At 46.5% G+C, this 144,179-nt stretch overlaps 1 protein-coding gene across 1 annotated transcript; it reads right to left on the bottom strand.

Annotated features, from left to right (window-relative positions):
- Positions 1 to 72,680: 72,680 nt before the first annotated feature.
- Positions 72,681 to 135,106, bottom strand: SDHAF4 (succinate dehydrogenase complex assembly factor 4). Its single transcript, XM_085610916.1, has 3 exons — positions 134,875 to 135,106; positions 105,142 to 105,282; positions 72,681 to 73,014 (listed from the first exon to the last, which is right to left on the bottom strand). The coding sequence occupies exons 1-3, from the start codon at positions 134,993 to 134,995 to the stop codon at positions 72,905 to 72,907; spliced, it is 372 nt and encodes a 123-aa protein (XP_085467042.1). The 5' UTR covers positions 134,996 to 135,106; the 3' UTR covers positions 72,681 to 72,904.
- Between the last annotated feature and the right edge of the window lie 9,073 nt (positions 135,107 to 144,179).

Genomic DNA, 144,179 nt, shown 5'->3' with positions numbered 1-144,179 from the left:
GTGCAGGCTTGAGCTCCCGGAGGTTTCCCCCCCGCTCCACTCACCATGATCTGTGAGCACTTTTGACCGGGTCAGGTTAACTTTTGACTCCAAGGTGAAGTGCTGACTGAGCGGGCATGCTGTGGATCGCCTGTGGCGCTCCCCGCTTGGTTATCCTTCGGCTTCTGGCACTGACAAGACGTGTTTCCTGGTGTGCGTGCCCCGCCCGGACTACGGAGCTGATGGTGCCGGCGAAAAGACGGCTCAATGCGGAATTGAACGCTAAGTACTATGGCGTTGTAATGCCCCCAAAGGCTGGGTGCGGAAGAGCATGCAACCCCACCGATATGCCTGACAGCGCAGAGGGCAAGAAATTGACTCCAACCGTGGGGAAGAAGGACGCTGCATGCATAAAAAGGGTGGTAAAAAGCCTGTCCCGGCATTTCTTCAGACTATGAAACCAAAAAAAAACATATCTGCAATATCAGCTACCCTCGAACCTAAATGTAATACAGAGGTGCGGGCGGGAGATTGCCCGGGAGACTCAGTGGTTAATGAGGATGGGGCTATGAGCGGCACCCCGCAAGGCCCAGTTGGAAGTGGGGAGAATGGTGATACAGACACTGGAAAAAACGCAGAAAGGGCCGCAGTGGGGGGCACTCCTCGAGGGTCAGTCAAGAAGGCACAGATGAGGGAAAGGAACGCAACGCCTGGCCCTGGTAGTTCAGATATGGTAATAAGGAAGATAAGGGACCAACAGGATTTAAGGAAAGAGAACTACTCTGGAGACCCCCCCTTTTATTCAATGTCGGATCCCTCGGATACCTCCGGGGAGGAATACGATCCAGATAACCATAAGGGAATCGACAGCCCAAAAACAGTACGCAAGCAGGGGGACTTAGGTCTGTGCGCAGGCTATCACTCGGCCGGGAGTGTTGATTCTTTTCAATGGGACTATTCATTCATGGCTGAGACTGAGAAGGCCAGCGGGATGCAGCCCAACTTTGAAACTGTTGAGAAACCTGAAGATATCTCCCTGGCTGTTATCTACCAGCGCATTATGGCCCACAGGGAGGAGACCCGGGCAGAGAGTTAGCGTATGCAAGGGGCTTGTCGCAAACTTCAGAATGCAGTGCGAAGAATTGCTAAGTCTTGCTCTGAGTTTGCTGATAGGTTCAATGAGGCTGAGACCCGCATATCAAACTTGGAGGATGAACTTGCTGTACCGAAAACAACTACAGAGACCTTACGCTCCGCTAAGGATGACACTATCTGGAAAATCACTGATATAGAAAATTGTCTGCGACGTAACAATCTTCGAGTATTGGATATTCCTGAGGGGGCCGAGGGGCAAGACCCCCGGAAATTTATCATTAAACTTTCCTATGAAGCCTTTCCCGGGATAACTCAATGGGATTGGAGCTGGGAGATTCAGAGGGCACACAGATTTCCATTGTACAATGCAGTAGGTCTGGCCAGAGCTCTCCTAGACCAAGGGCGATTTTAATCTCAGTCAATAACTATTTAGTGAGAGAAGCAGTATTTGATCTGGCACGTCCAGACAGAAAGAAAACTGGGAAGGGGGTTGAGTTCTCTGTGCGCCCTGACTACTGCCCTCTCACAGTTGAGAAAAGATGGCAACTTCGCCAACTCATTACACCATTCCACGATAAAGTGGCACAAGCCTTTTTGCTGAATCCAGCTAAACTTAAAATTATACACAATGAACATTTGCGGTTCTTTACAGCGGAATCAGCTGCTAAAGAGTATTTACAATCGTTATGAAGGCAGGGGGAAAAAAAGGAAGGGCTAAAGATATTTTCTGATATTGATTGACATTATTTGATATGATTTTGAACCCCTATCGCTAATTAAGCATTGATTGTATTATTTTGTTTCAACACAGCGGTTCTTCAGCCGGGATGGCAGTATACATATGTGAGAAGGTGGTGGGTGGTGAATATTTTTGTAATCAAACACGGGACTGGGCAGGGGGGTCCGGGGTTTGGGAAGCTCGATCCATCTCAGAGACCTTGTGTCTCCAAGCCTCTAGTTTGGGGATGGGTGGGGGTGGAACACGGTGCCGGCTGGAACCATGTGTGGGTGAGGAGGGGGGTCGTTGATGGGGGTTGGGGTGGGGTGGGGGTGTGGGGTGGGGGGGGCAGCAGTAAAAATAATCCATTATGGTTTGATGAAGAGAAACATGACATTCAATGGTTGTAAGCATACAGTAAATGAGCAGAAAGATACAGGGAAGATAGCTGGGGGATAGTGGTATAATGGGTTGTATCCAGTTTTGCTCCCTGAATGTAAGCGGTTTGAACAATTATAATAAAAGGCAACGTGTCACCAATGAGCTGCGGGCGCTTCAGACTGATCTGATATGTATACAGGAGACCCATATACCATGGGCCAAAAGGAAACTATTGGTGAAATTAGGCCTGACAGTATTAGTTTGCACTGAGCAATCCACCACTATACGGGGGGTAGCAATTCTGGCAAAAAATCATATACAAGGGACCGGAAGGGCATTGGCTGACAAACAAGGGAGGAGGGCTATAGTGGAATGTAGGATAAGAGGCCAGATATATACGATATGCTCTATATATGGTTCTAATTTTGATGAGGCCCGCATAATTGAAGGGCTAAATGTGGAATTGGCGATGTGGCCCACACCATTAATTGTATGTGGTGATCTAAATATACACCTTGAACCTGATGCGCTACAAGATGATAGTAAACTTTACAAAGGAAGGAAACCAAGGGTATTTAAGGCTTTACAATCTTTACTGGCTGATCACGGACTGGTGGACGCATGGGCTGCGCGGAGAGGTATGGATACAGGGCATACTTTTTGCTCCTACCCGCATAAGAAATTAGTAAGACTTGATTATTTTTTCGTATCGGGTCTTCTGTTGTCGGGAGCCAAAATACAAGTGTATCCACAGGTGTCCTCTGACCATGGACCCTTAGTGTTGAACCTTTGTATGGCTAGGTCTGGAATCAAACCGCAACCTTTTTCATTCGATAGGAAGCTATTACTGGATGAAAGTTATGTTGCATATATGCAGATATGGGTTGAGCAATTTTTTGTCATAAACCGCAATTCAGCAGGGACTGGGTGCGTATGGGATGCTTTCAAAGCGGGTTTTAGGGGGGAGACCCTTAGGTTTGGTATATATAAGCAAAAACAAATGCGAGTAGTACTACAGGACTTATACGCCTGTCTTACGGTAGCGGAAGAAAAACTCATGCAGGGTATACATCTGGGCCAGGAGATTACAGCCCTGCAAACAGAAGTAGATCGGGATAAAGCCAAAATTAATCAGTATTGGAGCAAAGAGAAAGCTAAGAAGCATTCTATTAACAGGAATTTAAATTATGAATATGGGGAGGCAACTGGATGCTGCTTGGCACAGAGATTAAGATCTAAAGAAGCAGCTCAGAGGATTAGCTCAATGGTAGACTCCAGGGGCAATATACTAGAAACCAATGTGGGGATTTTAAAGGTGTTTCATGATTTTTATGAGGCACTTTATACCGGGGAGGGTTATGATTCACATGCTGGGGAATCTCTGTTACAGAACTGTTGTAATAAACTGGACACGCAAGATGCAGAACTGCTAGAAGCCCCTATCACTATGGAGGAGCTGGAAAGAGCTATTAATAGCTTAGCTATGGGCAAAGCGACAGGGCCCGACAAACTCCCATTGGAAGTCTATGAAACTTTCTTTGGAGTATTAAAGACCGATATGCTAGTCACTTTTCAACAGGCCCAAGCAGGAGCTGCCCCCCTAACTTGGGATGAGGCTAGCATTATTGTTTTAAAAAAAAAAAGATAAACCGGCTGCTTAACCTGGCTCATATCGGCCTATATCGCTTTTAAATTCAGATTGTAAAATCTATGCCAAGATTCTAGTGACCCGGTTGGCTGAAGTAATAACCCCGTTGGTGTCATTGCGGCAACATGGGTTTATCCCCGAGAGGGGGACAACCAATCATATCAACAGGGTTGTAACCCTGCTAGAAATAGCTAACACCACGGGGAGTGAATTTAGCTTGATACTATAAGACGCCGAAAAGGCATTTGACCGGGTTGCCTGGGAATTTTTATGGGCTCTTTTGCGCGGCATCGGTTTTAAACAGAACTTTATCACTGCTGTACAAGTGTTATATCGTCGTCCATCAGCTAAAGTCTGCATTATGGGCCTGGAATCAAGCCCAGTACACATCTCGCGGGGAACAAGGCAGGGATGTCCCTGCTCCCCCTTGTTGCTCTCATTGTTTATAGATCTGTTTTTAAAAATGTTAGAACGAAGTGCAGGGATAGAGTCGGTAATGTGGAGGCAGGAGCACTTTTGCCTGTTTGCGTATGCAGATGATGTGGCAGTGGTAACACCAAATCCTATCACTGCTATGCCAGAAATAGAACAGTTGGCGGTAGAGTTTGGGGCTGCCTCAGGATACAAACTCAATGTGGCAAAGACACAAATCTTATGTTCTAACATTGCTACATTTAATGAACAGCGGGTTTTGAATGAGGTAACATATTTCGGGGTCAAGTTGAAGACATGTTTAAAATCACTGGTTGAGGTTAATTGGTGCAACATTTTAAATGATGTGCGGAAGCAATTGGACCGGTGTGAGTGTTAACATTTCTCACTTGCGGGACGCTGTAATTGTCCTCAAAATGTTGATACTACCAAAAATGTTATACTTTTTTAGATCTGTACCATTAGAAATTCCACATCCCCAACTTGTAGTATTACTATAAATTTGTGCTAGGTGCCTATGGGCCCAGGGTAAACCCCGCCTAGCTATGCGCTATATGACCCTCCCTTGTGAGAAAGGAGGTTGGGCTGTTCCTGATTTTACCTATATCACTATGTATGCATTTTGCAACACATGAATATTTTTTTTAACAGGTGCAGAATCAGCTAGCGCTGCCGAAACCTCCTCGTTTTATCAAATGCTATTGGGCAGTGATGCCAAAAATCGATTGTTTATTAATGTGGAGCCAAGCTACTACAAGAAAACCAGGTTTAAGGTTTTAAATGCCGCCTATAAGGTGTGGAAATTGGTGCGAAAGTATTATGGATTAGAGAGGATATCTCAGTACACCCCTCTTACAGCTACGACACTCCTTCCACCGATATTTTGGGATAGGATCATAGATAGATGGCGGACCAAAGGGATTCATTTTATTGGAGATCTATATGCAAACGGGGGATTAATGTCTTTTGAAATGCTAACAGACAAATTTCACCTTAATAGGTTTGAATTTTTTAAATATCTACAGGTGCGTGACTATTTAGGAAAACATCGGTGGAATATGGCAGGAAACCCTGTTATCGAAGCTATTCACGCATTGGGACATTATACAATTTATTGTTAGATACTAAGGGTGACGATCTAGAGAACCATAATACAAAATGGGACAATAGGCTGGCCTGCGTTGGCACGCGGGTAGAAACCTCCATTGAGCTGGCAGGAAGATTGTTAATTTCTGCCAATCTCCGAGCACAACATTATAAGACAGTGTTTAATCTCTACTATACCCCAGCCAAATTGTCTAAATTTTCTAAATGGGGTGGTACAAATGACGGGAAATGTTTTCGATGTGGAACAGAAGAGGCCGATATTGTACATATCTTTTTCACATGTAGGCACCTAATGAACCTGTTTGGGCATATAGAGAAATTCTTAGCGGTAATCTTGGGGGGCCCAATCAATTTGTCATCTACTCAGGTACTGCTGGGGGTAGCTGAGAGAGAGGGATTGGATCAACTGGCCTATAAATATAGGTACCCGATTTTTCTCGCTACAGCTGTGGCTAGGCTACGCATTGCCTCAATGTGGCTTCAGAAAGAGTTGCCAATCTTTGAATTATGGAGGGCTCGATTTCTCTGCATGTTTAACATAGAATATAGTTTATATGAATTTAAAGGTATTCAGAATAAGAAATTAGGCATGGAGATTCGGGGGCCGGTGGAGTCATTTATGGATGAATGAAGTTTTAGCTTGAGGAGACTCTTTTTACGGTCCTATGTACCTGCACTTTAATGAATTTCATGTATTTAATCCTGTAATCTATTTGTACCTATTCGAAAATACTTTTTAAGGCTTCCTATGTTTTTTTTTTTTTTAGTATTGTGTTAATGTATTGTAACTATCATGGATTAATAAAAAAAAAAAAAAAAAAAATAACAAGTAACTGACATTCATGAGCAAAACACCACTTATCAAGATACACCAATGTTTGGAATAAGCTTTTAAGGTGGATTGTCCCCTGGAGTTTTGAATAATTTAAAGCAATTGAATTGGGAGACCTTTCTCCAACATTCTGAACCTTCTTCGAAGCCAACAGATTGAGACAGAGAGGAAGAGATGACAGTTTGAAAGGAGAAGGGAAGAGAGGAGATACCCAAAGAGGGTTACAAGTCAGAGCTTAAAGTATAGGAAACCTAGCGTGATGTGGCCAACGTGGCACTTCCATGATCACTTCTGCCTACTCTTGCTGAATCTTTGCTAAGACTTTTAAAATAAGAAGAAATTGAGGGAAGGCATTAAGTAGCCTTCTCGATCTTTTCAACAGGATTGCATTCACTCCCCAGGCTGTCTTCTCCATGAACCTTCAGCGAAACCTGTTAACCAGGGCATTGCTCCTTGAAGCAAAAAGGTACCGATAGGAAATTCAGATTCTTACACAGATGCTCCTGAATAAAGCCCTTGACAGTGAAAGGTTTGTCGATGAAGGCAGCGCCTTCTCAACATATCCACTTGTAAATGGTTCTCCCACTTGATAAGAATCGCTGACAGATGTAAGTGCTTACCTTCTTCCAAGGAGCCTAGAATACTTCCAACTGGATTGAGGAACTAGGGTCCCCTGATGGTTGACGTAGGTTACTGAGATAGTGTGGTCTGTTCTCATCAAAACTTTATTTTGAAGAACCAATGATTTGAAATTCAGAAGAACTCTGTAGATTGCTGTTGCTGTCTTCAACATGAAGATATCATCCTTTCAACTGTTCACCATTTGAACTGACATGAAAGAAGATTCAGAGTGGCTCCTCAACCTATCTGAATGGCATGCGTTATCAAAATCAGCAGTTGCTGAGGATTCAAAATTATCCCTTTGGATACAATCTCTGTATTCAACCACCACCTCAGCTCGGTGTGATTTTGACAGAAAGAGGGACTAGCATAGCAGTGACTAAGTAGCACTTGTGTAGATTTCACAACAGTGGACAAAGGGGGGGGATCTGGCCCACTGAACAGTGAACACACTTGCTGCTATATCTGCCCAGGGCTCCATCCAGAATGTAACTGGTATTTCCTGCATGGTCAGTAATTCCATAATCAATTTCTGAAAATGAAAAATCTAATATTTTAGCAGAAAAATCTTCCCCAGATCTGTTCAGAATCTTGCTCAGTTGACTTTTAGGTCTTGTGAAGGTTGAAGCTGACCTTTGGATACATTGAGAAACAAATCCCAATATGTTAAATACCCCCTTCTTTTGGTTTAAAATAGAATGTGTCTTTTCCTCAAGTGGAGCATGAAACAACAATGTGCCTAGGTAGGGGTAATACTGGGATTCCCAGGAGATGAAGATGAGCATTCACTGGGGCCACTACCTTTGTAGACTGTTGGTATTAATTTGAGACCAAAGGGTAGAACCATAGACTGCCACAGTTTGTTTCCCACACAGAACTTCAGGAACCTTTAATTATCCTTTGGAATTGGAACAAGTAGATATGCATCCACAAGGTCTAGCATAATCATTAAATGATTGAAAGGATCAAATATCCTGAACATATTTGTTCAACTCCTTTATATCTATGACCAGACAATAGCCCCTGTAGTTTTATGGACTAAAAATACTATGGAGTAGATTCCCAGACCTTCCTCCATCTTTGGGGCTTGGCAGATTGCACCTTTTTTTTCACAGTTCGTTTTATTAACAATTTTGTCATTAGATCACGATGCATTCTTTCGCTTTTTTGTATCATGCACACTATACATTGCAAGCCCATAACATTTTGGTATCTTTACGAACGATTCAGACAGTACAACAGCAGGGTTTTTCTTTTGCACCCTGTCCCTCATATACGTCCGAGTTCAATGTCTCTGATATCATTATAATCTTAATAGTGGATCATTCACTTTCCTCAGATTGTGATTCCTCTCTTGGGGGTTCACAGATATTTCCCCGATACCTATTCCATCCTCCCCACACCCAGGACCACTTTTTGGGGCATCCTCTTTGCACGTAGACTGATTTTTCAGTCATCCTTACACCGTCCATACCTTGGGACCATCGCCCGAGGGTCGGGGCCAGTCTGAATTCCCAGAGCTGCGCTATATTTCTCTTAGCTATGGCCATCTCCAGTGTCACCCAATCTCGAGTCACATGGTTCAGATCCGTGGGTTACCAAATGTTAAGTAAACATCTCTTAGGTTCCGGCTGTATCGTCACCCCTGTCACCTCCGTCATCGTACGCAGAATTGCTACCCAGTACGTCACGATTTCCGTGCATTGCCAGATTGTGTGCCAGAACGTGTCAGGTGCGCCACACTGTCGCAGGCATAGAGGGGTATCCGACTTGCCCAGTTTGTGCAGCAGTGTTCTCGTATAGTAGGTGTGGTGTAGCACCTTCAATTGTGTTAATTTCAGCCTAGAAGGGATTGCCGCTTCTTTAGGGGACGCTATTGCTTCCTGCCAGTCCTCCTCGTCTAATTCTCTTATGTCTTCCTCCCATCGTGCTTTAAGAGTCATTGTGGGCTTTGGCTGGTTATTGATTATTTTCCTATATGTTTGTGAGATGGCTTTTTTTGTCATATGATTTGTGAGTAGTCGGTCTTCCAGCGGTGAAGAGTCTGGTATTTGGGAGCCTGGCGGGATCAGGGCCTTGAGTGCGTGTGTAATCTGTATGTATCTGAACGTTTCCGTCAGTGCCAGGCCATAGGTCGTTTCTAATTGCTTGAACGGAATAATCCCATCCTTTTTCCATAGGTCACCCACCCTTGAAATGCCGATCAGGTCCCATTTTGAGTTACGCAGCTTCCCCAACTTTTGTGTGTCCCTCAGTGGCGTTGCTTGTGTCGTGACTCCCTCCCATCCCAGTGCCCGTTGTGCCTCATGCCATATCTTTACTGTATGCGCTGTTGGACCTGTCAGGTTCATTTGCTTGGTATTTTTATAGTGTGCCCTCATCATCCCATCTACTCCCAAGAGGTGTCTGTCCATGCGATATGCCAGTTCTTCTTGTGGTGCGTGTAACCTTTGATTTATGACCGTAAGTTGAGACGCCCAGTAGTATGCTTTTATATTAGGTAGTGCGATCCCCCCGTCGTACCAACTCTTTACCAATTTACTCGTGGCTATACGGGTTGCTCTAGCATCCCACAGTAATTTAGTTACCTCCGAGTTTATCGCCACAAAATAAGCCGGGGGCACCAGGAATGGTGTGTTCTGTAAGGCATACAGGAATCTGGGGAACCCACATTATCTTAAAGAGGGCCGCCTTACCCAGCAATGTGAGTGGTAGAGATCGCCAGTGGCAAACATCCCGGCAAAAGCGTGTCAGGGGTTTCGTGAGATTCTCTTCCATGAAGAGCTTGTCTTGGTCTGTTATGTAGATTCCCACATATTTAAACCCGTTGTCAACTATTCGTATGTCACAATTATGCGGGAGTCTCGGGGGAGGGCCCTGTAATAAAAAAATTAGCGATTTCGCCCAGTTTAATGTGTACCCCGACACCCGGCCATGTGATGCACAGATATCTAAAAGGCTATTAATTGAGCGTGTTGGTGAAGCTAGATATAACAACACATCGTCCGCATAGAGCGAGATACGATCTTCCCATCCCAAGGCCCATTTGAGTCCGCTAATCACCGGGTCTTGTCGTACCGACGCCGCGAATGGCTCTAGTATTATGGCGCATAGGAGCGGTGACAGTGGGCATCCCTGTCTTGTTCCCTTACTCAAGGGAAAAGCAGCCGCGAGGCGCCCGTTTGCCACCACCTGTGCCATGGGTTTAGTATAGTGCAGTTGTACCCATTGACAGAACTTGGGGCCAAATCCTAGGTGATGAAGGACTGCAAAAAGAAACGGCCATTCGACCATGTCGAACGCCATTCTTGAATCCAGGGACACAATTATGGCGTATTTGTCTATGGTGGATCTCCGTGCCAACACCCCATGGAGCCTTCTCAGGTTTAGGGCCGTATTGCGGTTCGGCATAAATCCTGATTGGTCTGGGTGAATCACCTTTCCCAAATATGGTTGCAGTCGTAATGCTAGCGCTTTTGCCAGTATCTTTGCCTCCGCATTTATGAGGGAGATCGGCCTGTAGGATATGCATTCTTGTGGCAGTTTTCCAGGTTTATATATAGCGACTATCGTGGCCAGGCGCTGGTCTCTAGGGAGTTCCCCATGTTTTTTAATGTCCTCGTACATATTAAGTAAGTGTGGTGTGAGAATGGTGGCTGTTCTTTTGTAGAACTCTACTGGGATTCCATTCGGTCCTATGGCCTTACCGGTATGTTGGGTATTGATTGCTCGTAGGAGCTCTTCCTGAGTCAGGTCTGCTTCTAAGGACTGGGTGGCTTCGTGGTTCAGTGTTGGCATTTTGATATCTTTTAAAAAGGCTAAGTTTTCTTCCAGTGTATTTGTGGCCAATGGTGTGTATACTGTTTCATAGTGGGTCACTAATGTGTCTGCTATTTGTTGGGGATCGGAGGTCGTGCATCTCTGTTGTGTCTGCAGCTGGGCTATCCATCTATTGGCTCTGTCTTTTTTTTCCAGCCATGCCAGAAGCTTGCCTGCCTTATCCCCTTGCACGTAAATCATATGTTGCGTGTTCGTGAGTTTGGATTTTGCCGCCTCCCATGTGTAGGCCTTATATTCCTGTTGGACTAAATGTAGTCGATGTGTCGTTTCCTCCATGACAGTTGCGGCGTGATCTGACTTGGCACTTGTTAGTTGGTGCTCTAAAGCATGGATCTGGTGCTGTTGCTCTTTTTTATAAGTTGCTACCAGCGAAATCGCCTGCCCGCGTAATACCGTTTCATATGCCTCCCAGAATGTCGTTGGCGTGGAGACTGAGTGAATGTTCTCAGTAAAATATTGTTTGGTGGCAGTAACTAAGCCCTTCCTAGTCACTTTGTTCTTCAAGTGGCCGGGGTAGAGTGGAAACAGTCTACGTCTCCTCGGAAAAAGGGATGTGTAGGTGATCCATACTGGTGAGTGGTCTGATATGCCCCTGGCCAAATGTGTCACCTCCTGTATTCTTTCTGTTCCTGCTGCTAATGTAAATATGTAGTCTATTCTTCAGAGACTATTGTGCGCCCCTGAATGGAAGGTGCATTGGTGTTCCTCAGGGTGTCTGGCTCTCCAGACATTCGTGAGTCCGATCGCGCTGATGAAGTCATTTAACTTAAGATCAGCTCCATTAGGGCCCCTGGGGGGTTTACTATCTGTGGCGGCGTTAATTATAGCGTTAAAATCTCCCCCAATGATGAGTTCCCCTTGTGGGAGCGACAGCAGAAATTTTCCCAGTGCTGGGAGAGCCGATGGAGTGCTGGTGGAATGTAAACCGAGACCAGATTGTAGTGCCTCCCTTCCCATTGGCATGACATTGCAGTGAATCTCCCCTGTTCATCTGCCCAGGATCCAGTCCGTACTATGGGGCAATGTTTCTGGATCAGGATTCCCACACCTCTGGAGCCGGAAGTGAATTCCGAGTGAACCTCCATCTTATAACCCCATCTGTCTAGGGCCCTACATGCTGTGCCCTTCAGGTGTGTTTCTTGTAGCAGTGCCACTGCTGGTCCTTTTCGTTTTATATATTGAAGAACCAGGCCCCTCTTTATCTTATCTCCCAACCCATTTACATTCCAGGAAAGCACCGTGAGGGGGCCGTGTCTTACTTTAGCGTCAGGAATTTTTAAATCTGTTGCTGTCATGGATTGCAAAGTTATCAGTGTCACACACTATGTGCGTCTTGTTTCTAGAACATGTGCTATCTACTTATATCGTGTGCATCATTGCAAAATCGAACTCAAATCCCCTAAACTGAACCCTTCCTCCTCCCACCTCCCTGCTTCCCTGCCTAGCGGACTTTGAACTACCCGCCTCTCCAACTTAGCAGAGTGCTTCGTTCCCCGAACCATGTACTTGCGTGAAGGGGGGAGAGCTGCGTCCGACCACTTCGGGTCTCTCCCTTAGTTAAACTGTGAGTTCACGTCTTGACAAACACCATGCAGTAGCTTTAGTCCCATCAGCCACATGGAACAGAGGACCAGCACCCATGGTTCATTTAACCATGTCCACACTGTATCTACCTGCGATCCATCACCGGCAGGCCTTTAGTGCCTTGGCCCCATGGCTACCGACCCCATTGTCTTGGATGATTCAGTCCTAGTCTGAGTCTCTTGTCATGCTTTGCGACGCCCTTTCCGTAGGTGTCTCCACGTCTTGCGCTGTGGACTCATCTGATCCTCCAGGTGTTAGTCTATTTCTTTGTCCTTGTCGACTGGGCCCTCCGGGCTTTCTCCATCCCTCAAGCCAGTCCTGGGCCTCCTACGGAGATGTGAAAAACCATGTATTTCCTTCTGCCTCCACTCTCAATTTCGCGGGGAAGAAAATTGCGTATTTCAGGTCGCAGTTATTTTTCACTTCCATGAAGTCTCTTCTTTGCCGCGTCACCATTGCCGTGTAGTCCAGATACATCATCACTGTGCTGTTTTCCACCTGGATGGGGGAGCGCAATACGGGCTGCTTGTAGGATTGCGTCGCGGTCACGGAAGTTAAACAGGTGGGCCAGTATAGGCCTGGGTGGAGCGGTCAGTCGGGGCTTTCCGCCGGGCACAGGGTGTGCCCGTTCCACTGAGAAGAAACTGGACAATCCAAGTGGTTGCTGTTTGGTCTTGATCAAGTCTTCCACAAATAGGTCGAGGCCTGGCCCTTTCACGCTTTCCGGCACTCCTACCAGGCAAACGTTATTGCGCCAAGAACGGCCTTCCTGGTCATCCAACTTAGCTTCCATTTGTTTGTGTGCCTGTTCCAGTTTAAGAACTTGACGTTGTAATGTCGCTGTGTCAGAGGAGAGCATTGCCATCGTGGATTCAACCTCTGTCAGCCGGGTACTAATTTTAGAAACATCTGCCCTCAGCAGAGTGATGTCCATGGAGATAGTACCTATTGAGGATTGCATTTGGGTCAGTGTCAGCATTATGTCCTGTAACGTTATTTCCTTGGTGGCCGTGGACTGACTGGATACCATCTTCGCTGCTTTTTTGCGACCCCGAGTCAGGGGGCTGTTCGCTTCGGTAGGCATATTTTTCCAGTTTGCTCACTTGCGGCGCACGTTGGCCTCTCTCTCCCATGATGAGAGTGCATGGTGTAGCTTACAATGCTGTCTCCAGGTAGGTGGTAGTCACCGCTGCCTGACTGCGTGAATAGTGTCTATGCACAAACTTTCGGTTTTCCCCCTGCCTACAGCTGCTGGGGTTTGGGGTCTGTGGTGTCTCTTGACCACCAGTCTGTGTGGCCGTCTGTTAATTTGTAGGGGTGAAGCTTTCGCTTGTATCGTACCGACCACTCTGTGACCCCACTTAGACTTTACTTTTATTCCAGGGCTCTGGGTGCCACCGTCACTCACTCGAGACTGCTCATATTGCCTCAATCAGAAAGTTGTAGCCTCCCTGGTGTAATATGGCCTTTATAAATCGGGCCGATGTGATTGAGGTCCCGTTGGCAATTATACAACGCTTGGGCGGTTATTGAACGACTCCAGTGTCCAACTGTGTGTTGCCGCTAGTCAGGCTCCTCAGGTCTCCTCCTGGGCCCGAGTCTGTGCCCCACAATGCTGCCCCTTTACTCCCGATGCCGGTGCTTCTCGTCTATAGATAATGCTTCCCCGCTGTTGTGGGCTTTCCGCTGTGTCCGATCTTCATTTACCGGCACAGCATTGACTGCATTTGCTTCCGTGTCTCTCTCCCGCCGTAGCTCCTCCTAGCTCCGGTCGGTTCCCGATCTATTCTCCGCCACCGCGTCTCCTTACGCACTTGCCTATGCGACCTCTCACCAGAGCGCTTTGGCCCTCAAGCGGTTGATCGTTGTTTTCGTGCACTTTCTCGGAGACGGCCGGCAGTATGACCCCAGTGGACAGTCACTCATCTGGGCTTCCGTAGCATTCCTCGCTGACTGCTGGTCGCAACTATGCCAAGTCCTGGCTCAGGATGATCGTGCAGCCCGCGGACCTTCCACACGGAGTTTCTCCCCCCCGGTGTGAACGACAGCGAGTAGTACTGCAGCATTCCGGCGTCCATTCCCGGGGTCAGGTAGCGACGTGCTGGCGGATTATTGTCAGGATTAATAGGGAGAGACTCTACCAGCCTCGGAGCTCTCTCAGGCTGCAGCCATCGTCGTTGGCTGCTAGCCACGCCTCCCCCCCCCCGGATTGCACCTTTTGAGCAGCAAGGCAGATACTCCTTTTAGAAGACTCTTCTTCTTGAGAGGATTCTTAGGTATAGGCATAGGAATGGCCTTGGCACTGAATGACATTTGATTCAGTATCCCTTCTTTATCTGTCAAAGCTACTTGTTTGTGTTCATTTGTTGCCACTCTGAGAGGAATCAATGTATCCTTTCCCCAACCTTTGATGACTGGCTATTTCTTTTTTCAAATTCATAGACAGTCAGAAGCACTGATTCTTAAGCACAGTGTCCTGCTTATGCTTTTTGAAGGAATGGAACAAGGATGGCATTCCATGACTCTCAGACGCTTGATCTTATCCTTACTGTATTCCAGATACCTAGAGGAAAATTATCATATTGATAACTTTCAGGGTTTAGAAGACATCTAAATGAAGAGGAATGTTTCCTTTCCTTAAGCAGGCAATGTAACTTATCCTCCATCTCCAAGGCAAATAGTCTATCACCTTCAAAAAGCATTCTTAAAGCAGTGGTTCTGTGCGGGCTCTGTGTCCCAGTCCTTTAAATAAAGATTTAGGGCCAGATTTATCAAAGGGTTATACCCATTCTGTGTCTATGGGAAAATGTGTTTGTACATATGGCCCATAGTCTTTCTGCAATCCGTGTTCTATTAAAACACTTTTTATTGGCATTTATAAAAACAGTACATACAATAGCACATCTGGTAATGCGATTTGATATAGGCCTACAAACAGGAGCGCTCAATCGCGCCCTGTGTGGACTTCGGAGCGTGTGAGCCTAGGGTATGTGGGTCTCCACTCTGTCTATGAGCTGCAGTCAGGCTTCCGGGGCCTGTGCCTAGGCATACCCAACTAGCTCACGTGGTGGTCGCCGCGCCCCGCAGGGGCCACTAAGTGTGCCTATTCCCCTTTGTATTTTACCGTAAAGGCTATGAGATTGCAGCCACATGTTAACCATCAACAAACTGGGGATATGTGAACTGGGGGGTGCACTATGTCGTGGATGTTGATCAGTAGTTATCTTGCGCCTGAGAGCTGTACCAATGCAGGGTATATTGTTGGGGTTTCGCGGGGGGGGGGGGAGGGAGGCGGGAGCGCTGATTACTGTCCGTGTGGAGGCATAATGAAGGAACAGTCGCAGTTCACAATTATGACCCGCAGGGCACCTGGACCCCTTGTACGTCTCCCTGGGTGGGCTCATGGGCCATAGGGCCCTTGGGGGACCAATCGTTCGTGGGCCCGCCCCAATTATTGTTTCCTGCGCCAAGGAATGCATTAGCATGGCCCAGGGCATAGAAATCGGGTGTTTGCGACTTTCTTATGCTTGGGCCGCCTATGGATACCCAGGGCGCTAGCTTCCCATGTGTGTAAGTCCTGTAACCCCGTAACCGTGTGAAGGACGGTGTGGATCGCGTGCCAATAACTGTCAAGTGTCGGAAAATCCCAGAACATGTGTATGAAAGAGGCAGTGGGCTCCAGGCATCTTGGGCAAGCAAACGAGCTGTCAGGGAAATATTTCTGTAGTTTTTCGGGAGTGAGGTATGCCATATGCAGGATGTGCAATTGTATATTCTTAAAGCGGTAATTGCGGGAAACCTTCTTGGTGTGCTCAAGGGCCCTCGCCCATTCCCTGTCATGTAGTGGTCTGTGGAAGTCGGTCTCCCAGTATTCTCTGAGGGGTGCAAGTGTGGGTTGCCTTAGAGTCCGTATGGCTTTATAGATCCAAGTGACTAAGTGGCGTCCAGGCCCCATATGTAGGATCGCATGGATGATCGGGTGTGTGGGGGGTTCCGTGTCAATCGCACGCCACTGCCTGCGGCAGTCCGTGAGGAGCTGTCTATACCGTAGGAACTGTCCCCTGGGAAGTTAGAAATCGTCAACCAGTGCGTCAAAAGTCTGCAAGTGCCCCTCAAAAAACATCATCCCCACCTCGGTCACAGCGTGATACGTCCATGTTTGCAGCATTCCCTCCGCATAATGCACCCGGCCCCTGGGGAACCCTATCAGTGGCAGAAGTGGGGAGTACAGGGGCACATCCTGGTCCATACGATGAACACTTGCTAGACAGGCGCGCGCAGTCATTACTTGGAGGGGCTTAGTCGGCAGCGGCGCTGCCCCTGGCAGCAACATGCGGTGAATAGTAGGGGTTTGAATGCGCCCTGTCATGGTGATCAGCTCCCCCTGTGCCCGGCCCGCTGTCCAGCGTGACACCCACTGCAATTGGGCGGCCAGGAAATACGCCTCAAACGATGGGGCCGCTAGCCCACCTTGGTCAAGGGGCAGTTGCAGTTTTGCCAGAGCAATACGCCGGCGACCATTGCCCCTGATGAGGGTCCCCAGTAGGGTGCCGACCTCGCGAAATAGAGATCGTGGGGGGACCACCGGAAGATTGGAGAAGAGAAATAGCAGGCGCGGGATAAGGATCATTTTTGCGACCGCTATCTTCCCCGTGACCGCCAGTGGAAGATCTTTCCAAAAGTGGACCGAGGATCGAATGCTACCCATCAATTTGCGGTAGTTCCCCGCATATCTTGCGGTGTATGGTATAGTCTAACTCCTAAATAGCGAACCGCTTGGGGGCTCCACGAGATGTCCACGTTACCCATTCGTATTTGACAGTGGGGCATAGCCTGCACTAGGGGATAGACAGTGGATTTGGGCCAGTTGACCCTGAGTCCTGCCACCTCCGCAAAGTCGTGCAGGATACGCGATATAGGAGTTAAGTCGGCTGTAATATCCCGGACATATATAAGTACATCGTCAGCGTATAACGATACTGAGTGGGTAGAATCACTGATTGGGATGCCCCACTCCTCGCCTGCTGCGCGGAGCAGAGTCACCAACGGCTCCATCGCCATTGCGAAAAGCAAGGGGGAGAGTGGGCATCCCTGTCTGGTGCCAAGGCGGACTGGAAAGGAGTCCGAAATGAGGGAGCCTATTCACGCTCTGGAGCTGGACTCGGAGTAGCTGAGCTGAGTATAGGCTTGCAGTCTGGGTCCTATGCCCATGCATTGTAGGACCTGAAACAGGTAGGCCCATGAGAGAGTGTCGAAAGCTTTTTCGAGGTCCAGACACGCTGCCCGGGGAAACCGCTCCCGTATCTGGTCCTGTACATGGAACAGCCGCCGGATGTTATAAGAGGTATGCCTGCCTGGGACGAATCCGTTCTGATCAGGGTGGATTAGCTGCGGAAGGATCGTAGCGTACCTATCCGCCAGGACCTTCCCATACATTTTGTAATCTGCTGGCAGTAAGGCTATGGGTCGGTAGGAGCCCAGTTGATGTGGGTCTCTATCCGGCTTGAGGAGGGACACTATGACTGATTCGCACATGGATTGAGGTAAGACCCCCACGTCTAGGGCTGCCTGGAATTGTGACTCCAACTGAGGGACTAATTGGGACGCAAAGGCGTGGTAAAATTGTAGTGGAAGGCCATCTAAACCAGGAGCCTTGTGGGTAGCCAGCGCCTTCATTGCGTGTCTAATCTCGGTCGCCCTGATCGGTCCGTCGAGGTCTTGGCATGTGTCATGGTCTATGCGGGGCAGCCTGGAGCGGTCTAGAAACTCGGAAAGGACATCATCCGATACCGGGGGGAGGGGGCCGGCATATAATATCACGTAGTGCTCTTGGAAGGCCTTGAGGATCAAGTCCTGCAAGTATAACAGAGTGCTTTGAGCGTTATGAATGGCCGTGATGGGCGGGAGGCTCGAGTCCTGCTTGATAAGCCAAGCCAATAACGTACCCGCCCGGTCGCCTTCTTTGTGGACCCGAGCTGCATATGCCACAAAATTATACCAGCGCATACTTGCCAGCGCCTCCGCGTAGGCAGTCTCGGCGCTAGCTATCTGAGCCGGCGTGGCGTTAGCCGGGTTGATCTCTTTGGTGAGCTCGGCCAGCATTTGCTCCGCCTTCTGGATATCCCGCCCCAGAACCCGTCGGACTCCTGTGATGTGGCGAATGCAGGTACCCCGCATTACGACCTTGAAAGCATTCCACTCCTGCGCGCACGTAGTGGCCGTGCCTGTGTTCTCCTGGAAATAATGGCAGATGTGATCCGCTAGAGTTTGTTTAAAAACCGGGTCGTCAAGACTATCCCCAGGGAGGCGCCAGTTAGGGACAGGAGGGACAAATAGTGGACTGAGACCTAAATCACGCTTCACACCACATCTGTCTCCTGACAATGTAATTGACATCTTCTCAGATAGAGTCACGCAGGATTTGTATAAATTAGAGGATGTCTATCAGAAAAAATTAAAACATGTAAAACACAATATAAGCAAAGGAGAGAGGGAAGCATTGGATGGGATTGCCAAGAATATAAATCTAGTGGTCAAGGAAGCTGATAAGGGCGGCAATATAGTCCTGATGAATAGAATGGACTATGTTGCTGAGATTAACAGACAATTATTGGATCACACATCGTATGAGCAGGTTGACTATAATCCAATGGCCATGGTAACCAGTCTAATTGAAGACAAACTACAGTACTGGAACACTGAGGGACTATTGTCAGATATGGAACAAAAGTATCTATTCAATCCCCTACCCCCTGCAGCATGTATGTACATTCTACCGAAAGTACACAAAGGGGGCAAATTTCCCCCTGGCAGACCTATTATTGCTGGTATTGGGTCCCCAACTGAGAAACTTTCTGAGTTTATTGACATCTTTTTACAGCCTTTAGTACGTAACTTACCAGCTTTTCTAAAAGATACTAAGGACCTATTGTGTAAGGTTGAGGATTTTGAGTGGACATGTGGTCATTTTTTGGTCACATTGGATGTCAGCTCTTTGTATACATGTATTCCTAGAACAAAGGGGTTAGAAGCAATCCAACACTTTCTTGACACGAGAGCTGCCACTCTTTATGAACATAATAACATGCTCATGGACCTAATATCTCTGGTCCTGGACAACAACTTTTTCCTTCATGAGAGTAAATGGTTCAGACAAAAGATGGGTGTGGCAATGGGTGCTAAATTTTCACCCTCGTTTGCAAATTTATACATGGGTCTATATGAACTAATACACATTTGGAGGGAATGTCCAAACGTCTACAGCGAGAACATCATTCTGTGGACTAGATATATAGACGATGTCCTACTATTTTGGTCTGGAACTGAGAAATGTCTTTTGGAGTTCATGGGGTATTTGAACAACAATACGTTTAACATTCAACTCACATATCATTATGACACTACTAGCATCGACTATTTGGACACCACACTATATATAACGGGACAAAAAATTAGATCGAAGATGTTCCGCAAGCAGACAGCCTGCAATGCGGTGCTACACGCAACAAGTGCGCATCCACCAACACAGATCAAATCAATCCCCTATGGGGAAATGATTAGAACAAGAAGGAATTGTAGTATGGACAATGTTTTCTTGGAGGAACTTGATAAACTAGAAATGAGGTTTAAGGATCGGGGTTACTCAGAAACACTACTGTCTTCAGCTAAAGAAAAGGTAGTTCAAATCCAAAGAACAAAACTCTTACGTAACACACAGCATAATCAAAGAAAGAAAAAGGAGGAACGGGTAGAAGACCAGCATTAGTAGTACCATATAGCGCGGCTACGCCAGATCTTTTTCGTATACTCAACAAACACTGGTACATCCTCAGAATGGACAGTACTATAAAAGAGAACATTTCGCAAAGGGCAACTGTGATTCATAGTAGGGGTAGGACTCTAAAACAGACTCTTTGCCACAGTTACCTCAAACCAGTAACCGCTACCACTTGGTTACCAACACCGCCCAGCGGTTTTCATAGATGTGGACAGTGTAGCATTTGCCACTTAGCCAAAAATAAACTATCCATGTTTAAATACAACACGTCAAAAACATATAAGATTCAGGATTTCATCACCTGTAATTCTAAATATGTTGTGTACTGCATAGAATGCTGTTGTGGCAAAATATATATAGGTAGCACCATACGTCCCTTAAAGGAACGCATACAAGAACATGTCCGGGCTATCAGAAATGCAAACTTTGACTACCCGTTGGCAGCTCATTACAACCAATCACACATTAGTGAGGGGAAAATCAATATTCAGTTTCATGGCATTGAAAATTTAAAAACATCTAAACGAGGAGGTAATCTTACCCTAATGTTAAGACGGTTGGAGAGCAAATGGCTAATTAGATTAAGAGCAATTGACCTGGGGTTGAACATTGACAGGGAACTGTAAACCTTCTTGTAATAAAACATAATAAGCTGCTGACAGATGATAATAACTGTCGACGAAATATGTAAACTACGTCTGAACAGTGTCATAAGGTCGACATACTGAATAAAAACAAGGCAGTATACTGCGCAAGTGTGTTGTTAAATAGGCCTGTATACGCAATGATTTATAATTAATATTTGGAAATATGCCACAACATATTCACAATAACTAACTACACGTCTCAGAAGCTTGAGCAGAAATGTTCTAGTACGATGTATTGTATTAGCAAATATGTGGAACATCTTCACTAATCATTAATATTGACAGTAGAAGACTATGATTGATTACAATTCTACTGACATCTAAATATACCTTTTTCTACACTACTTTCTCTTTTACTGTCTGCTCACGGCTCTATTTTTTAGAAAATAATTCTTTTACAGGGTCACCCTGCCATCAAAGTTAGAACAGTCAACTTTTTCTAACTTGTTCCGCTGTCTCCCTAAAACGATTTTATAAAAATTTCCATTCATTGCTATTTGTTTTCATCACGACAAAAACATTGTGACTGCGGCAAAATGGCACGATCTTGAACTCATTATTAGGGCCTACACCCAGTCCTCTTTCTATGCCCACTCTGTTTACGTCGATACGCCGGGCCGTTTTTCGGATAAAAGGGAAAAAGGACCAGGGGGCAGTCCATTGGTCGTTTCTACTACGGAAGTCAGGACGAGTCTACGGGTGCCGTCAACAGGTATGTCGGTTTGCATCCATGTAGAAAGAAGAGTCTCCAACTTTTAATACGGACAGGTTTTAACATAATTTTTTCTGATTACCAATATGGGGTTTGGTTTCTTAACATTGCCACCTATCACGGGTTTTCAATGTTTACTTTGCTCGAACAAGCGGGCTTGTTATTGCATTATCAACTACGTGACACCCACTTTGGCTCTTTCTGCCTTGTAGTGTACCGCTGCTAGTGTGTTTCAATGTTTACTTAGCTCGAACTGGGGGGCAAGTTATTGCTTTATCAACTACGTGACACCCACTTTGGCTCTTTCTGCCTTGTAGTGAACCACTGCTTTTGTGGGGCTTTCACTCGACGAGCCTAGAACACCCCGTATCCATAACAAAGCTGTGTGGGCAATATATGATCTATACCGCTAAACAATTCTTAAAGATGTTGTCCCATGCGACCCCCTGATGCTTAATTATGTCCATTTAATATGCCTGTCCATGCGGTGCTTAAATTACTTGAGACCTATAGGTCATTATTCATGATTCTTTATATTTATTGTAGGTTTATCACGACCTGTGTAGTAAACCAATATTTGAAAGACAACACTTGTTTGGGGACAATTTTCGAAAAAGACCAGGATGGGACAACTTTAAAAGTACAAGTGGGTTCCGACATCACTGATGGTGATAGGGGTCCTTCTTAAGCCATTGGAAAGATAACCAGGAGCTCTGGTAAGAATGCTTGGTTATACATATACCTAGCGATAAGAACGTTGTGCCTGGGCGGTTTATTGCATCAACAGTCAGTTTGAATTGTGCATTGGATAGAACGGTTAGATTAATAGCCTGTCACCCACGGTCAAGTGGTTTGTTCTACTCATCAAAATGTTTAGTCTATAATAGCTCCACAGTACCTCCATAATCATGAACACTTGGTTAACTAGTAGCTTGCTGGCCACTTATATGGCCATGTTTTTTATTCTTTTAGAAAACGATTCCGAGACCTTCCTTTGATAGGTTTTCTATTCTTTGATACACAGGTATTGTAGCACCTGTATATTGAGATTTCTGCCAGATCGTGTCTATTCGAGTGGGGAATGCTCGAGGCATTAGAAAGAAAATTCTGACATGAAATAATGATCGTTTAATGCCAAGACTGACCATTGCGAACAAGAAGTGGTTGTTCATATCTGTTTTTATATATGGAGAGAGACTCCACTTTCCACTGAGGTTAGTTCTATGTTATCACACCATTAGCAGATACTAATCTGTTGTCATACTATAAAATATCTCACACTCCAACATTTCCTTGATGATCCTACTGGTGGTGGCTCTCTCTACTCTAAAGCTAACATCTTCTTTACCAACTGTGTCTTTATGGCCTTCCTTTTTTCATTGTATTGATTGGCACTAGCCCCTTATTTGTATCGAGTGCCAATTTATAAGGAATCAATATAGCATAGATGTATGTGAATTGGTATTTTAACAAGAGGACCATTTTAAAACGAAATTGTGTTTTTTAACATCAACACTTTAGACAGCTAATGTTTTTATATATTTTGTAATAGTGTATGTTTGTATCCATTTGATACAGCCTTGAAAAAGTCCGGATGGACGAAACACGTGTCGGCTGTTATGTGTTATATATTGAAATTTGGACAATCCAAGAAAGGAATAATAAACAAATGATAACCAACTAAACTTTTTGATTTGTTTGTGGACTTGGAAATTCTCTGTGACTCTGTTACCATATGAAATGTTTAAAAGACGAATACCTATAATGTGCCTCAACTGATGCGTAATTAGGGACAGGAGGGTGTGGCGGGCGCCATCGGATCGTTATCGTGTGGGCATCGTGGTCTGATATGGTTCTACCTAAATAGTCAGTGTCTGAGACGATAGGTAGGATGGTAGGGGAGCAAAGGAAACAGTCCAGGCGCACTCTAAGGTCATGTGGTCTGGAGTGGAACGAATAGAGTTTGGTGGCAGGGTTCCGGGTTCGCCAAGCATCCGCCAGGGACCAGTGCTGTGCCCATGTTGCAAACCGCTTTGCCTGCACTACAATGGGGGATGTCGGGTGGGGTGGGTGGGACCTGTCCAGTGCTATGTTTTGCACACAGTTGTAATCTCCACCCAGGATCCAGGGTACCTGTGTGTATGTGCTTAAGGGAGTGGACAGCGCTTCCCAAAATGTATTTTGTTCGGCGTTGGGCCCATAGATGCTGCCCAGTAATACTGCCTGACCATCCAGCCGGCCTAGCAATAAAACCTACCGGCCATCTGGGTCTATTATATGAGACTGTTCCTGAAAGGGAACCCCAGGACGCACCCATATAAGGGTGCCCCGGGCAAAGGCTGAATAAGTTGTGGCACATACGGTTCCCCGCCATCGCCTGCGCAATTTCGCTACCTCCCCTGCTGTAAGGTGTGTCTCCTGCAGGAACGCAATTTGTGCTTGGTGGCGCTTAATGTATGCATATATGGAATATCTCTTGCGTGCAGTATGCATACTGCGCACATTCAGTGTAAGAATTGTGGTTTTACCAGTGTGTGCCATCAGTGCGTATGTCTAGCGCATAGCGCAGGATGGGTCAGCAGGCTCCCCCGAAGGCACCCGACTGTGATCCATTTCCCCCATGCCCGCGCCCCTAGTGTGTCAGTGCGGCTGCTCCGCGACTTGTGGACTAGGACATAGTGCAAAAAATTTGTGAGTAAGGGAAAGGGAAAACTGGGGTGAGGCGAAAATAACTTGCCCCAACGCGGGGGACCTATCGTCAGAGGCGATACGTCCAAACTAGCTCTCAATTGGTATGAGAACATCAACATAATTTAGGGGTGTCGGCCCGTGTCTGCTAGGGGCTCAACGTGTGGGCTGTGCGTGCTATCTATGACTAGCTTCTGGTCTGTCGATCCGCACCCGGGGGTATTAAGGCCCAGGGCATCGAGGGGACGCGCGCAGCGCGGGAGCCAACAATCACAATGGGTTGAAGACATCACCACCCGCTGTAAATGCACAACATGCTGCAAGGGTCCAGTCATATCAGGTCGTCCGCTGTTCGCGGGGTGACCGAGAGCAGAGCCACAGAGTCCACTCCGGACTGCGTCGCCTCACTGTCCCCTTCCTCCTCCGACGTGAATATGTGGGGGGCGCGTTCAAGGTCTGTTGCTGGGGAGGCAGGACGAAGGCCCGCCACCGCTTTTAGGGTCTGGCGCCGCTCCTGAACTATCTGCTCTAGGTCCGGGGACCCCAAGGTGTGTGGAAGCGGTGCGGGGGCACCTGGACAGTGTCGTCTCCGCGAGCGCTGCCTCCTGGGGCCCGCTGTTCTCAAGCGTTGCTCCTGGGTGCGCTCTGCCCAATGGCCCGCAGTACAGTTCTGGTCCGCCCAGTCGTGTGCCTCTTCAGGTGTTGTAAAGAAGTGAGTATCGCCATCGTATATGATTTTCAGGTGGGCCGGGAACAGCAGGGAGTACTGTATTTTCTCCGCCCGTAAGCGTCGTTTCACCTCCAGAAAGGACGCCCTTTGGCGCTGGACCGCTCGTGAATAGTCGGGAAAGATCATGATGGTTTTATTCTCGACTCGGAGCGGTCCCGACTGCCGCGCCGCCCGGAGCACCGCATCACGGTCTCAGAAGTGTAGGAATTTGGCCAGCATGGGACGCGGCGGGGCTCCTGGTTGTGGGCGACGCGCCGGAACTCGGTGCGCCCTCTCGACCGAAAAGTACACTGTGGGGTCATCACTGGGGGTGAATGATTTAGTCCAGGTCTCCATATACTCCACTGCGTCAGATTGTTCAATTCCCTCCGGCAGCCCAAGGACGCGAATGTTGCAGCGCCGTGACCGCCGGGTCGTCAATGCGTTCTTCCATGGTGGTCATGCGTCCCATCAGGGTGTGCATCGAGTCCTGGTGTGCCTGCACCATAGGTTGGATGTCGGTGACCGCTTTCGCATTGTCCGAGACTTTATCTGATGATCATCGCGGAGGAGACTGACGTCCGTAGTGAGGGTGCCCAGCTGGTGCTCCAGGGAGAGCCGCGACAGCTCTATCGCCGCCAGTACCTTGTCGAGCTTGTCCGATAGAGAGGGCTCCCCCGACGATCCAGCGGCCTTGGAGGCCCCGCTGGATTGGCTGGCCGGGGCCTCCAACGCTGCCCCGGGGCCGGCGCCGCCCCTCTAGGTTTGCCCATATTGTCCGCTGGGGGCCCCCACAAGCATGAAGTGGACTCTTTAGCGGGGCGAGGCGTAGTTGTAGCCGATGTTGGGCCCTCTGGCACAATGCTCCGTTGCTGCGCAGGCAGGTGCCACTGCAGTTAAGTGTCGCCCGTAGGGTAGGCGGGGACGTGGAAGATTATGTGGCCGTTCTGGTGGTGGAGGCCGCCGGCGCTACGCAGCCACCGGGATGTCAGCGGTCGCTCCTGTCGGCGGGGGCCCCGTCCCTCACTCCGCCCCCAGGGTAGCTCCTCCCGCCTGGGCTGGCGATGTCGCCGCTGCAAGGCCAGATCAGGGTCAGCACACCATAAGTCCTTCACGGTCTCCCTTAGCTTCCAGAAAATCCATGAGGGGCCGTCTCAGTGAAGGTGAGCGCCGGGACAGCACCCCCGGGCCGCAGCAATCAACGCCCCATCCACCAAGGTCCTCAGCTCTCCCGTGCAGACCGCTAGGCTGGAGTGTGGTGGGCCGCCATCTTAGAGTCAGGCAGGCCACCTCATGGCTGCGAGGGGCAGCAGCTCCCGTGAAGCACCGTCCCGGTGCTGCCCCCAGTCCCCCTCACCAGCGCGTGGGCCGGGGTCCAGCAGCAGGCCCGCCTCCAGGCCTCCAAGAGTGCGCCGCACGGCCCTCCAGGCCGACCGTAGATGCGTCCTCCGCAGGCCAGTTCAGGCGGAGGCGGCGCTCCCCAACGATGCGCGCCTCCGATTGCCCCTGTTGCGTGTGGGCCGCGGTGTGTCTTCGGTGAGCCCCAAACGGGGGGGGGCCTCCACCACACGCAGGACGCCCACACCAGCAAACAGTCACCTCGTTGTCCCCGCCGTCCTCTGGAACACCCAGGCAGCCCACTCAAGGTCAGAGGTCCAGGATCACCTCCTCCGGTACACCCGCGGCGCCCGTGCCCCCTCCGGGTCAGTAGCCAGGGCGGGGAGCCGCGAGTCGAGCAGGCGCCATTTTCGCTCAGCTCCAAACTCCGGGTTTCAGTCCTCTCGGAGCCAAGGCTGCTTTCAAGTCATGGGCACCGGGTTCTCCACGCCTCAAGGGACCACCAGGCGCAGGTCTGACCCAGCCAGGCTCACCAAAACCGGGCGAGGTGGAAGCCCAGTCACGGAGCCTCAGCAAGGCACGTCCGTCGTGACGGCCATCTTAGCCACGCCCCCCCTGCAATCCGTGTACTACTTGTCAAAGCCATAGATCTGACACCATCAAAAGAGATATCTGATAAAAGCTTAATCTGTAGTTCCATGGCCTCCAAGAGTTCCAAATAGTCAGTACTCCTGGATAAGTTTGAAGAGGGTTTTGAAGTTCAAAACAAATATTGAGTAGTATAGGCTCCGTACTCAGTACAGTCACCAACTCTCATACAACATGGGATCCTGAAAAAACTTTCTTAAGAGAACATTTTGTCATTCTAATCCTTCAAATGTTCTAACAGAGATGGAGGCAGTATGAGGGCCTGAGGCGAAAGGTCCAAAGAGCCCAGAATGGACCTAGGTGTGTTGAGAACATAAACGCCATCTCCTCAAATAGAAGGAAATGCTGGCTGCCTGATGAGCAGCTCTAGAACAAGTCCAATGTGCGATCAGCCCACCAGCGACCCGCCCGGCTGCATCACCATCTCCGACCCCTGATTATGAAACATAAGCAGAATAGACTGTCTCACAACTCAAACAGCAATGTAACACGGGGAGAATTTTGTCCCTGGGAGCCATAGAACCTGTGCACTAAGCATACACTGGCTTCTGGCATCGCCGGCCTGGGCGAGCATCACCTAGACCTTGTGTTAAGAGAGGCCTTTTTCCCCCTCTCCAAAACTGGTACTGTCTCCTGTGTCTAACCTAGTCACCCCACCCGGCAGGGTAATGAACAATATGGACTTAGATTTTGTTCTCTGCTTCATTAACTGTTCTTTTTTTTCTGTTTCCCATCGATGTTTAGTTTGTGGTTGGGATTGTTGGGTTTCAGAAGGGTCTAGCGGTCCATCCCCAATCGCTCCCACACACTGCCCCCACTCTGACATGTTAGTCGCTATACTAATGCACCACATGATAGGGCGGAGGACCCTAGAACGCTGCACATAGTAACATACAAAGTACATGGGCTTAATAATCTGATTACATGCTGTTCCATCCTGCATGAATCGACCCTCCTTCAGGCAGACATGGGACTCCTACAAGAAACCCACCTCCTACACCTAAATCACTCCTGCTTGAGGTTGTGAGAATTCCCGGGCAAATACTTCTTCTCGGGCCACAAGAAACAGCTGGGGGGAGCTTTTCGATATTCCATCGCTGCCTACTGGTAGTGGACGGAATCCTCCAAGATGCCAATGGGAAATGAGTGGCTGTCCGGGGCTCTCTACTGGGTAAACCCCTTATAATGGCCTCGGTCCATAGCCCCAACCACAGACAAAAATCCTTTCTCTCAGACACGATCTACACCATATCGGCCTAGTCAACCATGCCTTTGAATATCGGTGGTGATCTTAATCCAGACAGCTGACACAGACAACCCAGGAAGGGCATTGTCAGTGGTCCTATCGGCGGCCAGCAATATACTACTGGGAGATATAGGCCTGGTGGAAGCCTGGTGGACTTGCCACTCACTATTGATGGAAAATTCCTAATACTCAGTGCCCATAAAATATATGCCAGATTGGATTACTTTCTCCTAGATAAATGTCTACTCCCCCAATTTAACAGATGCCATCTAACATCCCATCACACTCAAAGATCATGGGCCTGTTTCCTGCATCCTAACGGATGTTGGCATAGGGGTAAGTCGGGCTTCGAGGTCTTGGCACCTAAAAGACCACTTACTGAAGGACTCGGTGACGGTCCAGAAAATCAAAAAGAGCATTGAGGATTACATTTCTCATGACAATTCTGGAGAGATAATGGCTGCTCCTCTCTGGGACGCCGTACAGTCGGAACTCGGGGGTACATTTACAGCAGAGGCAGCACGTCTCTCAAAATGAGAGAGGTGCTTCGGAAACTTGAATCAAAACATAAGTGATCCCACTCCTCCAAAATCTGGAGGGAGGTTCTTATGGTCTGTGGCCAAATTAGAACTCTGGGGTCAGATTGCTTGGCATCTTTGCTGGTGCAACTTAGCAACAACTTCTATGTTCAGGGAAATACAGCAGACAAACTTTTAGCTAATTTGCTGAGTGTGCGTCGTGCCAGGACCATCATTCCAGAGATTAAATCTCCCCAAGGTCAGGTAGTCACAGGAGATGGCGAAAAACCAAGCAACTTTCAAGTTTTCTACACCAAACTCTATAGCAAAGAACAGACAGAGCCCCAAGAGCATCTACGTTAACTATTGACAGCCCAGCTACCCACACTAAACTGCCCTGATAGGGAGAGACTAGAGAAACCCGAGAAGGACGAAATCCTGAGGGCCATCTCGTAGTCACTTATGGAAGCTTGTTTCCGGTCCAAGGAAGGCATGGCTTGGCAGTTCGGGCTGGACTGTTCCCATGAGGCACAGGGTCAGACTGATTTGCATATGGCCATGTCTGAACTGGGGTGGCAGAGTGGGCTAAAGAACGGTGATGGATCAAACCCAGATCTGTTGACTGGGTGTGAGTGTTTGATTAGTTCTGATGCTCCGTCCATCACCACCCCCTTTTGTACCACATCAATCATATACAGCATACTCAATGTGAGACGTGGCACTGCCAAACACACGTTCCTATAGACTTGGGGAAAAAGAACTTGGTATTCCCCTCGATCAGGCTCAATTGGAGGAGAAATCTTGGTGCAGATGTTATAAATCATATCTATGTATATATATATATATGTGTATATATATATTTGTTCACTGAAAAAACCATAGGTTTCAGGCCTGATATAGTTAGGAATTAGCATTTAAAAAACCTTAGGCCCTAATTTGCCCCGGGGACCCCATCCCCCGGGGCATGGCCCTTTGTTTTTTTAATTTTTCTATTTTGGAGGGTGGCTGCCTTGCCCCCCTCCTGGGCCACTACTGGCCCCGGGGACCCCATCCCCCGGGGCCTGGCCACCTCGTTGGGGACCGTGGGGGGGGTCCTAATCCCCCCACGGTCCCAGCCGGCTCCCGCTTCCTGCGGGAGCCGGCATTGCTTTTCCACATGGGGAGCAGCTAACATGCTGCTCCTCATGCGGAAAAGCAATCTGCTTTGCTTCACTGAAGCGAGAGCAGGTTTCCCTGCTCTCGCTTCAATGAAGCAAAGCAGTTTGCAATGGCAGGTTGGGAGCCGCGAAGCTCCCGCCCTGCCATTGCAAACAGCAGTGTCCTGGGGGTGGGCGCCCCGGGACACTGCAGGAGCCGGCCCTGGGGGGTGGCGGTCCCCAGAGCCATCATTGGCTCCAGGAGGGGGGCCGCGCGGCCCCCCTCCCACTTAATTTAAAGCCCCGGGGGGTGGTGGTCCCCAGGGCTTGGGTGTCCGTAACGGACCCCCTATGTTAAATAATTAGTCCCCGGGGCGTGTGGGGGGGCTCGAGCCCCCCATACAGGTTTTTTTTTTTAATTTAAAAAAAAAACAAGCCCCGGGGGGTGGCGGTCCCCGGGGCGTGTGGGGTGGCCATGAGCCCCCCCCACACAGGTTTTTTTTTTATTTAAAAAAAAACAAGCCCCGGGGTGGCGGTCCCCAGGGCTTGGGTGGGGGGCTTTGAGCCCCCCCGCCCATCTATAATGAAGCGCCGGGGGTGGCGGTCCCCGGGGGGGACGTGAGCCCCCCCGCATATTTAATCTTGGAGCCCCAGGGGATGGCGGTCCCTGGGGCAGTGTGGGGGGGATTGGGACCCCCCCCACATTTTTTTTTTATATTATGCCCCCGGGATTTGGCCCCCGGGGGCAAAATAGAATATTCAGCGTGGGAGCCCGCGCTGAATGGTTTTTTTTTCCGGCCGAAATTCGCGCTGTTTTTCTTTTTTTTTTCTTTTTTTTTTGGTCCTGGGGATCCTTGTGGGACCCCCTGAGCAGGCCTAGGGGGTCAGGGTGTTTCTACCTGTCGCGTTTTTTACCTTTGTTTTTCAGGTTTATTGTGCCTCGGTTCTACCGAGGCACAAGATGGCTGCCAACACTTCCTGATCTGGAATGTTGACCGCCAATTAGAATATAGCTTGTGCACGGCAGGGTGCGCGGATCCTCCGAGGCCATAGATATCACTAACATTTATACCCTAATTTTCTCAGGAAATACTCAACGGATTTACACCATTTAAGCAAAAGGCACGAGTCTGAACTGAGGACTACCTCTTTGCCAAATTTGGTATAATTCCGTTCAGCAGTTCGGGCTGTAGCTGCGTCAACAGGTCCTATGGGAAAATGCATGGGTAAAAAGCGTTTTGGGACCCCTCTTTTTTCTCGGCCCCCGCTTGACGAATCACCGTGAAATTTCAGGATAGGTGTGGAAAGGAGCTGACCAAAAGTTTGGAAAATTTCGCGAAGATTCGTCAATCGGCACCAACGTTATTCCAAATAGAATGTTGCGGATTTCCTATGGAAAATAGGTCCTAACTATATCTACCTACTGGCCAGTAGGTAATATATATGGCAATACAACCCAGTATGATTATCCAAAAAGAGGGTGAAGCCCCTTATGTTGGAGTAGCTGTATGGAAGCGGGATCTCTAACCTATATTCTTTAGTCCTGCTCAAAGATACAGTCATTTTACTCCTTAGTACTCACCATGGTAAAATATATTTAAGGGTCTGATCTAGCTCGTTGACTAGAGGCGATTTTATTGGGCCGACCAGCCCCGGATGTCTACTAGCAGGATAATCTCCCACCTTTTCCTAGCTGCCAAACAAGCTGTCATAGTGGACCGTGAGTGAGGAGAGACCCTTTACCAAACAATGGGGTCTCCTTCTGGCATGCTTTAGTAGAGACTACCTAGAACAATCATGCGCAAAATTACTTCGTGTCTGAAGCTTTTAGATCCCTCCAAACTGGATGACTACAACAACACTGTATACCGGCACGATGGTGGGGTGCAAGCCTTCACTCTGGTCACACAAAAGATCTGAGTGGCCATGAAACCACATTTTCTAGGGACTTTGGAATGTTTTGACCGAAAGGGGAGTGGTGGTAGGGAGCGTGACAGCTGGGGGTTGGGGGAAATTCTTCAGTAGTATCTGATGTCCACAGATATGACTAATATGTGCCTTTTTCATGGAAAGTTGATACTGATTATTGAAAAAACAATAAAAACATATTCAAACCTAATTTACAGGCACTGCTAGTATAATTTACTAGGGACTAACAAGTAAATTATGTATGCCAATTAGGTGGAGTTCAATCTTACTATGTTTGAAGCAGAGAGCATGAACACTTTAGCACAGTTTAGCATAGGTTAAGTGCACAAAATCCTAAAGCCAAGAAAAATGAATCCAGCAAACAGGAGGGGTGAAGACAAAATGTTTCGGCGAATACTATGCCAAGGATGCCAGGTCTAACATATATCCTACCCAGCTGAAAGCAGGGGGAATTACCAACCCTCATGAGATTTCTCATTGCTAAGGCTGGAAAAACAATCAGCATTGGCGTGATCCGTCCCAGGGCTATGTTCCACCATAAAGTCCATTCCCTGTAGGGAGATGGACCGCGTTCACAGTTTTGTTTTCTCCCCTCACCTGCATTAGCCATATAAGTGAGCTGCAACTTTCTGAACCCAGGAGGGAGTCTCAAACAAGCATGGTCACAACTTCTTCAGTGCCCAGACCAGTGCAAAGGCTTCCCTTTCAAAGGCACTCCACCTCTGTTCTCTGGGAATTAACCTCCTACTGATGAAGGCTACAAGTTGGTCCAGGCCCTCATCCTTCAACTGTGAGAGCACAGCCCCAATACCATGCTGAGATACATCTGTTTGGATAATGAACTCTTTGGAGAATTCAGGTGCCTTGAGCACAAGGTGTCAAAGGTTTACTGGTACTCCTCCATCCATATCACCTTCTTGGGCTGCTTCTTGGAAGTCAGCTCTGTTAAGGGGGCAACAATGGTGTCATACCCCTTGACAAATTTCCTGCAGTAGCCGGTGAGGCCCAAGAAGGCTCTCACCTCTCTCCGAGTCTTTGGGTGTTCCCAAGCCAGGATGGTCTGAATCTTGTCCTGTAAAATCTAAACTTTGCCCCCACCGGCTTTGTGACCCAAGTAAACCTCAGCTCCCTGTGCTATCTAGCAATTACTAGTCCTGATAGTCAGGCCTGCCTTCTGCAAGGCCTGAAACACGTCCTGGAGATGGAACTGGTGGCTGAAGACAGCAAGGTTGTCTAGATAGGCTGCACTTAAATCCTCCAGTCCTAGTAGGACCCGGTAGACCAACTTCTTGAAGGTGGCAGGAGCATTCTTTAAACTGTATGCAGACTTCTCCTGAGTGCCCTCAGTTAAGGCAATCTGCCAGTACACTGACATTAAGTAAAACCTACTCAGGAACTTAGCAGTCCTAACCGGTCGAAGAGGTCATCAGCTCAGTGGATGAGATGAGCGTCAATCTTGGCGAATTAATTAAGCCCCCTGAAGACTACACAGAACAGGAGTTACATTGTGACATCCAGTGGGGCAGCCTAGGGTACTAGAACCACTGGACTGGAACATGGGCTGCTGTGCTCAATCACCCTTACCTCTTGCAGTTTGGATACCTCATTCTTAATACAGGCACTCACTTTGTCAGACAGCCTAGTACATCTTGTTTTTAACAGATATGCTGTCCCTGGAATCAATATAATGGGTGCACCAAGTGGTGGGTCCTGGGGTAAGTAAGAAGAGGGAGGCACACTGCCTCAGCAAGTGATGATAATCCCTCTGTTGCTCTGGGGTTCAGGGTAGGAGAGAGGACAACTCCTTCCACTGACCCATCCTGCTCCTTGGAAGAGGAGGGGTTCACACTCATCTCTTCCACCCTATAATCTGTCACCAGAAGCATGGTTACTTCAGACCTCTTAAAGTGGGATTTGAGGCGGTTTACATGCAGGACCCTTAAGGGATTCCTGGATGTCATGAGGTCTACCAAGTAAGTGACCTCACCCTTCTGCTCCTTGAACTCGTAGGGCCAGGCCCACCCATCATTCAAGGCCAGGGCCTTCAAAGACACCATGACCCACACCTTTTGGCCAGGTTGGTATTCCACCAGAGTGACCTTCTGGTCATACCAGTGCTTTAACACTTCTTGGCTGACTTTCAGGTTCTCACTGGATTCCTTCCAGAAGTGCTTCATACGGGATCTGAGTGTCAACATGCAGCTCAATACATCTTGAGGGAGTTTCCTGGGAGCTTGCTCCCACCCTTTTTTTGACAAGACTGAGAGGTCCCCGCACAGGCTGATCAAACAGAAGCTCAAAGGGACTGAACCCCACTCCCTTTTGGGGCACTTCTCTATAAGCAAAAAAGAAGGCATGGCAGGAGGATGCCCCACTATTGCCTCATGGGTTCTAGTAGGCCCATAATCAGGGTCTTGTTAAACCTTTCAACAAGACCATTGGTCGGGGTGGTATACTGTGGAGAACCTGTAGGTTACCCCAAATGGACTTCATGAAGGCAGAAATTAAGTTAGTATCTTGGTCTGACAAAACCTCCTTGGGCACGCCCACTCAGGTGAAAATCCCCATCAGTGCCCTGCCACCACAGGTGGAGTCACCATCCTCAGAGGAATGGCCTCTGGGTACTGTATAGCATGATTCACCAAGATCAGGATGGGTCTGTTGCCTACGGCAGTCTTGGGGCCCAGCAACATCAATGCCCACCCAAAATGTGCTCTCACCACAGGGAGTGGAAGCAGTGGGGCCTTATGCTTTGCCCCTGACTTCAAGGTGACCTGGCAAGTGGGACAGGACCTGCAGAAGGCATCTGAGGTCATCTGGTGCATAAAAGGGTTAACCAAACTTGCAGAGTTTTTGGCTTGCCCCAGATGTCCTGCCAGCAGTAGGTCATGAGCCAGACCCAGTAGGAAGGCCCTGTGGTATTCGGGGACCACCAACACATGGGTTGCACCAGGCTCAGACACCTTAGCCACATTGTACAGGATATAATTCTCCCATAGATCAGGTGATCACTAGAAGTGTTGCCAGCTGCCTGGGCCTTGGTCTGTCACCACAGGCCCTCCCTCTGTTTTGCAGATGTTTGCTCAGGATGCTTCCCCTTCTATTCGCCAGCCGGCCAACTCGAGTAGGTCTCACAGGGCTGCTATATCCTCACCTGTATATTCTGGGGTGTAACCCTCAGGCTCATCCTCCTCCTGGAGGCTGTGGGAATCTTAGAATGGGTTTCCCATGCCCCTTCCTTTCCTACTCCTGGCAGGTACATGGACCACTTTTTCAGGTCCCAGATACCCCTGTCTTCTCTGTTGGGCAACCATAGACTGTGTAGTCAGGCACAGACGGGGTGTTCCATGTCACTTGCAAACAGCCGATCCACTGGCATGGCAGGACTCACAGTTACCCTTAAGGAACCTGAGAAACCCTTCCCAATCAAAGGAAACCAGAGCCCCAGAATAGTGACTCTCATGGTTGCCAACTGTAACAACCTGCTGGGATATGTTGAGGATTACCTGGAATGAGGACACTAGATCACAACTAGCAGTAGTCACATCACAATGATGGCTTCGACATCTGGGATTCATCAATGCAGTAGCACAGTTAACACCACTTACAACCAAATATCTACTTATGAACATACAGTATCACTCTAATACAGAGGGCATCCCAGCTCTGCCTCAAGTAGGTCTGCTTTATTTCAGATATGGCACAGTCCAACCAATTGAATGCATGTAGCAAATGAAACAATCATTCTATTGCAGCTCGTAAAGTTCTGTAATTCAAACCGAATAGCTAAATGGACATTACCAGCCTGATCACCAATTAATTCAGGCTTACAACTTCATTTGTCCTCACATAGAAGTGAGTCTCCTATAACCGTCGCAGCTTACCTATTGACAGATGGCATTCACTGGACAAAGACTAACTCCCAGCTACCAGAATGACCAGTTATTTCAAGCACCACACATCTTTTATCTGTCTTATACCACTGCATGGGACATTGCTGTGAAGCAAGTGATGAAGGATTTGATGAGGTGACAGCACATAGAAAAGAGCTCAAGCTATGGGTGATGTCACTCAGTACCCCAAGGTGAAACAATATCTCTGTTATTCACTGTAACCCATTAATAATTTATGGTATCTGTGACTGTTGCGTAAACAGAGTCTTTGGTTCTGCTCTACAATGTTTGTTTTTACAGCCACGGGTGACACAAGTCATTTTAGTTCAATTCACCAGCATTGAATGTAAAAAAACAGGTTATTGTAGCCCCTCGGAAACCCACCCAATACATAAATAAGGTGGTGTTAATGCTTTTGGGTTACTAAGAGGGAGCAGTTGCAATCCAAATAATCATTCATTAATGATTTACACACTGAATATCACTAGAAACAGAATATGTATTTAAATACATTTATATTTAAATAGTTATTTTAAAATGTTGAGATCTAGTGCAAATAATATTGGTAACATTTCAGAATATAATAAAAAGCAGCAAAGCTTTTCAATAACAGCGAAAACAGGGAATATTGAAGCATCACAATTTATAGGCCATACACCCTCACTCTGCTATCTGTAAGCACTATGCTAGTTCTAGCAGATGAATAAATAATAAGCCTGAATTATGGAAGTGGTGTGTACACTGGTACAACAGCGCCCAATTCTGGAAGAAAATTAATGCCCTATCTAATCCTCAAGGACAGTGTATCAGTTCTAACGTCACAGAAGAAGCTTGGACTACTTTCCTTGAACCACACTTCAATAAAAACCAGATCCCCCAAACTGGCTCAAATACTCCTGTGTCCAGTATGGAACCCCAACCGTCCCAGCTGAACCTGATCACAGAAAACGTGCATAACTGTACAATCACAACAACAATCACACAAATTTACAAAAGAATCTTGAAAGGTAGACTTGAAGGAGCTCCCGGGCCTAATGGGATTCCGCCGATATTATACAAACAAGACCCTGAATTTTGGGCTACTGCCCTAAAACCGGTTTTTGATAGAATCCTGCAGACGTCGATAATACCAACATCATGGAGAGGCTCGATAATCTCTCCTATTTACAAAAAAGGCAACAGGGATGATCCAAGGAGCTACCGATTGGTAGCTCTTTTGGACAATGACGCAAAATATTATGCCGGGGTGCTCCTCCAAGAATTAATAACATGGTCTACAGAAATTAAAGCAATTCCTTACAACCAAACCGGCTTCTGTAGAGACATGGGTACTGTTACCAACATCTCTGCCCTCTCACTAATGATGGACGCTGCACTTCTAATCAAACAACCTTTATACATCTGTTTTATCGACTACAGCTCCGCATTCGACCATATCAATAGAAATATTCTGTGGCAAAAACTAAAAAAACTAGGTATTCCACCATTGCTATTAACACAATTAATCCTTCTGCACAGCAACACCTGGGTACAAGTAAAGCTGGGGGCTGGAGACCATCTATCAAAAAAGATAAATACAAGCTCTGGATTAAAACAAGGGTGTGTATTAGCCCCGACATTATTCAATTTATTTATGGCCGAGCTCTCAATCAAACTTAATGGAAGCAATGCGCATGCCCCGAAGCTGGGAGGTTGCCAGTTATCTAACCTCCTATATGCAGATGACTTAGTTCTCATCAGTCGGACACCCATAGGATTACAACGCCTGCTGGACATCACATCCCAATACTCAGAAAACAACAAATTAACTATTAACCAAGATAAGACAAAAGTCATGTGTGTAAATTACCGGAAAATAAAAACAAAATACAACTGGCATCTGGCAAAACACAAGCTTGAAGTCGTTCATGACTATAAATATCTGGGGGTTATGCTAGACAGCAGAGGCAATTACAAAGCTCAGCTCGATGCAATAAAAAAGAGGGGGTTAATAACAGCAGTAGCTTTAAGAAATTTGAAGAATATAACCGCTGGACCAAGTTATCTCCCACTGACCAAGGTGATTCAGGCAAAACTGATACCATCAATCACCTATGGAAGTGAAGCCATGAGAGGGAGGGATGCGAAAATTCTAAATGGCACCATCACAAGAGCATTGAGAATAATTTTTGGATTGCCTGGATTTACCTCTCCGGCACAAATGAGGTTGGAATTTGGGATACAAGGGCAGGAGTTAGCCAGAAAAGGAGCCTTTGTCAAAACCTGGTTTAAGATAAAAAAAGGGCAACCAGGAACGCTGAATTTTTACTTGTGGAGAGAAGTGGAAACAACAGGTTCTTGCCCAGCCAGACATTACTTGAATACTGCACTGGACCAGCTGGGGCTACGGCAACCCTGGGCATTGCCCGGGACCATGGCTAGCTTCAAGAAAATTGTAAACAAGATAGTCAAAAAAGAGTCCATTTTACAAGATAAAGCGACCTTGACAAAACGCTCACACGGCTGGCTCACGATACAAACCTATGGGAAAGCGACTCCTCAAGCCTATCTCCTTTCTAACTTCTCTAGAACCCTTAAAGAAACATTTCTGAAATTTCGGCTAGGTTTATTACCGACGGCATACCATCTGCCTCCCTGGCTGCGCCCTCCTAAACCTGCAATGTGTCGTCTTTGTGGTAAAGGAGAGGAGGACATAGTTCATATCCTAACGATTTGCCGTGAGCTGATGCGAGAACGCCGGTTACTACTTAGGCCTATTTTTAACAAAAAACAATTACGGTCGTGCAGACAAGCGGTGCTTGCAAGCTTCTCTGGTGAAGACATTCAGCTAAGCTGTCGCCTAGTAAAGTTCTTATCTGTAGCTGACCTTCGTATTAAAAATAAGTGTACTGCAACAGTGTTTTAAGTTTATTATCTCATGCTTTTTAGCACAAGTAAATGCCCTAAGTAAATCACCAAAAGGACATCTAAATGGCCAACTCTGATACTTGCGGCGGCACTATGCACTTTAAACATGTATGTTTAATCCTGCACGCCATGGCCTGATACCATTCTGCAGCTAAGACTCTGAATGGGGGGGAAATGTTACCTAACAAACTGCTGCTAATATTTCCAATAGAACTGAAGAATTAAGACTATGGGCCACCAATGCAGGGGGAGTGGATATTCCGTGCAATTCTAACATGTGTGTTCTTTTTTTTTTTTTTCCTTTTAACTGTTTATCTTTCCTTTTTTTATCATGTTAATAAGAGATGGTCAATTTTTGTAATGGTTTTAATTAACTGTACAATAAACTTATTACTTACTTACTTACACTGGTACAACAGGGTTTGTTGTCAGTTTGGAATAGCTTGTCAGCAAATTTAGAGCACAAGGTCAGTAGCTAGGAGACTGCATCTGTGTGAGAACATAATCCTGGCACAAGTTTCTGAAGGCAGAAGGAAATGCTTTGCAGGGCCTCGGGGGAGTCTTGCTGGAGGCTTCTTCTAACAAGATGGAATCTGGTTCCGTGCTCATCTGGATCTGCAATCTGTGATCTGAGTGAACGTTCTCTCCTAAGTGGTCAAGTGGTAGCCCTTAAATATTTTACCTGATCTGAGATGAAATTTCAAGGTCACCTTTGGAATGTTTTGACAATCAAACATAGGAGAGGTGTGGTGCAGCGCCAGAGTGGCTGATTCTGGAGGGCAGGGCTCACGGGTTGATACCCGGCACCGGTGGCAGCTCAGCTAAGCATCATGTGACTCCGAGCAATAGCTCACTTAATCTCCCCATGGCCCCTAGCACCTTGAAACCTTAAGGGGTGATATATCCGGGCTTTACAAATATAATTATTAATACATCCATGGATGTACTAATAAGGTAAAATATGTAAATATAGACTAGATTGTTTGGGTTATGGTTATTTGACTTTGAAAAAGGCACCCAAACTGATGTTGCACCGGGCGGGTTTGTTGATGTCTATATCTGGAAACCTTGATACTTTCCCAGATCTTTGAAAGGTAGGCACAGACATCTGTGTCAAAGGCAGACATGTAGACGAATCTGCAGAAATTAAGGAAAATGGCACCTCCCATTACCAAAAATTGAGAAGATATCGAATTCCATTACCTAGAATTGATTCGGGTCTTCTTAAAAATGGAGTCTGTAGGACTTTATATCATAATAACTTGCCGTATCTGGGTCAAAGGTACCAGCTGGACGGGTTAAACTAAAATGGAGACTATAGCTAAAGTAGAAACTGTCCCGCATTTTCTATTAGAACCTACAACTAAAAGAAAATGATGGAGGAAAACAGTCATAAGATTTGACATTCCTGGAATAATTTCTAAGCTAAATAGTCACCATTGTGCATTTTGGATTGATCTTGCTTTACCAGGCATATTCACTAAGCATTTACAGAAGAAAAGCACTTGGCAGAAACATGCATTTTATGAAAATTACAATTCATCTCTTGTTACAGCTTCAATAACAGGTAGGCAAACTGAAATGAAAAAGGGATCTCTGTGCTGGAAGACATGACCCTAATAACATGGTCTACCCAAATCATCAGCCTCTGCTTTCAAGCACTACGCAGGGACAGAGGATTAAACCCAGAGCCATACATAACATGCCTTCTCCTCCCTGTCACAAAACAAACCCGGCCTCCTGCCACTCACCACACCCCGCCCCTTCTTACCCGCCCCTCCCTCCCCATCCTGATGTTCTCTTTGCTCCTCTGGCAACGCTGCAGTGACAGGGTCTGTCAGATCAGCCTAAACTTTCTTTATGATGTAGCAACAGTGGGTAACAGCTCTTGCTAACCCTTGTTGCTATGTGATAGCAGTAAATTACCAGATTTAGGATCTGGTGTTCACGTTAGCGAGGCTCAGTGACAGCCATGCGTATCAATATATAACAGTTCCTGATATGTTATGTGGGGCTGAAGAGTATGATAATGTTATGCCTGGATTTGTTCTCTTCACGCTCGCGCTAAATGAGGACAACACTTGTTCCTATGAAAATGTGGAGGAAGAGCATAGGCTACTAGTACACTCAAGCAACCTGGATCATCATTTAATGCGCACTTAATACCGCGCTTAGTTTATTACACTACTTCTGTACTTACTGTATCTTTGTGTTACTACAGGAAAAAAAGCGGAGTCACCAATATTAATAAGGTATAAGCCTCTGCTATATAGTTCTCTAGCCAAGAGAATGTATCTCCCACCTGAGTTATTGTGAGCAGACCTTTTAACTAGTGGCAGCCAAATGCCAGTCATATAATTCATTTATTTGAACCCGCCGAGCATGTGAGAACCAGGCGGATCCATGATCTCCTCCATTCCTTACCTACCTTGTGTAGTTCCTCAGTTAGAAGGTGCATTAATTGAAAAAGAGCTTCCTGTAGCAATCTCGGGCATTATAGATGGCTGAGAGGGCACAACCAGTTCACAGATTATAGTGGGAATAGGACTCCTTGTTGCTAAGCGTGATACTGCATCATCCGCTCATTCTAGTAGAGTGGCATATGGGAAAGTATATCTACGCAGCAGCTGAAAAAACTATTGATAAAGAGCATGGAAGCATAGGGAAATAATGAAGAATCTGGGCCCCTTCCGCTCTAGCTGTGCGCTATATAAAACTCGAAATAAGAATAATAATTGTGTAGCACACCACATGTATATGGTACACTACACCTAGTTGTATGTACTCTAATTGTAATGTTATAAGTTAAAAAATAAAGATGAATTATACAAAAAGTAAAAGTGCCACCTGCATTTTATTATTTGAGTTTTATATAGCGCAAGCTAGACCTGAAGGCATCAGAGCGCTTTACATGGTATGTGATAACATTTACAAGAGCTACATGAGGAGATTCATAACAGCCATAGTTGAACAATACAACATTAAGTGGTTATAAAGTCGGGAAACGGCCTGAACAATGATGTTTTAACAACGAGTGTCCTTAACAACGGCCTGGAACTGAACCACGACCTCCTCAACAACTACTTCATTAAACGAGTGGCCTTAACGAGGGGCCTTAACAACGACTCCGACCTCAAAACACAAACAAAAACGTTGATTTAAAGATCACTTCCAATGAAAACTATTTTTAATAAACAATCTTGAACAGAGAAACAGTTTTAATTTACCTTGCTAGGCCAGTTGAGGGCACTATAGGATTGTTTTCAACTGTTTTATGCTGACGTGTTTTTTTTTTTTCCCCCAGTTCAGAAAGTTTAATTAATAAGACGCAAGGTGTCATAACATAGTTCACAATGTTAAATGCATTTCATACAGAAGAAAACATTGCAATAAAAATAGATAATTATATATATCGGACTCAAGAATGAAACTAGGTTGAGTAGAATAGTACAAATAAGTCATACAAAGTAATGGAATATCAAACATTTTTAGGAACGTTTAGGGGATTGAGGGGGGTTTTAAGACTTCCTGATGGATAGGTTGCAATTGAAAAAAACGGCTGGCACTTGCATCCAAATATATTGTAACAGGTGACCAAAGATCCATCCGTTTTGCTGCCAGTGTAGGGTATACAAAGGAAGTATCCAACTTGTGATTATGGCACACAGCATACCACCATGCCCTGTAAGAAATTTGAGAAAAATCATTCCAATTTGCCGTGATTTGCTGGAATGCAACCGCTAATAACAAATCAATAATTTTAGTATTTAGCGTAGCATTCTCCCAGCAGTTTGAGAGACTTCCTAAGAAGACATGAGCATAGGAGAAAGGAAATTTAGTACCGAAATTCAAATTAATTTTGGACCAGACTTGTTTCCAAAAGTTATAAACAGTAGGACATAAAAATAACATATGAAACAAATCAGCGTTTGAGGAGGAGCATGTCCGGCAAGCATCGGGTACAGTCGTAAATTGTTTACTTAAAACACTCGGTGTAAACAAAAGTCTGTTATAAACAAAAAACAATGTTTGCGTTATGTTGGCGGCTCTGGATGACTTGCGAATCTTGGACCATAAATTTTCCCATAGGTGCACTGACCAGGATGATACAAAGTCTCGTTCCCACGCCTCTTCAATTGTGGATTTCTGCCTGACGTTATCAGTACTATGTAAAAACCTGTATATGATGGAAGCTTTGGGTTCAGTCCTTAACAGTGTGTGGAGTTGCGAAGGGGAGGCTGGAATGGTGGAAGCATTCCGTGTAGCAAACAATCGGGCATGTGTGTCCATCACAGCTTTTCTAAGTAAAATGTATGTGTGAGTAAATGAGGCAGGTAAATTGAATGATTGACTAAGTGGGGAGAAAGATATAAAATCCGATTGTGAAAATAATTGAAGGATCCAAATTAATCCTTTCTGATGCCATGTCTTCCAATAAAAAGGTTTGTTCCGCAAAAGCACGTTTTTGTTGTGCCAGATTGTAGAATTTAAGAAGGAATCTATTGTATTGTGAGGACAGGGGGATAGAGGTAGCAAAAGTTTAGAGGTTAATTTAATAATGGGAGTCGATAAGGCCTGCGGTTTGCGCGAAAAGGAAAGGTATTCGTCAAAGGAAAAGGGAGATTAAAAAAAGACGTTCAATTGTGATCCATAAGGGACAGTTTTCCGTGGAGTTGCGTAACCAAAAAGAAGCTTGACGTAAATGGAATGCTTTTTGGTATGTTGGGAAATCAGGAAAATGTACTCCTCCTTTTGTTTTGGGGCGAATTAGTTTAACAAGAGACATTCGGGATTTCTTATTTTTCCAAAGGAAGGAAAAAAGGATGGAGTTAATCTTCTTTAAAAATTTAGTAGGAATAGAAACCGGGATTTTAGAAATAATATATATAATTATTGGTGAAAGCATCATCTTTATAGTATCTAAGCGACCCCACCATGATAACTAAAGGGGATGCCATTTAGAGGTTAGGTCAGAGATCTTTTGTATACATCTATTCATGCATAGTGCTACTGTGTCCGAAATAGAAGACGTAACATGTAGCCCTAAATACCTAATGTGGTGAGAACTCCATGTAAAATTAGAAGCGGTAAAGTCTGGTTTATAAGTGTACTTTGTTAAAGGTAAAATCTCACATTTATCATTCAATTTGTACCCGGAAATGCTAGAATAAGCTTGTGCCTCTGCCAGAAAAGCAGGGATTGATTCATTTGATTTAGACATAAAAAGCAAAATATCATCTGCATACGCTGCCAATTTGATGTGAGAGTTCAATGTTTGAAAACCATGTAAATTTGGGTTCTGACATAGCTTAGAGAGGAAGGGTTCCAAAGCCAAATTAAAAAGAAAGGGGGAAAGAGGACATCCTTGACACACACCTCTTCCTAAATCAAAAAATGGAGATATCAAACCATTGGCACAAACAGCTGCACGAGGGTTGGAATAAAGGAGAAAAATTAAGGATATGAATTTAGGGCCCAAACCAAACCATTTGAGAGTGTAAAACAAATAGGTCCATTAAACTCTATCAAATGCCTTTTCAGCGTCTAATGCTATTGCTGTGAGGGGTTTCTTAAAATGTGAGGATTTGGATAAAACGTTAAAAAGAAGTTGTGTGTTATCAGTTATGAAACGGCCCTTAACGAATCCAGATTGTTCTTTCCCCAAAATATCTGGCAAGTAGGTATCTAATCTTGTGGCCAGTGCTTTGGAGAAGATTTTATAATCGATATTAACCAAAGATATGGGCTTATAGTTCTTACATTATTTAGGGTCCTTACCGTCTTTGGGGATGAGGAAAATATGTGCTTCTGAGAAAGAGCCCGAAGAACCACCTGAAGCGCCAAAGGAAGTTATTAGAGAATATAGTTTGGGTAGTAAAAGTTTAGAAAAATGTAACTAAAATTCAACAGTGAAACCATCGGGTCCCGGCGCTTTGTCTTTTTTGAGATGGTGAAGGGCGTCAGATAATTCTTGCTGTGTTAGATCTAATTCCAATGAGGATTGATCTGGGAGAGTATTTTGAGGTTTTTGAATAGTGGAGAAAAAGTGAAGTAAGGAATGATCAGTAGGTTGTGTTTCAGAAGCGTATAATGATTAATAAAAAATAGAAAATTCATTTAAAAGGTCAGCATCCTTAAACTTTAAATCTAAGTTTGTGTCGTATATAGATTCAATGTTCAGCTTGTTGTGTCTAACTTTCAGGTAATTGGCCAAAATTTTCCCGGCTTTGTTTTTGCCCCCATAAAATTTAGCGCTGGATTTTAACAAGTATAGTGAGGCGTCTTCCATGGACTTCTTATTAAATTGCATCTTGGCATTGATGAGAGCTGTTAAACAATCTTTTGAGTGTGAGGTGTAATGAGAGTGCTCCAGTCTCTTAATATCTTGAAGAGATCCTTAGTTAATTTACAAGCAATATTTTGTTTCTTCGCAACAAAGCCAATTATGAAGTCTCTTGCGGAGGCTTTAAATGCGTCTCACAGGGTGGAGAAGGGCATGGATTGAGTTTGATTTATCATGAAAAATGAATCAGAAAAAGTAATAAAGGAAGCTGTGAAAAAAAAGGATCTAAATGAAGGGCATTATTAAAATGCCATCTTCTGGGACCTGTGGTTTTGGGTAAGATGTCAAGGCCAATTGAAACAGGGGCATGATCTGACAATAAAATGGGAACAATTTCTGCGTGTGTAAGATGTTGCAAAATATTATGGGATACAAATATATAATCAATCCTTGATTGAGATTGGTGAGATGGGGAATAAAAAGTAAATTCTCTGGTGGTCGGTTTGCATAGACGCCAAGCGTCAAGGAGTTTATGTTGGTTAATAGCGTGAACAAAAGATTTATGGGGTTTATTAGATACAAAGGAGACTTTAGAATATCTATCTATAAATGGGTCAAAAGTCTGATTACAATCACCAGCTAGAATGAAGTTGTGTTCTATACAGTGAGTGATTTGCTTGGCCAATGTAGGCCAGAAGGCGGGTTCACCACATGTAAGAGCATACACATTTAGAAGAGAGAGACTGGAACACCCTTCAGAGAAAGCTTAACATTCAACCATCTACCAGAGACATCTGATTCTTGAGATAAGACGGAGAACTAGAGGGATTTACGACAAAGTATCATTACTCCGTTACGTTTGCCATCCCCAGGAGAGGAGAAAACTTCTCCTACCCAACCTTTTTTTAATTTTAAGGATTCAGCATCTGAAAGGTGAGTCTCTTGCCGAAAAACAATATCAGCACCTAGCTTAGCTAAGTGGGACAAGACTCTTTGTCGTTTAATTGGAGAATTTAAACCCCTAACATTCCAGATAATTAATTTTAATGACGAGGATTAATAGAAACAACTTGAACTAAAAATGAGAAATGAGAGTCCAATTCATTGTAATAACAATATAAGATATAAAAGTAGGACGGAATTAAAGTAATGAGTGATGAAATATCAGAGTAAGCAGAAATGTGAAGACTAGATAGTAAAAGGCAATGAAGAACTCGGATGCCAATAAGTGGGCACATTATAAAAGCAAAGTAGAAGATGAGTAAAATGTAGAAGAAAAGAGAAACAGAAGAGATGATAAGAAGTGACCATTCGATAATAAGTAAAAAGAGAAAGTGAGTCAGATAATTGTAAAGAAAGATATTGAAGACACTGAATGAACAAATAATTTTTTGGGTACAGAACAAACAAAAAGAGCACAGTGTGAGAAGTTGGCCTGATATATAGTGTTCACTATTCTAGTGATCACTGTGTATCATACCAAGCGACCCTTATTGATGATTGGTTGTAAGTCAACCTTATAGACCAGCTATCCTAGTAGCGTGGATACGAGCAGTCTTTAGGCTAAACTCTAGAGGGCGTGTTAAGCCAGCTGTTTTACCACCACATTTACCCTTTGAACACCACGTGAAAGGACACCACACAAGTTGTTATGAAAATAAAGGATATTTATTTATAACACGACTACCCTGGCTCTTTATGAGTCAGGGAGCTAAGCACAATACAAAACTCTTATGAAAACACTTCAAGTTGCACAATTTACACAAATGCCCGAGGGGCACGAAAAACCATATACACTAAAAGTGGAATGCGAATTGCTAGCAGGTGAGTAAACAGACCCAGAGGCTTCAGGATCGCTAGGACTACACTACTGGACTCTAAGGTCAGGAGCAGGAGGCCCAGGGAGATCGGGTGCAGAGTGTGCACTCTCACGCGGGATGCGGGAAGAAGTCTATGGATGCTAGCGTTTCTTAAAGTTACTGTTTCCGGACGAATCCGACCAGCTAGACTAAAACGAAAAAGGATCTGGACACTTAGAGAGTGAACCTACGTTGGAGCACCGGAATGCTCGGTTTACCTAGCCCAGGGGCTGCGGCTGCATAGGGTTCAAAAGACGTCGGGAATCCTCGTTGAAGTCTATGGAGCCTGAAAGAAGGCGTTGCTGGCAGGCGACCAGTGTCGATATTCGGAGGGATCCAAGCCTGGATCGGTGATGGAGATGACCTGAAAGCAGAGGGGACTCAGTTCTTAATCACTAGCCAGTGATTGAGTTGGCACCAGGATGGCACCGGAGGTAGTCACCGCGATCAGGTGAGTGGGTGACGCTGGACTCTGCTGTCCCTCGGTGCAGGAGGCGTTGTCGGCGACCAGGCAGAAGGGCGAGCTGTCCCACGAAGGTGTCTGCTGTCGGCGATGCTGGACCCAGGATTGGGGCAACAACCCTTGGCACAGGCAAGCCCACGCGGTGGAGTCAAGATGGCGTCTGGAGTGGACCAGGGGGGTCCGGGGTGCTCCTCTGTTGGAGGGGAGCCAGGGCCAGTCTGGAGCAACCAGACCAGCGGCGGAAATGTCGTGGTGCGTCGTTAGGAGGGCCACTAGCCAACGGGCAAGTGACCGAACAACGCGGTGAGCGGCAAAGAGCAGAAGGGCCCCCACGCAGATATCGGGGATGCTGGGAGGCTGGTCTTCAGTGCTGGAGCTGCTCAGGGTTGGGGCTTCTCAAACCCCAGGAGCACTCACTCGAGGGTCCCTTGGTGGTTGTGCTAGGCAAGCGTCGTGCAGGTTTTGAAGATGGCCGGTCCCGCAGGTCTCGTCACACCCACGAATCTCAGCTGGGCTGATGATGCAGGTAGAGGTCAGAGATGGCAGGGAATCCGGGTCTCGTCGAGCTGGTCGGTTTGGATCCGGAGGATGGACGTGCAGCAAACCGCAAGCGCTTAGGTGGTGCCTGCTGGTGCAGGGTGGCTACTCCTTAGCCACAAGGGAGAGTCTTCAGAAAAAGTCAAGAGTTCCTTTCGTGGAAAGTAGTTCAAGATTCAGAATTATCCCATTTGGGAAGGGGGCCCGCTCCTACCTTTATCCTAAGAAAAGGGGCTGGCCTGTGACTAGGTCCTGCCTATGGGTGGGACCAGGGGGGGTGGTTACACCCCTCTCCTTTGTCCGGTCTCTCCCCAGCTCAGAGGCTGGGGTGCCCCTGGAACTGGTTTGAGCCGGCCTATGCACAGTGAGCACCGGGGTGCCACTTGCAGTCACCTTCCTCTCAGCCCTGCCTACCTGGGATACACAAAACCCTGTCTGGGATGGCGCTGGCACCGCCCCTGACAGGAAACCCTTTGTCCAAGCTCTCCTCGCTGGAAGGACTCCCAGCAGCAGGAGGTCAGACTTGTGTCTGTGGTGGCAGCATCCATCTTGTGATGCTGAGGCTCGAGTCAACTTTAACCGGGGTTCACAGTTACATGCATGTCGTGTCCCTCTAGAAGGGTGGAATGCTAACCCCGTCGCCAGAATTGGCGAGGGGTTAGTATTCCAATTCGTATGACACCTTACTCGACATGCTTTGATAATGCGATACCAAAGTTAGCAAATAACCGCGAGGATTATAATGCACTTTAAGAGTATATGGTACGCGTTATCCTGGAACAGCTATTAGGACTTGGTTCCGCAAGCTGCAGACGGGCTCAGCTCATGCCAGAGCACCATCTCACATAATTCCAAGCGCTCTGCCTTCAGGATTGATAAGGCCTGCCATAGGAGTGACTGATAGGAATACATGTGTCCATTTTAGGGTTAGATATAGGAATACTATATCTAAAGCAAAGGGTGATTACACCACCTTGCCCCAGCCGTCGTGCAGCCAGTTGTGTCAGATTTGGGTGGCCAGCCAGGGGTGGCATAATACATGCTGCAGCCCCTGGTAGGCCCTGGGTACACCTATGCCCTGGATACCTAAGGTATGCTGGTACAGGGACTGATAAAGTGGCCCAGTTCCAATTGGTAAATGCACCTAAGGTACATGTGCGTCAATTTTAGGGAGAGAACAGCAGATAGGCTGGGGTCCTGGATAGCAGGATCCCAGCCAGACTAGTCAAAAACCACTCAAATACCAGGCAAAAAGTTGGGGGCAACCATTAGTCAGATTCCACTCTCCTACATAACCCCCCCCCCCAAACGAAAGGAGATAAGGCTAACCTTGTCCAGATAAGCCTTTATTTCCTGAGTAGCCATATAAGGAAGAACCTGCACTAGCATGGTTGCTCCCTGTCTCATGGTCCACTTGGGAAATCTTACCCCAAGGGGTCCTAGAGTTTCTCCAAAGTCTAGGGAAATTACCTGTATTGGTTTTTGGGTCAGAGGTGGGCTGGTGGGGTGTCTGAGTCTGGAAGTGAGGCCCTACTTGGGTTGGTCTCAACCTCCTCAGATCACTGGCCACTATGGAAGCCTTTCTGCCCATGACTGTGTCATATCTGGCCCTAAGGGTCAACCTCTGGCTGCCTACAGCTGGGGGTCGTATCCCTTTGGCTGGAATAGTGGAGGGCACTGGAAGGTTCGGGGCACCTATGCCCCAGGTTTCCCTGTGCTCCACATCATCCACTTGAGGGGTGCCTATACCTAAGGGTAAGGGGGATCCCTCAGTTTGTAGAGGAATATTCACCTGGCTGAAACTACTCTGCTGGGTGTCCCTAATCTGCTGATGAGGGGGTTCCTCTGGACAGGGGCCCTTTAAGGGTCCACTGACCTCCCTGACCTCCGCAGCCCTGGGCTGACTGAGGCAGGGTAGAGAGGGGCAGGATACCTGCTCCAGACTGGGTACCACCTTGGAATGGTCCCCTGCCATCAGAGAGGTGGCCAGGCCAGGCCTGTCCACTTCTGGGGCAGTTACTCCACAAGGGGCAGGATCAGTTCCCTGAGAAACTTGCCCCTTACCTGTAGTCTGGTGGGGGGAGGACTGCTCCTCTTCCCCTATGCTCTCTGTTTGGGTAGAGTGATCCATAGTTTCAGGCTTCACTCTTTCTATTTCCTCCTGGGGTGGAGGTGAGGCCCTCAGGGTCTCATCCACTCTCTCAGGGATTCCTACCATTTTCAAATGGGCCTTGTGGTCGACCTCAGCCCAGGCTGAGATTTCCAGATCATTCCCCAGTAGACAATCTACAGGCAAGTTTGGGGACACTGCCACTCTCTTTGGGCCAGTGACCCCTCCCCAGCTGAGATTTACCACTGCCATGGGATGGTCTGTCCTGATTCCATCTATGTTGGTCACCTGGTAGCTAAACCCAGGTAAAAGCTGTTCTAGGGGCACTAGCCTCTTGGTCACCATGGTGACACTGGCCCCTGTGTCCTTATAGGCCACAGCCTTCTGACCATTGATCATGGGCTCTTGTCTGTACCTGCCCAGAATACTGGGGCTCATGGTAAAGTTGGCAAACCCCATGCCACCATCACAGACTAGAGTTGCTAATGCAGGGGACCTGGCTAGGCCAGAGTCCGCTGGTGTTCCCAAAGAGAACCCAACTAAGTTTTTGGGTGCACTCCCACCACCTGGGGGATTACTACTAGTAGTAACAGGGGGTGTTGGAGTTGGTTTTGGAGGAACATTTTCTTTATTGCCATTCTTTGGACAGCTGGAGTCAGTTTTCCAGTGGCCAGGTTGCTTACACACATGGCAATAGGGTTTCTTGTTATTAGAGGAAGTATTTTGGGACCCACCCCCAGCACTGGGTTTTTGGGGCCCTTCAGAGGACTTTTCTTGTTTATCATCCCCACCTTTCTCTTTGGGCTTAGTGGAATCCTTCTTCTGGTCACCAACTTGGTTCTTAGGCCTAATCCTGGTTCTGACCCATTTGTCTGCCTTCTTTCCCAATTCTTGGGGAGAGGTCAGATCAGAGTCCACCAGGTGCTGGTGTAAAAGTTGGTTCTGACAATTATTAAGAATCTGCTCCCTCATTATGAGATTATACAATCCTTGATAATCATTAACTTTACTACCCAGCAACCAGCCTTCCAAAGCCTTAGTGGCACAATCGACAAAGTCAGCCCAATCCCGAGACTGAATCTTCTGGGTGTCCCTGAACAGCAACCTGTACTGCTCAGTTGTTAAGCCAAACCCATCAATCAGTGTATTCTTCAGGACTTGGTAGTTGTTAGCATCCTCAGCTCTAGTAGTGAGGAGCTTGTCTCTACCTTTACCCTCAAAGGAGAGCCACAGTATAGCTGCCCACTGACTTGGGGGGACGCACTGGACAGTGCAGGCCCTCTCCAAAGCAGTCATCCATTTGTGGATGTCATCCCCTTGTTTAAAGGGGGGCACTATTTTACTCAGGTGTCTAGTGTCTAAACCCCTGTCTTTCTCTCTAATGATAATGCTGCCACCAGTGGGTTCTGCCCCACTCAATTTCTGCTCTCTGGCAAAGGCAAGTCTTTCTTTGGCAAGGGCAAGTTCTTCCCTCTCAATCCTCAGATTGACTTCCCTCATCTTAGCTTCATGCTCCCTTCTCTGAGGGGATGTCATTCCTCCCCGAGAAGATGCCTGAGAGACATGGGTTCGAACAGATCTGTTAGAGCCTCTGGAGTGAGACCTGACTCGTCCATTCCCAATGTTACGCCTGCCTGAGAGTGGGCCTGGGGCTCCCCAAGTCCCATTCTCATGCCTGCTTAAGTTGGCCCTTGTGAGCCTACTGACTACTACTGGACCTTTGTCTGCCTCGTTCCCTGCTAACTCCTCTTCCTCTTCCTCCTCTGTATGGAAGCCAAGGTCAGGGTCACCAAGGGTTCCCTCTAAGGGGGGCATGTTCCCATCAGGATTAGGGGGGCCTGTGTTAGAGGCCCTCCTAGCATCATAAGTCTCTAAGAGACCTATCAGAAATGTGATGGTAGGGTTAGAACCCTGGTTTAGCTTCCTGGTGTGACACAGTTGTCTCATCTCCTGGAAGCTAAGAGCTGCATATCTTGACGTGACCTGTGGAGGGTCAATGACCACTAAGGGAGTCTCTGAAGACTCTCCGTGGTTAGACATGCTTTCTAGTGAGGTGTAAGTGATGCACCTACCTACACTATGTGTTTACCTACTGATCCCTTGCTAAGAGCTGTAGTCAGGGTGTGCTAGGCCCTGTTACACTACAACAGCTGGTTCAGTAGAACTCAGAGTATTCTAAGTTAAGTTATATGTACCTGGGTACTTATGTGATCTTTCAACCGATGTTCTTAGGATACGTGGGTGGCAAAACACAGCAAGCTCAAATCCCAACCGCTGCTCACCAATGTGAGAAGTTGGCCTGATATATAGTGTTCACTATTCTAGTGATCACTGTGTATCATACCAAGCGACCCTTATTGATGATTGGTTGTAAGTCAACCTTATAGACCAGCTATCCTAGTAGCATGGACAAGAGCAGTCTTTAGGCTAAACTCTAGAGGGCGTGTTAAGCCAGCTGTTTTACCACCACATTTACCCTTTGAACACCACGTGAAAGGACACCACACAAGTTGTTATGAAAATAAAGGATATTTATTTATAACACGACTACCCTGGCTCTTTATGAGTCAGGGAGCTAAGCACAATACAAAACTCTAATGAAAACACTTCAAGTTGCACAATTTACACAAATGCCCGAGGGGCACGAAAAACCATATACACTAAAAGTGGAATGCGAATTGCTAGCAGGTGAGTAAACAGACCCAGAGGCTTCAGGATCGCTAGGACTACACTACTGGACTCTAAGGTCAGGAGCAGGAGGCCCAGGGAGATCGGGTGCAGTGTGCGCACTCTCACGCGGGATGCAGGAAGAAATCTATGGATGCTAGCGTTTCTTAAAGTTACTGTTTCCGGACGAATCCGACCAGCTAGACTAAAACGAAAAAGGATCTGGACACTTAGAGAGTGAACCTACGTTGGAGCACCGGAATGCTCGGTTTACCTAGCCCAGGGGCTGCGGCTGCATAGGGTTCAAAAGACGTCGGGAATCCTCGTTGAAGTCTATGGAGCCTGAAAGAAGGCGTTGCTGGCAGGCGACCAGTGTCGATATTCAGAGGGATCCAAGCCTGGATCGGTGATGGAGATGACCTGAAAGCAGAGGGGACTCAGTTCTTAATCACTAGCCAGTGATTGAGTTGGCACCAGGATGGCACCGGAGGTAGTCACCGCGATCAGGTGAGTGGGTGACGCTGGACTCTGCTGTCCCTCGGTGCAGGAGGCGTTGTCGGCGACCAGGCAGAAGGGCGAGCTGTCCCACGAAGGTGTCTGCTGTCGGCGATGCTGGACCCAGGATTGGGGCAACAACCCTTGGCACAGGCAAGCCCACGCGGTGGAGTCAAGATGGCGTCTGGAGTGGACCAGGGGGGTCCGGGGTGCTCCTCTGTTGGAGGGGAGCCAGGGCCAGTCTGGAGCAACCAGACCAGCGGCGGAAATGTCGTGGTTCGTCCTTAGGAGGGCCACTAGCCAACGGGCAAGTGACCGAACAACGCGGTGAGCGGCAAAGAGCAGAAGGGCCCCCACACAGATCTCGGGGATGCTGGGAGGCTGGTCTTCGGTGCTGCAGCTGCTCAGGGTTGGGGCTTCTCAAACCCCAGGAGCACTCACTCGAGGGTCCCTCGGTGGTTGTGCTAGGCAAGCGTCGTGCAGGTTTTGAAGATGGCCGGTCCCGCAGGTCTCGTCACACCCACGAATCTCAGCTGGGCTGATGATGCAGGTAGAGGTCCGAGATGGCAGGGAATCCGGGTCTCGACGAGCTGGTCGGTCTGGATCCGGAGGATGGACGTGCAGCAAACCGCAAGCGCTTAGGTGGTGCCTGCTGGTGCAGGGTGGCTACTCCTTAGCCACAAGGGAGAGTCTTCAGAAAAAGTCAAGAGTTCCTTTCGTGGAAAGTAGTTCAAGATTCAGAATTATCCCATTTGGGAAGGGGGCCCGCTCCTACCTTTATCCTAAGAAAAGGGGCTGGCCCGTGACTAGGTCCTGCCTATGGGTGGGACCAGGGGGGGTGGTTACACCCCTCTCCTTTGTCCGGTCTCTCCCCAGCTCAGAGGCTGGGGTGCCCCTGGAACTGGTTTGAGCCGGCCTATGCACAGTGAGCACCGGGGTGCCACTTGCAGTCACCTTCCTCTCAGCCCTGCCTACCTGGGATACACAAAACCCTGTCTGGGATGGCGCTGGCACCGCCCCTGACAGGAAACCCTTTGTCCAAGCTCTCCTCGCTGGAAGGACTCCCAGCAGCAGGAGGTCAGACTTGTGTCTGTGGTGGCAGCATCCATCTTGTGATGCTGAGGCTCGAGTCAACTTTAACCGGGGTTCACAGTTACATGCATGTCGTGTCCCTCTAGAAGGGTGGAATGCTAACCCCGTCACCAGAATTGGCGAGGGGTTAGTATTCCAATTCGTATGACACCTTACTCGACATGCTTTGATAATGCGATATCAAAGTTAGCAAATAACCGCAAGGATTATAATGCACTTTAAGAGTATATGGTACGCGTTATCCTGGAACAGCTATTAGGACTTGGTTCCGCAAGCTGCAGACGGGCTCAGCTCATGCCAGAGCACCATCTCACATAATTCCAAGCGCTCTGCCTTCAGGATTGATAAGGCCTGCCATAGGAGTGACTGATAGGAATACATGTGTCCATTTTAGGGTTAGATATAGGAATACTATATCTAAAGCAAAGGGTGATTACACCACCTTGACCCAGCCGTCGTGCAGCCAGTTGTGTCAGATTTGGGTGGCCAGCCAGGGGTGGCATAATACATGCTGCAGCCCCTGGTAGGCCCTGGGTACACCTATGCCCTGGATACCTAAGGTATGCTGGTACAGGGACTGATAAGGTGGCCCAGTTCCAATTGGTAAATGCACCTAAGGTACATGTGCGTCAATTTTAGGGAGAGAACAGCAGATAGGCTGGGGTCCTGGATAGCAGGATCCCAGCCAGACTAGTCAAAAACCACTCAAATACCAGGCAAAAAGTTGGGGGCAACCATTAGTCAGATTCCACTCTCCTACACACAGACAATATGACAAAGAACAAAAAACAAAACAAAAAACATACCTACAGAAGGGAAATGTGGAGGGGGGGGGGGGGGGGGGGGAGAGGTGAAACTACATGGAGAGACGGAACATCCGGGCAAGACCACACGGAGGACCAGGGGAAGCCACGCCGTAAAAGAAAAGAATCTGTAAAAGCAAAGAACAACAATTAATTAGGCGATAGAATGAAACACATTATACACGAGTAAAACAATAAAACATATCAATCAGTTAAATGTAAACTGGGTTCAATGTGAAATGAGAACTTATCTAAGACCAATAGGTATTATCCTAATGCAGACAAATACTACCAAGAGAAGAATAAACTGTGAGAAACCTTTGAAACATAACATAACATTACATTAAGCATTGAATGAAGTTGAAGAATTAGAGGAGTCCATGTTGACTGTTTTGCACGAGTTTATGAAACTCTGTAGTCGTAACGGGTCTTCATATGTAGTTGTTCTGTTGTTGTACGTAACCTTAAAAAGACAGGGATGAAAAAGTCCATATCGAGCTCCCATCGAACGGAGGTCGGATCTCATATTGAGGAAAGATTTGCATCTGTTAGCAGTAGCCTTGGCGTAATCCTGTGCGAAAAATAAGGTGTATCCTGACCATGTGATTCTTTGAGTAGATTTGACCGCTGACAGAACTTTTAGCAGGTCCGTATACTCCAAGAAATATAAGATAACACCTCTTGGTCGTTGTGAAGATGAGGCGTTGGAAGGAACGCGGCCCAATCTGTGTGCTCGTTTAATATTAAGCGTAGTACCATCCGGCATATGGAGTAGCTTGGGAAGGAAGGATTTAAAAAAGGTGAGAGCATCAGACCCTTCAAGTCCTTCCGCCAGGCCGCAAATGCGGAGGTGGTTCCGCCTATTTCGTTTTTCAAGGTCCTCAACTTGTTGTTGAAGCAGAGACTTGGGAGTGAAGAGGAGAAACACTGGCACATGTATCCTTTAATGATGAGACACTTTGTTCAACAGCAGAAACTCGTGTGTCTAATTGAGACCAATTATCTGTAAGGATTTGCAATTTGGCCTTAGTCTCTTCCATAATCGGTCGGAGGGCTCGGATTTCTTCTAGCAGGAGCTCCATGGAGACCAGCGAAACTTGCTTGGGCGGAGGAGGATCCTTTTTTTAAACGTTTGGTGACAGACGTTCCTGAAGTAGCCGGAGAAGGCTCCATGTTAGCCTCCCGAGTTTGAGGTATGGACAGTAAAGAGCCCTCTAGTTTGGAAAACACTGTAAAAAATTTTGAGTTCTTAATAAAAATGTGCTTTTTTGAAAATGTAGAAGAGTGAGTCTTAGTTCTTCCCATTAAGCAGATTATCAAGTAAGAAATAAAACGTGCATGTATTAGGGGGAAGATGACGTTTAAATTCTGACACAGAAAAAATACCTTAAAGAGGATGTCCAAATTAACAGGTGAAGTTGTGTCCCTTTAAAAAGTTGAGGAAGGACTACCAGTGCACAAAAATGGAGAAGACAACACTCAGTAAAACTGAGAAATGAGGTGAACTCAAGTCAATGGAGAGGTGCAATAGAGCCAGTGACGCTATATTATAAAGGAAGCCTCAAAATGGCTGTCATAATAATCACTCCACTAATGAAGGAGCATATCTGAAGAAAAATAGCCTGAAATATTAAGGAGAGGCGCTGGGGTAGAAAGTTGAAAGAGTTACCCATTCGTCGGCAGGTTAGTGAGGAGAAACGGCACTTGTGTGAAAAACGGCCTCATTTTCTCGGAGCTCTGCTCACGCGCTGAAAAAAGGAAATGGCGGCCACTGTAGCGTGGAGTTACAGGAGAGACTCTCTAGGTGAAAAGAGCTTCGTTCAGGGTGCAGACATGAACGGCAAAGCTCACATCACCCTCAGCATACCTTCCGATAGGTTCTTCATTGGAAGGCTTCACGGGAGACAGCCGGTGAGCGCAGCTTTGCCGAGTTGCACCGGAGACCGTTACACGGACGCCGTCATACTCCTTGGGCGTCAAGCCACGCCCCCTGTTTTTTTATTTTAATCACTTTAAATAGTGCACCAAGAGCCAGTGAGACCTGACTGCTGCCCCAGCCCTGCCAACTCACAGGATCCACCAATGGTCGGGCACCGTGGGCAATCTTACTAGGGAGGATAGAGAATGAATAATCTTTATTTGGTTTTGTACAACCATATTGCATAACACTAACAACTATTAAAATATAAGTTAAAAAACAGTTTCACAATAAAGTGCATCATTATGTCTGGATATGTACAAGATTTTCCAACTCATTAATAACCATATTCACAGGTTCCAAGTCCGCTTTTTTTTGTAAGAGTGTGTCAATCAAGGTTAAAAGCTTTACTCCTCGACAAATTAAGATATTTGATGATCGCCCAGCGGGTAATACACTGCCTACAAGTACGGATGTGGAGCCCTTTTAAAATTGGTTTTAAAAGCGTCCTTCTAGCTTTGTTGACTATAGGACAGACACACATCACGTGGCAAAGGGTTTCAATATGATATCCACATAATCTACAAGTTGCATTTTGATATTTCCCTTTCCAACTTGGTTGTAAATTTTTGGTTTGTGTACTCCAAACCGATACAGCTTATACTTTTTTTTAAAACAGTCTGAAGTGAGCTGCTAGATAGTCTTGTGGTTTGAGTTTTACATAAGAATTTATCACTGTCCAAGAATGTCGCCGTTTTGCCACTGTATTTTTGTCGTCTAGGAAAGATCATTTTTTTGCGGCGCCATTGCACACTCTGTTGAACGCCACCCTCTCCATTTTACCATCCCATGCCTCTTGAATGTCCAGTTCCACCAAAGCTGATCTTAGATGTTCACCCCATGAATGCGGGGTTTTTTGATCAAACTGGGCCCTTATTTCTGTCCAGCATAGATTGTTCAAGGTGCCTGGTTCCAAGGAGCGAAGTTTCCAGCATAGTTTCACAAAAACAGATTGCCTCTGGAATTTAAGATTTTGAAGTCCAAATTCCAGGCGGATCTGTGCTGGTGACACTGCTCTAGGGAGGTAAAAAAACGCTTTATACATCTTTGTCTGTAAATCACTTAAAATTCCGTATTCCCAACCATGCCATATTTCCAATCCGTAAGCCAGTGCTGGAAGTAATTGTGCTGCCATTGTTTTTAAAAGATGGCTGTAGGAAGGTGGATATCTGACTATGGTTACCCCCAACTTTTTGCCTAGTGTCTAGCTGGTTTTTCGACTTAGTTGGCCTGAGATCCTGCCATTCAGGGTCTCAGGCTGTCTGCTCTCTCTTTAAAATGGACTCCATGTACCCTAGGTACATTCCCAATTGGTAAGGATCACCTTATTGGACCCTGTACAGTGTACCCTAGGTACCCAGGGCATAGGTGTACCCTAGGCCTCCCAGGGGCTGCAGCATGTATTATGCTGTATTATGCCACCCCTGGTCTGGCCTTCCAATCAGACACAACTGGCTGATCACTCAGCTGGGGCAAGGTCGTGTAATCACCCCTTGCTTAGATATAGTATGCCTATATCTACCCTTATATATAGACACATGTGTACCTATCAGTCACTCCTATGGCAGGCCTTAACAATCCTGGAGGCAGAGTGCTTGGTAACATGTGAGATGGTGCTCTAGCATGAGCTGAGCCTGTCTGCAGCTTTCGGAACCATGTCCTTATAGCTGTTCTATGATATAGCCTACCATATACTCTTAAAGTGCCTTATAATCTTAAACGGTTATGGTAACTATGGTTTGGCTTTATCAAAACATGTTGTGTAAGGTGTCTAACACTTTGGAATAATACCCCCATACCATTTCTGGTGATGAGGATATTATTCCCCCCTTCTAGAGCGAGAGACATGTTAAAATCCTACTTTGCTGTTTAACTCTAACCAAAGCCTCAGCATCACAAAATGGATGCTGCTGCCACAGACACAAGTCTGACCTCCTGCTGCTGGGAGTGATCCCGGCAAGGGAGGCTTGGACAATAGGTTTCCTGCTTGGGGAGGTGCTAGCACCTCCCCAGACAGACTTTAGTGTATTGGGGCAGGGAGGGCTGAAAGGAATGAGACATGCCTGGGGCACACAAGGTGTTCCTTGCATGGTCCAGTTCAAACCGGCGCTGGGGCACTCCAGCCCCAGCTCTGGCGCGAAACTGGACAAAGGGAAGTGGGTGTAACCACCCCCTCCCAGGTCCCACCCATAAGGCGTGACCTAGCAGGTATCCCAGCCCCCCAGATTAGTATAAGAGTGGGAGTTGGGCCTCAAGACTTTAGATTATCCTGAACCTGCAAACTTGAACAGAAACTCTGGACCTTCGACATTCGACGAAAGAAGAAGACTGAAGAATCTCCCTTGTGGCCAAGGAGTGGCTACCCTGTGCAAACAGGCACCATCAAGAGACTACCCTTTGCTTTGCCCAAGTTCTACGAGGAACCGACTGCAGAGCCCGACCAGAGCCTTGACTTCCAGACTTCTCCGACCCTGATCCACATCCACAGCAGAGCTGAGATCCGTGGAGGCGACGAGCGACGTGGGACCGGCTACCTGGGAAAAGTGGCTAGTATCTTCAAGCGCAGCTTCTGAGGCACCCTCGAAGTTGTGCACCGGGGATTGAGAAGCCCCAACCCCAAGCACCATCTGCACCGAAGATCAGCCCCTCACACTCCACGAGTTCTGCGTGGGGCCCTTCAGCATTTTCCTGCTTGCCGCGTCTGTCCGGTTGCTTGCCCGCTGGCTAGTGGCCTTTGTGACGACGCACCCTGAAATCTTCATCGCTGGTTTGGCTCCTCCAGACTGGCTCCTGCTCCTTTGAAAAAGAGAAGCATCCCAGACCTTCCTGGTCTGCACCAGAAGCAAGTCCTCCGTTCTGCGTGGGTTCCGCTTGCCAAGGCTTGGTGAGTCCTAGTCCAACTTCGACGCCGCCGACAGCACGAGCCTTCGTGGGACAGCTCGCCTCCTGGTCCTGGTCGTCCTCGACACTTCCTGGTCCTCCTGGCTGCAGCGACAAGCTTCACCTTCACCTGCAATCTTCACGACATCGCCTGGTTCCTTCCTGGTTCCACGTGGTCACTGGCTAGTGACCTTGACTCTGTCCCTTCTGCTTGCAGGTCTCCTCTCTTCTTGATCCCAGCCTTGGGATCCACCGGACACTCTTCACTGACTGCCTGTCAGAATCTTTCTTCAGGCATCCCTAGGAGTCGACGACGAAATCCGACGCAACTTCACCCCTATGCACCCGCAGCCTGTGGGCTAGGTAACTTGGGTACTCCGGTGCTCATCAGGATAGTGACTATCCTAGTGTCTAGTTTTCCAGTCTCGACTTCCTAGCTACTCCAGAAGTGTCCTAAATCTATCGATTTCTAAACTGTACTATTGCTATTGACTTTTACGCATTAAGCGTGAGTGTTTCCACTCTGCACACGAATCCCGTGGGCCTCCCACTTCCTAACCTTTGGTAGTATAGTGTAGCCCCAGCGATTCCCTAGGCCTAGGCCTATTCTATTTCCGTGACAGTGGTCCTTATACCACTTACTTAGTATATGGTTTGCGTGGCCCCTAGGGCCTAACTGTATTACTTACCTGTGTGACTTAATGTATGCTTAAATAAGACTGTGTTGTACTTACCTCTAATCTCAAAGAGTGCTGAGGGTTTGACTAGAATAAATACACTTTATTTTATATATATATATCTGTTGTGGTGTCCTTTCATTTGGTATTCAAGGGATTATATATGGTATCACAGCTGGCTTCACATGCCATTCAGAGTTTAGCCTAAGACTGCTCTTGTCCATGTTACCACTAGGATAGCTGGTCTATAAGGTTGACTTTACAACCAATCACCATAAGGGTATTTGGACTGATATAAGGTGTACACTAGAACTAGTGACATCATACATCAGGCCAACTTCTCACATTGGTGAGCAGCGGTTGGGATCTGAGCTTGCTGTTGTAATACCATTGTAATCTTAAGATACTAAATTGAAAGATCACACAGATATTGTCTAGGTACATATAACATAGATTATAATACTTAAGTCCTACTGGACTTAGTAGTTGTAGGTTGAAGGGAGTAACACACCCTGACTACAACTACCAGAGAGGTTTAGTAGAAACAACTAGTGTAGGTAGGTGCACACACCACACTCTCACTAGATCATGTCTCTGGGAGGAGATCAAGTAGATGCTCTCTCAGGAGGGTCAGGTCTGCAGAAGACCCCCTCTAGATATGATACCCTAACATTCCAGGAGATGAGACAATTGTGTACCTCCAGAGGAATAAAACAGGGTGCAAACCCTACCCTTAGACAGCTAGTGGAGCTTCTGGAGGCCTATGATGCTGAAAGAGCTGCCAAGTATGGTGCCATAGCTGTAGATAAGGGTCTACCCACCACAGATGAGTCAGATGGGACTTCAGATGAAGAGGTAGACAGCCAGGGCCAAGTAGGAAGACTTAGCCAGGCTAACCTAAGCTTACATGGGAGTTTGCATGGGGTCCCCCCATACAGACCCCCAAGTAGGCTTACACAGAGAAGCAGGAGGGACAGATCCCCTTCAAGGGAATCCATCCACTCCCATGTCTCTAGCATCTCTAATGCTTCCTCTCACAGGGGAATGACTTCCCCTGAGAGAAAGGAGCATGAAGCCAGAATGAGGGAAGCTAATCTGAGGATTCAGAGGGAAGAACTTGCCCTTGCCAAGGAGAAGCTTGCTCTGGCTAGAGAGCAAAAAGTGTGTGGGTCAGAACCCACTGGTGGCAGCAACATTCCTAGAGATAGGGATGGGACTTATGACCATAGAAACCTAAGCAAGATAGTCCCCCCATATCAGAATGGGGATGACATCCACAAGTGGATGACTGCTTTGGAGAGGGCCTGCAAAGTACAGCAGGTACCCCAGAGTCAGTGGGCAGCTATCTTGTGGCTCTCCTTTTCTGACAAAGGTAGAGACAAGCTCCTCACAGTCAGTGATGAGGATGCTAACAATTACAAAGTCCTGAAGAGTGCTCTGATAGATGGGTTTGGCTTAACCACTGAGCAATATAGGTTGTTGTTCAGAGACACCCAGAAGACACAGACACAGGACTGGTCTGATTTTGTGGATTGTGCCACTAAGGCTTTGGAAGGTTGGTTAACAGGCAGCAAGGTGCAGGACTATACAGGATTGTACAACTTGATTATGAGGGAGCAGATCCTTCGTAATTGTCAGAACCAGCTTCTCCATCAACACCTGGTAGACTCAGATTTGACCTCTCCCCAAGAATTGGGAAAGAGGGCAGATAAATGGGTCAGGACCAGGATTAGGCCTAAAAATCAGGGTGGTGACCAAAAGAAAGATACCACCAAGCCTCAAGAGAAGGGTGGGGATAAAGCAAAAGAGAAATCTTCCTCAGGGCCCCAAAACTCCACACAGGGTGGTGGGTCCCAAGCACCCTCCTCTACCACAGTTAAAAAGCCTTACTGCCATGAGTGTAAAACTCCTGGGTGATTGGAAAACTGACAGCAGTTGCCCAAGGGCTAAAAACAAAACTGTTCCTCCAACTACTCCTGTCACACCACCTATTACTGTCAGCAGTAATCCCCCAGGTGGTGGGAGTGCCCCCAAAAATTTGGTTGGGTTTTCTTGGGGAACACAGGGGGATCCTGGCTTAGCCAATTCCCCTACAGCAGCTACTCTTGTCTGTGATGGTGGCATGGGGTTTGCCAACTTCACTGCCTGTCCCAACACATTGGGTAGGTACAGACAGGAGCCCTACATCAATGGTAGAAAAGCTGAGGCCTACAGAGACACTGGAGCTAGCATCACTATGGTGGCCCATAGGCTAGTTCCCTCTGAGCAGCTTTTGCCTGGTTTCTCATACCAGGTGACTAACATTGATGGCAAACAGAACAGTCATCCCATGGCAGAGGTAGGTCTCAGCTGGGGAGGTGTCACTGGCCCTAAAAGGGTGGCAGTGTCTCCAACCTTGCCTGTGGACTGCTTACTGGGGAATGACTTAGAACTCTCAGCTTGGGCTGGAGTTGAACAAGACACCCATTCTAAAATGGTAGGCCTTTCAAAAAAGGGTAGTGGGGTTGTGGTAGCCACAACCCCTGTCCAAGTAGATTTCCTCCCTGAAAAGGTTGGAAGGGCAGTGGTAGCCACAGCCCAGGCAAAGACAGACTTCCCTGTAGAGATTGGCAGAGCTGTGACAGTCACAGCTCAAACACAAACTGAGTGCCTCCCTGAAAAGGTTGGCAAGGCTGTAATGGTCTCAGCCCATACTCAGACTGACATAGGTGTAGTGAAGCCTGAAACTATGGATCACTCCACACAAACAGAGAGTAGTGGGGAGGAAGAAAAGTCTCCCTCTCCCCAGACATTAGGAAAAGGTCAGCCTCCTCAGGGATCTGACCTCACCCCTTGTGAAGGAACTGCCCCAGAGGTAGCCAGGCCTGGCCTGGCAGAGCCTCTGATGTCAGTGGCCCCTTCCAAGGTGGGACCCAGTCTGGTGCAGGTAGCCTGCCTCTCTCTAACCTGCCTCAGTCAGCCCAGGGCTGCAGAGGTCAGGGAGGCCAGTGGACCCCAAGAGGGCCCCTGTCCACAAGAACCCCCCCATCAAAAGAATGAGGATTGCCTGGCTAGTAGCCCTAGCCAGGTGATGGGTAAAAACATTCCTGAGGGATCCCCTTTACAGGTAGTTAGGGACCTCCCCCAGAGGGATTCTGTTGGGCACAGGCAAACATGGGACCTTAGGGCCCCAAACCTGACCTGTCCCTCCAGTAAGCCCACAAAAGGGACCCAGCCTCCAGCTTTAGGTAGCCAGAGGCTGACCCTGAGAGCACAGTGCAACTCAGTGAAAGAAAGAAAGGCATCCATGGTGGAGGATGATTGGAGGAAGCTGAGGCCTCACTTTGAGGACACTCACTTCAGTACTCCATCTCAACACCAGCCTTTTACTTTGCAAAGACACACCAAAGGTAGAGATTCCCTATGGTGGAGACCCTATGATACCTTTAGGATGAGGGATTGCTTAGTGGACCATGAGACAGGGGGTAACCATGCCAGTGCTGGTTCTTCCTTATATGGCCACTTAGGCAATAGAGGCTTACCTTGTCAAGGCCAGCCTTATCTCCTTTCGTTTGGGGGGGGGGGGGGAGGTTGTGTAGGAAGGTGGATATCTGACTATGGTTACCCCCAACTTTTTGCCTAGTGTCTAGCTGGTTTTTCGACTTAGTTGGCCTGAGATCCTGCCATTCAGGGTCTCAGGTTGTCTGCTCTCTCTTTAAAATGGACTCCATGTACCCTAGGTACATTCCCAATTGGTAAGGATCACCTTATTGGACCCTGTACAGTGTACCCTAGGTACCCAGGGCATAGGTGTGCCCTAGGCCTCCCAATCAGACACAACTGGCTGATCACTCAGCTGGGGCAAGGTCGTGTAATCACCCCTTGCTTAGATATAGTATGCCTATATCTACCCTTATATATAGACACATGTGTACCTATCAGTCACTCCTATGGCAGGCCTTAACAATCCTGGAGGCAGAGTGCTTGGTAACATGTGAGATGGTGCTCTAGCATGAGCTGAGCCTGTCTGCAGCTTTCGGAACCATGTCCTTATAGCTGTTCTATAATATAGCCTACCATATACTCTTAAAGTGCCTTATAATCTTAAACGGTTATGGTAACTATGGTTTGGCTTTATCAAAACATGTTGTGTAAGGTGTCCAACACTTTGGAATAATACCCCCATACCATTTCTGGTGATGAGGATATTATTCCCCCCTTCTAGAGGGAGAGACATGTTAAAATCCTACTTTGCTGTTTAACTCTAACCAAAGCCTCAGCATCACAAAATGGATGCTGCTGCCACAGACACAAGTCTGACCTCCTGCTGCTGGGAGTGATCCCGGCAAGGGAGGCTTGGACAATAGGTTTCCTGCTTGGGGAGGTGCTAGCACCTCCCCAGACAGACTTTAGTGTATTGGGGCAGGGAGGGCTGAAAGGAATGAGACATGCCTGGGGCACACAAGGTGTTCCTTGCATAGTCCAGTTCAAACCGGCGCTGGGGCACTCCAGCCCCAGCTCTGGTACGAAACTGGACAAAGGGAAGTGGGTGTAACCACCCCCTCCCAGGTCCCACCCATAAGGTGTGACCTAGCAGGTATCCCAGCCCCCCAGATTAGTATAAGAGTGGGAGTTGGGCCTCAAGACTTTAGATTATCCTGAACCTGCAAACTTGAACAGAAACTCTGGACCTTCGACATTCGACGAAAGAAGAAGACTGAAGAATCTCCCTTGTGGCCAAGGAGTGGCTACCCTGTGCAAACAGGCACCATCAAGAGACTACCCTTTGCTTTGCCCAAGTTCTACGAGGAACCGACTGCAGAGCCCGACCAGAGCCTTGACTTCCAGACTTCTCCGACCCTGATCCACATCCACAGCAGAGCGGAGATCCGTGGAGGCGACGAGCGACGTGGGACCGGCTACCTGGGAAAAGTGGCTAGTATCTTCAAGCGCAGCTTCTGAGGCACCCTCGAAGTTGTGCACCGGGGATTGAGAAGCCCCAACCCCAAGCACCATCTGCACCGAAGATCAGCCCCTCACACTCCACGAGTTCTGCGTGGGGCCCTTCAGCATTTTCCTGCTTGCCGCGTCTGTCCGGTTGCTTGCCCGCTGGCTAGTGGCCTTTGTGACGACGCACCCTGAAATCTTCATCGCTGGTTTGGCTCCTCCAGACTGGCTCCTGCTCCTTTGAAAAAGAGAAGCATCCCAGACCTTCCTGGTCTGCACCAGAAGCAAGTCCTCCGTTCTGCGTGGGTTCCGCTTGCCAAGGCTTGGTGAGTCCTAGTCCAACTTCGACGCCGCCGACAGCACGAGCCTTCGTGGGACAGCTCGACTCCTGGTCCTGGTCGTCCTCGACGCTTCCTGGTCCTCCTGGCTGCAGCGACAAGCTTCACCTTCACCTGCAATCTTCACGACATCGCCTGGTTCCTTCCTGGTTCCACGTGGTCACTGGCTAGTGACCTTGACTCTGTCCCTTCTGCTTGCAGGTCTCCTCTCTTCTTGATCCCAGCCTTGGGATCCACCGGACACTCTTCACTGACTGCCTGTCAGCATCTTTCTTCAGGCATCCATAGGAGTCGACGACGAAACCCGACGCAACTTCACCCCTATGCACCCGCAGCCTGTGGGCTAGGTAACTTGGGTACTCCGGTGCTCATCAGGATAGTGACTATCCTAGTGTCTAGTTTTCCAGTCTCGACTTCCTAGCTACTCCGGAAGTGTCCTAAATCTATCGATTTCTAAACTGTACTATTGCTATTGACTTTTACGCATTACGCGTGAGTGTTTCCACTCTGCACACGAATCCCGTGGGCCTCCCACTTCCTAACCTTTGGTAGTATAGTGTAGCCCCAGCGATTCCCTAGGCCTAGGCCTATTCTATTTCCGTGACAGTGGTCCTTATACCACTTACTTAGTATATGGTTTGTTTGGCCCCTAGGGCCTAACTGTATTACTTACCTGTGTGACTTAATGTATGCTTAAATAAGTGTGTTGTACTTACCTCTAATCTCATAAAGAGTGCTGAGGGTTTGACTAGAATAAATACACTTTATTTTATATATATATCTGTTGTGGTGTCCTTTCATTTGGTATTCAAGGGATTATATATGGTATCACAGCTGGCTTCACATGCCATTCAGAGTTTAGCCTAAGACTGCTCTTGTCCATGCTACCACTAGGATAGCTGGTCTATAAGGTTGACTTTACAACCAATCACCATAAGGGTATTTGGACTGATATAAGGTGTACACTAGAACTAGTGACATCATACATCAGGCCAACTTCTCACAATGGCTATATGACAGGCAACTCAATTTCAGTTGTAACTGTTTGTATGCGAAGATTAAGGTTTGAGCCTTTGCTCTTATTGCACATTTTTGATCAGTAAAAGACATGCATCGCCCTAAATTGATGCTAAAAATACTTGTAAGTGCCAACTTCCTCTATTTCTTTACCCTTGGCGAACCACCTGAATTTTTTGGGTCTTCGGCTCACTAATCGAACCACCTTTGTGTTTTTTCCTGTTTATCTCCAGCCCCTGATGGTCAAAGTAGTTGGTCAGGTGGTCAATGACTTTTTGTAAGCCAACAGGGTTGGTAGGTTAGAAACTTCTGGATAGCATCACAAACCTAAGCCCACCAGTTATGTGGGTGGCATCAACGCCCGTTTCTGCAGCACATAGAAGCAGCAAAACAGAAAGCTACAACACTATTGGAAACTGTTTTTTTAAATTATTATTTTAAATGCACATAACCCAGACAGCTGTTATACCAATCTAACAGCCTCTCAGAATCGTGGTACCAGCAGATTGGAGTGACTCTGTGAGAAGGACCATGTCTGGAGGGGGCACCAGCAAAGCTTCTACTCGTAGGGCAGGTAATGCAGGGCCACATGTGCTGTGTGTGAAGCCATCCAAAGCTGCCACAACCAAGCCAGCGAGCTCAACCCATGTCACATAAATGTGGAAAAGCAGAGGTCAAACGCTCTGCCCGAGAGCACAGGTTCTCCATTGGATTGGTAAAGAAGTCCGGTGTTTTACTGTCAGCTCATATGTACAACGCTACTGTGGGACACGGACTGATGGTTGGGAGGACGGAGACAGAACACTGCTTAGCATGAATTTGGCAGGCCGAAGATACAGGAAGCTATTGTAGTGGCCTGGTGTTTGTGTCACAGTATAGCTCCTAGATGCAGCGAGAGCATCTAGAAGCAGAGATGGCGCTCGTGAGTAGAGTGGGGGAGTCCCTCCCTGGTGCCTGGTCGTGGCGCAACTGATGAGGGAGGACATTAAGTGTTTAACTTTATTACTGTATTACTGGGAAGATGCCGCACAATGCTCCATCAAAGCGGGCCCAGGGGACAGAGCTTAGGAGCCCTGGCCTTCCATAAATTACGTAAGATTGCTCCCTAGAGGCACAGGAGCTGCAAGATTATATGAATTGTATAAATAGTGCGCGATGCTGAAGCTTGTAGATCCTATACATAGAAGACGCGTGTTCTTGAGACAGGCCGGTGACCAGCCCCTCCTATCTCCGACAAAAAGTGAGAATGTATGTATGTGTGCATTGCTCAAAGGCCACATTTTTTTCGTGGTTCAGTAAGTCGTGGTTTAATACTTAGTGGTTAGGATTTTGTCGTTGTTTAGCCTTCGTGGTTTAGGCACTCGTGAGTCCAGAGGTAGTTGTTTAATCATACAACCTATAAAGTCACATAAGTATAACACAAGAAAACAGAGAAGTATGGCATCGGGGACAGAATAAGAGACCAAAAGAGCCATGTGCACGTCTTGAAGGAACTAGTCAAAGAGGGAAAAGTACAACAGCTTGTGCGCCTGTTCTTGAGCCAGCGAATGCCGGGGGTGGGACTGCCGGCAGATGGGCATTGGAACTTGGCGGTGTAACTGGCCGGAACAGCGTACAGCTTCTTGTCCATGGGCTAGAGATGGCCCCAGAAGGGTGCCCGGTACGGAGGTAATGTTAGCACCAGTGTTGGATTGGGAAGAAAAAAAAAAAATCAACCCGGGCACGCTAAAAAAAAGTGGCCCACATTTGCATATTGTCTTTCCGCAAAACACTGCTTCGGCAAAATTTTAATAAAAAAGGGGGGTAAAGGACAATGCAGAGATTAGTTTATACTGGTGAAACACACCTGAAAACAAGTGAGGCCACTTCTGCTTAGGCCCCCTGCCCCCGCTCAATATGCATATATTAATGGGCCGGCCCAGCGAGAGAAAGAGAATGACACCTCTGGCCGATGATAAAAGGGAGGTAATGGGCGCCCATCTGCCACCAGAAAGGCCACTCAGGCGGCCACTGGCGGGATCCGAACAATGCAGAAACCACCCAAATAGGCCACCCAAACTGCTAAAAAAAAGCAGCCCACAGCTGGAACTGAACACTGGCCCCTCGAGCATTGCCTCAGTTACCAATCCGACCCTGGTTAGCAATAACACTGCCCTTTTTACATCAACATCTAATTTCATTTTTGTTTTTGGTCAATTTAAAGTGATTTGCTTGCAGGTGGTGGATGCAGTACCTTAACCCTCTATCTGCAGATTACTTGTAGTTTTTTGGGCCTTGTTCAAGCGCCACCTAGTGAATCAATAGGGGTTTCTCTCTCAAGCACATGCCTTTCTTTCTAGGTCTCGCCTAGCGTTGCTGCGCACATGCGTAGCTCGCTCGGCGAGATTTATTGCACAGGAGTACTTTATTAAGAGGGCTTGAATCCCTACCCCTTATTCCCATTGGCTTGCGTCAACATTTATGTTAAACGGTGTGCTGCCATTGGGAATAAGGTTTTCAGGGTGCCTCCTTTTCTCTTTTTTGGCCAGCCCACCCAGACTGGCTGGCATGCTTTCCTTCTGTCGTGAAGGACTTTCTTATCTTTATGGGGTAAGGATTCATTCTCGTTTCACAATCTCGGCGCGAACAATGGCGGCGTGCCTTGCTGCGGTTTGGTGAGATCGTGAGGTGCATCTTTATATACAGAGATGTTCAGGGCAGGCGGATGGAAAGCAACCCCTAACAATTTCCAATACGTATGCAGGGGCTGCCTGGGGGAAAAAAACGACGTTATGAGGCCATTGTTCGTTTTGCCACTAGGTTCTCTCAAAATAAAACAGGACTGTGGGCTACGTGAAATCCCTGTATGGGCCATTGGGACTCCTGCTGTTTGTTGCGATTGTGAGGTGTATCTTTATATACAGTGATGTTCAGCGCAGGCGGACGGAAAGCAACCCCTAACAATTTCCAATACGTATGCAGGGGCTGCCTGGGAAAAACAACGTTATGTGGCCATGGTTCGTTTTGCCACCAGGTTCTCTCAAAATAAAACAGCACTGTGGGCACGTGATAAATCCCTGTATGGGCCTTTGGGACTCCTGCTGTTTGTTGCGATTGTAAGGTGCATCTTTGTATACAGTGATGTTCAGGGCAGGCGGACGGAAAGCAACCCCTAACAATTTCCAATACGTATGCAGGGGCTGCCTGGGGGGAAAAAAATATGTTATGTGGCCATTGTTCGTTTTGCCACTAGGTTCTCTCAAAATAAAACATGACTGTGGGCTACGTGATAAATCCCTGTATGGGCCATTGGGACTCCTTCGCAGCAACTTTTCCACTGGAAGTGCTGATATTTTTCTAGAGAAATGGCTTTAAACGTGGATTTTAGCCTTGCTCACCGGAATGATGAAATATGGCACCTTTTCTCATCTGACTAAAATTTTGGGTCAAGCAGGACTCTGATGCCTAGCATTCCAGAAGGTTCCTTTCTTCTTTGCACCCGTATGTGTGGGATCACCGTTGGGAGAGGGGCTATCTACTTAATCCATCCCTCAGACTGAGCTCCCTGGTGGGGAGTGAATACATTGAGAAATCTGCTCCCACTCGGGTGTGACCCCGGAATCAAAGCCCCGACTGATGTTGTGGGCATACCTGCATACTTTTTAAAGTGGCATGCTGCTTTTAGAAGGGGCCTTTTACGAGCTGCGGGTGCGCTGTTATAGGTCTTTCATAGGCATAAAGTGCGCTCCCCCCGACATTCCACAGACCGTGGGAAGCAGGCGAGCTTTGGCTGTCTCAAGCAGCCAGAGGGCTGCAGAAAACGCCTCAGTGCCAAGAAGCTGCATTGACAGCGAGACATCTCCAGTTCCTCTCGATGCATCGTCTGTCTGAAAAAGTTAAATGACCCTAAATGTGATAAAAGATTTTAGGACAGTTTTCGCCATGAATCACGGGGTTCCACATATTTGTCTCCGGTGCATAGTCGGTGTTTCGGTCTTGCTTTTTCTGCGATGTCTCTTTTTAAAAGACATGGGGTAGCTCCTTTATACATGATCACAACTGATCAAATTTGTAGCCTTTGAGCCGGTAGACGTGGGTTTGAATCCCAACTTGTGTGATCCTGGGCAAATCACTTTATGTCTCAATTTACACTTGTTCCCTGAGTTACCAGAGATTGGGAACTCCTACAGACGTTTCAGTTTACTGATGGGAACTCAAAAATGAATGCTTTCGCAATCGACGACTGTGTCCTGCTGCACATTACGATGTATGCTCGTTTGCCATTTCTGTGTTTTTATTAACCATCAATTAAAGGGGATTTGGCCCTAGTCATATTTCACAGAAATATTTTATTTTTCATGTATTGTTTGAAAACCTTGAGAAACAGGCACGTCTTGAGAGCAAAAACAGTACCCCGGTTTGACTACAGAGTAAAAGACACTGCTTTATATAATCTTGAACCTAAAATCTATATTTTAAATGTGGTCTACTTGCTTTTTCTCGGTGTTCCTAAAAGTGAGATTGTGGCCTAAATCTGTGAGAAATATGTTACTTTATTCCCAGACAAATAAAAGAACAAAGTAAGGCATTTAAGTAATTTAATCTGCAGCGACTTTTAATCTCTCTGATAGGGGTGTGCTTTGAGACCGACCAAACACAGTCAAAAGTCGGGTCTGGTGGCTAAGTGTACTAATGCGTCCACTGTTGGGGCATGTGTTTGACCTCATGGTCACAGCTTCAAATCCTCGTAGGTCCACTCCTTTCATCCTTCTGAGGTCGATAAAATGAGTACCATTGAGTTGGGTAACAATAAACCTCTGTTATTCAATGCCAAGATACCCTTCGCAAGGATCATGCGCTTTACAAATGCACATATTGTTTTTATGTTATATTTTGCTGCTGTAACCCTGCAAAGCTGAATTCAATGTCCACAAACATGTATCCTGTATACTAAGAGGTAGACATACCCCACCTCTGGTGATGTAAGAAAACACTAGCTTCCTAGTAGAACTTCAATGAATAATATATTTTTGCGCTTGCAATATTCAGAACCTGGTGTCAAAACTGCGAAAACAGTTTCAAGCACTTTATTTGTACTTTTTTTTATATTAAAATAACTTTATTTGACACAATTTAATTTGTATATATATACAGTTCTTATAAAACTACACCAGCTTTGATAATATTTTGGTGAAAGAACACGACAGTTGCATGTTTTTTATATATTTTGTCCAATGTCTTCTCTTGACTGCTTTGAGGGGTGAAGTGAGAGCCCTTTGTGGTGAGAACTTCGAGATTTTAAAAATAATAAACTTTCCGAAGTGAACATTTGTAAAGGATGGTGCATTTTGTGCAGGTCCGTGTCTAGTGCTTTAAAAAACAAGCATTGGAAATGCAATAGGTCTCGCCTTTTATTAAGTTAAAGCCATTTGCTTTGCTAATGGTATTGTAGAGCAAAGTAAATGGCTTTAACTTAATAAAAGGCGAGACCTATTGCATTTTCAATGCTTGTTCACACTGCGACTGGGACAATGGAGGGGGAGCATCTAGCACGCTGCCCAGGCTCAAGTTCTCCTCAAAACACTGTTTTCCTAGTGTGAAAATTAAAACAAAGCTAAGTAGTAAAACTGTCTACCAAATGCAAGGCATAACTGCATCAACTCGCTCCAAAACACTGTATGTTTAGGTTCAATATACATGACCGCTAAGTTTTGAGGGAAATGTTTGGCTTTGCCGTTTGCCTAAAATTAACAGAAACTGGACGTCATTTCAAAGCTCTGCGTGCTTTTGTAGAGGACGCAGGCTGACAAACTGTGTTTGAGGTAAACTTAATAGCTGGATATATCCAGTGTCAATGAATCGGGCAAGACAAATACTTTGACAGTTACATTTCCCAAGACCCTGAAATAGACAAACCACATCTGAAGGTATCTAGCAAGCATGTCAAAGAATAAACGTGTGAGGGAAAATAACACTACGTGTATTAAGATTATAAGATGAAAAGTGAGAGTATATTGCAACTTTCATTTCATTTAGTACACAACGTCTTTACAGGGACCACCTTAAAAGAGCAGATTCGGAAGATGCATACAACAGATGATGAAGATGATCACGACGCCCAAAAGAAATCCTAAGAGGAGCGTTAATCCTAAAGTATATACAACACTGTTTTAATAACAAAAAGAGCTTCATTAAACGCAAAAAACACTTTATTCCACACATTTTACGATCACATACAAATGTAAATAGACATAATTGTATTCAACATAACCACAAAGTGAGAAAATAGAAGAAATGAAGAAGTGACCGATCAGTAGATCTGTAGTTGCAAAATAAATCTGTTTTTGAGACTTCAGAGGAAAACTCAGTATGCCGTAAAAATGAGCTTCCAGTCCTAGGCTAGATAAAAGGGGCATTAAAAATCAATGCAACGTCCTTTTCTTTCCCAATCTCCATAACGAGTAGGCTCTGGGCCCTTGGGTCCTCCTTTTTCCTTAGTAACAGGGTTTACGCCATCTGGAAATCCTACAATTGAATAGAAAAAGTATAAGTTGTGCAGCAATAAAAAAAATACATATCTGTAACAGTGCCGTGAATATCTGATGCACAAGTGCAGTCTCTAAGAATTCTGACATTCACTACATCTTTCTGACACACGACGATGATGCTTTTACAATGCATACAAAAGGTGATGGGAGAAACGCTTGCAAACAGTTTAACCACTTGCAAGCTCACCGGGTAGCATGCCAAACCATCGTTTTTCACCCACGGTGCCACTCTAGTCAAAAGCCTACCTTATGCAAATCAGTACTGACCCTGCTTCTCATGAGAATAGTGCATCCTGAACTGCTTGGGGAAGACCTCTCAAGATGGGCCCACAAGCAACCCCAGGCCAGTTTCAGCTTTATTAGGCCTCTTCAGTGAGGTACCATCTTGGATCCTAAGGCAAGAGACCAACTTCTGGGCATACCCATTGGCACCTAGAGTGTTACATAAAACACATACTGGATGATGCAAAGAAGGCTTGCAAATAGTTTGACCATTGGCACCAAGCTGCACCCGACTGAAATGGTCGGACTAAGCCGAATCCGGTTTTGGGTTGCTTGTGTTCTGGTTCAGAGAGGACCTGCTTTGGTAGTTCAGGCTGGACTGTTCCCACAGAAGCATATTATACTGACAGTGAACCTTCTGCTACAGGAGCCGAAAGTGAGAAGATGGCTGCTCCCCTTCTGTGGGCAAGAATAAAGGCAGAAGATTTTCCCTAAAAGGGTCTGAATGGCTCCAAGTGATCAATGGATTCTGTAGTACTCATTTGTGCATGTATATATAGTTTACATCGAGTCACACACTCCAAAAGGTGCATAATTAGAGAGGTTTTGTCCTGATGAAAGCCCCCCCCTGCATTCTTTTAGGGGCATGAAATAGGGTTGGAACCCATCAACCTTCTTCGCATGGGTTGAATAATTTCCTTATACTTTTACCTTACCAATTGCAAACTTTTTATCAAAGGATTCTTAATCTACCAGAAGGTAGTTTTACCCCTTCTCTTTTTCTACCCTTTTTAACATTTAGTTACTTACATCCCAGGCTGCAGGGTACCCTGTTCTTTGCACCATCTCCAACAGCTACCCATACATGTCAGAGTACAAGCCCCCATATATGTCCTGTTACAACAGTGTGAGGAGGGGCCAGATAATGAAGCAGGTCACCCCAGGGTGAGTGAGGGTTTTCATGCTTTAAAGGAGCACATTCCTCGGTTTAGTCAACTAGGTGGGATCTCTTCTTTAGCAGAGGATATTCGAAGACTTAGTCTTTTTCTCCATGTGCATTTTTGCTAGTGTAGTTGAATTGGAGGACATGCCCTGAGATTTCCACCTATTTTCCCATGTGTTGCATATATGTACCCACTGAATAAGGCTGATTTGTATACGGCTGTATCTACTTGAGGTTGCATAGTGGGCACAAAAATGATGGGTTGGAATGCTACCCCAAGCAATTGCCCATGGTTATATTATTTGTAAACATTTCTCCCAACACCTTTTGAGTGTTTGATAACATGACGTGTATTTGTAAAGAGCACATTCACCCAGACAGGTATCTTGGTGCTGAATAACAGATGTTTATTACCCAACTCAATGGTAATCATTTTATCAACCTCAGAAGGATGAAAGGCTGAGTGGACCCACCCGGATGTGAAACTGTGACTATGAGGTCGAACACAGGCCCCTAAAGTGGACACAATTGTCCACTGAGCCACCAGACCCAGCTTGATGATGCTTTTAAGTATTTTCTAAAATAAAGAAAAAAACAAAGTGTCTGCTATGTAATTGTGAAGTATCGATGGGCACTCCATAGTTCAAAAATCTATATGAGCAGGGGATAATGAAATACTTGTTTGATAAGGCGCTGGTCCAGCTAGCTTGTGACTGCCTTCCTAGAAACTGAAATATCAGTATGTATTAGTTTGAGCCTAACAGCACCAAAAGGTGCGGAAATCTGCAGCCCTCACACAACAGCTGTCTCCACTCTGCTCTCTCAAATTCTTTCATCTGAACTGAAGATGCTTAGGAAGGTGAGGGTTAAAGTAGTTGCCTTGAGGGTAAAATTGGGCTTGATGCAAAATAATACAAAACCACAAAGGGAAGAATACAGGGGTGGAGGACCTGGACATATCCTGCTACTGTTGGTGCTTCCAGAACATGGAAATAAGTACTTTCTTCCCGTGTAGAAACAAAGCTCAAGGCCTATGCTGAAGCTTTGCTAGCCTACTCTGTTGCTATATTTCCTATGAATTGGGAGCGAAGGGTTTCCCGGCAGCACGACTATGTACGAGAGGAAATTCGCCACATGTCACTGGAGATGGCGAAACAGATGTGGAGGGCTTCCACAGCAAGAGTCTATGGTTGGGGAGACAAAAATGGTAAACTCCTCTACTGGCTTGCCTCCCTTCTTCTAACCAACCAGATCATATGGAGGTGACCGACAGCCCAGGGTGCACCCAATGTACCCTTTGTGGTATCGCACAGACTTTAGGGGAGTACAATCACAACCTTTATTCAGAGATCGGGCATGCAAAGACAGGGTTCTGTGGAGCAGACACCTATGGTGATGTTATAAATGTATCTCAAAGACAATAATCACAGTGAACAAGAAACACCACCTAGGTTATTAGTGGTGCCCACGGATCCTAGCGATCAAACAGGAATACACAAGACACTAACAGCAAGGGGGTAAAACCTAAACACAAGCACGATAGACAAGGAGCTAGCAAGGAGGAGTGCTTAACAGGAAAGGAAGGAAATCACAGGGCACACTTGTCAGGAAGCAAAGAAAAAAAAATAAAAGGTAATAGAAGAAAGACAGAAGGAATAGAAAGACAACAAACTAGGAACTGGAACCAAGGAATTAGGAAGAAAGGCAGGGACTGGAAAAGAAATGCAGAAGGGGAGGCAACAAGGGAATACAATAATAGTGCTGAATCATGAGTGTTAGATATGGGGGTCTTTAGTTGGCAGAGGTAGGTACCTTTGACCAAATATGGACCCTTGCGTCTAGTCAGGGTAAGGGGCTACACTCCTAAAATAACCCCTGCTCACCCCCTTGGTAGCTTGGCATGAGCAGGCAGGCTTATCTCAGAGGCAGTGTGTAAAGCATTTGTGAACACATACAGTAATACAGTGACAACACTACAGATGGACACCACACAGGTTGTATTATAAAAATAAGTATTTTTATATAGACTTAACACAAGACAAAAACGACAAAAATCTACAATACTGTTCTCAAAAATAGACTTTAAAATGGTAGGAAATAGCTCAGTTCTCTTAAGATTGTAAATGCAACACTTTACTCTCAAAGTACCTTGGATGCGTAACGCAAAGCAAACAAAAGGGTCTCAGGGAAGGTGATGCGTCCATTCCTTACTGCTGCGCAGGGGAGTTGATGCTCGCTTCCTTACTGTGTGAGGAGGTGATGCGTCGGTTTCTTACTGGTCTCCGGTACGATGCAACAAGATGGCACCTCTATGCAATACTTCTTTCCGGTGCGATGCGACAAAATGGTGTCTTGGTTACGATGCAACAACGTTGATGTGATACGTGCACGCCCGACGGCCTTGCGGCGACTCGATCTTCTGAGCCTCGACAGGCCCTGCGACACGCTTCTCCGGTAATGCGACGGTGACCTCTGCAGCAGCGGCACGCTTCTCCCGTGATGCGATGCGCTTCGGCAATGCAAGGGTGACAGCGGCGGCACGCTTACTCGGCAATGCGACAGCAACTGCTGTGGCGGCGACACGCTTCTCGTCGTGCTTCCAGCTCTTCGCGACAAGCAGTCTCTCAGAAGGCCCAGCACAACCGCAGGCACTTCAATTCCCAGCAAGGGAATTCAGGAGGGAGCTGGTGGTAAAGTCTTGTATCCCTGAGACTTCAGGCAGGAGGCAAGCACAGTTCAAGCCCTTGGAGATTCTTCAAGATGATGAAAGCACACTCAGTCCTCTTCTCCTTTCTTTGGCAATGAAGCAGCCACTGCAGGCCATCCCCCAAACACACAGCACAGGGGTAGTCTCCTCCTTCAGCTTCCTGGTTCTTATCCTCATCGAAGGTTTGTTTGGATTCCCAGAAGTGATCTTAAGTTCTGGGGTCTGTGCCCCCCTTTTTTTACACACATATCCTTTGTCTCTGAAGGCAGAGAGTTTGTCTGTACCTAGTCCAAACCAGTTCTGGGTGCATTCTGCCAGTTCACAACTTCTTCCTTTGTCAGTGTGGGCCAGGGTCATCAGACGCACCACAGGAGGTGGAGCCAGGATTGTGAAAGGCAGGCACAGCCCTATTCAGGGCCAGGTGCTACTCCTCCCACCACTCCCAATGTACATAGGTCTATTCAGCCTTGTGCTGACTCACCCTGTCTCCTGGAGCCACCCCAGCCTCTGTCACTCACAAACAAGACCTGGAATACACAACCTAGCAGAGGTAGGCTTGGATGGTTAGGCAAGAAAATACCTACTTTCTAAAAGTGGTATTTTCAAACACAGAATGTTAAAACCAACTTCACTACATGCTGTATTTTATCATTCTGAGTTCAGGCATACTAAATTCGTTTTTCTACCATGTTCTCTGGGTCAGTTATGACTAAGGTGTTATAATCAAACTGCCCATTCTATCCTATGAGGACAGGTAGCCTTGCAATAGTGAAAAACGAAAATGGCTGTAATTCACGATCAGGACATGCAACACATATCAGGGCATGGCCAACCTCTTACATACAGTGCACCCTGCCCTTGGATCTACTTTAGGGGTTTCTGATATGTAGAAAAGGGAAGGTTTGGGGACTGGCAAGTGTGTACACTGGCCAAGTCGACATGGCAGTCCCAGACTGCACACAGGCTCTGCGATGGCAGGCCTGAGTCATAGGTTACAAGCTGCTCCGGTGAGGGGCACAATCAATGCTGCAAGCCCACCAGCAGCATTTGATTTACAGGCACTGGGCACACGCGGTGCACTGTACTAGGGTCTGACAAGTAAATCAAATAAGCCAATCATGGAGTCACTAATCCATTACAACAATTTACAATGGTGAGCATATGCACTTTAACACTGATCAGCAGTGGTAAAGTGTCCAGAGTCATGAAACCACCACCAACAACAGGTCAGAAAAAATACAGGAGGAAGGCAAAAAGTTCAGGGATGACCCTGCAAAAAGGGGCAAGTCCAACAATGAGTCAAGAAAACAAAGTAGCACTGAAGGCTGTGCTGGAGCAGGAACAAGAATTGAGCAAAAGCTCAAGAGCCAAGGTAGCACTGCAGGCAGTGTTAGTTCAGGAACAGGGAATTACTAACGCTCAGGAGTCAAGGTAGCACTGCAGGCAGTGCTAGTTCTGGATCAAGGTAAGTTGCAGCAGCTCAGGAACAAGGAATAACTATAGCTCAGAACTCTGGGAACAAGGATAACAAAAGCTCAGGAAACACGGGTCGGTCTCACCGGTACACAGCTACAATGACCAACCCTGGACTGAAGGGAGCTGAGGCTTAAAAGAGCTCACAGTAATCACATGCATCAGGTGTGAGCAGGCTATCAGCAGCCAGCCACAAGTGAGCTGATTTCCTCCCCCATCCCTGGCCTGCAGGGGTGGAGACGAAGCAGTGAGCTGGGAATTCTAGGTAATGGAGTTTCAGGCATGAGAAGGATGACTTCCACAAAACCGGCATGGATTGGGACTGGATGTCAATTTCCAAGTAGCCTCCAAATGGCTGGAACTTAGTAAATGCATGAAGGGGAGGGTCCAGAAGCTTATTATGACAATGGAAAGTCCCACAAGTCAGCTTCCCACAGGGAGTGAATTGGGACACCGTCTCCATGCCCTGTATGAAGAGGCAGCACAGAAAGGTTTCTTCACCTCAGACATTGACATGGCCAGGATTGCAGAAATCCCAAAGACGCAACCTCCATCGACCTCCTATTCAGACTTTTGGTCAATTTCCCTTATTAACTCCGATGTAAAGATCTACGCAACCATATTGGCCATCCGCCTCATGCCGGTGCTTAGTACCGTTATCCACCATGACCAATGTGGCTTTGTTTCCCATAGAAGCATAAGACACTACCTCCGACGACGCCACGTTACATTAGCTCATCAGCACCTCCTCTCATTGAAATTGGCCCTTATCCTTATAGATGTTGAAAAAGTGTTTGATACCGTGGACTGAAGATACTTGGATGAGCTGCTGACAAGGGCTGATATGGGGCCGCGGTTTTGCAGACTCGTTTGTGTGCTCCATTCCAATCCCACAGCCAAAGTCCAGATGAATGGAGACCTATCAGACCCCTTTCCAATCCGTAGAGGAACAAGTTAGGGCTGCCCTGTCTCCACTCCTCTTAGCCATCGAGCCTTTGGCGCGCTTAGTCAGATGTGACGCCCAAATTAGCGGTTGGCAATGGGGAGAGGCGCGGGAACAACGCATCGCATTGTATGGGGACAACATTCTATTCTTTACAGCACATCCTGAGGGGATGGGTCCACGCTGTCTTTGATTACTACAACTTTTTGGCAAGACTTCTGGGTTGAGGGTCAACCCAACTAAATCTTTCGTAGTGCCCCTGACTGACTCATTACTGTTTCGCATGGCAGTCCGCTATCCTAATTTGATGCCTAAATTTTCGATACTTAGGAATCTGGATGCCGCTCCACCCAACGCTCACTTCGCCACTGAATCTTAGCCAAGTGACTAAGAAAGCTCAGGAATACCTGCATAGATGGAAGACGCTACCGTTAAATCCATTGGGAAAAATAGCCCTATATAAAATGAAGATACTTCCCAGATTCCTTTATGTCTTTCAGAACCTCCCGCTCTGTCTGCCACATCATTGGTTCCTGGCCCTGAACAGTAAAGCTGCCTCTCTCCTTTGGTGTAAATCCAGACACCGACTGGCTCGTTCCCACTGTCCGAAGGCTCCCTCTGATGGAGGCTTGGGACTATTCAATCTTTATTTGTATTACCTAGCCACCCAACTTTTGGTAATTAATGATTGGTTTTCAGGAGGGTGGTCTGACCCAATGCACCAGTAGGAGCAAACCTTCCTGGGTTTTCCAAGATCCATGCAATGCTGTACGGGTTCTCAATCCCCAACTCCATTCCAGCAGTGACCAAAGCAGTTTTCCTTGCATCGAGACCCACGCTTTGGCAGACACATTAGGACACAAAGCTGACACTAGAGCCCCCTCTCTGGCATGGCATCTGGTTGAAAGATGTGGCCACATTGGAGGGCTTCAGGAAGTGGGACCTTATAGGGATTTCACAATTGGGAGACATCTGGTCAGGGACCCATATAAGGACATTCCAGGAGCTGCAGGACACACACAGGTTCAACAATGTTATAAATACTTGCAACTTAGGCACGCGGTCACCACCCACATCCCCGCCGACACTCTCATCCCAGAGTTTAGTCCACTGGAAGCCAAGATTCTGATGCAGTCACTGGGGACAGGAGGCATTTCCCAAATCTATCGCACACTCGTTATCAATGCCTTCCCTATGCTAGATTATCTCAGGACACGCTGGGAGCATTGGCTGGGCCCCTTAGGGGAGGACAACTCATGGGACGCCCTCATGGCCCCCGGATCATTACCATTTCCTCCAGACTGACGCTAATCCAGACATATTATCTATACTGTGCTTATCTCACTCTGGCCAGACTACACCGGGCTTGCCTTTTGTCAAGCCATGACTGCCCTCGCTGTGTGATGATCACTGTAGTCTTGGATCACATAGTATGGGTATGCCCGGCAATAAATAGATACTGGACCACTATAGCCACAAAGTTCACCGGGGTACAGGGCTGGGAGGTCCCCCACACACCTGAGGCCTTTCTCTTGGGGGTTCTGGAGAGCCTCGAGCAGATAAAGCGTTCTTGGGCACAGCCCATATGGTGCCGAAAAGCGACATAGCCACCATATGGAAGCATCGCCACCCCACACAGTGTCACAGTGACCCAGAGGCTTGGACTGATGTGCGATACAGGAGAAACAGGTTTATGTAGCACAGGGCTGCTCATGGAAGTACGAAAAGGTGTGGAGCAGGTGACTGGGGCAGGTAGAATGAATTGGGTGAAATTTTACTAATAGTGCGCTCATGTGAAAATGCATACACACTTCAGTGTTGTAGTTGATGTGTTTCGAAAAACACAATCCGTGCATTGGGTCAAAGCGTACTTCATCCTGCTATCATGTGGCTGTATTGTTTGAATTAAAATCAATAAACGTGACTATCCCAAAAATAAAAAGCAGCAGGTTGACAACTTGCCAAAAAGCAGCGCTATCTCCACGTTGCAGGCCTCCTTAAGCTCTTACCATGCTTCTCTTTTAAGTGCACTTATTCTGTTCCTACATCCCATCCTATAGAGCTTTCTAGCCTCCTTAACAGTTACTTTTGACCTTGGTATCTGTTGGAGTGCCAACTTTAGAGCTGTGTGTGTCTTGGTACAGATTTTGTCAAACCATTTAGGGCCACAGCTGACTGATTGTTTTACTCTTCCTAGTAAAAGCAATCTTCACCTCCTATATTTGAGAAAGAGTCCACTATAACTTGATCAGGGGAATCAACTTGTAGGCACACTTCAAAATCCGAACGACACCCCCTTACTATATTCTTTAAAAAGTAATCAGGAATTATCCTACCCCATCCTATTCGTCTACCATAATCCTTAGTAAAAGGAGTTTCTTTATATAAATTAGGGTTCATCTATTCCTTAAAATCAAACTAGCCGATATTGGATATAGGAGGGTTATGATCACTAATAACGTTCCATACGGCCCTGAACTTACTGAGGGAAAGGCCACGGCAAGCAGACAAATATAAAATCAATAGCTGAGTTACTACCTCTACCCTTAAGTGTGGGGAACGGAGTCAGAGGAGACATAGTTTTCTTTAGTCAAGAGATTAATAAGATAAACGTGGGATAACATATCATTTACATTATCTCCCTAATGAGTATAGGAAAAGTAAACCTGTTCAGAGACCATTAATTAAGTATCTGCTCTCTGCTTAGAACTACATGAAGGATGTATATTAAAGTCTGCTGGTAGTATAATAAAAGGGAAAACTGTCCAGGCAAAAATGGTCACATCCCGAAATGTTCTTAACTGTTCTTCCAGCTTAACTTCGGACGAGGGAGAATTGTAAATATTAATTACCAGAAACCAGTCCTAAGCTCATAAATGTTGCAAGTCCCCCTTTAATCTACCTTGTTGGGAAGTTACTACAATGTCCCGGAATACTCTATACCCATCTATAAAAGAGATCCCCCTTGGTATCCCAGGTCTTGTGTAGACACACTACCCCACATGACTTACACAGATCAACACACTGGTCATTATCCAGGAGAGATCTAAACCCTGCTACATTCCAACTAAGTACACCTAAATGGGCTTGCCTGTCGTAGGAGCTCCCCTACGGACCTGAAGCCCCTTGGAAGCCTCTTCCCCAGTTCCTTCCACCATCCTATCTCTGTCTCCTACAATCACCTGAAAGGGACCAACCCTCACCCTGTTATGTCAATCTATATCTGCTGGAGCCTCGAACCGGTTGTGGGTGGGGATTCCATAATGCGCACATCTGTCCCAATCCATTCTAACTGGCGCCAGAACCAACCTTCCATTAAACCGGGTGTGTACCTGGGTGGAAACCCTGGCAACTCGGAGTACCGGTTTATAAAAGTATCTCAAGGGCAGTAATGCAATATGACTAAATTTCAGCTGCGTGCTCAAATGCCCATAACTAAACTTTTTTCTAAATGAGTGCTAAAGTTGACAATGATACAATCCCAGACCTGTCCACCAGCCCTGTCCCTATCCATCCCACCTTCCTGGTCAAAAAGATCTTAGTAGCCAGTGAAGTTGAAAATGTTCTGTATCAACCCAACCAGTTCATAATCTTATTAAGTAACTCTGTGTGTGCCTCCTTTTGTCCTTTCTTCAAGGGAAGGGGGAACCCCCACCAAGATAATTACAGGAAGACAAAAGGCAGGTGGCAGTCCTATCAGTGGCTGCTTTTCTACTTCAGATCCCCCTTCTTATTTGATTAATCCTGGGCCAGCGCCAGGAACCCTAGTTCTCCTAGGCCCCACCGCTACAACTCAACCACCCTCCACGTACTATCCTGGAAGATACACTGACTGCGCAAGATCCTCGCCGATCACCACCCATGGACAGTTCTCATGCAGACCCTGCCACAGATCCTTCACCATCGACAAAGCACCCACAACCGTCGAAGGCCCGCCTGATGCACGCACCGCCGAAACCCTGACTTGCATCCTCCTCAACGTGCGCTCCCTGCACCGACACGCCATAGAAATCTGGGATCTGATCGACACCCTCTTGCCTGATGTCGCCTTCTTCACGGAAACCTGGAACAACGCCACCTCCGGCCCAGACATCGCCACGGCCATCACCGACGGCTACAAGATCCAGAGAAAAGACCGCTCCCACCGCCCAGGAGGACTCGCCATCGCATACAAGACCCCCCTCCGACTCTACACATCCAGCACGACTGACCCCCACTCCAACACAGGGCACCTCCAATTCCAGATCCAGACCAGCCCCAGGACCATGCCGCGTGACACCCTTAGCTACAGACCGCCAGGACGTTGCACCCAGCCCGCGACTACCATCGCCGAGCTCGCCGCACCCCACGCCATCACCTCCACGGACTACATTCTACTCGGGGACCTGAACTTCCACCTCGACAACTGCAACAACTCCGACTCCACCACTCCTCGACAATCTCGCCAACCTCGGACTGAAGCAGCTGGTCAACACGACCACCCACAGAGCTGGACACACCCTCAACCCCATCTTCGCGGGAGGGACAAACTTCCGCTTCAGCCACACCACCCAGCCCCTCTGGACAGACCACCACTGCGTCCTCTTCACCTTCACCACCACCACCGCACCCAAACCTGCCCCGCGCCTGCCACAACGGAACTGGAGCAAAGTCACAGAGGAACACCTGAACACCACCCTCTTCCAAACACCCCCCAGCTCCACGACCGACACCAACTCCGCAGCCATAGAGTTACACCGCTGGATCTCCTGCTGCGCCGACAAGCTCGCACCCCTCCGCCACCCCGCCAAACAACGCCCGCTGAAGGCCGCCTGGTTCACCACAGAACTATAAGAAGCCAGACGCTCCTGCAAACGCCTAGAGAAAACCTGGCGAAACCAGAAAACTACACAAGCACGGAACAACCTCAGGAATGCCCTGAAGGAATACCACCAGCGCATAGGACACCAAACGGACCTTCATAAGAGAAAGTCCAGACCAACGCGACCAACGCCAAGGAACTGTTCAACGTTATACAGCAGTTCGCAAAACCCACCAGCGAAGCCACGGACGTCGCACCTTCCCAGGAACTCTGCAACAAGCTCAGCTCCTACTTCCATCTGAAGATCAAGGTCCTCTACGAAAACTTCAGCGAACCGACGCCGAACACATCACCGGGACCATGAAGAAAACCCACTCAGGAGCCCCAACGGACTCCTGCTCACCGCACATATTCCACAGGACCGCCATCGCACCCGAAATAGGACGGACCATCAACCCCTCCTTCAGATCCGGCATCTGCCCAAATGACTGAAAGGGGGCGGAGGTTAAACCCCTCCTCAAGAAACCAACGGCCGACCCAATGGACCTGAAAAACTACCTGCCTATCTCTCTCCTCCCCTTCGCGGCCAAAGTCACTGAGAGACTCGTAAACGTCCAGCTGACCGCCTTCATCGAAGAGAACTCCATCCTAGACGTCTCCCAGTCTGGATTCCGCAACAAACACAGCATCGAGACCGCCCTCCTCACCGCCAGTGACGACATCCGCATGCTACTCGACCGGGGACACTGCGGCCCTCATCCTTCTAGACCTCTCCGCAGCCTTCCAACACCGTTTCACACCGCACGCTCACAACCAGATTTCATGACGCGGGGATACAAGGAGCCACCCTCGACTGGATCCAATCCTTTTTATCCGACAGAACCAAGAAGATCAGACTCCCTCCCTTCCTTCCTCTCTGAACCCACCGACATCAACTGCGGAGTACCCCAAGGATCATTGCTCAGCTCCACGCTCTTCAACATCTACATGGCCCCCTCACCGCCTTCGTCAGACAGCATGGGCTCAGCATTGTATCCTATGCCAACACCCAGCTCATCCTCTCACTCACAAAGAAGACACCAGACTCTGTTTTCAGGAAGGAATGAAGAACGTGGCAGCCTGGATGAAAGACAGCTGCTTTAAGCTCAACTCAGAAGACCGAGGTCCTCATTCTCGGTCCCTGCACCTCCGCCTGGGACAACACCTGGTGGCCGTCCGCCCTCGGGAATCCTCCCACCCCTACAGACTACGCACGAAACCTCGGCATCATCCTCTACTCCTCCCTCTCCATGAACCGCCAGATCAACGACGTTGCCCCCACCAGTTTCAACTGCCTGCACATCCTCCGCAAGACCTTCAAATAGATCCACCCCCCTCCCGATTGCAGAAGGAACCCACGCGCTCATAACCAGCAGACTGGACTACGGAAACACCCTATACGCCGGAATCAACAGAACTCATCTGCACAGACCATCCAGAACGCCGTGGCCAGACTCGTCCCCGGGAAACCGCGTCACAAACACATGACCCAACACCTACGAGACCTCCACTGGCTCCCCGTCAAGAAGAGGGTCACCTTCAAACTCCTCCCCCACGCCTACACAAAGCCCTCAACAACATCTGACCCAAATACCTCAACGAGGGAGTGTCCTTCCACGTACCCAAAAGGAACCTCCCCTCTGCCGACCTGGCCCTGGCGGAGGTCCCCCGCATCCGCAGAAACAGAACAGGCGGGAGAGCCTTCTACTACATCACAGCCAAGACCTGGAACGAGCTCCCTGTGAACATCAGACGCTCCCAGACCCTGCACAGGTTCAGGAAGGACATCAAGACCTGGCTCTTCGACTGATCCGGAGCTGCTCCCCCCTCCGCCCCCCAGCACCTTGAGCCCCTCACGGGTGAGTAGCGCGCTTTATAAACCAATGATTGATTGATTTGCCTCTCCCTTGGTTGATATTGGAAAATGACCCCTTATCTCGGGCATTGGAGATACCAGCAGCAGTACCCTCACGGGGCATAAGATTGGCAATGGTTGACCCGGTACTCAAATCTTTGTTGGAGAAACCGGACAAGGACTCAGAAGGTAGGATAGGCATTGGGCTAGGCGATAGGACTAGTAGGTTAGGAGACAACATGTCTCGATTCCCAGTGGCAACTGTCTCTGCCATACCTGAGCAGTGACTAGACTGTTTTTTTTGTTTTAATCTTTTTATTTATTTGATCGTTGACAAATGTCATGGCAAATAACATACAAAGAGATACATTAGGAAAAGAGACAATACAAAAACATAACCAAAAACATAACATAAGCTTTGAGATCAGTCATGGAGCCTAAAAAAAAAAAAACAGAAATGAAGAGTACGATAGGACATACACCTATATACCTATGCAACCAACAATCGGCTGATCCCATCTGTAACAGTTATCATTGAGACCATTCCTTGATAGGGGCCCACATTTTAGTACCCATCTCCCGCCTCCTTTTCCCCCTTAAGAGGTACACAGACTACTCCATATTATACAGTGCCAACATCCTAGATCGCCAATTAAAAAAAGCAGGAGCTTCGGGGCCTATCCACTGTGATGTAATGCACAACCGAGCCATCGCCATTGCTATAAACAAAAAGGCGGCAGTATATCTGGTTCTTCCGACCATCCCGGTATCCTCATATCCCATTATGACCAACTCTGGGGAGATTACGACCGGGATTTTTAGAGCTGTATTTATAAAATACTCAATTTCATGAAAAAATTCCCCCAGGCTTGGACCCAGATAAAACATATGGATCGTGTCAGCCGCTTGAAACACACACCTGCCACATCTATCGCCCTTCTGCCCCCCCCCCCCAACTTAGCAATTTTCGCAGGTGTGTAGTACTAATCAAACACCGCCATATAACATTGAGTCTGAAGGCTGCCAGAGATTAAGATCTGGCTTGCTAGTTCTAAGATGTAATCAATATCGACCCCCTTCTTACCAAGTTCTCTCCCACTTGATATTCTGATCATCGATATCATCCGGGAAACGAGACAGACGATATTGATAAATTGTGCCTATTCTCACTTTGCCTTCGGCCCAATTCAACTATAGAAATCTTTTCAAACACAGAAGTAGCCCCACTTCGATGTCTATCAAAAAAACTCCTAATCTGAAGATATTTAAAAAAGTCGTTATTTAGCTGAAACTTCTCCCTTAAAAAAAGAAAAGGATGCCATTTGCCCTTCCTGACACAAATCACCAGTAACCTTCAGACCCAACCGCTGCCATCTAAAGATAACCTGATCCTGAAAAATCGATGGCAAAATACCAGCAGCCGAAAATGGCGTATAAGCATTGATATTTGGGATTTTCCCATTTACGCCAAATTTTCGGCCAAATCGAGTACGCAGCACTAATTACTTTAAACCTCGTTTTCTTAAAATAACTCTGTTCCAATATCCGAACTAGAATGCCCTTTGCCGCCTCCCCCAGACCTATTTCATAAATAGTCGGTCTGTTAGCCAACGGGACCTCAGCCCTATCCCCTACTAAGAGTATTTAAAAATGTTGCAACATGGATGACCAGTAGTACAGCAAAATATTGGGAACCGCCCAGTCACCCCGGTCCCTACGGAGACACATCCATTTGGCAGCCCTGTGTGATCGGCACTAGCCCCAAAGAAATCTAGAGCATATCCTCTCAGCCCTTACCAGGCATTCTTGAGAAAACTCTAGGGGCATGGTTCTGAATAAATACATAAACTTTGGAAGAACCAGCATTTTAAGTATATTGCAACGGCCGTATAGCGAAAGATGCAGATGGTCTAGTCTTTCTAGTTTAGTATTTATAGATTCGACCACTGGTAAGATGTTCAGGTCGGGGATGCCATCAACTGAGGCAGTGATTTTAACCCCCAGATACGTTGCTTCAGTAACAGGGACATCGGCAGGACACAGAAAAGCTGGATGTAGGATCTGCGTCTTCTCGATATTCAATTTATACCCTGATGTTGAGCCAAATTGCTGTGCGAGAATCTTTAAAGTCGCAAAGGCCAAGACAACATCCCTAGTTAAGACCACGATATCGTCCGCATAAGTTAGCGTTTTATAGTCTGTATCATTGACCCTAATCGGCAGAATATTTTGATTCCCTTCAATTTTGCTAAGACAAGGGTCAATGTACAGAGCAAAAAGCAAGGGTGAACACGGGTACCCTTGTCTAGTGCCCCTGCTATAATTAAATGTCCCTGTTTCCTGGCCGGAGATACGGATTGTTGCGTCTGGGGAGATATACAACGCCTGTAGTGCCTGAATAAATTCCGTACTGATCCCTTTCCAGCGAAGCACTGCCCACAAAAATCGCCAGGAGACCCTGTTGAACGCCTTCTCGGCCTCCAACAGGATCACCCCCAAGGGCGACTGTGGCCTGCGCCCAATCCAGCAAAGCGATGACCCATCTAACATGGTAAGCCGTGTCCCTTCCAGGAATAAACCCATTTTGACGTATGGACACTAGCGGAGTGAGGACTTTCGCGAGTCTAGTGGCTAGGATTTTTGAGTAAACCTTCCTATCCGTATTAATAAGTGAGATAGGGCGACAGGAGGAGTGATTTACCTCAGGCTTATCTCTTTTAAGGTCTCGAGGCAAGATGGAGGCTGGTCACTCGGCTGTATGACTTGGCGTTCGGGTGCTCTCCTGGACAATTCCTCCCAAGTTCATCTACTGACTTGATGGAATAAGTTAAAAGCGGCAGAAAATCCGTATAATTTGAAACCGACCGAGATGCTCTGGCGATTGATACAGCTGCGACGAGACTTACCTAGCAGCACAGCCTGGTTGGGATTCCTTTCGATCTGCGTGGGCTTCTCAGGATCGCTTCTACGGCTGCATTGTGCTATGGCGCCGAAAGCACCTCCAAAGAGTCTAAAGACTCATACTCTGCTCGCGCAGTCTGCCAGCCCCAGGAAAGGCGCCAGCGGGGAAAGAGAACCCCAAGTCAATCGTGGGACAGCAGAGACAGTGGCTGGAGCCGGCGGACACCCCCAGACGATAGCTGCAGGAGCGGGCAAAGGGAAGCAGACGCTCCCCTCACTCTTCAAGGTGCAGGCTGGGAAAATTTAAAGAGCTGAGCCTCTCACGAGCAGGGGAGTGAGCAAGCAGGAGTTAGTATCTGCTAATAAATCCCCAAGCCATCTGGACGCAGAGGAAGGAAAGATGAATGCAGGTACAGTCTCCACTTTGTGTGTGTCTGATGGGAGTCAGCGAGTGTCTGTCCGCAATCAAAATGAGTTTCAGTATAAAGAGCAGGGTCGGGCCAGTTCGCCGGTTCACAATGGGGGCTCGGCAGCTAATGATACAACGCTTGTTGGGAGAAGTAAAAGTATGCTCGAGGCTGATTTGGATGGGAAAAGCTAATTCAGGACTATGGTGACTCCCCCAAGCAGTGAAATTATGGAATTGTAGTCCCTCAGTCTGAAGTTCAGGCCATAGGAGATCAACCAAATGCTAAATCGTTCAGCAAGGGGGATGATCCTACAAGAACAGAAGTTCAAGGGGCTGGCTCAAGGGATCTTGGCGATGTTAGCGGGCTCGTAAAGGAGCTTGAAGGGGGAGACAAATTTTATTCAATGTCAGACCCCTCGGGATCATCGGAGGATGAAGGTCCGGAGAAGGAGTGGACGGATGATGACAGCGATCTCGCTGACTGGCGGTTTGGAGAAGGGTAAACGGGCGAAGTATCGCTGCGAGATGAGGGAACGGTTTGCAAGCCCAAGAAGCAAAGAGATCAAGGGGGTCTCATGACAAACAAGGCCTCTGGGATAATGGGATCAATGGCATGGGATTATTCCTTTTCTACTCAGCCTGGAACTATCGGGAGTGCCGTTGTGGTTGATACTAGTGGTACAGATGTCACTCAGGGACCCCCCTCAGAAATAACATTGTCCACCATTTATCAGATTATTATGGCGCCGGGAAGAGACATGTCAGGAAAGCTCTCGTACACAGGGTGCATGTCGTAAGATGCAAAATTCGATTCGGAGAGTGTCCAAAACGTGTTTGGACATAGCAGCTAGGATCGTTGAGGCTAAAGAGAGGATTTCTACGTTAGAAGATGATCTTGCAGTACAGAAAGGCCTTACGGACTCGATTAAAGCACAAAGGGACGATATGCTGTGGAAACTGACGGACCTGGAGAATCGCGCCATGAGGAATAACTTACGAATCTTAGGAATTCCGGAAGGCAAGGAGGGCTCAGATGCCTGACAGTTTGTTGTACAACTATTTTCCGAAGCATTTCCGGACTTGAAGCAGTGGGACTGGCAGGCAGAGGTGCAGCGAGCACACAGGTTTCCCTTCAAGCTAAGGCAGAACTTGGACTCAGCCATGGATAAACCCTGGGTGATACTAATCTGTCTAAACAATGTTTTAGCCAGAGAGGGAGTCTACAATCTAGCAAGGCCAGACAGGAAGAGAGTAGGGAAGGACTGAGTTTTTTGTCAGACCCGATTTCTGTCAGGCAACAGTTGAGCGGAGGTGGCAGCTTCGCCAGCTAATTGCAGCATTTCAAGCAAAAGGGGCGCAAGCCTTTTTGCTCTATCCCTCTAAGTTGAAAATAATATTTCAGGGACAGACAAGATTTTTTTTGTCTGAAATCCAGGCAAAGGAATTTTTGAATTCAATTTAGAAAGTGCAAATGAATCAACCTTTTTTTTCCATCATTGGGATTATCACAGTCTTGTTAAGGAGGTGGGGGTTGAGCTAATGAAAATGTTTTTTTTCTGGGTACTATATTGGCTCGTAGTAGCTCAGATCCCCTCCCCGGTAAAATGGGAGGAAGAATCCAGGGGAGAGCGGGGGTAGCCAGTTTATACCATCACAAGGACCTCGGTCCTGTTGCCTCACAAGGGGAAGGAGTGTTGGGGTGGGTGGGGCAGTTGGTTTGGGGTAAGGAGTAGGGGTAGGTGTAGGTGTGGGGTCAAGGGGGGTGGGGCTTGTTGGGCACGCTGGGTTTTGGTCTTTAATTGTAGTCATGGCAATTGTAATGTGAATCTTGGTATTGGAACGGAGATAATGAGTAAAAATGGTGGCGTTAACATATTATTGCTATTTGTTGAGTTGTGTTCAGGATCTATCTCTTTATTGAATAATGAGGGGTAGGTTGCGTATTTGTACCTGGAAAGTCTGTGGCCTAAATGATGGCAAGAAGCGGGGGCTCCTATGCAAAGTCTTACAAACCATGCAGGTGGATGTTTTTTGTTTACAAGAAACACCTATCCCGTGGGGGAAGCGGGAGTGTCTGAAAGGGTTAGGCTTTGACTTAGTAGCCTGTACAAGACAATCATCTATGATCAGAGGTGTGGCCATATTGGTAAGGCTGGGATCTGTAAAAAAGTGAAAGAGGATAGAGCGGGTCGATGGGTAGTGGCTGAAATTAGGATTATTAATAGGCCTATTTCTATCTGTTCGATTTATGGCTCAAATTTAGATGACCCAGAGGTTATGAAATTCTTAAATGTTGAGCTAGCATTGTGGCCGCATCCACTGATTGTTTGTGGGGAATTAAATATTCATTTGGCAGGCAACTTTAATCTTTTAAGTAACCAGGAATATCTGGAGATGAAACAGAGTTTTTAAGGCTCTTCGAACTCTAGTATGTGAACACAGATTAGTGGACGCCTGGTTTAGGCATAAAAAAAATGATTAAGGCTTAACGTATTATTCCGCCCCCCACAATAAAATGGTCCGTCTGGACAATTTTTTTATGTCTGACCAGCTGGTAGAGGGAATCTCTATTGAAATTCCCCCAAGAATACTATCTGACCAGAATTCGTTGATAGTAGAATGTCCCTGGGGGCATATGGATAGAGCTCCAAGGCCATGGACATTTGAAAGGAAATTACTGCTGGATCAAGCCTATCGGGACCATACGTCTAAATGGACAATGGAATTAAGCATTAACAGAAAGACCACTTCGGATTGTATAGTGTGGGATACATTCAAAGCTGCAGTACGGGGCGAGACTAAGAGCTTTCCTGCCTATCGCTGGAAGACTGCTCAGGAGCAGACTAAGGTGTGCATTGAGTAATTACAGGTAGCAAAGTTGGAGCTAATGCAAGGATGGTCACAATACTGCTCAAAGTCAACAAGCGGTGGACGTTATCAAATCAAAATTATTAAAACACTTTGGGGAAGACTTGGCCGCAAAGTATATGCAATATCGTACTATGATGTATGAACTCGGGGAAAAGTCTGGTAGAGTTCTTGCTAAATGGTTACAGCAGAGAAATGTAGCATATAGAATTCTCAGAGTCCAAGATCAGTATGGTCAGATTCAGGAAACACAGGAGGGGGTCATGGAGGTGTTTGAAAAATTTTACACCCAGCTATATACGGAGGAAAGGACTATGATATCTAGTGAGTCTTGGACGGAGGGGTTCCTGCAAGACATTGATACTACTAAAACTACAGCAAAACAGAATGAGGCTCTCCCAGTACCAATTTCATGGGAGGAGGTGGAAATGGCCATAAAATCTTTGGCCAATGGAAAGGTCGCTGGCCCTGACGCTATCCCGTTAGAATTCTATAGGGCTTTCTCTCAAGAAATCCGACAGGATGTTTTATCTGTATTTCGTGTTATACCCGAATCCTGGAGGCGAACAACCATTGTTCTCTTGTGACTAGACTGTTGTGATGCAAACCATCGCTCTATAAAATCCATTATAGCTCGGTCTATTGCGTCCAAGCGCTTAAATAATGGGAGCAGTTCTGCTCTAAAGACATCCATCATCTTGGCCAAAACCGCTTCAGCATCATTGCTTGGTACTCCACTGATTCGCTAGTAGGGGCCACCTCTGTAATAGCTGTAGACACTTTCGAACACAGACTTGACTGGACGCGCCGCCCAGTCCTTTTGTTCCCAATTGGCCTAGAACGCTTGAGACATTTGGCCTCCTTCTAGATATTGAACTCTCAGATGTTCCTGAACACTAGTTCAAAGAAGGAAACTCTGTATTAGGGGCAGAAGAGGCCGGGAGAGAATGTTTTTTGGAGGCAAACAATAGACGAGGGGTGCTTTCAGAAATAAGGAGTTGTTACTACCACACTCGCCTCCTGCTGCAGTAAGGGACAACCTCCTTTCTGTGTGATCAATTTCATTACTAATAGCAGTCATGGATTGATATATCATCCTGCCAAGCGCAATGGGTGTGGAACAGGGAAGGGCCACACTTATCCCAACTTCTAGTCTCCTCTTGCGCATGGTAGCGCAGTACTTCGGCCATCTCCCGTCTCAAACTGATGTGGATCAAAAATGCTTTCTACTGGTGTGGAAAATCAAAGATCCAAGTGGGAGGGCTCCGCCTCCTCCAGTCTCGGACAGGCACAGAAGGGCCAACGCTGGGCCCAGGCACATACCGCGCTGTGGGACTGCTGAATGCTTTTTGGAGTCCATCACTGGAAGCCCCGCCTCCTTGCAGCAGCTCTACAATGGGGGCTTCTGACACTGGGGCTGCAGGAGTCCCCTGTACTCCTTGGGGTCTCTGGGGGCCAAACACACCCCTTCTTCTGGCACTGAAGTCACGCGGTACGGGACTGCAGACTGTGCTATGTAGCGCGTCACAAGCCCCGCCCTCTTTCAGCAACTCTGCAAACGGGCCTGCTGGAGTCCCCTGTGCTCATTACGGCTCTGGGGGCCTATTGCGTCATTATTTTATGACTTATTAGGGTTTGCGGTAGCCAGCAGATTACTGTTTTAGGAATACGCTTGATCCTTTCATGTTTTTCTACATATTATTAGAGCAGCACACGAGTTTCCCTCCGCAAGCCTTTTTATCAGTTCTCATATCAAAAATTTACTTGTACAACTTCACATTTAAGCCTTGTGCATTTTCCTAAAGGTCAAGAATCAGAAAGTTATAAGGTGAAGTAGGACAAAAATTACTCCGATTGAAGTTCTTTGATTGAAGTTCTTTGGATCACAAATCTGGAGTATGTTTGTGTGTCTTCGTACTACTAGAAGCCATTTTAGCTTCAGGATAGCTTTACAAATCTGCTTAATGTCTTTGTTGGATGCTGGCATTTCCTTTTCCTGTTTTTGCCTTCTCTTGTTTTTCTGCCTTCACTTCACGTAGTGAATTCATTTAGTTCCTTGAAGCCTTTGTGGTATGATGGCGCAAGGTTTCGTAAAGAAGAAACTTGCTCGGATGCAATCCTCTCAAATAACGTATAATACCGTAATCAATATGTCTTGTAAATACTAACATTGCATTACACACAATATATTGTATCTATGGGATGCTTACCTATGTGTATTACTAACCAGTAACCCGAGTGTCTTAAAATGGCCGACAAAACGATGGAATTTCACTGCGCATGCGTCTACTGCATCTACGTAGTATGACGTTGTCTATGCTTGGAGGGAAACTTTTGCAGCTACGCAATAGCTTCTAAAATTGCCGTTTGAAACTCGCATGTTAATGGGCATGCTTTTGCTTAAACTAAACCTTGCAAGTTCTACTAAATTGCTAATGCGAAAGATTTTTATAAGTAAATGGGATTAGAGTAGTGATAAGTGGTATACAGTGAATTCATTTATTTCTGTATTCTAACATGTCTTTCCCTGACTTTAATATTAGTTCGTATTTGGGCCTCGAAGAGTGACTGATTTTCCTACCCCACCTGACCTATGCACAAGCGTCTAAACTCTGCCCGGAACTATGATGACACCATTGAAACCCAGCCAAGGTCAAGCTGGCAAAAATCACATGAGAACTTAACCCATTAACCCGGACAGAGGAACAAGAAATTAAAAATTTTGCATACAATGTATTGTGCATAATGTGAAATACGGGTGGGAATAAAGCTTTGGGAGAGAAAATTAAGGGACGGGAACATTGAACAATTAATCTAAAATAAAATATTACATTTAGCATGGTGTGATGAACTCACCTCCTTGCCCAATCCAATCAGAAATAGGGGATTCACAATATTGAAACATTTGGGGGTGGTACACGAACAGAGAATAGTATAATTGAAGAAGTTAGTTAGTTAGATATCAGAGAAACACAGGTCTCAGACCCGACACCGATGCTGCCACAGACACTGTCAGAGACGCTGTCTCAGACCCTGCAGATGCCAGAGACTCTGCTCGAGAGACCGAAATACTTATCGATAATCCAATCATCTAGAAGGGGAGTGGCGGAAGAAAATCGAGGCGAGTAGAGCCAGAGAGGGGTGTGACGCTGGCGTTGCACTGAGAAGAGGTCACCTTCCCGGCCCTGAACCTGTCCTGATCCTTTGTCTTCCCCCTGTCCTGATAGACTCCACCTGACTCATCTTCAAGGAGTTGGGTTCATCTAACATCTTAGGTAAATATAATTCTGTGAAATCTGTCCTTATACATGCTCTCTGTTTTCTCCCTTCAGGTACTGTCAGCACGATACTTTAATGAGACTTATATTGAACTGAACTTGATTTACCCGATGTTGTCATGCATTTGATCTTTGACTCACAAAATTTTGATTAGATAAAACTTTTAAAACTCATTGAGTCTGTGGTTATTGGAGAAAACCTTAAATGTTATTTCTACCTATTCTACTAGCTACTAGATTCGTTGACCAGAGGAAATTTATTGAGATGGATTGGTAAGATTTGGGTAAAGATAACGAAATCTTGCAGGTAAAACAAATTTGACTCCGGCGGTACTACTAGCTTATTTGTATGAATGATTATGGCCCAGGTGAGTATATGGTGTGTGAGTAACTCAAGCTGGTAATACGCTGGATCAGTTTCTCTTTGGTAGCAGAGCTATGGTTCAGAGTTCTAGTTAGTTAGATAGAAAATATTGTGGAATGAATTATTGATATATGTATTACACAACCGTTTATATCGCGTTATATGTTGTCTGGAAATTCCCGGGAATATTGAATAGCGGGTGGCGAACGGAAGCCACACTGCAGTGAGGTTACTTGTCTGGATCAAGAAGATGCTGAAAGCTATGCAGGACTAGAAGCACTGATTTAGGGATTATTTCTTTCATATAGAAGTGAGAGTAATTGGTAGCAAAAGAGTTCGCTGGTGAAACTTTGGTCTTATATTACCTAGAAGGGGTAATACTGAAGGAGTAACAGGTTCTTGATGCTTGCGTGAAGGGTAAACGGAAAGGTTTTACTCGCAGCAAAAGAAATAGACTATTCTTTGAATTTAGAGGATCAGACAAAAGTAGCGAATGTTTCTATGTTGTTAATTAATGAAAATTGCACGTAAATTGTGAGAAAATATGTTTTTGCATCACCTTGAAAAGGAGGGGTTAGTTGCGAGTGCTGCACTGACGTCACAGAGGACCGCGCTGGGATTGGTTGGAACAGCGGGCGTGTGACTGGTGCGAAGAATTGTAAAGGAGGGGTCAGTAGTAAGGAGTGATACGGACGTCACAGAAAGCCACGCTAGTATTGGCTAAACACGTAGCAGATCAGAATCCGATTGGTGAGAAGAATAGGAAGCTGTGCTGGTATTGGTCAATTGTTAAAATAAAAGCGAACATTTGATTAGTTGAAAATAGAAGCCATAAAAATACTTGATAGTGGGTCTTGCATGTGGAGACACAATCCTACTTTGATAGGGAATCGTCCAGATAGAAGGTACTTAAGATTTGCCTACAAACAGTACATAAAAGGAAGATCTCGAAAAATGTACGGAGAGAAAAGGAAAATGTCATGTATGCAGAAAATTTAAAATTATTTTAAAAAGGATACACCCATTAAAACTAGAGAAGGGATTCTTATTCCTCCCCCGAAAACGCCTGCATCCTACATGATGATAGAGAGAGGCTATCATACCTGTGTATGGTTAGAAAATTGGATACAATATACAAAAGATGATGGAATACTAGCTTTTCCAGAGTTTGGAACATTTAATGGAAGAATCCTACATAACCTACGTACTAGAACGAACGAATTAGAACCCAGACCCAGATTAACACAGTATGAGGCGTTAGAAGAATGGGAGACTGAAGCATTTGAGCACGATAGATCAAGAAGTGACAGAAACTTGAGCAGATTTTATCCCAAATTTCCACGCGAAACCAGAGATAGGCAGATGAAACAGTGGAGGCAAGCCATGGTAACAGAAGGATTATATCCTGTATCGATGACTGAGGAACAGACCGGAGGAAAACACAGAGAAAACAAAGCACTTAACAATAGCAGGTAGTGGAGACTCAGAAGATGATTATTTAGAGGATATTTTAATGAAAAATCCTCCACCTTATCAAGAAAGATCTAATAGAATTACCCCGGGTGCCCCAATTCTAGATATATCTTTAATTCCACAGGTAGTACATGAAAGAACAATGGAGAGGTTACTCCAAGAAAGAGAAAGGGAAGCAATAAATAAGAATAGAAGCGAATTAATACAGAAAAAAACCCAGTTAGACACGCATCCTGAAGCCCTGACTATACCAGTGACTATAGGTCCTGTTGTCCCATTGTATGGGGATAAATCAAATTGTTCTAAAACACCCGTCATGACTACTCCCATTTTTGAACCTAGAAAAGAAAAATGTATAATTGATGACCAAGCCAGTGAATGTGAGTCAGTGATTTCATTAATGGACTTACAGATAAGAGAGCAAATGAATGACACACCCAGAAGAGTTACACCAGGTTGCTCGAAAGAAGTATAAATAGAGACATCCACGGGGATGAAGAGTGCCACAATAGTAACCCCAGAATAAATAGAAAGATGGGCACAAGAAATAGAAAAAACAAACCCACCACCGAAAATATTGGACATTTTCAAATTAAGAGTTGATTTAGAAGAAATTATAGCTGGAAATGTAGGACTGGATAGGTTAAACACCTATAGTGAGGAAGAATTGCTGTTCATTTGCAGAAGCATAACCTGAAACACGAAAATATTTCATGAAAAATTGACAAATGTGGCCTCTGAAATGGGAATAGAGATAGGGAGATCCAAGGAGTTGCAGAAACCCTATAGAGCAGAATTTTCTGATAAAAATTTGGAAAACATGAATATGTCGGGAAGATAATTGCAGATAAAGGAGTGGATGACAATATTGCAAAAATGGGGAGATTTAGATAGATGGAAAGTTAGATGGACAAAGAAAAAGGAAGAAGCACAGACAAATCGATTGACATCTGAATATTTGATGAGAGAAACAGAAAAGGCTGAAAGATTGGGCACAATGAGAGAGGTTCCATGAGGGGGATATGTACATGTCCCATGGACCTGACAGGATATTTTATCATTTACTAAGGATTTCCCTAAATTGAGAGAAAAACCAGTGGAATGGTACAGGCAAGTTGAGAGGTTTGTGAAGGTTTCGAAGGTCTTGTTGAAAGATTTGGATGGTTTATTTGACATTGTGGTACCTGCTGATTTGTGGACAGAATGTAAAATTACAGTTGATTGGCCTAATGATGAGTACCCGGGAGATGAAAAGACAAGGGCTCTGTCACAAGAGGTTATGAAGAAATATCACCAAGTAATCACTCTCTTAAAAGGGAAAATTCCACCAAAAGAAACAGATTGGATAAAGATAGACAGAACAACTCGGGAAAAAGATGAGTCTGTACATGCCTACTATAAGCGCCTCTTACAGGTGTTCAAACAGTATAGTGATTTCGAAAGTATTGGGGATAAGGACATGACTCAGTTTGTGTACTGATTTGTGTCAGGATTAAGGCAAGATATATCCCAAATGATTAAACAGCACATGCTGTGTTGGCAAGCAAAGCCCATAGGTTAGATCTTAAAATATGAAAAATACTGCAGAGATGAAATTGACAATAGACGAAAGAATGTAGAGGAGAAAGTAAGGTGGGCACAAGTGAAATTAGCAGAACAGCAAGAACTCCAGCTAAATAATTTGGCCGGAAATTCGGGAAAGGGGCAAAGTCATGGTGAAAATAGTGGGGGTAAACCAAAAGGGCGATTGAGCAGAGAAGAGGCGAAGAAAAAGTCTCCCCGTCATGGGTGCAGAAAATTGGGGCATTGGAAAAACGATTGAGTGACACCTTCAGCCATTTGTTTTTTAGCCAACAGCACAGTTGCATTCTGGGATTTGAAGTTTCGCTCGTAAAGATTGTATTTTTTTTAAACTGGGACGAACGTGGCATTGATGACAGCCACCTGGATACATTTTACTGAACTTTAGATCCACAGACGCAGAATGAGGTGATAATGAATCAATCGCAGCAGGTTGTAAACCTACAGAGTCAATTGCCATCTGCCCCTATGCCAAATTTTGTGAATCAAGCCAAGTACAGTACAGACACGGGATTTCAAGAAGGAAGTGGTAAGAAACATTTTGTAACATCGCATTTTCTTTTGCAGGATTCTTATTTTGATGACAGCACCTTATGACGTTGCCTGAGAGGGGAGGAAGAGGAGTGTGTACTTGGTGCATCCTTGCCGGTAGATCAGTCAGGTCCATATATTGATGGTAAGGTGGAAGGAAATGACATTACCTTCTTGTTGGACACTGGTGCTACCAGTTCTACTGTGTAAACAGCAGACATCCCAAACCTACCCCTCTCGGGAGAAGCGATCCAAGTAGTGGGCGTTTCTAATAAACAAATTAGAACCCCTATTACAAAACCAATGGAGGCATGTATCGGAAAATTCAAAGAGATGCATAAGTTTGTAGTGTGTGACTCCAGTCCTGTGAATTTATTAGGAAGGGATCTACTGTGAAAGATGAATTGCACCATATTTTGCACACCGGACGGTGTTGCAATTCAGACCCCAGGCGAAGACGGAGTATACAAAATCATGCTAGCCAAACAAGGAACAGAAGTAGATGAATTGTTTTCCATGATGACCAAAGATGACTTACCAAATGAGGTCAAAACAGTGAATCCTGAAGTGTGGGATTTTACAGGAAAAGAAGTAGGATTCATGACAAATGTAGATCCAGTAAAAGTGACTGTAAAAGAAGGTGCAGTTTACCCAAATACTCGACAATACAAAATGAGTCCTGAAATAAAAGCTGGTGTTGCAGTAGAAATTGATCGAATGGTCGAGCGAGGCATTTTAAAAGAAATAATGAGTAGTCCTTGTAATTCACCAATAATTGGCATCAAGAAACCCAACGGAAAATATAGGGTAGTACAAGATTTACGAAAGATAAACAAGATTGTTGTGCCAAGTTGCCCTATAGTACCTAACCCTGCAGTAATTTTGTACCAGATACCATGGAGGGCAGGATGGTTTACCGTAATTGATTTGTGCCATGCCTTTTTCTCTATTCCATTGCATCCCGATAGTCAGTTTTTATCTTATTTCAAATTTGAGGATCGAATTTATGTTTAGAATCGGGTTCCTCAAGGGTATAATGAAAGTCCTTCGAATTTTAATCAAATTTTGAAAAAGTGAATTGAAACATTAGTACTGCCTAGTCAGTCCTGGTACAGTATATTGATGACCTGCTGGTCGCATCGAAAACAAGGGATGACTGTATTACTGATTCCATTGCTTTACTGAACCATCCAGCCGAAGGTGGACATAAAGTGTCTCCAGAGAAATTACAGTTTCGCCAAACAGTTAATTATTTGGGACATCAGATACAGCGAGGACTAAGAAAAGTGACCTCTGAGAGAGTAAAAATAATAAATCAAATGAAATTGCCACAAAACCAAAAAGAAATAAGGATGTTCCTTGGTGTCGTAGGAAATTGCAGACAATGGATTGTAGGGTTATCCCTATTGACAAACCCCCTGATACAAATGACAAAGAAGCGAGCAAAGGACCCAATAGAGTGGGATAATCAAAGCATGGAAGCCTTCGTAAAAGGACGAAAATGTTTGTGTGAAGCACCTGATTTAGGTATGCCTGACTAATCGAAAGAATTTGCACTGTTCTGTTGTGAGAGAGATAATTATGCACTCTCAATCTTAACACAGAGACATGGTCTAATGCGACATCCGGTGGGATATTTTTCTGCTACCTTAGACCCTGTAGCATCAGCATTGCCTGGATGGCTAAAAGCGGTAGCTGCAACATGCATGAGTTTGGAACAGAGTGAGTCCATTGTGATGGGACATCCTGTAAAAGTGTACGTCCCACATGCAGTTGGAATTCTTTTAACAAGAACCCCAAACTCAGTATCTTATACCTCGCAGAATGACAAAATACGAGAGAATTATACTAAGGCTGAAAACTTGACCATAGTCAGATGTACTGTCCTTAACCCAGCTACCTTGTTACCAGATCCATATAATGAAGAGGTGAAGGATGAAGTCGAACATGAATGTCTTGACATGACAGAACTCAGTACCAAACCCCATCCTGACATACAGGAGGAACCCTTGGAGAATGCTGAACATAAGCGCTTTGTAGATGGCTCGTGTATGCGCCATGAAGAAGGTGGACTAAGTGCTGCTTATGCTGTGTGTACATTGGCAGGAATAGTCGAAGCATCCCATTTACCAGGAGTCAAGTCTGCACAAGTAGCGGAATTGATAGCTTTAATTAAAGCTTGCAACAATGGGAAAAATTGGAGAGTAACCATTTACACTGATAGTCAGTATGGTTACGAGGTTGTGCACGACTTTGGCCAGCTATGGATGCAGCGAGATTTCCTGACTTCTTCAGGGTCTCCCATTAAAAATTGAAATTTTGCGAAAGAATTGCTGGAGGCAATACAATTGCCAAAAGAAGTGGCAGTGGTCAAGTGTGCTGCACATCAGTCAGGAAATGACCATCAGACGGCAGGTAACCGATATGCTGACCAGGTTGCCCAACATTGCGCCAAATTTAAAATAGCAGTGAACAAGAAAATTGAAACATGTGGATTCAGCTGCCAACTTGTGTTACTTTTAGGATTAGAAACATGGAAAGAAGTAAGAGAACTACAGGATGAGGTGGAAAAAAGAGGAGTGGGAGAAAGTTGGTCGTCAGAGAAGGGCAGAAGATGGTGTATTGCTCTATTTGGATGACAGACCAGTAATGCCAGACTGTATGCTTGCACCAATGGCTAGGATGTATCATGGAGACACTCACATAGGCAGAGATGCAATGATTAGACTTTTCAGACAAGATTGGTTTAATGCAAAGTTCAGGAATGTCGCAGAGAGTCTTTGCCAGAGATGCTTAACCTGTCAACAAATGAATCCAGGAAAGAAAACCATAATCAGTATGGGTAGAATTGGAAAGGCAGAAGGTCCATTTGTAAGGCTTCAAATAGATTTCATTCAGTTGCCTGTTTGTCGAGGATTGAAATATGTACTTGTCATAGTTTGTTTATTTTCAAAGTGGGTGGAAGCATAACCAACCCGAAGAAATGACAGCTTGACAGTGGCCAAACTTCTATTGAGAGAACTCATTCCTAGGTTCGGTTTTCCAGTAACTATTGAATCAGATAGAGGGTCTCATTTTAATAATGATAGAATTTGATTAATTTGTGAAGCATTTAAAATTGAACAAAAGCTGCACTGCGCATACCGCCCAGAGGCTTCTGGAGTGGTAGAACAAGTGAATGGCACAATTAAGTCAAGATTGGGAAAAGTGTGTGCATCCACCCAATGCCATCCGAGAGGGGATTGATGGAGCAAGGTTTCGTAAAGAAGAAACTTGCTTGGATGCAATCCTCTCAAGTAACGTACAATACCGTAATCAATTTGTCTTGTAAATATTAATATTGCATTACACACAATATATTGTATCTAGGGGATGCTTGCCTATGTGTATTACTAACCAGTAACCAAAGTGTCTTAAAATGGCAGACAAACGCGGGAATTTCACTGCGCATGCGTCTACTGCATCTACGTAGTATGACGTTTTCTATGCTTGGAGGGAAAATTTTGCAGCTACGCAATAGCTTCTACAATGGCCGTTTGAAACTCACATGTTAATGCGCATGCTTTTGCTTAAACTAAACCTTGCAAGTTCTACTACATTGCTAATGCGAAAGATTTTTATACGTAAATGGGATTAGAGTAGTGATAAGTGGTATACAGTGAATTCATATATTTCCATATTCTAACATGTCTTTCTATGACTTTATTATTAATTCGTATTTGGGCCTCGAAGAGGGACTGAATTCCCTACCCCACCTGAACTATGCGCAAGCGTGCTAAACCCAGCCCGGAACTATGATGACACCATTGAAACCCAGCCAAGGTCAAGCTGGCAAGAATCACATGAGAACTTAACCCATTGACCCGGACAGAGGAACAAGAAATTACAATTTTTGCATACAATGTATTGTGCATAATGTGAAATACGGGTGGGAATAAAGCTTTGGGAAAGTAAATTAAGGGGCAGGAACATTGAACAATGAACCTAAAATAAAATATTACATTTAGCATGGTGTGATGAACTCACCTCCTTGCCCTGTCCAATCAGAAATAGGGGATTCACGATATTGAAACATTTGGGGGTGGTACACGAACACAGAATAGTATAATTGAAGAAGGTTAGTTAGATATCAGAGAAACACAGGTCTCAGACCAGACACCGATGCTGCCACAGACTCTGTCAGAGACGCTGTCTCAGACCCTGCAGATGCCAGAGACCCTGTTCGAGAGTCCGAAATACTGATCGATAATCCAATCATCTAGAAGGGGAGTCGCGAAAGTAAATCGAGGAGAGTAGTGCCAGAGAGGGGTGCGACGGTGGCGTTGCACTTAGAAGAGGTCCCCTTCCCGGCCCTGAACCTGTCCCGATCCTTTGTCTTCCACCTGTCTTGGTGGACTCGACTTGACTCATCTTCAAGGAGTTGGTTCATCTAACATCTTAGGTAAATATAATTCTGTGAAATCTGTCCTTGTACATGCTCTCTGTTTTCTCCCTCTTCAGGTACTGTCATCACGATACTTTAATGAGACTTATATTGAACTAAACTTGATTTATTTCCTGAATGAACCCGATGTGGTCATGTATTTGATCTTTGACTCACAACATTTTGATTAGATAAAACTTTAAAAACTCATTGAGTCTGTGTTTATTGGAGAAAACCTTAAATGTTATTTCTACCTATTCTACTAGCTACTAGATTTATTGACCAGAGGAAATTTATTGACAAGGAGATTGGATTGGTAAAATTTGGGTAAAGATAACGAAATCTTGCATGTAAAACAAAATGGACTCCAGCGGTATTACTAGCTTATTTGTATGAATGATTATGGGCCCAGGTGAGTATATGGTGTGTGAGTAACTCAAACTGGTAATCCGCTGGATCAGGTATATGTGAACAAAAGAAAAAAATAAATAAAATCCCAGGATTCCCAGTTGAGCATGCATGGATGCAAGACATATGACAATGATAGCAGTGTAAGGCAAGACAGGAGATGTTGCTGAGAGGGGCTCTGTCGATTGAGAAAAGGAAAGTCAGCAACTCTTCAGCGAATTCAACAAAAGGGATGCCAATGAGTCTTCAACCCACCGGTGGGCCCACGGGGGCTACCTGGCCACAACATCCCCGTCAATTATATTTTTATATTTGTGACTAGGCAGTGGCAACTAGAAGCGATCATTTACTTGAGTTGGTAAACCTGTTCTTTTTGGTTAGTTTTCTTTCTTTCCCACCCATTTTTTTTTGTTTTTCTGGTATGTTATTGGACATTTATCACACGTCATAGTTCTCCTCCTCCTCCTTTTTTCTTGGGCATCACCCTACACCCAGATGTGAGGATCAGTTCTGACAGCAGCAGTGTTGTAGGTTACAGGTCAATTGTAAATGGAGCTCTACATAACTGTCCATCGTCTTGACTCCTGTCGATCATTCTGAACCTGTAATATTTGTTTGGTGTTTTTATGGTATGTGTCTATTGTAAATGCCAATAAACAGATGTTAAAAAAAAGAAAAGAAATAAGTCTTCAGTTCTTTCTGGAAGTGCAGAAGGGGACGGGATTCCTAGATATGAACGGCATTACAGAAAGGAAATAGACTTCGAAAGAAGGAGGAGTAGTACAAATCATTAATTTATTTTTTTCCCCATTGAAAACCTGTGTTTACAAAATTGGGTATGTTCCTGTCTCCGGCACTCACATGTTTTATGAATGTTTCACCCACCTTGCAAAGGATCTTTTTCTGCGATCGGCTCTTCATTATCCAAACGACCCTGTGGTGTCTTCGGTTTCTTTAAAGGCTTTTTTCTATTTTCTTCTGAACTGTAGCTAGCCACTTGTGATGAATTATACCACCAACCACATACTGTCAAATGAAATTAGTTCATCTGTTAAAGCCCTTAATCCATTTGAAATAAAAATGTTAAGAGCACTCGCACATATACAGCGAAGGGTTCCACATCACGTTTACTTGAAAAACAAAATAGTACCTTGCGATTGTAACTGGTCTACTTGCTGCATTATTAATACAAGTCAGAAACAAGATTGGGAACAGACAAGTTTTGTTGAAGAAAAAAAAAAAAAAAAATCAGACTCGTGCAAATTGTGCATATCTTTTCTGTCCCATTATTCTTCTCTTGGTAAAGGAACTTAGACTTACCCTGTATGCAATCTACAGACCTTATTCATGGTTGTGAGTTATGACTCTTCTGAAACAGACTTCATAGTATGATCACTGCGAGAACACAAAAAAAGAAACCATCTCCAAATTATTAACCTAAAAAATCCAAATATCAAAAGGTTGGTTGGTTTCAATCCATCATGCCCTTAAACAAATAAATAGGGGGGGGGGGGGGGAGACTTTTATTATTAATTATATAAGGCTTTAGGTGCTCTGCTTTGTTGGGGGGCGTTTGAACCAGGGGAATGTTTCATAGGAGGCGTCAAAGCAATTCAAAGGAGCAAAGCCTAAAGAAGCCATAGGGAGGCTTCTTCACAGCTATTCGGCTGTGTGTAGCAGAGCATTTGGCATGTTAGAAAGTGAGGCTTGAGTAGTTGAGGTAAGCAGACTGGATTCCATGCATGATTTTAAACACTGATTTAAGGAATTGTACTGGTACCCGTGCTTGGCTGACAGTCATCCTGCTTGATTCTAAGAAAGGCAAGGGGCAGCGTCTGGGGAGGTTAAGCGATGATATAGTAGTAAATGTAATGATTGTGTCGAGGGTAGAATGGGTGCTGGGGAAAACGGATTAAAAAAACTTTGAAATGGTCCTCCCGTTCGGAGGATGTTAATGATTTGATGGACTGGAGGGGATATGTGAAATGTTAATTGGTTCGACTGGAGTGGAAGAAATAAAGGAAACGTCTTATGGACGAGTTAAACTGTAGCACGATTTTCCTGGCTTAGGGTTGTGATAGCGGAGAAGGCAACAAAGCAAAATATTTCTATTTTATATAGGAGATAAGCAATAAAGGTCAGAGAGTCATCCAGCATTTAGTAGCTGATAGGCAGTCTGAGAATCGAATTTGGAGGTTAGGTATAAAGAAAGAAAAGATGTATGTGCCATCCAGGCGGAAACGCCATTCCGAAGATGACGTCTCAAAAGGGGGATGTGTATAGCACTTAAAATAAGAAAAGTGGCAGGACAGATCCTTTTGTAATTGAATGTCACAAGCGTGGTGTGAAGGTCGACTGCTTAGAAGGGGATCGAAAGCGTAAGGAAGATGGGGATTAAAGCGGATCATGGGCAGATGCATGACAATTAGAAATCAGTGAAACTAGTGTAAGTGGAAGAGTGTGGGCAAAAACTGGATAGCTGCTAGTTTAGCAAGTAAGGAAGATAGGTAATTGGTGAGCAATAGGCTTGAGCTCCTTAGTTTGGTCTTCTCTCAAAAACTTTTTGCCATCACCCCTCCGGTTTTCTGAAATTCAATCTGGTTGCCATTCGGACTCTGAACTTTTACCACTGCTAACCAGTGCTAAAGTGCTTGTGCTCTCTCCTTAAAACAAGTTGAAACCGGCAGATTGGCACATCCAATTTACTTGTAAGTCCCTTGTATATGGTACTACATTAGTACCCAGGGCAGTAAATTAAATGCTACTAGTGGGCCTGCAGCACTCATTGTGCCACCCACTAAAGTAGCACTTTATAAAGGTCTCAGGCCTGTCATTGCAGCCTGTAGTGCAGTTTTAAACTGCAAATCAATCTGGCAAAAGAAACTTTTTTTTCTGGCCTAAACCTTCCTTTTTGGGTCTCGGCTAGACAGAGATGCGATGTCTCGAAAAGACATGAGCATTCAATATGTGGGCTTCAGCCCGCCTATAGGCTTCCCATTTGCTGACTCCTTCATCGCACTCGTATTCTTTCTCCCCATTTGTCCATGACATGCAGGATTCATGCCTCTTCCTGTGTTTAGCCCTCCCAGAGAGCATGAACCAATTACTACTATCATTTCACTATATTTTAGGAACTGTTTTAGGATCTACTTTTTTCTTTATTTAAGAGCCCTTCTCAGGAGCGCTCGTGTTTTTACTCACTTCAAGCTCAGTTTTGTAAATAGGCCTGTACATCTTGTTATATTGTCACATTTGTTGTACATTCAAAGACTGGACAATTATTAGCGCTGATTGTCCCCTCCTTGCTTGTTTCTTTTTGTAGACGAACTCCATGAGAGTAAATGTTTTTCATCTCACACTCGTGTTCTCCCTCACCTAAAACAGACACACGGAGCTTCATGTTGCATCCGTTATATAAAAATGTTCAGCTTTGGTTTCAGGCTTGCTTTGCATGGTAAGTGGCTTTGTTTCGTTTACATTTATAACTTTTTTAACGCACACCCATGTGTCATCTGTATTACTTCCTTATTTTTAGGTCTCGCCTGACCCAGCGCATGCGCTGGTCTGGCGAGACTTATGGAGAGGGCTCCAAAAAGTGCTACCAGGCCAGCCTGGAGCTACAGTGCATGTGCGCGGGCGCGCGCTGCGCTTTACTGCGATTACTTTCACTTTAGCGGCCGCACGGCCGCTTTGATGTTACATCGTGATCGCCATCACTTTCACTTTCGCGGTCGCTTTGCATAGCCAATAGGTCTCGCTTTTGGAACCTTATAAGTATTTAGTTATGCAACTGTTGCATGGCTAAACAAATAAGGTCCCAAAGGCGAGACCTATTGGCTATGCCAATGCTGGTTTTTAATCTTGTGGAGCGTGCTGGGCTGCTTTTCTCCGCTTATCTTGCCCAAAGGCTAGCTTATTCAAGGAGAAGCACAAGCAGTTTGCAGTCTCACTTTACTCTCAGTGCGTGCGGGCTGCTCATTGTTTGTTTGGTGCTGGCGGGGCTACTCATTGTTTGCTTGGGAGTACAGGCTTTCCTTCTGCTCTGTAGTTCTTCCCCACATAGCTGACAAGTTTTCAGGCTGCTAATGTGCGACATTCAAATGTCTTACGGGTGACACGGAGGATATGATTTTTTTAGGTCAGCACTTTATTTTCCTCAAGAGCAGTGCTCTCTTTTTTATCTTTTGAAGTGTACTGTGCTGGTTTTCTTCATGTATGTTGCCCAGAGGCAAGATTAGAGGTGATCCTCGATGGATTTGCATGCTCCCTTTTACCCTCCGTCCGTGCGGGTCTGCTCATTGTTTGTTTGGGCATACAGGCTCTGTCTCCTCTCTATTTCTGACTCATATAGCTGGCAAGTTTTGAGGCTGCTTATGTGTGACATTCAAATGTTTTAAGAGAGACACTGAGGATTCTTTACCATGAGTGGAGCAATGTAGTATGGCACTGTAATGAGATAAATTTCAGAAAGGATTGAGTGACACCTTCATCCATTTGATTTTTAGCCAACAGCACAGTTGCTTTCTGGGATTTGAAGTTTCGCTCGTAAAGATTTTTTTTTTAAAAACTGGGACAAAAGTGGCATTGATGACAGCCACCTGGATACATTTTACTGGACTTTAGATCCAGATCTAAATGTAGGAGGTTTGCAACATCATGTTTGCTGTCATACAAAGTTAATTAAGTGAAAACTACTGAGTGCTTGTAAAGTCGACATTACACATCAGGCACGGGGAGATTAAGTGATTTACCCAGAATCACAGGATGTGGACGTGACCCCGAGGCTCGAACCCTGGTTTCCAGCACCAAAGTCGGCAGTCTAGCCAACGGACCACATACCCTCCCCTCCGCCTTCTGCAGCCCAGATTTCGGATAAGTACCACTCCCCACCTCCCCCCAAAACTATAATGCGCACTACGCCTAGGCGATGGAGGCGGATAATGCACCATGTGAGATGTTCCCTGTCTGCAGACCTCCCCAAAAAATAATCCTATTCCAACCGCAGCCTCCCTGCTGTTGCAAAAGGTACTCGGCCAAAAACAAATGCCTGCGTTCGCAAAATAAAGCTGTTAATGCAGCACCGAGGCAACACGATTCGCTATCTGAAGAAAATGCAGTTTAAAGAGAAGCAAACTAACACATCTCCATCAACAGCCAAGGAACCCATGTCAAGGAAGCCCTAGTGTAACTGTGATGAGATGGGGGTTCCTACGGACAGGGAGTCCGGTACAGTGGCCTCACACGTCCCATATGTGGTCCCACAACTTCGCCTAAAAATGAGCAGACGGCGCTCCATTTCACCGCAAAATCAGCCCCCTTGAATGAGACTAGGCGTGCACCTCCAGGCAGTCCATGTGTTTGTCATTAGCTCTCCCGGCCCGCCCCAGGATCACCTCTTCTTGTCTGCTCTCCGCAACTTCAAACACCAGCGAAACAAGCTGTCACCATTGTGAACAAGCTGTCGCCATTGCGGAAAAGCTTTCTCCCTAATGTAAAAAAAAAGTGCCTACAACAACTAATGAAGGTTAGAGTGTCGCGCCGCCAGTAAAAGATCAAATCCCAGGGGGCATGGCTAAAAGGAGACAGGGTGACAACAAGCAGTGATTGACATGCCTTCAGTGCAATCATTGCACTGCCTGTGGCATAATTTGTGACGCAAAACGACGCGCACAAATGAAAACTGAAGGCGGAGCTGGGACACGGCTTCTGGAACCGTATTGATTCCAAGAAGTCCTTGTATGACGAGAGCAGCGCATGCGCTGCTTACGTCAGGCCGAGACCTAAAAATCAATCAGACCGTGTGTAATGTAACTGGTGCTCATGTAAAGCACTCCAATGACCTTGGGCTGAGTCTGTGCTATATACAACTAAAACAAGCATTGCCATAGCCAATAGGTCTCGCCTTTGGGGCCTTATAAGTGTTTAGCCATGCAGCAGTTGATGATGTTGCAACAAGGATATTGTGTTGGATAACTAAACACTTATAAGGTCCCAAAGGCGAGACCTATTGGCTATTCCAATGCTTGTTTATATTTGCGCATTTCCCTATCTATCCATATTCAGTTCAGTTCAGTTCAATAATTTGTCAGAAGCAAGTCACTGTTGCAACATGCTTTGGTCTCCAAATTTTCTTGTAAATCCATATCGCTTCTATTCCTTATGCAATGTGGTGGTTCAGTTCATGTGCATACATATTGTGATAATTTTTGAGAGGGAGCTATTTGATTATTTATATTGATGTCAGCAAGACTAATATTGCCATTTGCTCTTGATTTTGGCATAGTGTTCTAAGATGCTTCTCTATCCATGCTGGTAATGTCTCTGCCTTCTCTTCTGTTAGGAGTACTAAAATCTATAGATCGCAAACCCTTACTCTGTGGCAAGGGCGCACCTCTTTCCGAATTAGCCACCTTTCCGCAGATCTACACACAGACCTCTCCAACCACTCATTTTCAGGCTCTAGGTGCTGTGACCACTCCACATTGTGGGCGCAGTACAAGGCGGCTCCATCCTTGGTTCTTAATTATTCTCACTCTGGGTGCTACCATCTCCTCCTTCGGCTTCTCATATCAATTGTAAGTGAATGACCGGCAGATCACTTCCCTACAGTCATCAATCATCAGGCGGCCCTGTACTCGCTTATGCTCTGCTCAGAAAATTAAAATCTACTTTCCTGCTTCAAACAACCTTCCCACTCTGAGACCCTTGCACTTTCCCCTCCCTCTGCTACGGCACAATACGAATAGTTTTTTGTTTTTTTTAATTCCCAGTTGAAGTTGAACTCCCTTACCCCCTCCACAGCCACAAAGTATCAGGAATAAAAAAATTAATCGGTCCCAACTTTCCATTCAATACTGCAAAAAAGCTCCTACACATTCTTGTTGTGGTCTCCTGCAACAGCTTGTTCAAGGGCACCATAGTTATGCCTTCTCTTCAACCAAACTTTGCAACCCATATACTCTTTACTATGCAATGAATCACCAGCACACCAAAATGCCTAAAATTCTTATCACCCAGAAGCAAAGTCCATTTTAGGTTTTCAGCGTTGGTCGTCAAATAAATCATGGCATACCTATTTCTATTTTTTTTTTTTTTTTTTTTTAATAGTAAACCCTTACCTCCCACAAACGGATCTCTGCGATCCCTCAAATCAATTCAATCCCACTATTACTCATTCTTTTTATTTGACCTTCTCCCAAAAGCTCAGAGTTGTTCCCACTTTCAAAAAAGCCTTAAAAACACACGATGTAAAAGATGGGCCTCACCAGCACAACTGAAGGACGTCACCCAGACGCCCCTCCCCCCCCCGTTTCAGATTACACGTGTAAATATGTAAAGCCCTTGCCTGAATATCCATTCTATGTCAGGACAGGAGGCTCCGATTATGCTTTCTCATTTCTTTATTAGAAATGCTCAGCAGCCAATTAGAAAACAGTAGGTAAATAAAAAACTACAGTACCCATGAACACCAGGGTATCACGTGGCCAACCATAGAGAACCATATTATAAAAGGTCATGTAGAAAGTATCGTATCCTCTTTCTTTGCTGCTCCGCAGCCCGTTAAGTGCTTCATTTTATGTTATTTACTTACTGCATGATAATGTTCTATTGCTGACTGTTTTATTAGCACTTGCGCTTTCTTGGTATTCCGCGCGCTCTGTAAGCGGCTTGGGCTGTTCTCGGCTTTCCTTTTTCGCCGATTCTGTGCGCGTTTAGCGGGGGCGTGTGTCTCACCCCCCGGTGTCCGGGCGCTTTGCGCCCGCGTTCTAAAGTATTTGGTGGAGCGGGAGAAGGGGGCTGGAGGACTCGCGCTGTGCGCGACCTCCCTTTTTATGACTACGGAAGCGGCCGTTAACGCCATTTTAAGGTTTTTCTTCCGTGTTTTAGGAGATTTGGCATTACAAAGGTTGTTTCTCCTCAACAACTGCCCACAGCCTCGCGTTTTCTGCCCCATTGACGCCTTTTGCTCAGGAATATTGCAATGGGCTGTACTAATAAGCATAGGCTCTGCCTAGAGTGTTATTTTTCAGCAAGCCCTCCCTACACATTTAATTAATTAACAGTGTGCAAGTTTTTTTCCTGTACTGTTGGCTTGCTGAGGGTTTTTTTCACTCCCCCTGCATTGGGCCTTTGGCCTTATAGAAAATTGTCATCTTGTGGGCATTACTGTAACACTTTGTGTCACTATGAATTAATATTTGGATGAAGAGGACTACTATTACGAGGATGAAGCCTCTGTATTTTCAGAGCATGATTTGGTTGAGGCTTTAGACCAGGGTTTGCAGCAATCAGTTAATAAGGCTCTTGCTTGTGCTATCAGCCCCTTGAAACGTCATTTGACGCATTACGACAAAAAACAGGGCTGGTTGCCTTCCACACGTATGTCTTCTAAGTCTCCTGTTAATCCTCATAAATCGGACTTTAAGAGATTGGCCAAAACTTTAGCCTCTGATCAGTCTTCCAAATTGGCCTCGGGGGGCGCTTCGGCATCCACCAGCATGGTCACGGACACTGACGGTACGCCTTCCTCAGCTTCCACTGATCAGGATGTTCCTGCGCCTCGCAAGAAATCGCGTAAGGAGCATTATGTGGATGCTCCTACACATCCTCCAGTTTTAACTTTTGAGCCTTCAGATATTTTTCATCCTCATTCTTCTTCATGGCTTCCATCCCCTGCTGTGGCGGAGTATGTTCAAGCTCATATCCGGCAACCCTTTGAGAAGGATGTCAGGGCCCGCGTCCGGATCTCGCCGACCATTTAGCCGATACTCCAGAGCTTGACCCAACGATGGTTTCCTATCTCAAAAAATATGCAAAAGACCCCAAAAAGGGTCTGGATAGATCCTGGCGCTCCTGTCAGGACAAATTGCTGGATTTGCTAGGACCACATACGAAGATTTTAGACCTCGGGTTTTCAGCCAAAGAGTCTTCGGCCCTTGTTAACCCTGATGAACTTATTTAATGGGCTCAGAGGGCTATTTGCCAGTTGGGTAATGCCAACTGTGCAATTTCCATGGAGCGACGCTGTTCTATTCTCCTTAAATTGGATCCTAAACTGGCGGAGCTCTCCTCTTCCGAGTCCGGCCCTTTAGCTCAGGGGCTTTTGTTCGGACATCCTTTTTTGAAAGAACTGACGAAGTTTGTGGCAACTTTCAGTGGCCTGGATAAGGCTCAAGCTTCCCTGCGGCGAGCATTTTGACCGGTTTTTGCCAGGGCCGGACGACATCGGGGACGCTCGTTCGGCCGTGGCTCTCACAATTCCCAGAGGGGATTCCAGTCCCAAAGAGGTGGTGGTCAGGATTCAGGCTACAGCTCCCGTTCTCAGTTCTACCCCTCTCGCAAAGGGAGAGGACAATATAGAAAGGGGCGTTCAGGCGGCAATCAAGGTGGCTACCAGGATTCCAACACTTCAGGTGAGCTTGATTCCAGCTTCCAATGTTGTTCTGGGGGGCCGAATTCAATTTTTTCTCCACAATTGGCATTTAATCTCCAAAGATGCTTGGGTGCTGCAAACCGTTCAGGGTTACAGAATAGAGTTTTATCAGCCCCAACATCAAACCCTCCCTCCCTCTCCTCTATTTTTCTCTCTTCAAGACCAGGAGTTTATTTCTGCAGAAATCGATTCTCTCCTGGCAAAAGAGGCAATCATGCAAACCATTCGCCATCCCCAGGGGTTCATCAGCATGGTTTTTCTGGTACAAAAGAAAGGGGGCGGTTCTCGCCTAGTTCTCAACCTGAAAGAATTCAACAGAGGTGTTGTGTACAGACACTTCAAGATGGAGTGAATTCATCTGTTGCGCGATCTTCTTCGCGAGGGGGATTGGATGGTTTGCCTAGATCTCAAAGATGCGTACTTGTCGATTCCCATCTTCGAGCCTCATCGGCGGTTCCTGCAATTCCATTGGCAGGGGAATTGGTACGAGTACAAAGTTCTCCCGTTCGGCCTTTCGTCAGCACCTTGGTGCTTCACGAAACTTCTGAGACCCGTCGTGGAATGTTTGCGCGCTCGGTGTGTTCGTTTAATAATATATCTCGACGACATTCTAATCTTGCCAGACTGTCCCCTCAAAGTCTTGACACATCTAGAGTGGTCTATCGACCTCTTGCAATCTCTGGGTTTTCTTGTGAACCCTCAGAAGTCAGTCTTGATTCCATCGCAGGTGATAGATTTTCTGGGCTTCCAGGTCAATTCTCCTTCATGTCAACTTCTCTTACCCAATCAAAAGATTCGGTACATCAAGAGGGAGTTGAATTCGGTTATTTCCAAACAGACTGTCAGTGAGATCGTTAGCACGAGTTGTCGGTCTATTGGCGTCCTCCATTCAAGCGATTTTTCCGGGTCCACTGCATTACAGGGCTCTTCAATGTTTGAAGATCCGTCATCTCCAGAAAGGCCTTCGTTATTCCGATCGAATTCCTCTTTCAGAGGAAGCAAGGACGGAGATGCAATGGTGGTTGGACCACATGGATGCTTGGAACGGGCAAGCCCTTTTCGGTTCATCTCCGGAACTCGTGATAGAGTCCGATGCCAGCCTGTGGGGTTGGGGAGCCCGGTGCGGTCCCGTCTCGACGGGGGGTCGTTGGTCCTCCCAGGAGTTGTCTCTCCATATAAATTGCCTGGAACTCCTGGCTGGATCATTTGCGATCCGATGTTTCTCACCTCTTCGTTCCAATTGTTGCATCCTTCTCCGCATGGACAATATTTCGGCGGTCCGGTATGTCAACAAGTTAGGGGGAACAAAATCAAGATTATTGGTGGAGATCGCCAAAGATTTTTGGCACTTTTGTCTGCAACAGAAGATCACTGTTATTGTCGAATATCTTCCCGGTTGCCACAACCAGATTGCGGACTGGCACTCACGTCACCTTCGGGACATCAGCGATTGGCGGCTTCATCCCTGCATTTTCCGCTCTATCCTCCAGATCTGGGGTCAGTGCCACTTAGACCTGTTCGCCTCTCACCTGAACACTCAACTTCCTCTGTTTTTCAGCTGGAGGCCGGATCCGAAGGCCCTGGCCACGGATGCGTTTCTACAGTCTTGGCCGCCGGTTCTGTGCTATGCCTTTCCCCCGTTCATGATGATTCCCAGGGTCTTGGCTTGCACAAAACGGTTTCAGACAGATTTAATTCTGATTGCTCCTCTGTGGAGGGCTCAGGCGTGGTTCCCGGTTCTCCTGGAGATGTTTTGTGCAGTGCCTCTCCTTCTTTCCCAGAAGTGGAACCTGTTGCTGGATCCTCTCGACAATCCGCATCCCCTGATTCTATCAGGCAATCTCCTTCTGCTAGCTTGGCGAATTTCGGAGATCGCTGGTCGCTCCCAGGCCTTTCACATGACGCTTCCAAATTTATCAGTGACGCCTGGTCTCCCAATACTCATAAACGATACAGAGGGTCATGGAAGCGATGGTGTGACTGGTGTGTTCAACGGGAGGCTGATCCCTCTTCAGCGGATGTCTCTTTGATCATTAATTTTCTTGCCTCTCTTGCTTCCTCCGGTTTGGCTTATCGCACTGTCAACAACTTTCGTTCTGCCATTTCGGCGGCTCACATTCCAATTGATGGTAAACCTGCGGGTGAGCATCCTCTGATTGCCAAATTGCTTAAGGGTATTCGTCTGTCGAAACCTCCTGGTCATAAGTACGTGTCTTTATGGGATGTATCCATTGTTTTGAAGTTTTTGGACGCCTGGCCTTCCAATTCTTTGCTTTCCCGTAAGCAACTGTCAGCCAAGCTGACCATGTTGCTATGCCTTTTTTCTTGCAAACGGGTGTCTGATGTTCGTGCTTTGAACTTGGCAGGTCGCAGTTTTACACCGGAGGGTGTCACATTTCGCCTTTCCAAACGTACCAAGACACATACTTCCGAGATTACCTATCCTTCTTTTCCTAATCATCCCAGCCTTTGCGTTGTTCAATGTGTCAAGGATTATGAGGTATGTACTGCCCCTTTACATTCAGATATGCATGGTCAACTGTTGATTGCTTTGCAGAAGCCTTTTCGCCCCGTTACCCCAGATACTTTGGCTCGCTGGGTTAGATGGCTCATGTCTGAAGCTAGGCAGGATTTATGATATTTCTTGAAACGCGCACGTTATATTACATTGTTGCATATTTCTCCACTTTTCTTGCTTTCTATGTTTTCTCTGTTCCTCTATTACCGAAAATCTAATATGGCCGCCACTGTCTTTTGTGTTGATTAGTCCCTCTTTCGTTGCACTTGTTTCCCATTTCCCGATTTAACATGGCCGCCATTGTCTTCCGTGTTTATAAACCCGCCCCCACTTTCGTTTCAACCGTGATCCCGCACCCTACTGGTATCCACGTGTGGATTAACTCCTTGCACCTTGAACATACGGACGAATTTGATAGATATCTGCAGTCACTTCCAGGTATTATTATTGACTTGGCTTTTTTTAGTTCCGAGTTCTCGCGGTTTACTATCCGCTGAGTCTTATTTTTCCAACCTGTTACTTTGCAGGCTGCCACATTTCTCATTACCGCGCTGTTGCCGCGCCATTGTCAATACAGTTTTCGACTGTTGTTGATTGTCCGTTCAGGGCCAGCATTATCTTTGGTAAGCGTTCTCTTTGCTCAAGGTACTATCGTATCAGTGCTTTGTTGGTGCATTTTTTAATACTACGTTTTTCATTTTGTAGATTGTGATTTCTCTTGCCCGCACTTCTCGATTAACTCTAGAGACTCTAGCTCTTTAAGGTATTTACTCCGCCGTTCAGCTTTGGTGGTGCTTCGCGTTTGTTTCTGTGCACGTTCGACTTTCAGCTAGACACGGTGCCTTTCACTTTCCTGTTTACAATCACGCTGCTCTCTTGCTGGGACTACACCCCCTCTTGGTCTTTTATGATAACTATAAATTCTCCACTGCTTTACTTTTGTCGTAAGACCCACGTGACGTCAAAACCGCCTTCCTTCAAATTGTCATACTTTTGCTCTTGATCAGTTATCACACACATGATTGATTGATGTTTTACTTTCAGATATCCCCTGAAGAAGGGCGAACATCACGCCCGAAATGCATTGGGAAAATATGAAATTTGAGCTATACCACTTGTAATACATTACGTTGTATATATGCATCTTTAATTGCGCTTTGATTTTGATAGAAGTGTGAATAAATCAACACTGCTACAAGAATAAAAGAAGATTCACTCGTTTGATTTTCGGATAACTCATAGATGTTTATATGTTGTACTTTATTCCCTGTTGGGTTAAATTGACAATGATGTTTTACTTGTCTTTTACTCATTTTCTGAGTTTCATAAGTAGTGCATTCCCTGTCTAGAACATTTTGCTCTAGTTCCTTACGCTCATGTCTGAAGCTGGCATTGATGTTTCCATTTTTGGTGCTCATTCGGCACGTGGGGCTATGGCTTCTAAGGCATTCTCCATGGGTGTTACTTTATTTGACATCATGAAGGCCGCAGATTGGTCTTCTGATTCAGTGTTCAAAACTTTCTATTACAAACCAATTGATCATATTGGTTCTGTGGTGGTGGATCAGCTTTAAACAAGCATAATCGGAGCCTCCTGTCCTGACATAGAATTCAAAATTTGCGAACATACGTGACAAGAATTTTCAATTCTAAGGAGGCGAGGATTATCCCACCCGTGATTATTGTTTGCACATGTTATGCATTTACATTGTTGTTTTCTGCATATGACTTATGTTTAATGCAATGCACTATTTCTCTACCCCCCCTATTTATGACTTCATTCTATATACTGGGTGTGTATTACGGCTGTTTGTCTCTTTTCAGGTTCTGACCCGAAGTAGCGGGGTTGCTGTTCCTTCTGGTTTATCCGGTTTTCGGAGCTCTTCAGTTTCCATTACTATACTGCTGCCGAGTCCTGTGTTCTTTGAAGTGGACTTCTGCTGCTGCTGAAATTTTTTTCTATCCCTGATGTTCAACGTTTTCTTGGACTTCCTGTTTTAACTTGAACTGTTTTTCCTCACCAAAGAAAGAGGATACGATACTTTCTACATGACCTTTTATAATATGGTTCTCTATGGTAGGTCACGCGATACCCTGGTGTTCATGGGTACTGTCGTTTTTTATTTACCTACTGTTTTCTAATTGGCTCCTGAGCATTTCTAATAAAGAAATGAGAAAGCATAATCCTTGCCTCCTTGTCCTTAATAGAATTGAAAATTCTTGTCACGTATATACGCAAATTTTGAATTCACCCTCCCACAAAGTTATCCACAGGCCACATCTCACCCACACACCGTTTGGTTTATAACAATGACAACTGATTACAATGCATATGGAAATTGTTCACTTCTGCAGGCTGAAACGCTGTTCCTGCAAAATAAATGCATCCAACGAAACGGAAACAAGTATTGCAGAGCTTGTAAAAGCAGCATTTCCACCCCCTTCGACAGGAGTGAATCACACAGCAGAAATAGCAGGGTAGGAGGAAGAGCCTTCAGCATAGTAGTACCTGGCATGTGGAACAAGCTCCCTGCAAACTTGAGACACTGCAGTTCCTTATTGGAATTTCGCAAGGGACTTAAGACATGGCTATATCCTGCAGTTTGACCCAGGCTGACCCCATGACTCTCTTCTGTCACCTTCTCTATCGCTGATCTTTAGTCATAAGCGCCAGGATGCCCGTAGGGCGACAGCCGCGCTATATAAGTTTCACATCAATCAATCAATCAAATGAATCCTGCACCGCGCTGTCTCTGCAACACCACATCCACTCCGAACGCCTTCCCCATTTCCTCTTAGCTTCTATCTGCGTGCGTCGGTGCTACTGATGGCATCACCGTTAAGCGGCAAACTTGAACCCATCCCAAAATGTCCCCTCCCCCACCGCAACACACGCACGCTTCTGTCCTCTGAAAACAGTGCAATGCATCTGACACATAAAAAAGTTTCTTGCGGCCCCAATTTACCGCAGCTTAGAAATGACAACATAGCAATGTATATCAAAGGTTCCGTGCACTCGCCACAATACATTTTAATTCATTGTCCGGGATCCCTGCCTACGCTGAGTTTTATCTATGCAACAGTTAGAAACCTCCTATCCACCCAAGCAACAGCTAGATAGAAACCCCTCCCCAGCCAGCCAAGCACACCTCATGTGTCATAAAAGATTCACATGAAGCACTACCCTCTGGGATAACGTGGGTCCTAACCTCAACCATATACATACATATTTCGACGTAACGTATTCTGCCGTAGGCACCAGTTACTCCGTTACTTTTATGCATAATCTACGTCCACTCCCACCTATGACACCACTAAGCCTCAAGCTGAGCACACTCTTCAGGAAAGAGAAGCGAGTCAACGAAGCAGATTCAGGCTGCACAGGACTAATGGGATTAGCTACTCAGCCCATGACCACGCCCCTTTCTTTACTAAGGGAATATAGCCTCACGTAGTATATCTATATCGTCAAAAAGAAGAAAAGTGTTTCCTCCTCAACCCCTGCGCAGCCCTGTCTGAAGCCATCCAGGGTTTTTCCGTGGCTTCTGCACCAGTATTTAGCGTGCGTCCATGCCCCGTCCACCCCGAACAAGAAACACGCGGGTTTACTACAGAGCTGTGTTCTTCTGGGCATGGTTTAGATGCACTATCGTTTTCTTACAGTTAAAAATGCTCCCACATGCACTGTCAGAAGGCAACAGAATATATTTCTATAATTTACATTATTTTTGGTGTAGTGACAAAGGTGGCTTCAATTTCTTGAAACTTAATTTCCTGAGTTGGTGCATCAAAAAAATATAAATAAATAAAAAAATATATATATATTCATATATATTCAAACGTCCTTGTTTCCTGGTCCCTAAAGCCTTTGCATGCTTACTGCAACTCAAGCAAGCACCCCAGGGGTGGCACGCTGGCACTATATAAATTGCCTAAACCAAGCGTTAAACAATGGCGCCAGGCGTGTCCGATAAGCAACAATGCATTTCCGTCACAATCGCCACCCAAGAAAACAAACGAGGCGTTCAAGCAAAAATACAATTGCAGTACAACGCACGTCCAATTAAAACTTTGTGGCGAGAAGAAGAATTTGGGGCACTATAGTTGGGGGTGACTGAAGAGGTACCAAAGATGCTGCGTATAATGTTCAGACTTGTTTCATTTTGGAGTAAAGTATTAAAGAAACAAAAAAGTTTTGGTGAAAAGAACGACAACTACCCCGGCATGTAGTGTAGCTGTCCAGCTGAGAAGTAGGCCAGAGGCGGTAGGAACCCCCCCTCTCTCAGAGCATTAGGGCCTCTTTTAGGTATTTGAAATAAAAGTATGGAAATGCACCCTTCTTATCTAAAGGTTATCCGCAGTAAAGTAATGCTTATAAAGAGCCCAAGTAAAAAAAACGCATAGAAATCAACCACATTAAGTAGACGTGGAAAACAGTGCATAAAAGTGGGCTCCAGACAGAATCCTGGCTGTGCTCGCAGCGTCCAGTGAGTGGTGCGCGCTGGTTCGTGTGACATCTGACACATAACAGATGGCACACTGCGTGCTGCTGCTCATAACTGAAAGCCGTAGCCCGTGGGCGGATACATTTCCTGGGAAAGGTGGGCAGGGGTGTGGAATTTATTAAAATATCTACTTGTCCATCGGGCAAGTTGCTTCATAAATCTACTTGTCCTGTAACAAAATCCACTTGTCCCTTTGGTGCCATGTTGTGCGGCGACAGATAATGGCAGCAATCTGATTTAGAACTCGGCAGACGGGTTACTCCATCACAATGGTGACAGATATGCTGTCTTCTGAAATTTAAATCCTATAGGATATAATGGGATTAATATTTTGGTGGACGGGATATCAGTCACCGTTGTGAAGGAGTAACCCTTCCGTTAAGTTCTAAATCAGGCCCAAGGTATCCAACACGTGTCATGTACTGGAATCATGAAGGAAATGAGGGGGATCCAGCTGGATTCTGGATTTGGCAGATACTATTAAGGTGAATTCAGGCTGAACCCAGTGAAATATGCTGAACTTGTCCTGTTCTTTCTCCCAAATATGAATGCTGGATCTCAAAACTGATTGAACATAAACAGGGTTTAGGCTTCAATCAGTAAGGCCACGCCTCATATCATAAGTAACAACAAGAATGCCAGTACTGATATTAAGCTTTCGCTCCACTTTTCTTATGTGGGAACATTTTGAAGGGAAACAAAATGAACAACGACCAATTTTTCAGTCGATTTAATCAATCAATTTTGGATATTTTTTCTTTAACTCATGGTGTATTTACACGGCTTATTTTGAACAAATAACACGAATTGATAACTGTACATATATAGACAAACTTATTTACATACTACATTCATTTCAAAACATTCATATCTACATTCGCTCCCATACCAAACTGGACAGTCCAGAAACAAACATACTCTCAACTGACAGATTCAATAATTACTTCAAAGACATAAATTTGAATAGGGCCATAGAACAGTGTTAAACTCCGTAGAAAAATATAATATTTTTTCTCAGGTGATTCTCGGAGTCCTTTAGGCCAAAGGTCTAGGGTCGACGCGTTTCAAGCCCCTTGTAAAACCGGGGCTCTCATCAGGACCTGGGAGCTGAAAACAGAACACAAGGGGGGGTCTTACTAGACTGTCTCCTCTTCTATTTTGCAAAAGCGTAACTTATATTAAAAAAATACCTGTAGTAGGTGCTCAATAAGTCATCCACAAGACCTCTTGATGTCTATGATCTAAACAACGATATAAACCAAAATTCAATTTCAACTACACCATAATAAAATCTCAAAGATAGAAGACACCCATTCATACTAGTGACATTCTTCTTGTATGCTTACGTGCAGAAATGGCGAAGTGGAATTATTCTGAAAAGTGAAAGGAAGAGTGTAAGCCACGAAGTTTCTACTTTCTTTCAAATATACGGCGACAATTCTCTGTATTTTTGCTTTAAGTTGTTTTGCCTGAGCAAGCGCGAATTGTTTGGTTAAATTGAAAAGGAAAACGACGCGCGTAGCGATAAGAATATGTCCTTTACTCGGGAACACATTCGGCGGAACAGGGGGGCAATTGTATGATTGCATACCTTAGTTCGTGGAGTTTCCGAGGGAAAAATCTCTTCCTATGTTGCGACTTTAAAGTGTTGTCTGCTCCGACGTGATTTGATCACTGTAGGGTGAAAGAGAGAATCGTCAAAGCGTCTTTTCACCGTGGAGGCAAATGAACTCTGGTTTTTGCTGTGAATCTTCTTCGTACCTGTGTTCGTTGGTTTGCTCTCGTCAAACTCGGAGAAAGTGAACTTCCGCGTTGTTCTCTCAGTTCTCATGTGATTATAGCCGTCTCTGGCAAACCTCGTGCCTTCTGGGTAGTGTAGTACCTAGCGTTTTGACAAGACGAAAAACTTGAGTAAATATGTTGTTGTGTGGGTTTCCTCAATCCTGTACTCGTAGTTGAGAAGTCTCGAGATGTGCTATTCTGCGACTTTGAAAGTGTGCACACTTTGGTCGTTATTTGAAATTTTCGTGAATGTTGGGTTCAATAAACACTCATAGTGTATCTTTCTTTTGAATTAGGAAACTTTATTGTTCGATTTTGATTTGGCCTGTAACTCAACTGTAACACAGTTGGGATACGGCACAGAAAGGGCGCGATTCGGTATAATTGCGCTGTATTGTTCAATTTGGATTCAGCCTGTGTCTCAACTGATGACCAGTTGGGATTCAGCACAGAAGGAGATCTAATTCTATGTTCAATGGGTGTCAGGTGCTAGGAAGGATTGGAGGTGGAGGGGCAATGGATGCAATCTTCCAGCAGGGTATTTTATCCAAGGTTGTAAATCTCCGATAATTCATTCAGACCATTCATAGCTGTGTTGAATTTCACTATAAGCATGGCTTCACGCCTTGAAAGTTGTCGTTCCAGGTCGCCTCCTCTTGAGTCAAATTCAATCTTGGAAATGACAGTCCATTTTAGATCTGTTATTTGGTGGTTGTGTATTTTCCAATGTTGAACTAATGGAGCATTTTGTACATTTTTATTGATCCGTGATTTATGTTGTGAAATTCGGACTCTGATTTCCTGGCTGGTTTTTCCTATGTACAGTTGTCCACAAGGGCAGCGGATTGCATAAATCACATTTTTGCTCTTGCAATTTGTGAAGCATTCATGTTTCCAGTAGATTGAATTGTGTACAAACAAAGCACCTTCTTCGGTGGACGGACAGCAGGCACATGTGCCGCATTTATGATGGCCAGTTATTGGAGGGAGGCCAACATATTCTCTTAGTGATTTTTTGGTTGTTGTTGGCATGGAAGCGCGCACTATTTGGTTAGCAATACTGCGGTCTTTCTTGAAAGCGAAAAGTGGATAGTCGCTTAAAGAGGGGTCTAAGTTCTTAACTAAGTGCCAATTCTGGCGAATAATCTTCTTTAATGAATTTGAGTTTGGACAAAATGTTGAAACGCACACGATCTTCTTCAGAGGGGATTTGACTTTCTGTAATAGAAGCTCTTCTCGTGGTGTCCACCAAGCTCTTTTCATAGCTTTTTTTAATAATTTTTTCGGATAACCTCTCTTTTTTAAGTTTTCCAGCAGATTGGTTGCATGTAGAAGATATTCATTCTTGTAAAAGCAATTTCTTCTAATCCTGAGAAATTGCCCAAAGGGCAAGTTCTCTCTTAGATTCCTAGGATGGCTACTTGTGAAGTGTAATGCTTTATTGCGGTCTGTTGGTTTTTTAAATAGTGTGGTCACTAGTCCATTGTTTGCTGGATATACCTCCACATCTAAAAAAGGTATCTTGGTCTTTGAATGGTTCAGACTGAATTTGATGTCCTCCGTTCGGTTGTTAAGCCAGTCATGGAACAGGTCCAGATTATGTTCAGTGCCGGTCCAAATCATAAAAACATAGTCTATATAGCAGACCCATTTCCCAATGTATAGGGAAAATGGGTTGTCATTATAGACGAATTTTTCTTCATACTTTGCCATAAAGAGGACTGCCAGTTCAGGAGCGAATGGACAACCCATTGCTATGGGTTGTCCATTCGCTCCTGAACTGGCACTGAACATAATCTGGACCTGTTCCATGACTGGCTTAACAACCGAACGGAGGACATCAAATTCAGTCTGAACCATTCAAAGACCAAGATACCTTTTTTAGATGTGGAGGTATATCCAGCAAACAATGGACTAGTGACCACACTATTTAAAAAACCAACAGACCGCAATAAAGCATTACACTTCACAAGTAGCCATCCTAGGAATCTAAGAGAGAACTTGCCCTTTGGGCAATTTCTCAGGATTAGAAGAAATTGCTTTTACAAGGATGAATATCTTCTACATGCAACCAATCTGCTGGAAAACTTAAAAAAGAGAGGTTATCCGAAAAAATTATTTAAAAAAGCTATGAAAAGAGCTTGGTGGACACCACGAGAAGAGCTTCTATTACAGAAAGTCAAATCCCCTCTGAAGAAGATCGTGTGCGTTTCAACATTTTGTCCAAACTCAAATTCATTAAAGAAGATTATTCGCCAGAATTGGCACTTAGTTAAGAACTTAGACCCCTCTTTAAGCGACTATCCACTTTTCGCTTTCAAGAAGGACCGCAGTATTGCTAACCAAATAGTGCACGCTTCCATGCCAACAACAACCAAAAAATCACTAAGAGAATATGTTGGCCTCCCTCCAATAACTGGCCATCATAAATGCGGCACATGTGCCTGCTGTCCGTCCACCGAAGAAGGTGCTTTGTTTGTACACAATTCAATCTACTGGAAACATGAATGCTTCACAAATTGCAAGAGCAAAAATGTGATTTATGCAATCCGCTGCCCTTGTGGACAACTGTACATAGGAAAAACCAGCCAGGAAATCAGAGTCCGAATTTCACAACATAAATCACGGATCAATAAAAATGTACAAAATGCTCCATTAGTTCAACATTGGAAAATACACAACCACCAAATAACAGATCTAAAATGGACTGTCATTTCCAAGATTGAATTTGACTCAAGAGGAGGCGACCTGGAACGACAACTTTCAAGGCGTGAAGCCATGCTTATAGTGAAATTCAACACAGCTATGAATGGTCTGAATGAATTATCGGAGATTTACAACCTTGGATAAAATACCCTGCTGGAAGATTGCATCCATTGCCCCTCCACCTCCAATCCTTCCTAGCACCTGACACCCATTGAACATAGAATTAGATCTCCTTCTGTGCTGAATCCCAACTGGTCATCAGTTGAGACACAGGCTGAATCCAAATTGAACAATACAGCGCAATTATACCGAATCGCGCCCTTTCTGTGCCGTATCCCAACTGTGTTACAGTTGAGTTACAGGCCAAATCAAAATCGAACAATAAAGTTTCCTAATTCAAAAGAAAGATACACTATGAGTGTTTATTGAACCCAACATTCACGAAAATTTCAAATAACGACCAAAGTGTGCACACTTTCAAAGTCGCAGAATAGCACATCTCGAGACTTCTCAACTACGAGTACAGGATTGAGGAAACCCACACAACAACATATTTACTCAAGTTTTTCGTCTTGTCAAAACGCTAGGTACTACACTACCCAGAAGGCACGAGGTTTGCCAGAGACGGCTATAATCACATGAGAACTGAGAGAACAACGCGGAAGTTCACTTTCTCCGAGTTTGACGAGAGCAAACCAACGAACACAGGTACGAAGAAGATTCACAGCAAAAACCAGAGTTCATTCGCCTCCACGGTGAAAAGACGCTTTGACGATTCTCTCTTTCACCCTACAGTGATCAAATCACGTCGGAGCAGACAACACTTTAAAGTCGCAACATAGGAAGAGATTTTTCCCTCGGAAACTCCACGAACTAAGGTATGCAATCATACAATTGCCCCCCTGTTCCGCCGAATGTGTTCCCGAGTAAAGGACATATTCTTATCGCTACGCGCGTCGTTTTCCTTTTCAATTTAAACCAAACAATTCGCGCTTGCTCAGGCAAAACAACTTAAAGCAAAAATACAGAGAATTGTCGCCGTATATTTGAAAGAAAGTAGAAACTTCGTGGCTTACACTCTTCCTTTCACTTTTCAGAATAATTCCACTTCGCCATTTCTGCACGTAAGCATACAAGAAGAATGTCACTAGTATGAATGGGTGTCTTCTATCTTTGAGATTTTATTATGGTGTAGTTGAAATTGAATTTTGGTTTATATCGTTGTTTAGATCATAGACATCAAGAGGTCTTGTGGATGACTTATTGAGCACCTACTACAGGTATTTTTTTAATATGAGTTACGCTTTTGCAAAATAGAAGAGGAGACAGTCTAGTAAGACCCCCCCTGTGTTCTGTTTTCAGCTCCCAGGTCCTGATGAGAGCCCCGGTTTTACAAGGGGCTTGAAACGAGTCGACCCTAGACCTTTGGCCTAAAGGACTCCGAGAATCACCTGAGAAAAAATATTATATTTTTCTACGGAGTTTAACACTGTTCTATGGCCCTATTCAAATTTATGTCTTTGAAGTAATTATTGAATCTGTCAGTTGAGAGTATGTTTGTTTCTGGACTGTCCAGTTTGGTATGGGAGCGAATGTAGATATGAATGTTTTGAAATGAATGTAGTATGTAAATAAGTTTGTCTATATATGTACAGTTATCAATTCGTGTTATTTGTTCAAAATAAGCAGTGTAAATACACCATGAGTTAAAGAAAAAATATCCAAAATTGATTGATTAAATCGACTGAAAAAGTGGTCGTTGTTCATTTTGTTTCCCTTCAAAATGTTCCCACATAAGAAAAGTGGAGCGAAAGCTTAATATCAGTACTGGCATTCTTGTTGTTACTTAGGATCTCAAAACTGGTCATCTACTGGAAACGGTGCAGGAAATGAGGTGGATTCAGCTGATATTATTGAGCTGGTTCTGGGCTGAACTCAGTGAGAAATGATAAATTTGTCCTGGTGAAGTTTGCCAACACTGGGACACATTCAGCAGGGCCCACTGGTTGTCTGCTTTCCATTTGGAGCAGCCACATGCAGGTGGCGATGAGACTTTCACTTCAAGCTGGCCCCAAACAAAGCCCTACTTTTGTTCAATCAGCATAATGACTGGCAGTTATATGGAGCTTAACACCTAGATGGCAATGCAATGGAGGGAAACAAAGTAATACGTCTTATTATTACTTCACAATACTCAAGAGGATCTTTGAGTTGGAGGCAGGTTGTTACCTTTGTTCAAACTCTGTATGTAAGAGATATGCATGTACTGTAAGAATGTCAGATGTAGATGCCTACATGAGTAATTATACAAATTACGATTTAAAGAAATGTGCATACTCAATTATTTTGTTTAATTGCTTTATAATGCTACTTGCCCCAATGTAGGTTGTCGGCGTGCTTTACATCTCTCACACACACACACATTATACAAAACAATAAATCATACATGTGTATAAACTAATTTACATGAAATGTTAAATAAGACAGATTTGTAAAGGTGTAGGGGTCACATATCAGACATACTGGTAGACATTATACCTTAAGCATGCATGGTCAGAAGAAACAGTCAGGATTTAAAATGTAGCATAGAGGCACTACCCAAAGGAGCCCTTAAGCAACCGTAGAATAAAGGACAGATGGAGAAAAAAAATCAATACGATTCTAAACTAGTGCCTTGCTGTTTGCGTACAGCTCCTTGATACCAGTTCATAGATCACTATTCAAATTGCAAATTATGTAATGAAAGTAACAAAGAGATCGTTGGGTCAAAAGCAGTAACCCACTTAGCTTTCTACATAAAATACAAGTGCATTAACCACCAGTTGCTGTACCGTTATTATTATCCCCAGAGAATTGCTGGGCGCACACAGATCTCTGCACAGGTGCCCCTACCGAGTAAGACATTTTATAATGCAGCTTCTTTGAGACCAATTATATAAGTCGGAACAGATTATAGTCATATTTATCCTCCATACCAATTTCGTTCTGGCAGATTTTTTTATTTTTTTTAAAGGTATAAATTGGCGGTAAGATAGGGTGACCAGATTTTGAGAACCAAAAACCGGGACAGAACAGAATTAACAGTAGGACTAAATTCCTTGGTCTTACTTCTATATCTGGCCTGCCCGGTTACCCCTGTAACTATGTGTCTCTATACAGGGATTTAAGTAGGCCGGGTCTCACCGGTGCTGACCACCGGCAGTTTTTTAAAGGGGGCCTCGAAACAGGTCTCTATCGGGCTCTGTTTTGTGCCCTGGCATTTTTTTCCGGACTGCAGTGAGAGTAGACTGCTCTCACTGCAGTCCGGAAAAAAACTGAATGTTTATGCCAGGGCACAAAACAGAGCCCGATAGAGACGCGTTTTGGGGCAGCAGGCACATCGATGTGTGCGCGCTCACACTGCTCACTTCTCACTAGTGGAGAAGTTGTGGCATGACGTCATGCCAGGTGAGCGTTGAAGGACAAGGGAAATCCTTTAAAGCAGGGTTACTCATAGTACGGCCCGCAGGCCGCCAGCGGCCCGGCAAGCCTTCCTCGGCGGCCCGCAGACCTTGCAGACATCCTACATGTGATTTTTTTTTTAAATTAAATAGTGTTAGCAAACACTGCCGGGTGCAGCAGCCCGGACTCTGAGACTCTGCTCTGTGGGGGCCGGGGGATTCCAGTGATTGTCAAAGTGGAGATGCAGGGGCCTAAGAGGTGAAATACAACAAAGCTTTATTAACATGTAAATGGTCTTTTAAAGACCTGTGAAGTACTCGGGTGCGGCTGTGTGTGAGCGCTGGGAAGCTGTCTCAGTGCGGCTGTGTCTGCGCGCGCTGGGAAGCTGTCTCAGCCCGGGCTGAGGGCTGACACACACACGGGTGAGATGACAGAAGGTGACGGAAGGAGGGAGAGGGAGACAGAGGGAGAGGGAGGGAGGCAGAGGGAGGGAGGCAGAGGGAGGGAGGGAAGGAGGCAGACAGAGGGAGAGAGAGACAGACAGAGGGAGAGAGACAGAGGGAGAGAGAGACAGACAGAGGGAGAGAGACAGAGGGAGAGAGAGACAGACGGAGGGAGAAGGAGACAGACGGAGGGAGAAGGAGACAGACGGAGGGAGAAGGAGACAGACGGACGGAGAAGGAGACAGAGGGAGAAGGAGACAGAGGGAGAAGGAGACAGAGGGAGAAGGAGACAGAGGGAGAAGGAGACAGAGGGAGAAGGAGAAGGAGACAGAGGGAGAAGGAGACAGAGGGAGAAGGAGACAGAGGGAGAAGGAGACAGAGGGAGAAGGAGACAGAGGGAGAAGGAGACAGAGGGAGAAGGAGACAGAGGGAGAAGGAGACAGAGGGAGAAGGAGACAGAGGGAGAAGGAGACAGAGGGAGAGGGAGACAGAGGGAGAGGGAGACAGAGGGAGAAGGAGACAGAGGGAGAAGGAGACAGAGGGAGAGGGAGACAGAGGGAGAGGGAGAGAGGGAGAGGGAGACAGAGGGAGAGAGGGAGAGGGAGACAGAGGGAGAGGGAGGGAGACAGAGGGAGAGGGAGGGAGACAGAGGGAGAGGGAGACAGAGGGAGAGGGAGAGAGGGAGAGGGAGACAGAGGGAGAGGGAGGGAGACAGAGGGAGAGGGAGGGAGACAGAGGGAGACGGAGGGAGACAGAGGGAGACAGAGGGAGACAGAGGGAGACAGAGGGAGACAGAGGGAGACAGAGGGAGACAGAGGGAGACAGAGGGAGACAGAGGGAGACAGAGGGAGACAGAGGGAGACAGAGGGAGACAGAGGGAGACAGAGGGAGACAGAGGGAGACAGAGGGAGACAGAGGGAGACAGAGGGAGAGGGAGACAGAGGGAGAGGGAGACAGAGGGAGAGGGAGACAGAGGGAGAGGGAGACAGAGGGAGAGGGAGACAGAGGGAGAGGGAGACAGAGGGAGAGGGAGACAGAGGGAGAGGGAGACAGAGGGAGAGGGAGACAGAGGGAGAGGGAGACAGAGGGAGAGGGAGACAGAGGGAGAGGGAGACAGAGGGAGACAGAGACAGAGGGAGACAGAGACAGAGGGAGACAGAGACAGAGGGAGACAGAGACAGAGGGAGACAGAGACAGAGGGAGACAGAGACAGAGGGAGAGGGAGACAGAGGGAGAGGGAGACAGGGGAGACAGAGGGAGAGGTTGACAGAGGGAGAGGGAGACAGAGGGAGAGGGAGACAGAGGGAGAGGGAGACAGAGGGAGAGGGAGACAGAGGGAGAGGGAGACAGAGGGAGAGGGAGACAGAGGGAGAGGGAGACAGAGGGAGAGGGAGACAGAGGGAGAGGGAGAGGGAGACAGAGGGAGAGGGAGACAGAGGGAGAGGGAGAGGGAGAGGGAGACAGAGGGAGAGGGAGAGGGAGACAGAGGGAGAGGGAGACAGAGGGAGAGGGAGAGGGAGACAGAGGGAGAAGGAGACAGAGGGAGAAGGAGACAGAGGGAGAAGGAGACAGAGGGAGAAGGAGACAGAGGGAGAAGGAGACAGAGGGAGAAGGAGACAGAGGGAGAAGGAGACAGAGGGAGAAGGAGACAGAGGGAGAAGGAGACAGAGGGAGAAGGAGACAGAGGGAGAAGGAGACAGAGGGAGAAGGAGACAGAGGGAGAAGGAGACAGAGGGAGAAGGAGACAGAGGGAGAAGGAGACAGAGGGAGAAGGAGACAGAGGGAGAAGGAGACAGAGGGAGAAGGAGACAGAGGGAGAAGGAGACAGAGGGAGAAGGAGACAGAGGGAGAAGGAGACAGAGGGAGAAGGAGACAGAGGGAGAAGGAGACAGAGGGAGAAGGAGACAGAGGGAGAGGGAGACAGAGGGAGAGGGAGACAGAGGGAGAGGGAGACAGAGGGAGAGGGAGACAGAGACAGAGACAGAGGGAGAAGGAGAGAGGGAGAAGGAGACAGAGGGAGAAGGAGACAGAGGGAGAAGGAGACAGAGGGAGAAGGAGACAGAGGGAGAAGGAGACAGAGGGAGAAGGAGACAGAGGGAGAAGGAGACAGAGGGAGAAGGAGACAGAGGGAGAAGGAGACAGAGGGAGAAGGAGACAGAGGGAGAAGGAGACAGAGGGAGAAGGAGACAGAGGGAGAAGGAGACAGAGGGAGAAGGAGACAGAGGGAGAGGGAGACAGAGGGAGAAGGAGACAGAGGGAGAAGGAGACAGAGGGAGAGGGAGACAGAGGGAGAGGGAGACAGAGGGAGAGGGAGACAGAGGGAGAGGGAGACAGAGGGAGGGAGAGGGAGACAGAGGGAGGGAGAGGGAGACAGAGGGAGAGGGAGAGGGAGACAGAGGGAGGGAGAGGGAGACAGAGGGAGAGGGAGAGGGAGACAGAGGGAGAGGGAGACAGAGGGAGAGGGAGACAGAGGGAGAGGGAGACAGAGGGAGAGGGAGACAGAGGGAGAGGGAGACAGAGGGAGAGGGAGACAGAGGGAGAGGGAGGGAGACAGAGGGAGAGGGAGGGAGACAGAGGGAGAGGGAGGGAGACAGAGGGAGAGGGAGGGAGACAGAGGGAGAGGGAGGGAGACAGAGGGAGAGGGAGGGAGACAGAGGGAGAGGGAGACAGAGGGAGAGGGAGGGAGACAGAGGGAGAGGGAGGGAGACAGAGGGAGAGGGAGGGAGACAGAGGGAGAGGGAGACAGAGGGAGAGGGAGAGGGAGACAGAGGGAGAGGGAGACAGAGGGAGAGGGAGACAGAGGGAGACAGAGGGAGACAGAGGGAGAGGGAGACAGAGGGAGAGGGAGACAGAGGGAGAGGGAGACAGAGGGAGAGGGAGACAGGGGAGACAGAGGGAGAGGGAGACAGAGGGAGAGGGAGACAGAGGGAGAGGGAGACAGAGGGAGAGGGAGACAGAGGGAGAGGGAGAGGGAGACAGAGGGAGAGGGAGAGGGAGACAGAGGGAGAGGGAGAGGGAGACAGAGGGAGAGGGAGAGGGAGACAGAGGGAGAGGGAGAGGGAGACAGAGGGAGAGGGAGACAGAGGGAGAGGGAGACAGAGGGAGAGGGAGACAGAGGGAGAGGGAGACAGAGGGAGAGGGAGACAGAGGGAGAGGGAGACAGAGGGAGAGGGAGACAGAGGGAGAGGGAGACAGAGGGAGAGGGAGAGGGAGACAGAGGGAGAGGGAGAGGGAGACAGAGGGAGAGGGAGAGGGAGACAGAGGGAGAGGGAGACAGAGGGAGAGGGAGACAGAGGGAGAGGGAGACAGAGGGAGAGGGAGAGGGAGACAGAGGGAGAGGGAGACAGAGGGAGAGGGAGACAGGGGGAGACAGGGGGAGACAGGGGGAGACAGAAGGAGGGGGAGGGGGAGGGAGAGAGAGGGAGGGGGTGGGGGAGGGAGAGAGAGGGAGGGGGTGGGGGAGGGAGAGAGAGGGAGGGGGAGGGGGAGGGAGAGAGAGGGAGGGGGAGGGGGAGGGAGGGAGAGGGAGGGAGAGCGAGGGCAACGGAGGGAGACAGAGGGAGGGAGACAGATGGAGGAAGGGAGAGGGAGGGAAAGGGAGGGGGAGGGAGGGAGACGGAGGGTGACAGAGGGAGGGAGGGAGGGAGACAGGGAGGGAGGGAGGGAGGGAGGGCGACAGAGGGAGGGAGGGCGACAGAGGGAGGGAGGGAGGGAGACAGAGGGAGGGAGGGGGAGGGAGGGAGACAGGGTGGGAGACAGAGGGAGGGATACAGAGGGAGGGAGACTGAGGGAGGGAGACTGAGGGAGGGCGACAGGGAGGGAGACGGAGGGAGACAGAGAGACGGAGGGAGACAGAGACGGAGGGAGAGAGAGAGAGAGAGAGAGAGAGAGAGAGAGAGAGAGAGAGAGAGAGAGAGAGAGAGAGAGAGAGAGAGAGAGAGAGAGAGAGACAGAGACAGAGACAGAGACAGAGACAGAGACAGAGACAGAGACAGAGACAGAGACAGAGACAGAGACAGAGACAGAGACAGAGACAGAGACAGATCTGTGTATGCTGGGTCTGGTGGCTCAGTGGACGTAGGCGTCTGCTGCAGGGACCTGTGTTAAACCTCATGGTGACAATTTTTTTGCTTTAGCCCCGCCCCTCCCCCTCTGACCCCGCCCCCACCGGTGCGGCCCTCGGCCACAAACCACACTGTAAATTTGGCCCCCGAGAGAAAGTTTGTGAGTACCCTTGCTTTAAAGAGTCATTTCTCTCTGGATTTCCCTTCTGTTTTTGAAACTCAGGTGCAACAACATCATCGTGGTGTCACCAGGGCTTTAAGTCGAAGCTTTTTCAATATTATATATTACAAGCCATAGTTGCTGCTTATTTATCTTATGCAACTAACAAACATTGACAAAGCCAATAGTCCTGACTTGTTGTAGGTATGATGTTACTGCTGTATCATATATCTGGATGCAATGACAGAAACAGCAAAGTACTAGTCGGGTGGCCCACTATGATAACCACAGATTTTTAGCTTACATGTTTTAAGCCACGCCCTTAATTACATTGGCCACGACCCTTTGAGAGACGCCCCAGTTTGTTCATCCCACTTAAAGCCCTGTCTATATATGTATTTATATATGCTAGGTTTGTAAATGTGTGCATATATATATATACATATGAAGGCACATATTTACAAGGCTGCATTTACTTAACATTATCTACGGAGGACCTCTACTCTGAGCCCCCTGCCTTTCTCTCCACCGGTCTCCCTTTAGCTGGGAGCATGCAACTGAACTCCTCCTATGCTGTCTGACAGAAACAGAATAAATTACGTGATTTTTTTCAGTTTGCTGAGGAGCATACTTTCAATTCTCCTTGCAATTACAACTACCGGACCTTTGTCCCAAAAATCGGGATATGTACTTAAAATGAAGAAATATGTCGGGACACCGGGACAGTCCACTGAAAACAGAGACTCTCCGTGGAAATCCGGGACGACTGGTCAGTGGTCACCCTACTGTAAGAGTCCACCCTGCGTGAGACACAACACCTTTCCGCTGCCACACCTTGACCCCCAGTGTATGGGTTCCCGGAATATTTGTTTTGCTTTTCCAGCACTGACTGGAATAAAGAAACCTAGGGGCATATCAACAACAACCGGCGATAATTATTGCTGAGCGCACTTAGCGCTAGGATAATTATTGCCGGCTAGCGGCGATTTTTATCGCTGAGATAGCGTGCTATTAGCAACGCTTATCAGCGATAAAAATCCTAGCACTAACTGGCTAACGTAAGATTATCACTGGAAACCCAGCGATAATCTCACGTTAGCTAGTTGATAGGGACTCACAAACTTAGCCATGATATCCACCTTCCATAGGATATCATGGCCAAGTCAGTCCTGAAGCAGGCGTAGGGAAAGTAGCGATAACAGGGGTTATCGCTACTTTTTCTGACGCTATGCTTCATAGCGTTAGGCTTGCTGATAGTAGAAATGTCGCTTAGCAACATTTCTCCTGTCATGCCAGGTCAGGAAAAGCCCACTTTGCATCTCATTAGAGATGCAAAGCTGGGCTTTATGAATCCTGACGCTAAAGCAAGGTTTCACGCGTTAGCGTCACCTTGCTAATTAGGCGATAAAATTATCGCCGCTTTTCGGCCGAAAACGGCCGCAAAAGCGGCAATAATTTTTTATCGCCTGCTTGTTGATCTGCCCCTTAGTAACCTGCACATAACCTGCCTATGGTTTTCAGTTGTTATTGAGCTGAATTAGAGTACCATCGCACAACAACACTGACCCTGGTTCAGCTTCAGAACTGGTGCTGTCTGCGCTCCGAAGGTGTACTTCAGGGACGGGGAAACCCACAGCGTCCGGCTCCCTGCAGCATAGCACAGCAACCGGCCCGCACCCCACGTCATCGTTCACTGCGTATAACAAAGTCCGCGAGACTGGCCTTGCTTCGACCTTTAAACTATACCACTGCCTCGATCATCATCGACCCCGGAAATAGAGACGAGAAACAGAAAATAACACCGCGCAGTAGCAGACCGCTGTGCTCTGCCTTTCTTGATCCGGAAGTAAAAGTAAGAATGACTATAGGCGTCCGGAAAGTTCAATCCTGCGACGTTTTTTGTAAAAGAGCTTCTAGAAATTATACATTGTCGATCCTAGTAACCCCGCCGATTCGTACGATTGCGAGAGCCATAAGAGCATGTAGCTTCCTCTTCTGCAAAGTCATCTGCAACTTAGAGTGCGCTTCTCGTGTGGCTCAACGCGCTATCAGGAGCCAAGGCGCTATGACATGACGCTACTTCACTGACCCTTCAGCGCTGACTTAGGCACGTGCAGGATCAGTGCCGGTCTTTGCTAAAATAGCGCCCTGGGCGTGGGCGGAGAGACATTTGGAGCCCTTACTGATGGTAGTGAATTAAAAGAGGCAGCAGGGGGTCCTTTTTGTGTTCACTGTTCCCCCCCTGAGTGCGGAGGTTTTTGAGAGGAGAGGACTTGAGGGGGGGACCTGCTATTTCGTTGCTGCGCTTAATGTTCTCCCTCCTTAATGCTCTGCCCAAGGTATATCTGTCAATTCACTCGCATTTGGTGAGTGACACCCTCTTGATTCCTATTCACCTGCCTGACAAGCTGAGCGCCTAGATGGCCATTAATAGGATCACCTGTTTTTCAAACCTGTATTAACGTTAATTGCCATTTCATTTTAATTGGATCATCATCTTAAACTTTTGACTTCATGCACATTTTTGATTCAAGAGTATGACAGGTATGCCACAGTTGGATGTGAGGGCTGTCTGACTGCTACATCAGTCACCCCTGTATGGTCGGGCACTATCAGTCAATGAGGGATTTTTGAAGCGTGCTTCTCACCCGTGTTGATCTCAAGGGGGGGTCGAGCAGCTCCGTGGTCATCCTAAGAGCCAGGTCTTGAGATCCTTTCTGAATAGGTGCAGTGTTGGGCTTCGTCTGATGCGTAGAGGCAATTTGTTGCAGGTCTTGGCCGCGATGTGGGAGAAGGATCTGCCACCCGCTTTGGCCCAGTGGATGCGGGGGACCGTGGCCAGGGCTAGTTTGGCAGATCAGAGGTTTCTCTTGGGGCTGTGGAAGGAGATTCTTTTGTTGAGGTATTGGGGTCCGATGTGGAGGGCTTTGTAGGCGTGTGTGAGCAGTTTAAAGGTTATTTTTTCTGCTACGGGGAGCCAGTGTAGGTTGCGGAGGTGTTGGGTGATGTGGTCATGTCGTGGGAGGTCGAGGACAAGTCTGGCTGCGGCATTCTGGATGGTCTGGAGTTTGCAGAGGAGTGTTTTGTTGATTCCGGCATAGAGCTTGTTTCCATAGTCCAGTCCGTTGGTAATGAGTGCATGATTGATTGTCTTCCGGGAGTTCGGGGGGGTGGTCCATTTGAAGGTTTTGCGGAGGGTGTTGAAGCATGTGGGGGGCACGGCGTTGATCTGGCAGTTCATGGTGAGCGAAGAGTCAGGTATGATGCCGAGGTTGCAAGCATGGCCCGTAGGGGTGGGTGGATTTCGGAGGGCGGGGGGCCACCAGGTGTTGTCCCATGCGAAGGGGGTGGAGCCAAGGATGAGGACTTCTGTTTTTTCCGAGTTCAGCTTCAGGCAGCTGCTGCTCATCCAGGTTGCGAGTTCCTTAATCCCTTTTTGGAAACTGTGTGGTGATGTTGGGTTCCTTGGTGAGGGAGAGGATGAGCTGGGTGTCGTCGGCGTATGAGACTATGTTGAATCTGTTTTCTGACGATGTATGCGAGGGGGGCCATGTAGACGTTTAAGAGCATCGGGCTGAGGGAGGTTCCTTGGGTTACTCAGCATCTTTTCTCTCTAGGTTCGGAGAGGAAGGGAGGGAGCGAGTCTTATTCTTTGTGTTCTGCCTGACAGGAAAGATCGAATCCAGTCTAAGGCAGTTCCCTGGATGCCGGCGTCGTGGAGTCTGGCGGCTAGTGTGCAGTGGGAAACAGTGTTGAAGGCTGCTGAGAGGTCTAGGAGGATAAGGGCTGCTGTGTGGCCTTGGTCGAGGAGGGAGCGGATGTCGTCGGTGGCGGCTATGAGGGCGGTCTCAGTGTTGTGGTTGCTGCAGAATCCGGATTGAGAGGTGTCAAGGATGTTGTTGGTTTCTATGAAGTGCGCTAGCTGGGTGTTGACGACATTCTCTATGACTTTGGCAGCAAAGGGAGAAGAGAGATAGGACAGAAGTTCTTGAGGTCTGTCAGGTCTGCGGAGGGCTTCTTGAGGAAGGATTTGATTTAGGTGTGTTTCCAGTCGTCGGGGAATGTGGCAGTCACAAGGGAGCAGTTGATCGTGGAAGATGTGTGACAGGCAGAGGTCAGTGGGTGCTCAGGAGTGGATGCTTTTCATAGTCTTTGCGGTGTCTTCTGTGGTGAGAGGGGTCGGGGTGAGGTGGGTCGGCTGGATGGCGTCGCTGGTGGGGGGTGTTGGGTCGGTACAGTAGTCTTGGTTGTCGAAGTTGTCATAGAGCGGTTTGATCTTGTGGAAGAAGCTGAGTTTGTTGTAGAGGTCTTGGAAGGGTGGGACGTCAGTAGCTGTTGGGTCTGGTGAATTCTTTTGTGATGACGAAGAGTTCCTTGTAGTTGTGGGAGTTGGAGAGGATTCTGTCTCTGATGAAGTTTCTCTTAGTTGATTTGATGAGTTGGTGGTGTGCTGTGGTTGCGGCCTTGTAGGCGGAGCGTGCTTCCGGGGTTTTGCTGTTTCTCCATGTTTTCTCCAGTCTTCGGCAAGAACACTTGGATTCTAGGAGGTCCGTGCTGAACCAGGTAGCTTTCGCGTTGTATCATCTGGCGATGTTCTGGGGTACGGGGAGGTGAGAGTGTTGGCACAGTTGGGGATCCATTGATGGAGGTTATTTGCTGCTGTGTTAGCGTCTGTCGTGGTAGGGGGAGGAGTGCAGCTGAGTGTGTAGGTGAGGTGTTCTTCAGTGATCTTGTTCCAGTTACTGCAAGGGAGATGTGGCGTGTGCTTGTGTGCAGTGGGTTTCGAAAAGGAGAAGTGAATGCTGTGGTGGTCCGTCCAGAGCAATTCCATAGTGTGACTAAAGCGAATGTTGTTTCCTCTGGTGAAGATGGGGTCGAGAGTGTGTCCTGCCATGTGTGTGAGGGTGGAGACAAGTTGCTTCAGTCCAATGTTGGTGAGGTTCTCTAGGAGGGTGTTGTATTGGGATCACTCGGGTTGTCTAGGTGGAAGTTCAGGTCTCTGAGCAGTATGTAGTCCATGGAGGCAAGGGCATAGGGAGCGATGTAGTCTGCGATGGTGTTGGTGAATGGGGAGCAGGGTCCGGGTGGTCTGTAGGCGAGTGTTCTGCAGAGTGTCGTTCTGAGGTTGGGCTGGATCTGGAAGTGGATGTGTTTCAGGAGGGGCGAGGCGTCGTCCGAGTTGGTGGTTGTTAGTCCGAGGGAGCTTTTGTGGATGATGGCAAGGCCTCCTCCGGGGCGGTCTTTCCTCAGGATCTTGTATCCGTCGGGGATGGTGTTTGCAATGTCGGGTGCGGAGCTGGCGTTGGTCCAGGTCTCTGTGAGCAAGGCGATGTCGGGCTCGTGGGTGGTGAGGAGTTCCCAGAGTTCAACGGCCTGTCTGTGCAGGGAGCGCACGTTCAGAAGGATGCAGCTCAGGGGCTTGTATACGGTGGCGTCCGGTGCTCTAGGACCTGAGTGGGATGTCTTTGTAACTGGAGGTCAAATGTGCACAGTGAGCAGGCTGGATCTGTCTACTCCTTCACAGACGATCAGTCACATGTATATATATTTGTGTTTAGCACAAGCGCACTCTATCACATTATTCACTCTCACATCGCCATCATTTTGTAGGAGCACCTTATCTTTTGACTAATGTAAATAATATGTCATATTTTCATGAACCGTTTATGCATTCTTTGAATTTAATTGCTATAAACACATTAATTGAATAACTAAGAAAACTTGAACAAAGTTTCTTTATGATACTATTGCAGTGGAAGTTCAAGGTTACACTTCCCACATAGGGACCTTCTTTTTGGTAATAACCCCAACCACCTGTAGATTGGCCAGAATGGTTTGGCAATCCACCCATCCCCTCTTTCCTATCAAAAGTCTTGGGATGTAGCTGGACAAGTCTCTTTCCATGAATACACAGGTCAAAAAACGTACGTCTACTTGTTCTGGCACCCTCAGAACACTCCATAAAATCATAGACATTATCCCAAGTGTGTCATGGAGAATTGTGATCCAATACTTATTCTCTCCCGGTTGCACTACGGGAACTCTCTGTCCATAGGCTCCCCCAAATAAGTCATCAAATGGCTCCAGGTTGTCCAAAACACTGCAGCAAAATCCTATGCAAGGTCCCAAAATCTGCCTCAGCAAACAGTGCTCTAGCTTCTCTGCACTGGCTCCCCATTGAGACAAGGATAACATTTAAAACACTCTGTCTGGCACATAGAGTGCTTATTGCCAAAGGAACAATAATGAGAAGGGTACTCTTGACCTCCTACTCCCCCATTAGGGCTTTAAGATCCTCTACGGGTCGATGCTTGAAGATACCTAGAATTCACAAGGCCAAATGGGGTGGTAGGTCCTTTTCATATCTCATCCCCACACGGTCCCCATAGAATTAAGATGACCAAATAACGAATCACAGTTCGGAAAAGGGCATGACTATATCCACATTAATAGCCCCTGGTGCTTCTTCACTTGTCCCGAAGCAACGCTGTATCTTAGCCAGCGCTGGGAAGCCTACGGGTAGCCATGTGCTTTAGAAATCCGCATAGTAAAGTGAAAAATAAGCATTTCAGTATTGAGTGGGCTTTCACATTTAAACACAGGATCAATACCTATGTCAACTTAAAATAAAATCTAGGCCTTATTACTAGGTTACAGGCCTATAGGTTCTGTGAATGGTTGCCTACTACAACTTATGCATTGAACATACTTCATTTTCAAACGTAAATAATGCACATTGCTATTTTAATAAAGCAGTTTGTAAATAATTAAATTCGCTCTAGCATCCACCTCCGTTTCTCTCCTCTGGATACTCTCTAGGCTCTACAGCTGGCAACAAGGGGAGACAGACTCTGCATCAGCGTGCTCACCACTGCTTGTGTGTATGGGTGAGCCACCGTGTGAGTGTCCTGAGGTCCAACATTTGAAGTGCTTGCCATGTGACTGTTTACTGCCGGTCTGGAAGAAGGGCCTGCTATTTCCAGTTTTCAACAGCCCGATTGCTTATCCAGCTGGGTTGCAGTGGATTTTCTCCACATCCCTTGCCCAGCAGTTGACTCGACTTGCAGTATGGTGTTCTGCTTCAGTTGGTGCAGCTCTGGAAGACAAGGAAAATAAACAACATGACATACTCCACCAACCAATCAGTACAGCAGGCTTGCAAAGTGTGCTGTGGATTGGCAGAGGCGCTATAAAGGACAGTCTAAGCTGGAGGCTGGAACTAGCTACCACTGATGGTCAGGGCAAGCTTTTTTGTGTCTTGCACAGCGTTCTGCCTCTCTGAGTGCCTGCCTCAAGTTGTGAGCACTGCCAATAGGTGTCAGAAGTTTTCCCATATACGCTATGCACGTTTCCTCCTGCAACCAATGGCGCAGGATGGAGGGGCCAAATACAACTAAGCTGTTTTCCTGAAGCCACTGCCCTCTTTTGACACAGGGAAGAAACAGAACATTGGAGCACGTTGGGCCGTGTGCATCAAGACATTTGAGGATTTTATCGACACCCTGGAAGAAGATCATTAAGTACCTCAATAACCTCAAAACAGAGAGAGTGAAAGAAGTCCTAAAGTAGCTCTAAGGGGAAGATCCATCATCTTACCAAAAGGTAAGGGACCCTCAGGCGAAAAAGTTTGAGTTGGCGCCAAATGTCAACTATGTTACATAATTCAACAGAGCTGACAACAGGCAGGGAAAGCCATGGATGAGTTTGTGGAGAGACTTGGAAACTCTTATTAAGCACTGCAAATTTTGTGATTTCAATGATGAGGAGGCTATGTGCCTCAGGATTATTGATGGCTGCCTGTCGGATTGTAGTTGCCTCATGAAGGACATCTTGGTATAGCAGCCACCAAACAAGCTATACGTGAAAGGGTATAGTTCCCAAAAATCTATCAGATAGCATGTCACTTATACCGTTGTCTGACTACCAAGGCAACTCAACATCCTCCAACGATGTCCGATGTCCCAAAGAATGTGTGGGAAAGAGTAGGCATTGACGTTTTTGGACCCCATGTGAGTGGTGAATACCTGATTAATACTCACTATTCTCACTTGTCAGATGTGTTTCTTTCATGGGACATAGTACAGTAATAGGAGCTCTGGATTAGATATTTGCAGCATAGGAAATATCGTCGGTTCTTAAGTCTGACAATGGCCCTCCTTTTCAACAGCAAGGAGTTCACCAAATTCCTGACTATCCTGGGTGTTGACCCCCCAATGGGTTAGTTGAATGTTTTATGAGCACTCTGAACAGAACTGTCCGGAGAGCCTCTGCGAAGGGAATGGATTTTGACCAAGCTCTGTGCCAGGTCCTACGAGCCTATAGCAGGCCGCTCACTCAACAACTTTCTGTCACCATCCTGTTTGGTGGGGCAGTTCCAACAAAAATTGTCCAATGGGCATCAAATCTACCTGTAGATGGTTCCAAGATCAGAACAACTGATTCCATTAAGAAAGAAAACATTTAAAAGTATGCCAACATAAGGATGCAATCTAAGGACAGTATTACTAACAAAGGAGATTGGAGATTGGGTGATAGAAAGAGGCAAAGACAGAAGTCTGACACTCCTTTTGCCATTAGCCCTTTACAAGTGACTGAGAAGAAGGAGACCATGATAACTACGACCAAACCAGGCAAGCCTGTTACATGGGATATCTCCTATATGTGTGACATTAGTAGGAGTCGGGTGGTGGAGCCTGTATGAATCAGTGAAAGTGAAGAGAATCAATCAGGAGAGAAGAAGTGGTGTGGGACTGCGGCCTGTGGTCACTCATGATCTGGACGACAAGTGTGTCCACCTCGAAGACTGATTGAAGAGTTGTGAAACTTTTAGTTTTGACAGAAAGTTAAAATTTAAATTGGGGGGAGATGTAAAGTCAAGCACTAGGACCAGAGAATTATGAGTGTAGATGAAGGGCAGGCCAAGGGGAAAAGGAAATTACGTCTTGGAGTGTGGTGTCAGTATGGGAAGGAGATAGGACACGGAGGGAAATAAAAACAAGATGTTGGTCCTGAAGTAAACTGTATCCTCTTCCGTTATTGTCTCCTCTCGAGTCTCTCTCGACTCTACTACCCCATTGATTACTAGGGTTGATTCAGCTGGCTAGACAGGTGTCACCTTCCTCCCTCACCGCTCCATGTGCCTCACATCTGAATCTGTTCGCTTGTTCTCAGAAGATATCTCTTCCCTGATAGAAGAACCGACCTTTGGTCTGTCTCCTAGATATACGAGGAGCTGCACTCCCCAGCTAGAACCTCCAAACAAGACAGGTATGCCTCAGTCCTTGGAAGATGACATTGCTTAAGGCTGCCAAGTTCTTAAGTGTTTATGTTTAGCATTTTCATGTTTGCACAGCACTTTGAAGTACCACACTTCAGGGGTTAGACTAAGACTTTTCAGCAATGGTGTCCGCATCACTGCATTAAAATGTATTAGTCACGCAATTACAGCATTCATCACCACCTGATGAGAAGTGCTCTAGGAGTTCCACTGCACAGCATTAAGCGACTGCGGTGACATGCACTGTGTTTGGAAAGTGAGTTGCCTCACTTTAATGTTATATTAGCTCACTGACTCGTTCTTCAAAGATCTCTCTTGTGCCCCGCAGGCGAATCAATCACCCCAGAATTTCAAGTAAGAAGCCAAGCCTGAGCGCTAGTGCATACACGTCAATTGTCAAACAATTCCCCCAGACAGTGCACACTCGCTTTTACCCAGGCGGCAGCTACTTGCCTATTGTTGGTTTTCCCACATGGCGCCTGTCCCACAGTGACCATGCAGGGTCTGATAGGTCAGAGACAGACTGAGACTGGCGGCGTGCAGGCAAGTTTGATTTTCCTTGCCTCACTGGCCTTCAAGAGTCAGTGGCGCCTTTTATGTTTCTGGGCCACATGCGTGACTGCCAGCACTGCCCAACATAAGAAGATGGGGTCACGGTCAGTCTGCAGCAGGCAGATGGTGTTTTCATTGTAGTGCTGCAGCCCCAACCCACCGAGCACCATGATCCCCCACTGTTAGGGACAATTATCACTGGTGCCTGGACCGGATCAAATTGTGGTGAGATTTCCATCATCCATCTGCTCAGGAAGTGATATCACTGGATTCCCCATTATCCCTCTCCACAGTAAGTGGCATCACTGATTTCCCGGCAGAATTGTCTTTAAGAAGCCAAGCATGAGGAGTCATTTCCATCATCTATCTTCACTGTGACATTGCTGGATTTCCCATCATCCATCTCCAAAGTAAGTGACACCACTGGATTTTTATCATCCATCTGCACAGGAAGTGACATCACTCCCCTCGCATGAACTATGTAAAGGCTTCCAGAGTGTGGATGTGTCAAAGGCAAGCCCATATGCGCCAGGACCGGGACCAACGACAGGAACTTTGGTCCTCCCGCTGCCATGCTGTGACCATCCACGCCCTCAAACCCAACCACTGCTCCATACGCTGCTACTTCGCCAAACCACACAACACTGATGAACCATTCTTCTGTGCTTCCTGCTTACCCACACCCAACACTTACCACACCAACAGCAACCAAGCCCCCACTCTAAAACACACACAATGCTGCAACCACCCACAAAGCAATCCACACTTCCATGCATGCTCCTCAATACCCACCCACTCACTGAACACGCAGCAAAGATCCGGGGCCTGCTGCATGACTAGGCCCCTGGCCTACTGTTTCCCAAGGAAACCTGACTCGCTACGGCCATCTCCCTGACTACAAGATAGACAGGCACGACAGACTTCAAAAGCACAGAGGCGGAATCGCCATCTCCACAAGAACACAATCAGCTGCACCACATCCATTGACACGTCATCCTCCAACATGAAACACTTGTCATTCAAGCTCCAACCATCTTCACCC

Source organism: Triturus cristatus, chromosome 6 (genome assembly GCF_964204655.1).
Source record: "Triturus cristatus chromosome 6, aTriCri1.1, whole genome shotgun sequence".
Taxonomy (NCBI): Eukaryota; Metazoa; Chordata; class Amphibia; order Caudata; family Salamandridae; genus Triturus; species Triturus cristatus.
This window is presented reverse-complemented; position numbering and strand designations above follow the sequence as displayed.

What these genes read in the sequence shown, in the direction of transcription:
- SDHAF4 (XM_085610916.1), bottom strand. Translation starts at nt 134,995, where the DNA reads ATGACGTGGGGTGCGGGCCGGTTGCTGTGCTATGCTGCAGGGAGCCGG. An exon ending in AGTTCTGAAGCTGAACCAGG is followed by an intron (nt 105,283 to 134,874) that starts GTCAGTGTTGTT and finishes TTCATTTGACAG; the next exon opens with TATGTGGTTGGTGGTATAAT. An exon ending in AGAAAAAGATCCTTTGCAAG is followed by an intron (nt 73,015 to 105,141) that starts GTGGGTGAAACA and finishes ATTCAATTGTAG; the next exon opens with GATTTCCAGATGGCGTAAAC.